Source organism: Lontra canadensis, unplaced genomic scaffold (assembly GCF_010015895.1).
Source record: "Lontra canadensis isolate GAN:19392208 unplaced genomic scaffold, GSC_riverotter_1.0 scaffold56, whole genome shotgun sequence".
Lineage (NCBI taxonomy): Eukaryota > Metazoa > Chordata > Mammalia > Carnivora > Mustelidae > Lontra > Lontra canadensis.
Window position 1 is genome coordinate 12246766 of NW_022631050.1, and position 144179 is coordinate 12390944.

The window sequence follows — 144179 nt, forward strand, 5'->3', positions numbered from 1 at the left end:
AGAAAAATTTCTAGGTCTGTTCACTGATTTTTGTATAGTTTCTATTGTCCACTGAGATTCCCCAGCTATTCATTCCTTATGAACATATATTTTGCTTTAAATCCTTGAAAATATGTATAATAATTGATAAAAAGAGCTTGTTTTGTGTCCTTGCCTTCTAATTCCAACATTTAGGTCATCTTGGCGTCTGTGATCTCTGGTGCTTTTTTGTCTTAATTATTCACCACATTTCCTGAACTCCTTTGCAAGTCTAGTAATCTTTGGTAGATGATTTTTTTTCTGAACATTTTGAAAGATGCATTTTTAATCTAATTTGGATTAGATTGCATTTTTTTTTTAATAAATCTATTATTGACTTTTGTCCTGGCAGATCATTATTTACTAGAAGCTCCCTTTCCTTCTGTGAAGGTTCGGTTATAGACTTTATTTGATTAGCTAAAGAGTAACCTTTGCAAGTAAGCTATTCATATAACTTAATGGTCTCTTTGGTAACTTCTCTGAATACTGGATGTATTAATGAGTTCTCGCCATTCTGAGTGGGTCTTTAATCTGACATTTCTATCATCTAGTGACCTCTTGAATTACCATCCCATTCTCTATTCCAGGGATACTGCTCTCTGTTAGGGCTCACAGAGTTTCATCTTGCATATATGCAAGCTTTGTCAAGTACTTGAGAAATCCTATATGCAGCAAACTCTTCAGTACCCTACTGCACATGTTCCAATTGTGTCAGCAGCTCTGCACCCAATTCTGTGCCTCCCCAGAGAGGCTCTGCTTGGATTATACACCCCCTTAATTAATTATTAATTAATTAACTTATTTATTTATTTTTATATAGAAAGAGTGTGCACATGAATGGGGGCGGAGAGCCAGAGAGAGAGGGAGAGAGAATCTCAAGCAGGTTCCATGACCAGCATGGAGCCCCATGTGTGGCTCTGTCCCAAAACACTGAGATCATGGGCTGAGCAGAAATCAAGAGTTGTATACTTAACCAGCTGAGCCACCCAGGAGCCTACACCCTCTTTATAAACATTAGAAAATTATACCAAGCTATAGAACTGTCAAGAGACTGGGAGGCTCTTTCCATGTGTCTTTCTTTCCTCAGGAATCATACAACCTATTGCTCAGTACGTGAAAACAGTTGCAATGTGTTTTCTCTAGCTGTATAGTTGCTTATGGAGGGAGGATGTGTTTAGAACTATTTACTCTATCTTAACCATAAATGCAAGCTTAAATAAGTTTTTAAATTTTGAGTTATGAAATACATATTTCCTATGTGAAGAAAAAAATGGAAAATAATATAGTCACTAATGTGCCACATCCAGATTCAAGGTCAACATTTTTCCAGATTTGTCTCAAATATGTGTCCCTTTCTCAAAGAATTGAATCTCCACAGATACAGTTGAAGTGTCCTCTTTTGGTTATCTGTGGATACATGATATATCATTCTATAGCTTATTAGCTTTAAACAATAATTCATTTGTTTGTTTAACATTCTACAAACTGAGTGAGATCAGTGAGGACATGGTCCCACATGCCTCTACCTAGAATGTCTCAACTGGGTTTTGAAGAGAATGCTTGGCAATCATCTTGGCGTTAGCTGTCAATTGAGTGCTCCACTAGAGATGTTGGCTGGGCATCTTTCGTCCCTTCACCTAGCCTCTCCGTGTAACTCGTTCAGTTTCTCATAACATAGAGATATTAGGACAGTCAGATTTCTTACAAGTCCATTGACCTCTTTCAGAGCATGAAAGCAGAAGTTGCCTAGTCTTCTTAGTGCCAGGACTTACAAGTCTCAAATGCCATTTCTGTTGCATTTCATTGATCAGTGTCATCACAGGTCCAGCCCAGATTCAACAGGAGGAGAATTAAACTCCACATTTTGATGGAGGCTACAAAGCTGTTTTGAAGGAGGGCATATGTGATAGGAAATGATGCTGTGGTCACTCTTGCAGATACAACTTTTGGCACATTTTCCTCACATCCCCTACTTCTTTCCCTCAGACGTAGGCACTGTAACTGATATGTCTTCTTCTTATTTATATTTTTATACTGTTAGTATAACTCTCTCTAACACTGAATCCCTTTTACACATCAAGCACTGTCCACATAGAGCCAAACAAAACATTGAGGAAATTTCACAAACGTGTGATAGAACAGGGATTTCCTTGATGTCTTTAGCCAAAAATCTGCTAAGGCCATCACATTGCTGATGACTTAAGCTTCACAGATTCATCCTTTTTCTTTCCTCTCAATTTGAACTTATAACCTTGCCCTTCTAGTTACAAATATGATGGGGAAAATCACATGTAGAAAAAGTTTCCTAAATTATGGGTCTCCTGCAGAAAAAGAGACAGCGTGGTTCATTCTTTCAAGGTAGATTCCAGTCTTTTCCAGTTTGAAGCTCTGCTCTTAATTAAGACCTTTCTCCATACATAATTTTCTTGTTGTTGTAACTCCAGCATACTAAGCCCTGAGGTTAGGCACATTTTACCATACCTCATACTACTGAAATTTGCTTTCTCGGTGTTAGTTCATGTCTCTCCTTATGTTATGCTCCTTGCACTAATCAGTACTTGTGCCGGTATGCTTAACATCCCTGTATGTGAAAGTGGTTGACGTTCTACCCTAGTCCCTGTCAAGTCTTCTGGATGAGATTCTCCTTCCTCACTGTTTATTGCCTGCACTCTTGTGGCAGCCATGGAAACGCCTCCTAAATGACAATGGTGTCATAATTCTTTTCCACATTAGAAATGTATTTATCTGCAATAAATGAAAGGACCTTAAACAAAAAATAGGCTTCAGGATACAATGGTATATAAGCTAAAGATTTCTCTTGCAAAGTAAGATTTCTGTCTTTTAAACCCAGTTGTTTCTTCTAAAAAAAATTTAGTTACGTCTACTGTCTATTAAGGTCTTGGTTTTTTCCTTAAAACTCATTTCCAAAAAACACATTTTTCCTAAAAAACTTACTTTTTAGGGGCGCCTGGGTGGCTCAGTTGATTAAACATCTGCTTTCAGCTCAGATCATGATCTCGGGGTCCTGGGATCAAGCCCCCCTGTCGGGTTCCCTCCCACCCTCCTCTTGCACGTGCGTGCATGTTCTATGTCTCTCTTTCTGTCTTTCTCCAATAAACAAAATCTTCTTTTAAACTACTTTTTAGAAGATATTGTTTGATTAGCATAGTCAGGATCAGCTTTAATAATCCTTTACTAAATGTTTTATCTGTTTATTCAACACGTATGTTACAAGCAGATACTGTGTGCCAACATTATTCTGAGGATATAGTAGTGATTCATATAGACAAAGTTCCACTTTGATAGATTGGATGGACACAACAGACAAATATTTAAACATACAAGATTTGCAGAGATAACTGATTTGGAGAGAAAAGAGAGTGAGTAAGATATGGAATGACAGGGACACCTGGGTGGCTCAGTTGTTAAGTGTCTGCCTTCAGCTCAGGTCAGGATCTTAGGGTCCTGGGATCGAGTCCCACATCGGGCTCTCTGCTCGGCAGGGAGCCTGCTTCCTCCTCTCGCTCTCTCTGCCTCTTTTCCTACTTGTGATCTCTCTCTGTCAAATAAATAAATAAAATCTTAAAAAAAAAAAGATATGGAATGACAGAGATTAAGTTATTATTTTAGATAAAGTCCGGGAGGTCTCTATGAGAAGATGGCATTTGAGCAGCTACCTGAATAAAAATGGAGAAGCACATCCTGCAGTTATTTGGCAGGGGGTGGGGCAAGGGTAAGGGGCTTTCCAGGAAGAGGGGCTGGTTAAGTGAAAAGGCCTTTGGGAGGAAATGAAATAAAAAAAAATCCCAAAAATGAAACAACAAAAATATTTCAAAAAGGAAAGTAGAATCATATCTATTAAATAGTAGCAATAGGTTAATTAAAGAAGGACTGAAAACTGAGCTCAGAATCTGTCATCATGAAGTTCATTGTTTACATAATAAAAAAAATTTTTTTGGAGTTGTGGGCCTAAAAATCTCTGGAATGGGTTCAAGGAAGGATGGGGAAGTAGCAAGAGGAGATCATTGGAACAGTTGAATGTTTCAAAGAGGTTCTCTATAAACAGGTACAGAAAAATGTAGTAATAGATGAAGGGGAATTTTAAGTCAAAGAAAGTTTTTGTTAAGGTGCAGTAGTACACTTGAATGTTGTAAAGTATTGACCAGAGAAGAAAAGTGATTACTGTTGGAGAGTAATATCTGTGAAAGAGTGAGAGGATGGGATGTAATCAAGACTGATATTCAACAGATGTGAATAACTACAGACATAATGATTGCCAAAATAGTAACCCTTTCTGGCTGGTTTATAATTTAATGCTGTCTTAAGCCCCCTGACTGCCCCCACCCCCACCTGGGCCACATCTTCTTTTCCTTGGGACTCCCTAGATCTTCTCATTATCCAGAAACCAAAGGGTGAGAGCTGGCACAGGGGAACTATCCACACCTGCTCGGTTGTCATGTTTGTACTTCTGTCATTCTGGTTATTAAATGTTTTGAATATGGGGTGCCTGGGTGGCTCAGTGGGTTAAAGCCTCTGCCTTCAGCTCGGGTCGTGATCCCAGGGTCCTGGGATGGAGCCCTGCATCAGGCTCTCAGCTCGGTGGGGAGCCTGCTTCCCCCCCTCTCTCTGCCTGCCTCTCTGCCTACTTGCAATCTCTCTCTATCTGTCAAATAAATTAAAAAAAAATCCTTTAAAAAATTTAAAAAAAAGTAAATGTTTTGAATATCACCCAAGGATCCAGTGCACAATGGAGGTGTTAATCTTATACAGGAGAAATAGACTGATGAATTGATAGATTTGGAAAGGGTGAGGTTGAAAGTCCTCTTTTCAGTGCTTTTATTTTCTCAGTAGTCTAAGAAACTAAGAGTAAAGAGGGACAAGGGTCCATATAGATAGGAGAAAAGATGTACAATTAGTGTCTAATGGCATAAGAAATAAATTGGCCTGGGAAACACACAGAATTTATAGTCAATTAGCCATGGTTGGGTTATTGCCATGCAAATAAGAAAGAGGAAGACAGAGATAAGGGAAGTGAGAGTGTCTTGTAGGGAGTGATTACAAAAATAGGCCATAAACTAGTTAAAACGGAACTAGGAGTATAGGGGCAAATGAGCATCAGTACCAAGCTGGTAGGGCAAAGAGATAATAAGTTCTGCTGCTGTTGAAGGATTATAGGAGATGAGGTATTAGTAGGAGTGAATTGGGGAGATAGAAATGGTAGGTGGAGAATGGCTGTTCAAGATTGATGAAGGAGAACAGGTTTTAGTAATGCCAAATTCTAATGAATGACCCTGGGAGTTTTGGGCTGAGATGGGGTGGAATAAAAAATTGCTGGGCATAAGGAGGTTAAGAAAAGAGATCAGGTTGGGAGAAGGACTATCTTTGTATACACTGAAATCACCAAGCTGCCTGGTGATGGACACAATGAGAAAGAAGCTATCATCTTGAAGGATCAAGAAGTTACCAAGGGTATATAAATAACTACCACGAGAGATGTAGGGGGTCTGAGGGTATGAGCTTCAAAGATGTTAGACATAGTTAAGAATAGGGAATAAATATGTTCCGGGAGAGGCAATAAGATAAAAAGAATACATTGGGGAGGGTATGTGCTATGGTGAGTGCTGTGAAGTGTGTAAACCTGGCGATTCACAGACCTGTACCCCTGGGGATAAAAATATATTATATGTTTATAAAAAATTTTTAAAAATAAATAAATAAATAAAAGAATCACCAAAAAAAAAAAAAAAAAAGAAAGAAAAAGAATACAACCATAGCACCTCCAGCCCAGTGGGGGTATAGGGCATTTGAGAAGAGACCCATTAATTTTGAGGGCTGCTGGAAAAACAATGTTCTTAGGTGACAATTAGGTTTCAGTGAGAAGGTGGCCATGTGTGAGCCAAGGAGAGAGGCCTCAGAAGAAACCAAATCTGCCAACACCTTGTTCGTGGACTTCTAATCTCCAGAACCACGAGAAAATAAACTGTTGTTTCAAGCACTCGGGCTGTGGTATTTTGTTAAGACAGTGGTAGCAGACTAACACTGTCTGCTTAGTGGAAGTCACATAATTAGTTCTAATTACAGCCTTTTTTGTGGGGAACTACTTTCTTAGGTAGATTGCGGTGGTGAGATAGAAGCCCTGGATGCCAAGAAGAAGGGGTCTCTCTAGGACCATGTGTAACATTGTGGGTCCCCTTTCTTGTTGTATCAAGGTCCAATGTGACTCATTTATGTGACCATATTGCTTTCCTTTAATTTGAGATTCTTATTAATAATACAACTGGGTAGATATATTCATTATTTATTTAACAAATATTTATTGAGTGTCTCTTGTGTGCCAGGCACTGTTGTAGGTATTAGGGATAGTAGTGAATAAAACAGATAAAAAATCCCTGCCCTTATGGAGTTCACCATCTGGTACCACTTGGCTGTTGAATGTTCTAGTTTTCCAATTTGACTTCTTATGGCTAAATTCTCCCTATTCCAATCCACGTGTTCATTATTCCCAAATTAACCCTCTTCATGTAGAAAATGTATTACATGACTTTCCTTTACAATAATCTACTCAATTACCTTATAAATAAGGTATTTTATTACCTTATAAATAAATCTTTATTTCTACCTGTGGCAGTTGAGTTACAATTTAGCCCTGAATTGCTTGTTTGAGATCTGCTTAAAATTAGGAATTTGTACCTCCTCTGGGAAGCCCATCTTTGCTACTTTTTCCTGTAAAATTGACATTTTAGGACATTAAAATACATAAACCCTTTATAGGAATTCAATATACATTCATTTCCTTTCATTTATTTTATCTCATTTTTTTATTAACATGTATTATTAGTTTCAGGGGTACAGGTCTGTGATTCATCAGTCTTATACAATCCACAGCGCTCACCCTAGCACATAGCCTCACCAGTGTCCATCACCAGCTACCATCACCACCCATCCCTCCCACATACCTCCATTTCAAATTCCCTCAGTTTGTTTCCTGAGATTGAGTCTCTTATGGTTTGTCTCCCTCTCTGATTTTGTATTGTTTCATTCTTTCCTCTCTTCCTCTATGATCCTCTGCCTTGTTTCTCAAATTCCACATATCAGTGAGATCATATGATAATTGTCTTTTTCTCTGATTGGCTTATTTCACTTAGCATAATACTCTATGCTCTAGTTCTATCCACATCATTGCAAATGGCAAGATTTCATTTTCTAATGGCTGCATAATATTCCATTGTATATATATACTATATCTTTTTAATCCATTCTTCTGTCGATAGACATCTTGGCTCTTTCCATAGTTTGGTTATTGTGAACATTGCTTCTATAAACATTTGGGTGCATGTGCCCCTTCAAATTGCTTACATTTGCATCTTTGGGGTAAATACCCAGTAGCATGTTTGCTGGGCTGTAGGGTAGCTCTATTTTCAACTTTTTGAGGAACCTCCATACTGTTTCCAGAGTGGCTGCACCAGCTTGCATTCCCACCAACAGTGTAGGAGGGTTCCCCTTTCTCCTTATTCTTGCTAACATCTGTCGTTTTCTGACTTAAGTTTAGCCATTCTGACTGGTGTGAGGTGGTATCTCACTGTGGTTTTCTTTTGTATTTCCCTGATGCCAAGTGTTGTTGAGTACTTTTTCATGTGTCTGTTGGCCATTTGGATGTCTTCTTTGCACAAATATCTGTTCATGGCTTCTGCCCATTTCTTGATTGGATTATTTGTTCTTTGGGTGTTGAGTTTGATAAGTTCTTTATAGATTTTGGATATTAGCCCTTTATCTGATATGTCATTTGCAAATATTTTCTCCCATTCTGTCCATTGTCTTTTGGTTTCATTGTTTCCTTTGCTGTACAAAAGCTTTTATCTTGAAGAAGTCCCAATAGTTCATTTTTGCCCTTGTTTCCCTTGCCTTTGGCAATGTGTCTAGGAAGAATTTGCTGCAGCTGAAGTTTAAGAGGTGTTCTCCTCTAGGATTTTTGATGGATTCCTGTCTCACATTTAGGTCTTTCATCCACTTTGAGTCTATTTTTGTGTGTGGTGTAAGGAAATGGTCCAGTCTCATTCTTCTGTACATGGTTGTCCAATTTTCCCAACACCATTAGTTGAAGCTATCACAAAGCTGTAATCATCAAGACAGTATGGTACTGGCACAAAAACAGACACATAGATCAATGGAACAGAATACAGAACCCAGAAATGGACCCTCAACTCTATGGTGAACTAATCTTCGACAAAGCAAGAAAGAATGTCTAATGGAAAAAAGACAGTCCATTCATTTTCTTTTAAATCATCAGAAGATATTTAGTCATTTCACTCCTGTGCTAGAAGGTGCTGACCCCATAATATGAGCTCTAATTGCTCAGGTTGAGGGTAGATACAGAGTAAGGGTGGAGGTGGGGAAGGATAGCCTGACTTTTGGGAGGATTTTAGGGTCATTTGGTCCAGTAACAGAAAGGGGCTTCTGGTCACTTTTCATTACTTTTCCTGCTGAAGTCAGCTGATTCCTGAAACATAAACATGACCGTATATATTTGTTTTTCTCTAGGACAGAAATGTGGATGTTTTTAAGGAAAACAAATCAGTGACCATTGGTCATATCTTATTTACCCTATCAGTCAGAATGTAGGCAGAAAACCGGACACATTCAAAATGGTTTAATTGAAAAGAATATAATGAAGGACTATTACAGAGGTGTGGGTGTGGTTCAAGGAACTAATAATAGTAGTAAGCCTTTACAACCCTAGACTGGAAGGGGCACTGGAAGAAAATGGTATTATTAGAGCCCACGAGAGCTGTAGCCATGGAAAAGAGGCTTTGGTAGAGGCGTTATAATCTGAAGGCCAGGGTATGCCCAAAACTTTGGCCTAGTTCAAGGGGGAGAGGAGTGTAATTCATAGGCTGGTATTTCTTTACTCCCTTCTTTTGATCTTATGACAGTGCTTCCCTTTGGTCCAACTCAACAGGAAGCACAAGGCAAGGAGGTCCTGGTGATGAATTCATAAATGTCAGCTCCTAGGGCAGAGCATGGCAGAGAAGTGGAGAGAATGGATTTGGAGAGGGAAACCAAAAATATCTTTTACAAACATTCTCTATGACCATAAATTTAGAAAAAGTCAGTAGAAGGCAAGGAACTTAAAAATCACCATAAAACTACCTTTCTAATATTATCACCTTCTTATTCCAACATTTAACTTACCGAGTGTTCTTTCTGCCTAGTACTACTGGTCAGCAAACTTTTTTGGAAAAGGGTCTAATAGTAAGTACTTTAGATTTTGAAATGTAAGAGGCAAAACTGAATGTATTACATTATATTGACATAACCACTTAAAATGTAATCATTTAAGCATATAAAATGCAGTCATTAAAATCCAGTGGGCTTGGGGCTCATGGGTGGCTCAGTCAGTTGAGGGGCAGGATTCTTGCTTTTGGCTCAGATCATGATATCAGGGTGGAGGGATCCAATCCCACTTCAGGATCCATGCTGGGAACCTGCTTGGGATTCCCTCTGCCTCTCCCCACTTCTCTCCTCTCCCTCTCTTAAAAAAAAAAAAAAAAAGGAAAGAAAGAAAGAAAGAAAAAAATCCCGTAGGCTAGATTTGGCCTGTGAGCCATAGTTGTTCACCCTTTGGCCTAGAAAGTCCTAGAAATTCTTCTCCTAAATTTTTGTTAGCCTATATTTTGTTACCCTATTTTTTTAAATGTCCTGTCCAAATAAAACCTCTTCCATGTGGCCTGTCAGACTGAGACTCTTTGAGTTATGAATGGAGGAAAATCCATTTTTACACGCTTGAGAGAGTAAAATTACCAGCTTAAATTTGAGAGGATGTTGGAGGTAGATCCCAGAATCCAGGAGCGGCAGGCATCCCAACTATTCCAGGGACCTGGTTTGCTCTCTTATCAGAACATGGCCTCTTAATCTCTCTTTCTCTTATCTTTGCTCTGTCTGCAGTTTGGTTTCATTGTTTACTAGTGAGCACAAAGCTTCCCCATAGAAAACAGAAAGTACCTGTCCCTCTTTAGGCAAGAATCTCAGGGAAGTACACTGCTTGACCTGTATTGGTCGCACACCCATCCTTAGAGGAACAGGTGTGGGTGGTGGTGGGCGTGGTGGTGATAGGGAGGTTCTACGATTGCACACTCTTAGGAGAGGAGCCCACTGCTGAGGACGGAGTCCCAAAGAGAGGGAGAATTCTGTTGCCAGAAGATGCAGAGAGGATGTCTATTTTTGGGAGAAGAAAATGTCACAATTATAGTCCAATATGTGATAATGTCTGGAATGTCTGAAACACCCCCAGTACCTAACATCGCATTTGGTAGACAGTCATGCGTTTTTTGATGAATGAATGACTCAGTTCCTCCAGCTGGTTGTGAACGCTCACTTCTCTAAACTGGCCCAGATATCAGCTGTTGTCTAGTTCTGTAGGTTGTATTAGAGGTTTTCCGAGTCCATATATAATCTTTCCACTAATCCCGGGAGGCAAAGAACGCCTGAGAGAGCCAGGCAACAGGGATTCTCAGCCGGGAACCAGGGCACAGAATGCTGTAGACTCCGGTGACAATACCGACCATGTTCTGGGTAACCCATGTGGCCCTTTTGTTGAGGCCTTCAAGACACAAAGGCCCCGCCGACAGACGCGACCCTCCGAGGATAGGGAGGCAGGGCCCGGGGGCGGGAGCACAGGGGGGCCTCAGCCTCGGGGGCGTCGCGCGGCACAAAGGAGGCAGCAGGGAGGCGGCCGCGGGCGCCGATCTTCGCTCACCAGCCACTCGCAGTTGCGGTTACAGACCTGCAGCTCCCCTCCCCCTCCCCACCCAGGCCCGCCCGCCTGCCCGCCTGCCCGCCCGCCTTTCTGTCTCCTCTCTCCCTCCGTACTGGACGGCCCGGGTCCATTTCCGGGCTCCGGATATTTGGTATCGGTCGGGGCCGGGGGCGCGGGAGCAGGTGGCTGCGGCGGGGTGGCTGGGCAGCCAGCCTGGGGCGCCGGGCCGGGTCTCCGGGCGCCTTTGTCGCCAGCCCTTCCGCGGAGGCCGCTCCTCCGCCCGGTCGGCGCGCTGCCGGCCGGACTTTGCGCCGCGTCGGGCGCTGCTGCTGCGCTCGGGGCCGCGCTTGTGGCCAGCGGCGGCAAGGCAGAGGGCTGGGAAGAGGGCGGCGAGGGCCGGCCAGGACCCCGGCCCAACATGGCTGAAGTCACCATCGACCAGTCCAAGCTGCCGGGAGTCAAGGAAGGTAGGGGCCGGGGCGCGAGGCGCGCGGGGCCCCTCCCCTCTCCCAGCCTGGCTCTCTCCGCGCGGGGACGTCGTCCTTTTGGCCCCCGAGGCCCTCGCGCGGGCGCCTCCGGTGCGCTGGTCCTGGCGCCCTGGTCGGGGACAGAATTGACTTGAGGCTCTACTGTGGTCCCTTGGGCGAGTCACTACTTAATGAGCCCGGTTTCTTCCCCCGAGGAAGTGGGGGGAGAGAGGACAGCACTACCCTCAGCAAGTGGTTGTGCAGAATGTTTTACCGAAGAGCAAAGCGTTGGTGAACGCTCGAGAGCTCGGTAAATCTGACTTATTTTTGTCCTTAAAAATCAAGGCCCAGCCTAGCTGGCTTGAAGGCTAGAAAGTGGGGAGGGGTTGACATTCAGTTCCTTGTGGAGCCTTTGTTTTGAAACTTGACTCTTTCCCTCCTTCTCTTCACTTTTCCTAGCCCAGCGGCTGGCTGGCTGACTTTCCCACCTCCCTCAAGGTTTAAAAGTTTAGTCTTGGCACTGCCCAGCGCGGGCAGGCTGATGGGAAGTTGCTATAAGCATTTTTTCTTAGGAAAATCAGGGGCAAGGGGGAACAGGGGACTGACTGGTGACCTTGATTTTTAACGGCTCTTTATTCTGATGTCCTGGGAAATTATGGTTGATGAGTACTGGTCTGGTTTAGGCACTGGCAAGTACCCTTTTGACTTCCCTCCTCTGCTCTTGATTGTCTGCTCCAGGATCTAGCATTTTTTTGTTGAAATTTTGGGTGCTGGATCACCTTAACCTTTAGTTATCTTTGGCTTTTCTTTGGCCCCGGAAGTGTAGAAATCACAGAGTGCTATCCAGGCTTGCAAAGGTTGTCTTTGTTGTGAATGTCAATTGTTTCAGCTGAACAATGTGGCCTGGGGTGTCCTGGAAATGTGGAATTGGAAATAAGAATTTTTGCTTTCTTGGAACTGCATGTTTCAGTGACAACTTGATTTGACTCTGTTGGTTTTGTGGGTGTTCAGGCCCACCCCAAAATACCAAGTAGGCTTCACTGCTTTCTTTCCCAGAATTCAGAACACTAGGAGATAGAGTCACTGGTTTTACGTAGAATTTTTAATGGAGCCAGGCTTGCCCTATTGTTCCTGAAGGGTCTGAGAGCTTACGCCAGAGATCTTTCAACCTTTCAATTTCCAGCAAGGCTTTGGTGACTATTCAGGTATTCACATGTAAATGTAGTTTTCACAGCAGTGTCAAGTCTGGTGCTTGAGTGGGAGGAAAGGCAGATTACACTTTGAAAGTACTAGGCTGTGAGATTGTCTGGTTGTACTTAGCCTTTTGGGTAGGAGTTTTATGGACAGATATCAGTGTGTTAGGTATCTCTAAAGAAAAAGTGACCCTATGTAATGTGTTGTGCTTTTTTGGGGGTGGATGATGAGTAGAGTGAACACTGGAGTCTAACAGGTTAAGTATTAATCATTGTAGTGCTGTGATTTTACCCAGCCCCCTGTACCTGTTTGTGACCTGGAACAAACTTGAAACTCACTTTTTGAATATGCATTTGTATGACTCTTGGGTCCTCTGGTTTCTAACCAAATCATGAATGATGAATGATTTATTCTAGTACATTCTTTCCCAAGGGATTCTAAAAAACACTTTCCCTCTAAAAATGCAAGCTGTTTCTATTCCTAAGCTCTGAAATCTTAGCACATTCAAATTGGCTTCCACTTTGCATAATGTGGTGTTTGATGATCCAGTTTGCATGATATGGTAAAGTGGGAAGGAAATTTGGTGTGGCTCTTTCATTAAGTTAGAATTAAATATTGATTGATTTCGAAGGTGGTCAAAAATTGTAGAGATCATTGTCTTTGTAAGCATCTGACTTTTCTGGTTCCAGGATCCTCAAAGGAAATGCTGTATTAGGCTAGGAACCTCCTAATGGGTGTAGTTTTTGACCTGGGACGCAGTCAAGTCTAATAAAGGGTATCTTTCTGTAATATAACTCTTAATTATGGCCCAGTAATTCCCTAACAATGTCTTTGAACCCTAATTTAAAGAGAATAAAACTGGTGCCCATGTTTTGGTGAAATATACACATTGAGACTGTTCTCAAAACTGAAACTCCAACTCAGTTTGTAAAGGAAGTTTAGTGGTAAATTGCTTAATATCCTGGCATAGATTTTTAAGCTGTTTTTAAAATCCGTCTCCTCCACTTCTCTTTTCAATCTAAACTTTGGTAGATTCATATACAATTACGATTTGGGGTCATAGGGTGGATTCCAATAGAGATTAAGAATAATGTAATGGATGTCTGTGGCTTCACACTGCCTTTTCTTTGGGAGGGGCTGGGGATCCCTGTGACCTTTGTTGTGAACATCTCAACAGAGGTCATGGGTAACAGCTGACATCAGGGAATATTTTAAAAATTTCTGTTCTATGTTAAAATCCAGTGCTTGCTTACTTTTAAGGTGGTTGAAGATTCCATCATTTGGACAGACCTTTAAAAAAAAAGAAAATTACAGTAGTATTTTTACTTTAGGAAATCTCTTAAAGTAGGAGACAAAGGGACACATTTGAATTCATATGTAGATGAAAGGAATTAAGTCTAGCTAAATGTCAACACACATCATTATTTCTGGTTTAAAAGCGTATTTGGAAGACACATACTTTTTGTAATGCAATTACTGTTGCCAATGTTTAGGAATAGTCCTTTATTTCACCTGAAACATTTGAGCTTCTACCCAACAAGATTTGAAATAATTCCAGCCATTGTTTTCTTAAATCAGTAGATGTATAATTCAAATGCATCATTCAATTTGCGAATGTTAGACAAAGGTATAGTCAGGTTCCAACAGTATTCTTTAAGTTTCTTAGTTTAGATCGGAGCTGGAATATATTTTTCTAAAAAAATGAATGCTTTTCTTCAGTTGACAGACTTAGGTTTTTGGTCAGTTTTGGCTTCTTTCCTGAATTTTCTTTCTGACACAATAGTCCAGACCCCTCACTTTCCTATTTGCCCCCTCCACTTAGATTCCCATATCGCTCCTTCATTGGAGTGGCTCACTTATCATCATAATCTTGCTCCTTCTGTCTAACAGAGTTTTAACTCCTTAAAATGTTGTTCTAAAAACTAATATTAGCCTGTCCATCAAAGCCATTTCTAGACTCTTAAACTTTTACCAACTCCTTTGTAATTTTATAGGCGTTTGAGTTTCCCCATTTATAGCCATTTAGCACAACACACCAGTTGCTACTGCCAGCCTTCTTATTTCTTCTCTTATAGTAGTAAGAAATGCATTATGTATTATGTGTTTGTAGTACTCTTCAGATGGAAAGTTCCACCATCTCCAGAGTTGGTTAACTCGGTGTGTGTATGCGTGTCTGAAATCAATATACCTAGTGACTTATTTCTTGAAGTAAAAGCAGCTAGCTATTCTGAAAGAAAATCTTTTTCTTTTGTGAAAGATAAAGTTTAATACATTTTCAGAAATAGGTCTCGAAAGCACTGATTCATTTTAGGTTCAGGACACCCCAGTGGTATAATCAGGTAAATTAAATTAATGGCACACATCCAGAATTTTAGGGGAAAGATACAAAATTAGGGCTGGTGCAGTAAATTAAGCAAGTTTTCCCAGAGATCTAAAGCGTATCACGTGCACGCTAGGCATGTAATGTGAAGGCAGTATCTGTGAGACATACAGCATCTAGCTCCAGGGCAAACTCATTTTCTCTCTTCTTCAGAATTATACAGCAGGTTTTTGTTGTTGTTGTTGTTGCTGTTTTTTAAGGAGACAATGGCTGAATCTACCTGAGTTGGGAGATTTGTATCTTATTTATCTTTCTTTACCCTCATCTGGCTTCAGGTCTTTCACATAGCCAGAAAATATTTAGCAAATATTTGCATATGTGAATGAATGAATGAATGAATGTATTATTAAATGCTCCCTGTTGGTTCAGGAATCATACCTCTGGTGTAGTATATTATTATTATATATTAAAAATAATATATTTCTTTTCAGAGTCTAGGCCTTAAAGGTCAGGGATAATGCCTTTTATCCATAGGGATTACAGATCACAGTGCCAGAATTAAATTTATTAAAGAAATATTTATTTATTTATTTTTTGTATTAAAAACTTCTAATCTTTTTTCCCTAATGTTTATTTTCTCATAATGTTTATTTTCTCATTGGATGAGTAAACAGATTCAATTTCTTATAGGTGAATCTTAAAAATAGATTTTATCCTATGTAGATATGTATAACAAAAAGTGAAAAGAAAAAAAAGAAAGAATTCTATGCTCTCCTTCTGTCCTTGGAGGTAATCATTATTAAGAATAAAATTTTAGTGAAAACATCTAACAAATGCTCTTTTGTGGTTTTGATTTTTCTTTGAGTAATAGGATTAAAGCACTTATCTCACAATTTGGAAGTTGGAAAGAATCTTAGATACGTATTTTTTAAAAAAGTGTTTATATCTACTGTGTGCCACCTGGTATGCAAGGGTAGTTTCACAATAAAGCATGCCCTGTGGCGCATGGACATGATCTTCACTGTAGTGGAGAGGCAGTTGTGTAGAGTTCAAGGAGTTGCTGTAAAGAACCCTCTAAATTTATACTGCACCCCAAGTGCCTCTCACATAAAGGAAAAAGGAAAACTCTTCCAGTTTGTTGCTGTGTGCAAGGATGAAATACTTTCTTGTTTGAATTAATTTTTAAAAATGGATATAGCTATCATTTGTAAATTACGATTTTTTAATAAACTATTTTTAAGTCATTGAATTTTTTTTAACTAATAGATACCTAGAGAACAACTTCTTCCATGTGTGAAACTGTAAAGTTAATTGATATTTAATCAAAGGATCTCAGAGTAGAAAGCATTAAAAACCACTAATCCCAACCAACCTCTTCATTTTCCAGAGGAAAGTCTTAGGGATAGAATGGGGAAGTGAGTGTACTGAACTGCTGAGGTTAAGTAGCTAGGAATTAGCACATTGGGGCTAGAATTAGAAACATTTAAAGCCGCGAATATTCTCTCCTATCCTACCCTCTCCCTCCTCCCCCATTTTCTCTCTTTTCTCCTACCTTTTCCCTTCCTTTTTCTTTCTTTTCCTCCTTCCCCTTGTCATCTCTCTCTTTTAAATTACTCTATACATACATCAGATTAATTTTTAATCTTTTTCATTAATACTCTCTTATGTTTAGAACAGTTGAATGAAAATAATGAGAACAATTTCAGTGATGTTTTGACATTACTTTAGGGATAATTTTTGATATGAATGTTAATGAGATAATATAGGCTTTATTTTTTAATTAAAACCTTTTTTTAGGTTTTATTTTTGATTCATCAAATGAATTATTGAGTGAACTGTGGGAAGTCACACTCTTGCCTCAATGCTGTATTTAAAAAAAAAAAAAAAAGCAACAAGAAACTGCATGTCTTCTCTGCTGTATTCTACCTGATGGGGCTAAACTTTGAAGGCTTGGACACTTTGAACATATAGGGAAATAAAGAAAGCCATAGGCCATGGTTTTTCCACAGTCCTTGCCAGGGGTATAGGAGTTTTTATTGCAATAAATGAATTTGCCTTAGTGATAAAAAGCTATGTGATATTCTGCTCATAAAGAAAGCATTTATAGATACCACAAAACTTTAGGGAACTCTGCTTGAAATCCTAGTTTTCTGAGTACAACGACCATATTTTTAAAATGAATCACTCTGAGTCATGGGGGAAAAACAAACCTATCATAGCCGTATTTGCAGTTTCAGAAGTAGCTATGGAAGGTCTGTTGAATTAATATTTTTAACTGATGACCCACTTAAAGGTGACCTGTGCTTCAAAAGGTAAAATTAGGATACCCTAATTCTTGAATAAGACCTACAAAGGATAATTGACTTATATATGCAGAAGGATTTTGGGGATTATTTAGACCATTTATCCCCAGATGTTTGAATTTAGAAACCAGTGCAAGAGTTCCCAGATACTACCGTTAGAAGTCATGACAAATGTGCACACACACACACACCCATTTATTTTTACATCATTTCATTTACAAAAAATCCTCCACATACATTAAAGTATGTATGTATGCATATGATAGTTGGTAACCATATACACTAACATTAAAACAGTGAAGAGTTTCTCATAAACCTGAACAAGGTGTAATCAGTTTTGTTTATATATCATTTTTTTTTCCTTTTCAGTCAGATTTACTGAGGTATAATTTATTTACAGTAAAAACTCATCCTTAATTTACAGTTCTGAATTTTAACACATGCATAGTCTTGTAATTATTGCAACAGTCAAGAGCAGTACAGTTACATAACCCCCAAACTTCTCTACCCTTTTTCCCTGTTTCTCATTAGCCATTGATTTGTTTTCTGCCACTGTAATTTTTTCCTTTGCAAAAATGTCATATCATTTGGCTCATACAGTAAGTACTTTTTTGAGTTTAGCTTCTTTCAGTTAGCATAATGTATCTGATACTATGTTGTGTGTATTAGTAATTTTGGCTGTTCTCATTGTTGAGTTCCAGTGTTTGGCTGTACCACAGTTAGCTTATCCATTCACTTGTTGAAGAACATTTGGGTTGTTTTCACTTTTGGTGGATATAAAGGCCCTCTAAACATTTGCATATAGAGGTTTTTTTGGTGAAAAACCTTTTGGGTAAGCACTTATGGTATGGTGGGATTGCTGGGTCATATGGTGAGTGTACAGCTTTATAAGAAACTGCCACACTGTTTTTCGAAGTGGCTGTACCATTTTGCATTCCCACCATCCCACCAGCTCTACTTGCTCTGCATCCTTGCCCACAGTTTGCATTTTGCGTTGTCAGGGGTTTTTTGTTGTTGCTGTTTTTGTTTTTTACTTTGAGCTATTTTAATAGGTGTATAATAATATATGTGGCTTTAGTTTGCATTTCTCTAATAACTAATGATGTTAAGCCTCTTATGCTTATCTGCCAGTCTTATATATTTGTTGAAGTGTGTGTTCTAAGCTTTTGGCCCCTCTTAAAAAAATTACGCTGTTTTCTTTTTATTGAGTTTTGAGGATTCTTTATACATTGTGGAGTCAGGTCTTATATCAGATATATATTTTGCAAATGTAATTGTTTTTAAACTTTGGTGCAACATTAGACTGTTCATGATGGGAGCTTCACTATAAACACATTGCTGGCCTTACTAAATCTCTTGGATGTGGTCCCAGGAGTCTGTAGTTTTTATACCCAGATTATACATTTCGATTTTCCCAATGGACATTTGCAGTATACTGACGAGAATACCGTGGTCACCCTAGTGCAGGAATCCTCCCTACTCTATAATTTCTCAAGTTTTTGTAGTGGCAACTCATTTCTCTGTCAGTGTTCAAGAATATTGAGCAGCATTTTTTTTTCCCTCTCTAGTAATTAGAATTTGTTCCTCTAGGGTAGGGGTCTGTAAACTATGGACCATGGACAAATGCAGCCTACCCACTTCTTTGTTTTCACACAGCAGGTGAGTTGAGAATGGGTTTTATATTTGTTAATGATTGAAAAAAAAGAGAAAGATTGATGACATATGAAAATGCTATGAAATTCATATTTCAGTTTCTATAAGTAAAGTTTTATTGGAACAAAACCATGTTCATTGTTTACATATTGCCTGTGTCTGCTTTCACGCTACGAAGGCTGAGATGAGTAATTGCGGCAAGGACCGTATGACCAGCAAAGCTTAAACTTTTTATTATCTGGTACTTTATAGGAACAAATAGTAGGTTTTGAGGGACCATATTTGATGAAACTTTAAAAAACATCCTTATTTAACTTTTTTTTTTTTTTTTTTGATATTCAGTTGTCACCATGAGCATCAGTTACAACTTTTCTTTAATATGTCGGTGTCATTGACTATTGCTGATTGAATTCCTGTGATAGTGTGTTTTAGATTGATAGTGACTTTTAAAAATATAGACAAATCCTGATTTTTTTTTTTTGGAAGAATAAATTTACACTCCATATATATTTCTAGGTACTTCAAAATTGATTCTCTAGATAGAAGCCATGTGTAAAGAGTATTTTGTATGTCAGCTCTGAGTAAGGGTCTGTGGGCTCTCATGAATGAATTGGATGAGTAAACAGATTCAACTTTTTAAATAAGTTTGCCTTTGATTTTTAGCTTATTGCTTATCACTGGCTCTCTTCAAAATGTGTTAATGACATTTGCATGAAGGAAGTGTTACTTAGTCTTCTTAGAAACTTCTATCAGAAGTACCTAGGCTGATTTATCACTAGGCTTTGGAAGTTTAGTGTGTGATGAGTGTTTCTAGTCTCAACACAGCTCCTCAGTGACCAAATACCAGGGGAGTCTCCACTGGACTTTTTTGGCTTTTATTTTTCTAATGAGTCATAAAAGCTGAGTCACTTAATCCATTAACTTTACTCCGGGATTTTTAACTGCAAATAGAAAAAGTGTGAGTGGCTTATAAGGGTATCTTTCCTTCTTCACTGCCTCCCAAGCAACAACAACATTTTTTTCCTGTTTTTTTTTTTTTTTTTTTTTTTAATTGACTGTATAGAGGAGTCCGTAGTTTATTGCATTAACTACATTAATATTTTAGGAACACTTTTCTATCAAATGCTTTAAAATATTTTTTTTTTCTTTCATATTGTGAGGGTCTGTAAAATACAGAATGCTAGGGTTGACAAATACTTTCAAAAAGTCCTTATTGTCTAGATGGGAAACCTGAAGTAGAGAAAGAGACTTGATTAAGATTGTTATCGCCCCATCTGCACTTCTTGAGCTTGCTCTGACAGCTGGGCCAACAGCTATTTGGAAAGAACTGCCCATTCTCAATATCTGTATTTACAGATCACTTTCTGGCTTTGCCTACAAAAGGTCCCTTATCCTATCTATCCCTGATGGCTGGATTTTAACTGGACATGTCTGCTTCTCTTGTTTTCCTAGGTTTCCATGGTCAGACGTTATTTCAAATAGGGCTTTAGTGGACCCATAAAGCATTTCTTCGTTTCTTTTTATAGTTATTCCATTAGAGCTTCACAGAGCCGATCTTCAAAAGGTCGTCTTGGCTATGTGTGTATGTTGGAGAGGAGAGATTGAAGGTTTAGAAATGGTTAGGGAGTTATGGATAGACCCCAGTTTAGTGTGTTTTTAACATCCCTGAAGTGCAGGAACTTCGTGTCAGTGACTCTCAAGCTTCCCATACTAGGAAAACTACTAGGCTTAAGACAGGGTCACCAAAGAATTTATAGGCCAAACCCAGACACTTCGTGAGTAAAAAGGAGGTTTCTAATAACTTCATCAGAGTAGATGGGTACTGGTGATCACGCAGCTAAAGGAGCCATTGCTGAAATACCATGGGCAGTTGGATGTGACTACTGAGTGAAGTCCTTACTACAAAGCCTCTTCTGGATATGTGAAGTTTTCATTGGCACTTAAAACCTGGAGGGTACCTGTCTACCACAGATTGTCTCCAGGTTCTAAATTTGTTTTCTGTTTCATAACTGATTACTGTGTAAAACATGAAAACTCGCTCTCTAGATTGTAGAACAGAAATGACTAGGGTGCTGTTCAGCTATTCATATTTGGGTTTGTCAACATTTTATTTATCTTTTTTTTAGTTTACTTTCTCTTCCCTATTTTTAAAAAATATTTTATTTATTTATTTGACAGACAGAGATCACAGGTAGGCAGAGAGGCAGGCAGAGAGAGAGGAGGAAGCAGGCTCCCTGCTGAGCAGAGAGCCCGATGCGGGGCTCGATCCCAGGACCCTGAGATCATGACCTGAGCTGAAGGCAGAGGCTTTAACCCACTGAGCCACCCCAACTTTCTCTTCCCTATTTATGGGTTCTCTCCCTATCTTCCCCACAAAATGTGGGGAACAGATGTTGAAAAGATTTATGCCAATTGAAGGGAGGTAAGAATTGCAGACGTTTCTAATCCCTGTTTACTTGGCAATATGTGATATGCCTCTCATTTTCTTTTTCCTTTTAAATATAGAAGGAGGCTACATTTTTACTCTATACACCTCTGCCAAGCATCTTTTTAGTAATTGAGCTCCTCCTATAATTATTTTGCAGTATTTGCTCTAGTTTACTGATACATTAAATAATTCTTCCTAATTGAAATCAGACATACAGTATAAAATTTAACTTCAGCAGACTGACTTCTTTCTAAAAGGAAATACCCTCAACCTAGACTTGTAAGACCTGGTTTCACATCTCCTATTTACCACCTATTAGGTGTAAGAACTCGGAGATAATACTCAGTATCTCTAAGCTTTGGTTTTATTATCTGTTTATTGGAGATAATATATACTGTGCCTAATACATGGGCTTGTGATGGCAGTTAACTGAAGAAATGGATATGAAAACTTTCTGTAAAATGTAGTGGTATGCAGTCAGGCTTGACATTACTATTCAAGTCGCCTTGTAATACTTTGACTTTTTCACTTCTTCCAGACTGTTGTTCCTGTGAGCCCTGTTGCCCTGCCTGGAGTTTCCTTCTACACTGTTCAAATCTGCCTATTTCAACACCCCGCCAGGCCTCACTCACTCAAGTGCTCATTTTCTGTTAAGTCTGTCCTGCTTCTTTTTGTAATTTCTTCAAGCCTCTATGAACTACTTATTTCTGTAAGCAATGTGTATCATTCTCTGTATTAATTTACTCCCTTTCTCTCAACATGAGACTGGTTGCTGACGAATTTCAATTTCTTTTTTGGATCTTTACATATAAGAGATACTTTGGAAAACTTATCAGACTGTCTGACAGCTTGTGCTCAGTGGGCAGACTGACCTGAGCTAGCTGAACTAATGACAGTAGATTAAGACCTATTATCATTTGCATGAATTCACTGGGGTAGGAATAGAGGACAAGAACAAGTTGCTTTTACTTTTTATTATATTTTTTTCCATTTTTCAAATTTCCATAAGATGTTGATTGGTTTCAAAGTTAAATCAAGGCCCAAACAACACAGTAATTTCCTTTGCAGACAGTGAGCTTACTTGTTTATGGATTGACTTTAGTTTTGTAAGACAATGCTGATAGTTTCATATTTTCCAGGAATGTTATATAGTATCATTTTGTCACTGTTACTAGAGCATCCAGTTAAGTTTTATAGATGGTGTTAGGTTCCATTCAGAATTTTTGTTTGCTATTTTCTCTCAGATTTATTTTGACAAAAGGGAGCAAGGTTCTTATAAACCTTTAACTAAACAGATAAGCATAATATGTATTTTTAAAGTTTTTGATTATAAGGGGAGATAACTGTGAAGAATCTGAAAGTTTTGGGTTGGAGACTAAAGAGATGGATGTACAGATTGCAAACTAGGAGTGGTTTATGATCAAAAAAAGGTGGGAAAGCATGAGCAAGAAAGAGCTCAAAGAGTTTTTGCTTTGGGCATGGATATGTCCAATTGTGCTTAATTTGGAATGGTTGTCTAACTTAAGGTACACTGTTTAGCCTCTTTCAGCTTCATATGATATATTAGGAGGTAACACTGCTTTCGAAACAGGCAGTGCTGTAAAAAACACATTTATAAGGCAGCTATTATTTCAATTAAAAAAAACAACAACAGCAAAATAATTTTGACTCCTTAAAAAAACAGTGAAGCAAGTAAATCCTGTAGAGCAGAAAGGATTTGGAGAACCTGTCTTCCTGTTCACAAATGCAGGCAGCCCCTGATTTTCTTTCACTTCCTCTGCAGGGGAATTACATGATAACCAAGTACACTGTAGAATGTACTGAAGCCAGTTTCAGTAGCATTGCAGAGAGAAATCCAAGACATTTTAAGAACACATTCCACTTGAACTTGAAACATTTGGTGATCTTTCAGAAGCATTATGAATATGGAGGGTGCTTGCTTTCCCTGGCTGTACTGTGATCATCTGGCCCCGCAAAAGCTTTTTAGTTAGTTAATGGCACAGTTCACATTCATATTCCTTGGACAATAAATGACTGATAACATGGTCTAATTTTACACTGATACTGAACACTTTGTGAGAATTGCTAGTTGAAATAGGAAAAGAACACTTTTTTTTTTTTTAATAAGGCACCAGATTAAATGAAAGGTTGTTTTAAGATTTATTGGTCATTGAAGCTTCTGTATGGAGGAATAAAAGCAGATGTTTGCCATTTTGTATTGCGGAAATAGTTGAACCATCAGCAACAATCTTTTTACAGGCTGCGATGATCACATTTTAGATGATACGCTTGTGTCCAAGAGACAAGTGTATATAACTTACTCTGAATCAAGTACATTTCATGCAGTCCTGTGTCTAAGTTGGATAAATCCTCTTTTTAAAAAGATATTTATGTGAGAGAGAGGGAGTTGCACCAGTGCGAGAGTTGGTGGGGGGAAGGGCAGAGGGAGAAGCAGTTTCTCCCTGCTTCACTGAGGAGGGAGTCGGACCTGGGGCTTGATCCCAGGACCCTAGGATCATGACCTGAGCTGAAGGCAGAGGCTTAACAGACTGAGCCATCAGGAGCTCCAGAGTTGGATAAATTCTTAATTTGGACTGTTTCCTTATAGCTCAGGACATTGAGGTTCTGATTTGGAAAGTGACTTGTCAGAGGTCACTTGGTGAGCTATTGACGGAAGCAGAACTAAAATTCTGTCAGGTGTCTAGGATTAAAAACTGGGCTCTTTGTACTTGTGTGTTTCTTATATGCTATAGTAAAGACATACTTCTATACATTGGGCAAGAAATATCCATATTTCTTACAGTAAAGGTATCAAAATGGCATGTGGATTTGGCAGAAAGCGTTCAGTAGAGCAATGTAAAGAATAGAAGTTAGTAAAATCCATCTAGTTTTAGGCATGCACTGTTTTTAATTTATACGTTAGTGTGTTTATATTTTGACCAACTATACCTCTACTTAACAGTCTACCCTCCTATCATTCTTGATGTTGATTAAACTCTTAATTACATGACTTTCTTATATAATTCTACTTTGCTTTCTAACTTTGGACATTCAATTGAAAAAAAAAAGAGTTTGAGGTGATGGAGATTTTTAAACATTTTATACATACTGATTTTCCTTTGACTCAGGCCCACAATATGTGTAGGAAACATCCTCCTTCAGTTGGACATAGTTTAGAAAGAGCTATAGAAATGTAGTAAGCTGTTGGTTACAGTTTAATTCTTTGCCAGGAAACATTCTACACATCATTAGGTGAAGCAATGATTGCATATTCTATAATAGATTGTATGCTAGACAAGTGACTAGATCTGTGTTAATCAGTGACTGAGTTAAGGGACCTGATTGGAAGAAAAATACTTAATGGAAAATAACTATGGGACATAAGAATTCCTTAATTCTGATGCTGCCAATAATAATAGGTTCCATGTATTGAGTTTCCTTTTATTGAGTGACAGGTGTGGTGTATTCCTTGGCTTCTCATGTATCTAATTTAGTTCTCAAGACATTTATTCTCATTTTACAAAGAAGGAACCTTAGGCTCAAAGAGATTACATAACTTGCCCAGAGTTTTATAGCCATTTAAGTAAGCAATATTTGAATCCTGATTCTATAGCTCCAAAGTTGTTTTTTTTTTTCCCCCCTCTGATATACTCTTCACACAGTAGGAAAAGTCCAAAATGGAATAATGTTGCCACTTTATATATTCTTTATTTTTGTATTAAGGAAGAAATCTCAGCTTTCTCCTTATTGGAATTTACCTTTATGCTTCAGGTTTTGCTTTCTTCCCATAGTAGTGGCTGTGTTTCCAGCTTTTTTTAGTGAACTTTCAAAAGTTCACATCTAACTTTTAATTACCACTAAAGTGAATACAGATTTTTCTCAATACAATGATAATTACAATAATAATAATTAATAATAATAATAATAATAATGGTGGGGGCTCCTAGGTGGTGCAGTTGGTTAAGTGTCTGACTCTTGGTTTTGGCTCAGGTTGTGATCTAAGGTTCTTGAGATCAAGCCCTACACCAGGCTCTGTGCTCAGGGAGTCTGCTTGAGATTCTCTCGCCTTCTCCCTCTGCCACTCCTGCTTGTGTGCACAGGCTCACTCTAAAATAAATAAATAAATAAATAAATAAATCTTTAAAAATAAAGTAAAATATTCCCTGTGATGAACTACATAGAGAGCTAAAGTGGTTGACAGAATCACTTTTTAAACTCTTGGCACAACTCCCTGTTATCAGGGTAGGGATTTTCTAGGAGTGCTTTGAAACATAGGCTAACTTCTTTCAGTTTACTCTTGGGTTGCTTCCTTCTGTATAGACAGTATTTCTAGGAAATCTGATTTAAATGTAAGCCTACTTGTATTATTATTAGGAAGATAAATCTCTTGATCCTCTGGGGAGGCATTCTCCTAAATTCTAAAAAGGTACCCATGATCTCAAGATATCTTATAGAAAAACACATGTCTGGTTAGTAAAGATGACCAATTATTGAGCATATGACAGCATATCAGAGTAAAATTCCAAAAATCTCAAGATTTACCTATTTGTTTTTTGTTCATACTTTTGGATTTATATAGTCTAAGATTATTGGAATCTTGTGTAGAGTTCTGACAAATGGTTACCAGAGTGGAACTGTGAGTAGTACAATTTGCTTTAAGGGAACAAGATTTAGGGGAATCTTTTCACCATGCCTGCTTATCCCATGGCTGTTAATTGAAACAGAATTTTGTGGGGGGGGATTTTGAGTATTACTCTTGATTTTGTTTTAAATTTTATTTTTTTAGCGAGACGGAGTGAGAAGGGTAGAGGGAGAAGGAGAGAATCTGAAGCAGACTCCATGCTGAGCAGAGCCCTCTCGGGGCTTGATCTCATGATCTGAAATCAGGAGTCAGAGGGTTAACCAACTGAGTCACCAAGGCACCCCTTACTCTTGATTTTTGGAAATTGAAATGTGTTTGCTAATCCTAATAGGAAAGAAAGTGCCAGCTAAAGTATCTCCTTGCAGAAGAGAAGTTGAAAGTGGAAATATCTGACTCAGGGTAAATAGAATTTGCAGTAGCTAGTACTTAAGGAAACTCTCTTGTCATATGAAGCCAATAAACCAAAATGGTTTTCTTTCCTTGGTGTAAACTTGTACTTAAGTTGGGTTGGATATGATCTTTTGGGTTTTTAATGGGCATGACTGGGTTTATCCTACTAGGGTTTAAGGAGATGGGTGGCTTTTCTTTCTAGGCTAAGGCAAACAGAGAAACCAAAACCATTTGAGGGCTGCCAAACCATTTGAGGGCTGCCAAACCATTTGAGGGCTTGTTTAAGTGCCAGGAAAAGTGCCATTCAAGTAGTGGAACAACGAAGGTTGAAGTTTCCTTAGGGACACAAGCAATCAAAATAAAAGCAATAAATTCTTACAATCTGGATATTCTTAGTGGAAAATTGCTTTGAAAAATTCTGTCTGCTGCTGGCTAATCTAAGGGTATTTAAGTATTTTGGGTATTTTGAGGACTCCTTGTGGTTATCAAAGGTCTGTTGTTTTCTACATAGAAATTCTGACTATCTCCATCAGAATAATTTGTGAATACTTTTTTTTAATGTATAAATTTCCTGAAGTACTGAAGTACTTATAGTGGTTGCTGTCACTCCCATATTTCAGGTAGGCAAATGGAAGTTGTATTAATTTGTTCAAGATTATTCATCTAGTGAGTGTTAGAGCCAAGACTGTAATCATAGTGAGAGTACTTAGTTATACTATACTGCATCCTTATGAAGTGGGTATTCATGAATACAAGTGCTCTATGTAGTATATTGCAGAAAACACTTCATTTTCTAAATATAATTTTTTTAAAGATTTTATTTATTTGGGGGTTTGCTGGGGAGGAGCAGAGTGGGAGAGAGAGGGGCAAGCTGACTCCACGCTGAACGGAGAGCCCGATGCACTGCTGAATCCAGGACATTGAGATCATGACCTGAGCCAAAACCAAGACTTCAAAGCTTAGTGGACTGAGCCACCCAGGTACCCTTTTAAGTGTAATTTGGTAGTCATCTTTTTATGTTCAATTAGGAAACTTTAAATCCATTTAAAAAATAAACTGAATCATTTTAAAGCAGGAATGGTTTCTTTTAAATATTTAGCTGCTGTGTAAATTCATGTATTTCTGAATTGTTCTGAAGTGGAGCGTCCACTTAAAATGTAATTGTTCTTTAAGGAGTGCACCAAAGACAGTAAACTTAGGAGAATCTTCACCACCTTTCATCAGTTTAATTTTTCAAGTTCATTTGAGAGTCACAAATGTACATTTGCTTATCAGAATGTGAAGTTCTTCAGTTTTTGGTAAGTATATATTAGTGATCTGGTGGGTTTATTCAGCAGCAGGTTTATTTCCCAGAATTGAATTCCTTTAACTGTATTATCCTTTCTGAGTGGAGATTTGCTTACTTTGTTTCTGTGACATATTATCTACAGAGTAGTTGGATTTTGAAGATAAATCAGTGGCTAACACAAAACCAATAATATATTCAAAATCCTTGGTTGCCCATACTGGTAAAGTGAGCTCCATCTGTTGGTTTAAATATAAGTGCTTATGCACGTGTGTGTACATACACCATGAACGATTAAAATGGCCTTGAACGCTACTGAATGATCCGGTTGTCTAAGTTAGCAATAACTTACCTGTCACACTGTGATTATTGTTTAGTGCTGTCCAATAGGCCTTCTGTGATGGTGGAAATGTTCTATATTCCACATTGTCCAAAATGGTAGGCATAAGCCCCATATAGTTATTTAGCACTGAAAATGTGGCTGGTGAGACTAAGGAACTAAATTTTTAAAATTTAATTTTAGTTAATTTGAAAAAAGAGCTACATGTGAGTAGTGGCTACCATATACATTGTAGGGAAAAGATTGTAACCCTAGTGGGTAGAATAATGATGGATCAATAGAACATACAGATTTGGTCTGGTTTGAGGAAATATTTTCTAACATGGGTTCCACCATTGGATGATGTAGATGTATATCATATGGGGTTTTGAAGAGAACCTCACTTATGATCACTTGGTGGGAATGCAAGGACAGAACCCAAACACCAGTTTGTTGGGAAGGAAGACCAAGTGACCTCTGGGTTGAGCTCATTTTGAGATTATGGGATGCTTCTTAAGAAGGAAGGAAGCTCAGTTTCAGTGATTTGCATTAGTATTTAGATCTTCTTTTTCTGAAAATAGACAAGGTCTGAGTTGTAACTTTTCTTGAGTAGCTTTTTTTGTTACTTCCAACACAAAAGTTTGACTTCAGAGTACCAATCCATAAAGCTGATGCCTGCAAACATAGGAAACTTGTGAGGTTGTTTGTGGATATTTTTATCTTTTATGGTAACTTGAGTCAGATATTTCCTTATGGGAAGTCTTACCCGACAGTTCTATAAGGATGGGTAAACATTGCTCTGTTTCTATCCTGCTACCTTCCCTCCTCCCACTTTCTTACTGTTCCTCTCATTCTCAGTCTTTTGCTCTGTCAGATGGAAATTTCTGACTCAGCCATTTTCACTTTTCCAATAAGTTACCCAGTTACTCTGTGGTCTCTGATAATGATGTAAATGGTTTGTGATATTAAAGTAGTACTTCTGATTTGAGGACTTATATTATCTCAGCGTTTTCAAAACCCACTTGCCTGCAATCTAGTGTGTCTGTGGTTAACTGTAATATAACTACTTGCCAAACGAGTGGTTTGGATTACTAGGGTTTTCATTTAACTTTGAATTTGGGGGATTAGGGGGAAAAAAAAAAGTCAGGAACCGATTTTAATAAGTTGCATCAGAGTGAAATGTTGGGATTAAATAAGTTGTTTTGCTTTTTAAAATGTCTCTTTACTATGCTCAGTCCTGTGCTTTTGTTGAAGATGGGTGTGTGTGTGTTTATAGGCACATGTTTAAAAGCTCATGCTTGAATTATTGATGATGTCCATTATATAATTTAGTGCTTCCTATTTAAGTTCTAGCGTTACAACAATTTAGTTTCATGTTTGCTGCCAGGAAAACATTTCTATTTGGTGAAGAACTGGTGTTTTTTCTTTTTTAGACAATGAAAACTGAGCAACTTTCATAGTTCTCTGCTTGCTTTGGTTCTCAGGAAGAACAGATACAAATTGGGGATCTATGTAGAGTTTATATTTGCTAGCATACTTTTTTCCTTAATAGTAACAAAAAAAAAAAATTTGGTTCTCTAACCATAAGGAAACAGTATAATTAAACTGAATCAAGAAAACATTGCTAGTGCAGCTCATTTTTTTCCTAGTAAATATTTGTTTCAATGTTTAGAGCTGAAAGCTAGATTAAAAACATATATTTTATTATAAAATACTTTTAAAAGGATTATAAATAATAAGACTTCCCTTCATGGTAGGTAAATTGGAGAACATAGAAATGCTTAAAAAATAAAATGAATGATACTGTAATTCTGTAGTACATAATCAGTATTGGGATTTTGATGTTTACCCTTCCTAATATTTTATGAAGTTGAAAAGACAGGTATGTCACCTATAGTCAGAAAGGCTCCCAGGATTAGCACATATAATGGAGAGTATCTTTCCTTGTGCCTAGTTTCTATGATAAGCCGCAGGGTAGTCAGCTATCTATAGGGTGTGTAAAACAACAATTTTCAAAGTGCCATTGTTTATACAAATCACACCCATCTACCCAAAGCTGGAAACAGGATCAGTGGATAAACGCTGTAGATTGGCAGGCTTTGTCCATCTGAAGACCATTTTACTTATAGTTATTTACAGGGGGACTGCATTGAAAGGGAATGGACTTTGTTGAAAGGAAGTGGGCTTCTTGGGGCTGAAATATTTAAGAAGATGGTTATTTGGGCAGGATAAGTCTGGACTCAACAACTGCTAAAGCCCTTTCTGATAATCAGTTTTTATAATTTTAAGAAAGTGATGAATCAGCACATTTTTGAATGGTGTTTGAAGTTCAGAAATATTTGAAGAAGTTGGGGAACCTGGCCTGTCATCCAGGGCCTTTATTATTTTTAGAGATATTCACATGAGATTAAGATTCTTGATACTGTAAGACAGTTTGGTGCTCTCACCAAAGCGGTGGCTTTAGCAGACAAGGTATTTGGTAGAACTTTGCAGAAGATCTTGAGTTACTCTATTCTGGTTCTTGTAGAGGTTTTTATGGGAAGGGTAGCTCTCTGTCCTTCAGTAATGTTTGTGGCAGGATAATTCACCTGGAAGACGTTTTCCTTTTACAAAGATCCCTCAAGTTTCCTCCCCCTCTTCTTCTTCTTCTTCTTCTTTTTTTTTTTTTTTGCTTCTTCCGATGTTGACATATTTTTCATTTACCTTAATTTACTAACATTTTCTAATTTTCGGGACTGTTTGGCAGTCTGCTACTATAGAGGATTTCTGAAGACATGAGGAAGTTTTTCTCAAATATTTGACTCAGGACACTAGCTCTAAGATCAGAATCAGCACCTTAGTACAGATTGCATTCTCTGCTTCAAAATGCCATGTACATCCTATGCATTCTGTCGGGTTATTTAGCCTAACACATATCCTTCTGTATGGACACATTTTTCATAGTCTGGGGGTCTAGTCTTAGAAATAACACTTATTTGTGTGATCCTTGGCATTGTTATTCCAATTCTCATCATTTCTCCATTAATTGAATTATGTGTTTAATTGTGGTCTAAAGGGACCAACAGTTGACCGTTTGTCTGAGTGTACTACTTACTTAGATAGTCTAGGATTTCTAGATATTCTAGGTTTCTACCAGCTTCTGTCCATTATGATGCATACAATGTATCTGAAATTTGGGTGATGGAAGCAGAAACCCTTTACTGTTATTTCATTTTATTTTTAAGATTTATTTATTTATTTTAGAGAGTGAGCAAGAGAAGGGCAGGGGGAGAGGAGCAGACTCCCCGCTGAGTGGGGAGACCGGCACAGGCTTGATCTCAGAATCTCTGAGATCATGACATGAGCCGAAATCAAGAGTCCGACACTTTACTGACTGAACCACCATGCACCCCCCTCCGCCTTTACTGTCATTTTAAATAATGTGGGTAGACATGCTTCTACTCAGCCGTTTTTCAGGTGAGCTGGAAGGTGAGGATGGCTCACACCTGCAAAAAATACAGTATTTTATTGTACATCATTATTTATATTGTCATCATTTTTCTTCGAGCCCTCATTTCCACAGGTATTTATTTGAAAATAATCATCTCAGGCATCGTGATAAATGTTGGAGAGAAAATGATCCATAATATTTTTCCTGCTTTGCAGGATCTTGAATGTATACTGGGGAAACAGATGGGTAAAGATAATTATGATTAGTGCCATAGTACTGTATTTACTGTATGCTGTGAAATCACTGCGGGGGAGAGAGGGAAGCCTGGCTGGATCTACTGGGTGTGTGAGAGTCAGTTGTGATGGTTTTGGTTTTATTCTGTATGATTGGATAAATAGAGAAATGACTTTTCAATGAGGGTTTTGAAAGTTGATTATGAATTTTTGAGACAGTGGAGAGGTGCTTCAGGCAGACACACACACAATCTGTGTTATGACTAAACTTCCTTCAGACTTGCAAAACTTTCCCATTCTTGGTGTTCCATACCCACACCAGCCAACTGAAACATAAACCCAAACTAATAACCATAAAAAGCCCCAAGCAGTTGAAAGGTTGGTTAATAGTACTTGACTCAATCATTTGTACAAAATGTGGATAAAAGTCTTAGTCTTTCATAAAGCAATTACAGAAATCTATGTGCACTCTGCAGGTTAGTAAGAGGGGCAGTTATACTAAGGATAACTATTACAGAAAAGTGTATCTGACTTAATTATATCATGGGTCTCTTCTCAGAAAGATCCTCTGTCTTCCAGACAGATGGTATTACCATAGTATATGGGATAGGACAGGAGATTTGGAGACTTGATCGGAAAAGTAGGTCTGCCATAGGCTACTTTGACTAGGAGCAAAAAATGAGGACGGAACACAAGTGTCATTTACCAGTTTTTCATTAGCCAAAATTAGGTGCCACTTACCTCCTTCTGTCATATCGTACTTAGATTTTGTTAATTTCAATAGGTTGGACATCTAGGAACACTAAAAATCAGAAAGATCAAAGGTTTCAGTTACCCTCTATTCGCTAGTAAATTAATTGCTTAAACATCACTGAGATTTTATTTCATTGTTTCAGCCTTCTTCCTGATAGGGAAGTTTCAGTTGTCAGAGTGGTCAGTGACTCAAAGCTATGTTTGTTATTTTGGGACTCATTATTAGGGCAGGTGGTTAAAAAAGTGTCCAGTCCACAGCTGGTCATCCCTAAGAAGCTTCCTCCAGGCTGATGGTGGTGGTACTGGGGGTAGGGGTTCATTTTGGTGTTGGTATTAGTGGTGGTGGTATTGGTATACTCTGAGTTCCTATGTATGTAAATTTTGTTTGGGGTGAAAATGTTGAGGACTTGTCATTATGATAACTGTTCAGTTTTTCCTGCATCCCATTTCTCTCTTGCTCTGGCAATTTTATTAGAGCTTTAAATAAAGAAAAGAGACTCTTCTTTAATACATTAGGGACACGTTCCTTTTTTAAGGGAACAAACACAGGCATAAGGTTTACATAAGTTATTTCTTCATTCAAATTGTCTTCAGCATCTCATGGACACATTAGGCTGAAATTCATTAATACTGTCTTTGCAAAGGGAGGGAAACTCACTAATGTTGGATGGAAACTGGAGGAGATGGGGGGAGGTGGTTAGATCCCAAAGGGAGATTTTCCTCAGAATTTCTCAACATACTCACAGCTGAGGGATTTTCTTGTGGATCACCCATGAAACAGTGAAAAGAACTTTTACTGCCCTTGTTTTTCAGAAGTGAACACAAACTGATTGCTAGAGACTTATTTTGGGGAGATAGTGAGACACAGTTAAGTGTTGTCACATTTTTATTGCTCTATTTTGGGACTGGGAATCCACCTTCTGAGCACATGTACCAGCCTTACCTAAATTATTTTGTATTTGCAGTTTCAGAGAACTGAATGCAGATTTGTCTTATTTACTATTTAATAATATCACTTTTTTCTGACATAATGAAATATAGACTCTTTATTTCTCCATAGGAGTTCTTTGAGCAGAAATATTTAGGGTCAGAGGAACTTGGTTTGGTTTCCAGTTCTTTTGTTTATTTGTTGGGCTATCTTGGTCTAGTTGCTTTATTTCTCTGAGCCTTAAGTTTCCTCATAAATGAAATGAGAACACTGATAAAGCCTTTACCTTCAAGTGGTTAGGAGAAATAAATGTGAAAGTACATTGTCATGAACAGAGTGCTCCATCAGCATCAACTATGGCTGCTTGTCGTTACCAAACTTTTCAAGACAAAATGTGTGTCTGGGATATCATCGTCATTCATAGAAGCTGTTTTCATGTGTACAGAACAAAGGAAAGCAAGTATCATCCCTGCTCTCAGTGTAATGAGTATGTATTCCATCTGTTGCTAATAGCATTTATGCAAAAATAACTCACAAGCTGTACCAGAACATAAAAGGCAATCCAGACACAGTTGAAAGAAGTAGTTCCTAGTGAATGTATTATTAACCCAGGCATTTCTGTGTGGGTGGGAGCTTGTAAAGATTGACTCATTGGAATTGTGTTTTCAGAAAGTTTTGGAATGTGGGTAAAAGGACAGAAGGGAAATGACTTCTCACTCTTTTTTATGGTTTGTAAGAGTTAATTGGCCTCTTCACTGAGAATGCCTACCCCTTTTGCCCTTAAGAATTTTAATCTTCCTTTGAAATTTGTTTTGTATGTTAGTTACTTTAAGGTTCCTTGATACTTCTGCCTGAGTCACTGTCATTCCTTATACTTACCGCCAATTCATAACAAGCATAACTCCTCCATATTTATGCCTTCAAAGAATATTCAGTAGGTCTTTATAACATTTATTAAATTATATTATGTTTATGTACCTTTTTGTCATCTCTACCTTCTTGATAGCTTGAAGATGATTTATTTATCCTAAAAGAGAACTCAGCAAATGTTTGTTGAGTATGTTTACTAAATACATGCTATGTCATTTATTTATTTAGAAAGATTCACGAATGAATGAAAATCTCTTCAAGGAAAATGGATGAAGGGGAGTGTGTGTGTGTGTGTGTGTGTGTGTGTGTGTGTATTTATATATGTAAAAATCCCACATATTTCTGAGATTTGCTTGGCTTAATGTAAACTAATTCGTTGTATACTTATATGTATATATCTGGATTAAAAGAATCACTAAAGCTATTTCATTTAATGGGAATGGGGAAGATTTCTAGTTTTTATTTGAAAATTTGGAATTTGAAAATTTTACAAGTCTCTGTGATGCTCTCACAATAAGCTGTTGTGTTTTTTTACTTTGTTGACCAGTGTTTCTTCATTTTTTTTTTTTTTCTGTTAATATCTCTCGAAGTGTTACTGCATGCTATATCCAGTGCTAATTTTGTGGAAGGTGCAAAGATTAGTCCCACAAGGTCCCTGCCCTGAAGAGTTTGCATCTGGTCAGGGAGGCAGCTGTATATTTGAGTTGACGGATAAATGTGTTTCTTTCTGTTGGTCCTCTTCAGAAGCAAGGAGGCAGAGTTACATGGTTATTAGTTTTCAAAAGAGACTTAGCTACCATGCCCTAATTGTGGGGAAAACGTTTGGGGTTAGAGGGAAGAGGTCGGAGGACCATTGAAGTCTGAGTAGGAATGAAGAGGAGTGATGGTGTTGCTTTACTGGCAAGATCAGCGTGAAATTTGGATGAGTGAAAGTAAACATAGGAGGGAGGAAGTTTGAGAAGTGCGAGGGTAAGAGTTCAGGGCCCAGTTGTACATCTTAAATATGCCTGCAGGGAAAGGTAGTGTGGTGAATTTATGCTGTTTACCCTCAGTACATTTATACTGTTTACTTCAAAGTAGATTAAGGAAGGAGCAAAGATCTAGGCTCTGAACTTGGCCTGGCTGTGAAATTTTTCTGTAATTGCCCATCTGATTACTGATTTACAAAGATGGCTGGATGTGTGGTTGTTTTCCAGCTTGTAGTAGAATTATGGTGCAGAGAATACAGAGGCACATCTTGGAAGGAACCAGAGTGGATGCAGAAGAAACTGTACTGAACACACAATACTTGGTATAAATGAGATTGTATACTTGGAAGTTCTTAGCAAACTCTGAAGTGCTAAGTCATCGTATTGACAGTACAATTCTGTGTATATGTGTGTGCACTTCCTTGTAGTCTTTGAAGATCTTCTAGATTCTCTTCTAACTCAAGCCATAACCCATATATACTGTAAGAAGATTTAGGATCAAATCATAATGACTGAATAGACTTTGTACTTTTTGTTTAAATATCAAGAAATCATTGTGAAGAGTCATTGCTACAGTAACCAGTAATTCATAAACCCCTTGTACCTGTTATGTCACTGTGTCTCCATGTTTATGATTTAGCAGTATATGCTGTTGATGGAATTAAAGATACAGATTTTTTTAAACTTTGTATTTAATTGTAGAATTTAAAATGTAATACATAACAAATTACAAAAAGCAAAAGAAATACAGAAACCGACAACCTATTGGTCAAATTTAATGGATGTTAATATTTGCCTTATTTGCTTTAGTCTTCTCCGTTTTGTTCATAAAGCAATAGAACTCCATCAGATATAGCAGAGACACTTCTGCCTTTGCCTCTCTCTGTAGGTGACCATGATTCCAAATTTAGTATGTGGAAAACGTATATTTTTATTACAGGTGTTTATATCCATAAACATTATGTTTTTCCTGTTGCAGGAAAAGAAAAAAATGACTAAAAGAAATGACTAAAAGAAAAAATATGAAATTATTTCAGTTCTTCACATGGTTATCCCTGTGGAAAACTGTACTAATTTTATAATTTTTTAATTTTATTCAACATGACATTAAAAATATATAAAATATATTGTTTGATATAACTTTCTGCCCTGATCACATAAATTAAAGTGGCTTTTAAGTGTTTTTGACCGTAACCTACAGGATGACATATGTTTTACATTATGACTTAATGCATATCATGTATATATAATGTATCTGTGTGTGTGTATGTGTGTGTTATGTGTGTAAAACTGAAAAAGTTTCTCCATACCATAGTTTCCCTTACTCTGTATGCTATACTCTGTTTTCTAGTGTATTCATTTTTAAATGCTTGTTTTAGACTTAGTAAATTGTTTTATGACCTAATAATAAGTTGCCATCCTTGATATGAAAAATATTAAACTTAATAATTAATCTAATCTTAATCTAAAATTAATACTGACTTTAGTATATAGACATAAACTTTGATAGTATAATAAAAGCACTTCAGATAATAAGGCAGCATATTAAAATAGCATTCTTTTGCACAGGATTTGATTACATTCATTTGGCTGATTCTGAATATTTGTTTTCTGTGAACTAAATCATGCATGTTTTGGGCACTTAATCAATTAATATTAATTAGCTAAGCATTTTAGGGAATGCGTGTTAGTCAGTATTGAATATCTCCTTTGGTCTGTTTCAGCCTCCCGGTTTGTCTGAAGTCCAGGAGGGCTGTCATAGTGTCAGGAAAGGAAAGAGCTCTTGCTGGCACAGTCACTGACTTCTTGCCTTGTCACCAACAAATTGCATATAGCCTTAATAAGTCCTTTGTTCCCTCTGACCCTCATTTTCCTCACCTATTAATTGAAAGGGTTAACTAGCTCATTTTGAAAGCACTTTCATTCTGTGAAACACAGACTAGGATCTGGGCCACAGTTGTTAGAATTTGCTGAGAATATATCTGATGTAAAAGAACAGGACTTCCTACTGGAAATTAATAGTTTGGCAGTAGCGTTTGAACAAGGGGTAAGCAGCTCGTATGTAGCTTGAATGGTTCTTAGATAGAAATGATTTGTAAAACCATTTTGCAGTAACCTCAATGTCCAGGATCTACCTCCTTTTTTTACTGCATTATTTCTCAGGGACAGAGCTACATGAATGTATGTTTCAGCATATGTAAGTGCTAAGAATGGCAAAGACGTGTTTCTTTATTCTTTGTCCTCATAGGCAAATCCAAAGCTTCAGAAAGAAATCTATGACTTCTGGTATTCCTCTGGTAGTTTTCTGAGTCCTATATATTGTAGTAGTTTATGGCTTTGAGGAATTTTCCTTTTTCATGTGAGTTATGTGTTTGGAATAGAGTAAAAAGGTATCACCTAAACTACTGCCCTTCAAACAGACAAATAAAAAGCACATTTCATGATAAGAGTCCTTCATAAGTATTGTATTGTTTTATGTATATGCTTATGTTAGGAAACAGGAGTTTGAATTGCAGTTTGGGGTAGAATGGACCTTGGAGACCATCTCTTCCCGTTTGCTTCTAAAAAGATAGGCCAGTGAATGCTCCTGCCTGGATCTCCAAATCAAGACAACATTAGGGGTAGATTTCTGTATCCCCTAAAGTTCCCATTTTCTTTTGGTTTAAAGATCCATTCTAGGAAGCTCTACATTTAGACAGACCTAGGGAGCCAGTTCTAACTTATGTCTGAGGGTGTGGACCCATTAAAGAATGTGATTATCCTTGACTTAGAGATCTGTTCCTACCCGAGGGGCTAATACAGGTATGTTTTTTCCTTTGGGAACCAGGATGTCAGTCTCTGGGAGAGGATCCTCTCAACCCCAGATGACTGTGGCAAAGGCTAGACTGCTCTTAACTTCTCTGACCATGCGAGAACTCAGTTTTCTCTCAGCTGCAGTATGCAGTACGTTCTTGACTCTTGTATTGTGGTAACAGTTCTTGCCCTCTCTTAATAGATGTGGATTAGAATATCTGGACCTCTGGGTTCTGATTCTGTGGTTAGTATAGTTAGGCCAGGGACCAGAGCTAACCATTATTTTGTGACACCCTGTGCTTGGCACTGAGCAGGTACTATGTGGATTTTGTGAATGAAGACTTGATACTAACTAGTCACTCTTTTGCATTGCATGTTATAAACTTGATCATCCTAAAATATTTGGTTTAATTTTTGAAGTAAACACAGTTCTCTTTTTAAGATATATTAAAATATTACCAACGAGTCTTGTTTGCTTTTCTTCCTTCATCCTCTGCAGTGTGCCGAGACTTTGCTGTCTTAGAGGACCACACCCTGGCCCACAGCCTGCAGGAACAAGAAAGTGAGTAATGGCCCTCATTCTGTTCTTCTGTTTGCTTTTTTAGTGGTAGCTTGAGGCAGGTTTCTTAGGGTGAGGCAGGAGAGAACGGAGTCACCAGGCCACACTGCCCTTCCATCCTGAGGAATTTATCTAGGCAAATGTCACTGGGTGGAGAGTGAAGTTTGGGTATTTTGAAGCATGACAGCTACCAGGGAGGAGAAGACTGTTGGTTATGTGGGAGAAGGGGGACTTGAACCTTTTCTTTTACCCTAATGTTACTGGAGAGAGATACTATCTGGCATCTGTTCCTTCCCCTAGAATAGGGGTCTAAACATCTTTCCAGGCACTGGCGGTATCTAGATTGTGGATTTTTCTTAATATTTATGTAGCAGAGAGAGTCAATTATCCTATGGTTTCACTTACTTGTGGAACATAAGGAATTACACAGAGGAAATTGGGAGAAGGAGAGGAGAAGTGAGCTGGGGGAAATTGGAGGGAGAGACAAACCATGAGAGACTGTGGACTATGAGAAACAGACTGAGGGTTTGGGAGGGGAGGGGATTGAGGGGGTTGGGTGAGCCTGGTGGTGGGTATTAAGGAGGGCACGTATTAGGGGGCGCCTGGGTGGCTCAGTGGGTTAAGCCTCTGCCTTCGGCTCAGGTCATGATCCCAGGGTCCTGGAATCGAGCCTGGCATTCGGCTCTCTGCTCAGCACGCAGCCTGCTTCCCTCTCTCTCCCTGCCTCCCTCTCTACCTACTTGTGATCTCTCTCTGTCAAATAAACAAATATAATCTCAAAAAAAAAAAAAAAAGGAGGGCATGTATTGCATGGAGCACTGGATGAGGTGCGTAAACAATGAATTTGGGAGCACACACAAAAAATAAAATTAAATTAAAAAAATTATGTATGTATAGAAGCTGAATCTGAGTTATGTGTGTTATACAACAGTACATATTTGTCAGTATGTAATTTGAGAATCATTTATGTGTCAATATAAAAATTAAGTATTGAAAAATGTAGTTTATAAAGAGAGTATCAACTGGTGGAGCAGAAGGAGCCTTGGCCTCGGCCTTAGAGTATGTGGAAGTCCTGGTACTACCACTGTTTCACCATGTGACCAAAGGCAAATTACTTAACCTTTCCGGTCCTCACTTTACTTAATGGAAAGATGAGAAGAGGAATTCCTCTTTCCCTGTTATATAGCATATTTGAGAGCATACAGTGAAGTTGTGGATGTGAAGCTCTTTTTAATGGAAAAGCTCTTCTTAAGTTATTTTGAGGCATAGTATTAATAAGCCAAAAAAAAAAATGACATTATCATTCCTCTCTTCAATCTTTCTGTCCAGTCGAGCATCATTTGGCATCGAACATTCAGCGGAACCGCTTGGTCCAACATGATCTCCAGGTGGCTAAGCAGCTTCAGGAGGAAGATCTGAAAGCTCAGGCTCAGCTCCAGAAGCGCTACAAAGACCTGTGAGGATTTGGGGGATGGGAGGGAGTCATGCCGGGACTGGTTTTCTCTGTAGAGTCAGCAACCAGCACAGGGAAGAAGACTGGGTCTATCCATCTTATGCCTTTCACTATTAGATTATAAATCCTGTAGTGGCTATCCCATAGTTTTCTTTGATTTGAAAATTTTTGTTCATTGTTGGAACACTTTCTTGGTTTTGGGACATGAGACTTCTGGTATGAACTCTTAACACTTGTAACTGTATGACTTCGAGGCATTTGGTCCATCTCTCTGAGTGTATATCCCTTCCCTATAGCATGTGGATCATAATCTCTGTCCCTTTTGCCTCACAGTTTGTTTGGGGGAGTCCAGTGAAATACTGGCTATCCAAGAACTTCAGGAATTATTTGGATTCCTTTACTATTTTCTGGTGGTGTTTGCTGCTCTTATTTTCCTTGAACCTTGTCCTTTTCAGGGAGAGGCAGAATCTTCTGGAAAGCTCTGAATTACACCCTTAGTTCTTTTTATAACTTCCCCATCTAACAAAAGTTCTTTCTTAGTCTCCTCCTTTAAGAATTAGATAAATGTAAAGACCACATCTAAAATCTCTTCCAGCACAAGCTCACAGAGTGCATTTCTTGCCATTGGCCCCTATCCCTAAATCGCAAATGGTGGGTTTTACTGCATGGTTTTGTTCTGAGGAGGAAAGGTTAAGGAAGAAGTGAAGGGACCTTTAATTTACTGTAGTTCATGTTCGAAGAAACAGGAAAACCTATCATTTTTGCCATTTTGAGGAACGGTTTATCCTTTTGTTCTATTACTCGTAGAAAGAATTTTAGTCATCATTTTGTTAGCTTATTTTCGAAATAAACACTCTTATTGACTCTTGCTATACCTGTCACCATGAAAGGCACTGAAGACCACAGATAGGAATAAAATGTAGCCACTGCCCTTAAGGGTCTCAGAATAAAACTCTGAGTATTATAAATCTACAGATAACCTGCACAAGCCACGTGGAATTGGAGAATACATTTCATGCCTTTGAAGAGGGGAGAGACTGGGAAAACCATCCCAATTGCAGATGATACAATTAATCTGAACCTTGATGATTAATTAGAAGTCTGTAGTCATAGCTGGGGAAAATGATTCTAGCCAGAGGAAGTAAAAAGGAAGACAGGAGGTAAAAGAACTTGGAATCTCATGGTAGCTACACAATGTTCAGTCCTGCCGGACTGCAGAGTGTGAGTAAGGGCCTGGGTAGGGCATGAGGCCAGAAAAGTAGTCAAAAGTTGGACCAAAAGGTTACTTAAGTTATATTTTTAGGAATTTGGATTTTGTAGATTTTATATTATAAACAACAGAGAACCTGTTGGGGTTTTTATTTTGGGGCCTTCTCTGGGTGCTGCTAGGTAGGTGAAGAATTGTGGAGGCAACTGTTAAGCAGTGGTCAAATGAAGAGATGACGAGGCTTGATTTGAGACAATGGAATTAGATTTGACTGGGTGGCTCAGTCAGTTAAGCGACCAACTCTTGATTTCAGCTAAGGCCCTGATCCTAGGGGCAGGAGATTGAGCCCCGCATTGAGCTCTGTGCTTAGGGCAGAGTCTGGGACTTTCTCTTCCTCTGCCCATCCCCACTGCTCTCTTACTCACTCTCTAAAATAAATAAATCTTAAAAAAAAAAAAAGAGAGAGACTTGAGATGTGTGGAGGTTCAGGGTCACAACCAGAGGGAAGATCAGACCCAGAGCTAGAATAATATTCTAGAGTTCTCAGTTATTGCCCTTTACAGGATTCACAGTGCTTTACTCTGAAGGGCAGTTCTGAGGCTGATGCAGAGGTTTAAGATCCTAAGTTAGGGTAATGATAGTGAGCATAAAGAGATTATTCAGAGATTATCAAGATAAAACACTAAATATAAATGAGGATTCGGACAGTGATGGATTATAGGTCTTAAATTAGAGGAGAGCCAGATGTTATATTTCTGCCTGGGACTTCGGGGTTTTGGAGGTATTCCTAACTGAAATAAATAAGTTAGAAAGGACGTTTTTCTGATTTTCACACCCTGGTAATTTTGACATTGCACATCAGTGGATGGATGAAATGCTATAAATATTAGTGAATTGGAACGTCTCACTCCGTCTGCATCCTGGGGTCCCTGTCCAATGTCAGGTTTGGCGGTTGTTGACTACTCCTTTCCCACTTGATTTTTCTTCTCAGGATTCTGTATAATTGGCTGAGTGTACTGGATCTGTTCCTTCATGGAAGTAGGATTTGAAGTTACTAAGCTCAGTTTAAGCCTCACTTCTTTATATATTTTTAAGTTATTTTTTAATAATTATTTAAATTCACTTTAGTTAACATATAGTGTGTATTAGTTTCAGCAGCAGAATTTAGTGATTCATCAGTTATATATAACACCCAGGGCTCATCACATCACATGCCCTCCTTAATGTCCATCACCTAGTTACCTCATTCCCTCCAACCAGCTCCTCTCTAGCAACCTTCAATTTGTTTCATATAGTTAAAAGTCCCTTATGGTTTGCCTTCCTTTTTGTTTTTGTCTTATTTTTTCTTCTCTTCCCCTATATTCATCTGTTTTGTTTCTTAAGTTCGACATATGAGTGAATTCCTGTGGTATTTGTCTTTCCCTGATTGACTTATTTCGCTTAGCATAATACCTTCTAGTTCCATCCAAGTCATTGCAAATAGCAAGATTTCATTCTTTTTAATGGCTGAGTAGTCTTCCTGTGCGTGCGTGTGTGTGTGTGTGTGTGTGTGTGTGTGTGTGTGTGTTATGTGTACACCACATCTTCTTTATCCATTCTTCTGACCGTGGACATCTGGGCTCTTTCCATATTTTGGCTGTTGTCCATATTAGGAGGTACATCTGTGTTACTTGGTACCTTTAACATTTGATTTGGCCTTATCTTCTGTGCTGAGCTTCTGCTTTCTTCCCATCTGTTATCATCTGCATATAATTAATAGTTGCTAACTTCTGTACAGATTTTACATGAGTTTGGGAGATCCTAGTAGAGAAATCTTTGAAAACTAAGACCATGATTTTATATATGATCCTTAATTATTAGAAGTGAGTAAATGAAAAGATGATATATAAATAAAAATTGTTCTGAGTAGGTTTTTATTTCTTTTCAGTTCTTTGGTTTGAGTGGTTAAGAATCCTAAAATATTAGACCTATAAGATGAAGTCATTAAGTCCAAATACTTTTATAGCTGATAAATTGCCATGAGAAGGCATGTTTCTCTTCCTTCCATTTCTGTCTTGTGTGTGCACAACACGTGTACAAACCTGCGTCTGTGCACACATCTTCCACCTACAGCTATTTCCAGGCGTGTTGAAAGTGACCCATTTCCATATAGAATAGTCAGAATAATTTTTATCCTCTCAGTTTCATCAGAATAGAGTATATGGATTTTAATTCCTCAATGGCAGCTAGGATTATTGCCCTCTGCAACACTTTTGAATTAGAAAATGCTATTTGTTAAACATGGAGTATACCACCAAGACTGAGACTTACTGAGTATTTTTTTTTTTTTTTTTTTAAAGTAGACTCCATACCCAGCATGGACTCCAGTGCAGGGCTTGAACTCAGGACCCTGAGATCAAGACCTGAGTTGAGATCAAGAGTCAGACACTTAACCAACTGAGCCACCAAGGCTCCCCTACTGAATATTTTAAGTTCACTTGGCAGGGGGACAATGAAAGGATACATTTGTTTAGGAAACAAACTACACCCATAAGTCACAAATGTAAATTTATTCCAGCATATTTTAAATAGTAAACTCTATGCATGTTTCTGGTCTTTATTCCTCCAAGCAGTTTTGTGTAAAGGTTGGTGTCCAGAGTCATCACATTTCAGGAGTTTTGAGCTGTCCATTTAGTTTTCTTGAAACCTAAAGCCAGATGACATGTACACTTGTACCCACCTCTGAGAGATTGAAGCCTTATTTTGTGTTTGAACTGCTAGTTTATAGGTGCTGTTTTAAAGGATCTGTTTCTCCCACCGAAGTCATTCTCTTGTTTCTTTCACCAAAAAGTATTCTGACACTCTGAGTGTAGAGTGAAGATTTCCTCATGTTTGTATCCTCAGTGTTGAGCATAGGGCCTGGACCATAGCAGGTGTTACTTAAATCTTTGTTGAATGCATGAATACCCAAACAAAACAATCCGTGCTGGCTGTGGTATTACATTTTATTTTCTTAGGGGCCTGAGTATTAAGGAAACTGGCATCAGCCAAAGAGGTGTCTATTGGGGGAGAGGAGGAATTTTAAGTATTAGTGAAACTGAAAAATACATCTAATTTAAAAATTTATAGAAATCATTTTAAAGTCATACCAGCACCTCTGGGTGATTACAGTGACATTTAGTGAGCTATCTCCCAAGTTTTTTCTATGTGTTCCATATCTGTATTTGGATATTTGTGGACCTTAATCTCAGTCTGTGTCTCCTTTACATGTTCTTAAGAAAACATGCTTCTCTGTAGAGTGGTCCCAGTATGGTGAAGTGATTTAGGAATGTAGAAAAAGCATGGGACTTTCCATTGTAATGTCAGGGGATTGGATTCTGGTTCTGCCACTTATTTTCTCTGATCTTAGAGAAATGGTTTCACTACTCTGGGCCCCGCCTTTTTTGTCTGTAAAGTGTGGTAACCTCAACCTCTTTCATCACTCTCGTGAGGTTTAAGTAAAATAAAAAGTGTGCATGGGCTCAAAGTGAGTATTAGTAAATTATGTTATTTTTAGGAAAAATCATGCCTTATTTTCTTTATTCATACTGTTTTAACCTTTGTTTTTTAGTGAACAACAAGACTGTGAAATTGCTCAGGAAATCCAGGAGAAGCTGGCTATCGAGGCAGAGAGACGACGCATTCAGGAGAAGAAGGATGAGGTACGACTTAGATAACGCCCTTCCACCCCAGCGCAGAGGAAGGGCTGCTTTCAGTATTCCACAGGCCCAGGGTAGGGTTGCTGGATGGGCAGCAGAGCTCTCGTCTTTCGGGTGCATAGTCCAGGTATTCCCTTCCATGGACCACCGTTTATTGCCCCTTGATAACCCAAGTGAAATCTTAAAAAATGATGATAATTCAACCTAATGTATGAATTAGTTTCCTAGGACTGCTTTAACAAATTACCAGAAGCTTGATGGCTTGAGGCAGCAGGAATATATTCTCTCACAATTCTAGAGGCCAGAAACCCAAAATCAGGGTTTTGGTAGGGCCCTGCTACCTTCTGGGAAAGAGGTGTCTTTGCCTCTTCCTAGCTTCTGGTGGCTCCTGACCATCATTGGCATTCCTTGACGTGTCACTGCATCCCTTTAGTCTCTGCCTCTATTGTCACATAGCCTTCTTCCTTGTATCTTTGTGTCTTCTTGTTTTCTTATAAGGGAACCAGTCATTGGATTGAGGACCTGCCCTAGTCTAGTAGGACCATCTCTTAACTAATTACATCTGTGAAGACCATTTTTCTGAATAAGGTCCTATTCTGAGGTTCTTGGTAAAAATGAATTTGTAGGGGACACTATTCGACCCAGTACAGGCTGTGTATCTATGGGCTATTCCTATAGTCTTGAGAGAGAGAAACTGAGAAAGAGAGAAAGCAGATCCAAGTGCAGGCTGAACATGAGTCAGGGGGTGTCTTTGTGAGAAGCTGGGAGCCACCGTTATTGTCACTTTACGTTGTTCGTGGCTTCACCCTCCTGTGAGCGCTGCCTCAAAGAACTAACCCTTCTGTTTGATTCTGTAGGTATTTTTAAATTGTATTGTTTTTCCAGCTGAAAAATGACTAAAAGTAGCAATAGTGTTTTGTTGGTAAGAAGATTTAAATTTGCAGTTAATGGTTACTTGACTTTGTATTGGACTTTTAGCATTTCTTACAGACAATTCCTTTTCAGTGTGTATTGATTCTGTGTCTGCCTTGTTTGAAACCAACTGTGCTGTTCTTGGCCACAGATTAATATGTTAAGGAAGAAAATGATTTATAATTTTTAAGAGTAGAATGGCCATATGGCCATATGATTTATTGTATGTATACTCAACTACTTTTTTGGGCTAAAAGGGGGCACTATTAATAATTACATAAACGGGGCCTGTCCTGGGTACCAGCATATGTGATCACCCTGTTAAATAGGTGGGATGAGGGCCATCAGTAAACCAGCCTGCATATACTGCTGCTCCCACAGAGCCATCCTTGTTCCTATAAGACTCCTTGTTCTATGCCAGGTGAGCATGAGACACCTGCTATGTGTGTATTTAGCTGTTTCTTTAAGAAACAAACCATGATTTTAAGATAATCAGAACTGCAAGTAAGAATTAAGGATTGCTTTTTATCCTTCCTGTTATCAACACAGGAACTCTTTCTTGTTACAGGATGTGTTACTTCTCTATAGTCAAGACTTTGCTTTGGGGATGAAACTGGGAACTGAAAGAAGTGATTATATTTTCTAAACAGGAAAGCTTCTATTTAAAAAATAAGAGTAATGAAGTTGGCTTCTTATAAATGCTACTGGTGTCCTGTGATTCCCACCCACCCCCCATTCAGGAAAAATAGGAAAGAAAGAGAAACCAAAACATTTTATTTAGGCATGTAGAATCTAAACAGCAATCACAATAAATAGTCCTGTGGTAATACTAGATAAAGTAAGCAGTTTAGTAATTAACTCTTTTTCAGATGAAGAAACTAAGACTTGAAGAAATCCGTGAGTCGTCCCCAGCTATAATAAGATGCCAGAGAAGCGTCTGTACAGTTCAGGTTCCCTGACTGACCATTTCTGACACAGATATCCTGTGACACAACAGAAAACATGTAAACTTTGGAGTTAGAGTGCCTTGGGTCTGAATCTTAGCTCTTTAACTTTTAGCCGTGACTTTCAGAATCTCACTTCACCATGTGGAACCTCAGGTTCCAAATTGGAAAAGCCGTGATAATGGTACACACTCTGGAGGCTGTTGGGAGGTTTAAGTGAGATCATGTATGTAAGGCCTCTGGGACATAGTGAGTTAATAATTTCTCTTTCTTTTTTACTTTCTTGCCAGTTGTTTCCACACCATTTGGCCCTTTATAGCAAAAATTTCTCTTATAAAAAGAGATGTGTGTTAAATTAGAAAGGGGAAGAGTAAACAGGCTTAAGTGTATTCCAGTCTGGTGTGATGTGATCAATCTTCAAGCATCTCTTTGCCTTAATAGGCCTCCCAGCTAGCTTGCCTTCCAGTGCCGTTTTACCTGCTCTGATGCCCCCATTCCCCAGTTCAGTGGAGAGATTAAAGGAGAAATCCAGTTGGGAGATTTCTTAAGACTAGCCTTAAATGCTTCATTCAGCCTCTTTGATTTTCCAGCTGATGCCTTAGATTAGAAGATGCCTACCATGCCGAGATGTTCTCTTATCAAAAAATAGGACTGTCAGCTGACTGGCATGTTATTAATATTAAATGAATAAAACGTGCAGTAGTAAAGCTTGTCATTGAAGGATGTATGATAGTGTATATTTGTTTATTTTCGTCCCTGTGCCTCACAGAGGAAACTGAGACTGAGATGGGATAATAGTGGAAGGTTTTCTGCCCAACTCTTAAAAAAACATTGCCTGTTACTCATGAACTGTCCTAATTCTTTTTAAAATTTTTTCTCTGTCTGTGCTCTTCTATTTCCTTGTGGAGTCTGCTTAGCTAGTAAATTCTTACTTAACAGCAGGGCTGTGGAAAATTCCTCTCTGATTTTCATCCAGATCTCATTTTCAGAGATTTTTGGGGTCAGCTCTCTTCAGTAGTTTATAACCCCCCAAACAACCAGATGTAGAATCCAAGGCCTCTTTCCTCTTGGGGCAGAGGATTTTTCCTGAACAACATTGTACATGAGAAGTTACACAACTCCATGTGGGTGAATTACCATATCTGGCTTTGTTTTGGTATAATTTTATTGTGCTTTTTAACAGAGCACAGATGTAAGAAAAATAGCATTTCCATGCAGGAAGACAGATGTACAAAAGTTTAAAAAAAAAAAAAGGAATGAAAGAAAGGAAAAAAAAAAAGATCTTTTGTATTCTTACCAGTATTGTAGCCTCCCCTCTCCTGCTTCTCCCCTACTTTCCCCCTTCTCTTTCTTTTTTGCTCTTGTCCTTCCTCCCTCCCTCCCTTCTTTCCTTTCCCCCTTTCTTCTTTTTTTCTTTTTTAAACTTTTTTACATAGCGTCACTATAGTAGTTGCATTTCTCTCTAGGCCCCTGTTGAAGCAGGGTTGTAGCCTTCGGGAATACTAGACTGCATGAGTTTGTAACTAAGAAAAGTGATTTAATTCCATTGGGATCATTCTCTTTGGTTACAACATAAGCATTTGTCATTTCATAAAGCTAAGGAATGTGTGTTTGGTTGATTGAAGTTATTTTTAAATAAAACTCTTAATAAGCATATGTGTGTGTTTGTATGTATCTATAGATATACATTTTTGTTTGTTTGTTTGCTTAAGTAAACATTAGCGTGACCATGTTATGAAAAGTCTGTGGCACTAGTCCAACAATTTGAAACCATTTACAATATGAACTGTTCAGAGACAGACTTAGTAACCAATTTACATTAAAAATTAATCTAGTGTGAACCATGGTATTTTTTTAACATTATTAAAGTGATTAGAATTTCATGTTCTAAAAGAGTATTTATGTAAGTTGGTAATATTTAGAGCATAGCTCAAATAGCAGTACATTTTAGCTACTTAAAAAAAAAGCCCTATGTTTTGGTACTTTAAAAATAAGATTATACATATATGCCCAGAAAGTGGGGAGTGAGTGGAAGGTTTTTAGTTGAGAAAATTTTTCTCTCTTATCCTGGTCATACGGATGTTTTTACTTCATAGAATTGGTATGTTGTTTTCCGGTCTTACACCCTCTGAAGATTATACGTATTATGAGTTCCCTACTGAATTAGATGATAATTGCTAGTTGATAAGAAGTGTAGCAATATAATGGAATGGTTTTCTTTTTCTTTTTATTCTTTCCACTGATCATTTGACAATCACATTTTTAGATTTCCTCAGTTGATTTTATGCCAAAGATTTCCTCAGTTTGAAACCCACTACCATTGAGGAATGGAAGTGGAAGCTTTCAGGGAGAAGTGACACCAATATAAAGTCATAAAAACCACAAAAATAGCCTAAGGAATCCAACATAATAGTTTAGTAATTTAAGAAAATATATATATTTACTTGAGAGAGAGAGACAGAATACAAACAGTGGGGAGGGGCAGGAGGAAGGGAGAGGGAGAACCCCAAACCGACTCTCCACTGAGCGTGGAGCCTGCAGGGCTCAATCTCAGGACCTGGACATCATTACATGAGCCAAAATCAAGAGTTGAACACTCAACTTATTGAGCCACCCAAGTGCCCCAGTGATTTAGTAATTTGTCATCTACTTGGGAAAGATGCGTTAGGCTCCTCTGGGCTCCACTGCGCCTTGTTTGTGATAATGCTTCCCTTAGGGCACTCACCTTTGCATGTCTTAAATTATGCTAATGATTTTGCTTCTAAAACTTAATAGGTAAGAACTTTGAGAATATTGGCCATATATGCTGTTTTTCTGCAGGTCTATAGGAGAATGTTTAACCCATTGAAGGCAGTCAGTAAAACTGTGTTTTTAGTCTTCATAAGCTTTTTAGCAGGTATATGTTGAACACCTCTGTTCATGGTTAAGGCAGAATCAGAGACCATGCATACTGACAACTGATTTGTCTGTTTTCGTCTGCCTTTTTCCATGACTATATCCAGTGCCTTGTCTTGATTTATAAACAAAACCTGAAAAACCTACAAAAATAAGTGTTTTGTGGTTTATCTAGGAATAATACAAAAATATTGCTGTTATTTTTGGTGAGGAAAATCTATTTTGTATAGTTTATTTCAACTTAAATAAAATGTGAATTTTGTTATTAAAAAAACTATGCTTTTATTAAAATCTAGAGATCCTTAATTGTGTTTTGTCTTATACTCACAGTTTCACATTTTCAAGATTTGGATACAGTGGTGAATTTTCATTCCAGTAATGTATTTACCAGGAAATCTTCTAATTACGGAGTGTTTTTTTTTTTATACATTAGTGCAAATTAAGCCTACCTGATTAATATGATTAATTAAAAAATAATTGAAACTGACTTCAGAAGGGCTTATAAGTTCTTTTAGGTTTGTTTTATCAAGTTATATTTTGTGAAACAGTAAATCTATAAGGTTTATGCTTTTTATATTAAAGTAAGTTTGAGTATATTTAGGTTATAGGAAGATAACAGGCTTCTTTTACCAAAGTTTTAAAGTAGGTGAAGGTGCATTTTAAAGAGTTAGATGTAATACATGCTTTCTACTCAGTGCCTTGTGTTTTCTGGAGAACCTTTAGAGACTGGTGTTCTCAGAAACACAGCTTTGGAAATGCTCTTCTAGATCAACCTTTAACAGGAAGGAAGCTGAGGAGGACCAAGGAGGTTGTTTATGTCACGGGTGACTAAGCTGCACACAGCATTGTGACTAATTGTCGTCTTCTGTTTGTTTCAGGGGAAGTTCTTTCTCCTGAAATCACCTCCCTGAAGGCAGGGCACAGTCATGCTGGAAAGTGGGGAGGGGCACGCACTTGGCGAAGCTGCAGCTCTTCACACAGCAGTCACTTGTCAGTGGGGCCCTGATCCTTTCTCTCATCAAGCTTGGGCAGCCTTTCCTCTCACCCGGTCGCAGCTTACTCAAAAAAGAGCTGAGAGCTTAGAAGAACAACAGTTTGGGCTAAGGCCCATAACTGTTATTTTCCTCAATGAAAGGCACTGTCTTTGACTAGATAATACAAGGCAAGAAGTGACATCATCCTCATTTCTTTCCTGGTTCTTCACACTGAGAACTTGGCTTATTACTGTGTATCCATTAGGACAAAATTCAATAGCGGGAGGGCAAGTAGAAGGTCTCTAAAGCATAGTTTAACTTAATCATGTCTGCTGGCAGTTGGACCTGGTAATTTTCCCTTATATTTTTACTGTTACAGCAAGGGAAATTTCTTGTTTCCTGTAAAGCAAACCAAAATGTTAGGTATTTAGTAAACATGATAACTCAGGGAAATTTTGCATTTTCTTCCCATTTTGCAATAAGTATAGAGATTTGGGAAACTCTACTATAATAATACTAGCTTTGGGAGAGCAAGATATCTGTCCTACTTCTCTCTCTCTCGAACTGATTGATATATTACTTTATAAGACACCAAATACAATGAACCTGGCACAGGGGCTATATCTGGTAACAGATTTATTAAAATGATGCATTAGGGAATCAAGCAAGACATTTGACTTTAAGATTGGTAATGTGTGTAATGTGTATATAAATAGATATCTATATGTATATATAGACTATGTAGATATAAATATGTATGTATATCTATAGATATGTATGTATGTGTTTGTGTATACATGACCATATACATAGAGAGAGACAATCAAGTAGTTGATTGGTAGAAAGGTATGTGTATCTTGCACAAAATTTATGAGACGCTTCCAGCATAGAAATCCATTAAAGACAGTATGTTAATTAGTATATTCATGAGTTTGAATTTAGGTATTCATTTAACATAAGGTCAGATTTGTAAGGCCATTTTGATGAACATTGAAAGCTGAGTATGCAGATAATCATTGCTGATTTACCTAGCTGCCACATCCATAATGTTCTACACTGACCTGAAAGTAATTCATTTATTCAGATGAATTTTTTTGAAGTTTGCCTTCCAGTCTTAGTATATTCTTCATTTTGACTTATTTAAAAAATTGCAAAAGGCAGAGTAGTAATGAATTCTTGGTTCAAAATTTATATCAACATCTAAGCACTTCTTATATTCCCTATTATAAATAATAAAGTAGGCACCTCAAACTACTTGGGATTGTTATTTTTCACAAGTGAATGCTGTTGCATATTTGGTCTTTAATAATCTGGCAACCCCTAGGGACCTTCTTTCCAAAAACGTGTACATGGAACAAAGTTTATGTGCTGTTTTGTGGGTCTTTCATAGAAATAAGCTTCAGATTCTGAACACTGTAACTTTCTAGCTCAAACGTTTAGTAAGCCTTCATCCCGTACAGTGTGGACTACAGAGTCCACGCACACTGAGATTGTGTGTAAGGAGGCCTGTGATGCAGTCTCAGACTGTTTTTCTGACTTACCTTTCTCTTTAACACCCCACCTCCTGTGTTCTAAATGGACTGTTGGTTGTTCCCAATACAACGTTCATATTTTTTCTGAGGTTGTTCTCCCTCCTTACTTTGCCTATTGGAATCCAGTTCTTTATTCAAAACCTAACGCAAATACAAAGACTTGCACTAATTAACTTTTTTTTTTTTAATATTTTTTTAAGATTTTATTTATTTATTTATTTGACAGACAGAGATCACAAGCAGGCAGAGAGGCAGGCAGAGAGAGAGGAGGAAGCAGGCTCCCCGCAGAGCAGAGAGCCTGATGCGGGGCTCGATCCCAGGACCCCGGGATCATGACCTGAGCCCAAGGCAGAGGCTTCAACCCACTGAGCCATCCAGGCGCCCCTGCACTAATTAACTTAAGCAGAAATAAGACTTGCCTCTTTTATACTCACATTGATATTTTTACCCTCTTATTGAGGCATTTATCATTTAATTGTATTGTAATTATTTACACATACCTTTGTTTTCAGATGATGATGGTAGTCTTTTAGGGGCAGGGTCAGAATGTTATTTATCACTCAGTAACTGCTAAAAACTTGCCTGGAGATGAAGCAAGGGGGAGACAGAAAGAATACCGTTTTCTCTTCTTCAGCTAACGACAGTAGTACTCTAATGCAAAGCTAAATCAGAGTCAACTGAAGAATTCTTTTATAAATTTTTAAAATTATACATACAATTTATGAAGTTTCATAGATTACTACACTCGTCTCCATCCAGACTTACTGAATCATCAGCTTGGAAAAAGGGCCCACAAATAAGTATTTTAAAAATTATATTGTATAACCAGCTTTAGGAAAACTAGGTTTGTATGTCTCCAGATTGGATTAGATTTAAATTTAGTTAAAAAAAAAAAAAAGCCTTTCTTGTTCATCTGGATCGTGCACCACTCCTGTTGAGCTATTATGGATGGCATTTGAATAGCATGAGCTTAATACCTGAAAGCCTGGAAAGCTACGGACAGAGCCCACAAAAAGCTTGGCAATGGAATATCAAACCACTGACTTGAAGGGCTACTGGGTGGAATCTGTTCCACTGTAAAAGGTTTGTTCATTCTCTCGTAATACTGATTAGCATTCTCTCTGTACCTGCAGGACATAGCTCGCCTTTTGCAAGAAAAGGAGTTACAGGAAGAGAAAAAGCGGAAGAAACACTTTCCAGAATCCTCTGGATCCAGTGTTTATGGAGATAGTTACTATTACGAAAATGGAGGTAACAATATGATTTACTCTGTCCTTAGACTCAACCATAAGACACCCCTTTAAATTTGTCTGTAAAGTGACCTCAGGAGCTGTGTGGATTTGTGGCCAGATCCTCTCTGAATCTAATGAATTCAACTGTTCCTTAGTTGAATGATAAGAGCTATTTTTATGGCTGTTAAAACAACTGTGGTTTTGTAAGATTTGACATGCATTCTGTTGTGCTGTAGCCATTTGGAATGCTGTACTACATTCTAAGCCCATAAACTGGGGTGTAGAAAATGGGGTGAGTCTCTGGGCTTGGCCTTTCTCAAGGAGTGTGGGCAGAATGTCCGAAGCAGCAGAGTGCCACGGATAACGAAGATGGTACGTCATACATCAGTTGGGTAACAAAGCTTCTTTCTGTGCCTCTTGCCTATTCAAACATTGACCAATGAGTATGTGTGCTGATGACAAAATTAAATTCTAAGACACTGTGTTCATTATTTGTCCTTGATGCTTCCTTGCTGTTTGACTGCTGTATAGACATATTCCTGAGGATGAGAAGTCCCTTCTGAATTTCTCTTCTCTAGTGCCTGCTTTTGCAGTGTAGTGGTGGCAATGGCATTGTGGTGGCAATTGTGGTGCCGGTGATTCTTTATCTTAAAAGTGTGTTGGGAAACGAATATTTGCAAGTATTGTTCCATCTTCTTTAAAGATCTGTCAAAGGAAAGACATTTCTTATAATTCTAGTATCAGTATTTTTTGTAGTTCAGCTTGGAGACCAGACTTAGGTTAACAAGTAAGTAAAACCTAAAGCATCTCCTAAAGAGTAAAGATATTAAAGTCAATGATCCCCAATGCCCTTGTGAGCTAATTATCAATACTTCTCTATAATTTCACTGGAAAGGAGAAGCAGGTAGTTATTTGTCTTTGATGGGTAGAATGAAAGGAATGCATATGTAGATGTTAAGATTACTATAGTTGAGTACAATCTTACCCAGTAGAGCTTGGCTCTACTGCAGTTAATCAGCAGGTTGATTATTTATTGTTTGTGCTCTTCTTCCATATGTAAAATGCCCAGCTCTTTTTTGATAGTCATTTTCCTTATGCTGGTTTTTTAAATGAAATCATGTAGTACATCATTTAAGAAGAAGAAAAAAAATATTGCCATATATTTCTGTAGCTAGAGACCAGAAGGCAAAGAATTTATTCTTCAGCTTTAATTAAAAGCTTAGAAATGTGCTGTGGCGTTTTTCATTTGTTTTTTTTATTTCTGCTCTGCAATCATGTTCACTGCAAATAAAAACAACCATTTGAAACTACTAAGTCTATAAAAACATTAGGATGGCAAATAACTAAGTATACTAAAGTATTAATTTTGGCCTTCCTCTGTTAAAACCTTTGGCTAATTTCAGTCAGGACTCAAATCTGGTTGATTTAACCAGAGTGCTGTCATCCTCTAGGGCAGGAGACTATGTTAAGAATTCAGTGGTTTTTCTTAAAGTTTAAAAAAAAAAAATCGTGAAGTTGTGACTCCTGAGCATACGCATATAAATATTAGAGTTCCTCTTCAATTGTGTTGTTGCTGCGAGTTTATAGTTTGCTGAACATGTGTGATCCTCATTCATTTGCCTTTGAGTTGGACCAAGTTGAGTTCCATAGAAACCACATTATAATTCAGCTCATATGCACAAAGTGTAAAGTGTAATCCTTGTTCCTTTGCAGTGGTCTTTTCCCAACACATCGGGATATTATTTAATCTTACTTCTCTATCTTTATGTATACTATGATTTTTGCCTTAATTACATAATAATTAAAGTAGACATTATAGAAGTGGCTTTCTTTTTAGCTTTTATTTTCTTAAGCTTAAATCTTAAAAATGATCATTTGTAGATTTTCTGCAAATTTGAAATTATCTAAAATGTATGTCAGATTTATATCAACTGAAATGCTGTGTCTTGTTCATTTGTGAATCCATGTTTTTCTTTCAAAGCCATACCTGTATCATAGGCATATGGATCATTTTTTTTTAAATCAGGCTTTTGGAGTCACAAGACCTTAGTTCAAGTTTCATCCCTTCTATAGAACAATTGTAGTGTTGGGAAGTTTCTACTATAATCACAGTAAGCCTTTTTTTCATTGATAAAATGGAGATTTTAAAAATAAATCCTTCACATGGATTTTGAGAAGATCAAATAATGTAATTTTGGTGAAGACTTAAACTCTTAAGTACTATTGTTTATGCATATATCAGTATTATGTGTATACAACAATATCTTGCATATCTACACAAAATTCATCTTATTTTGAAAGACAAACATGGAAGCACACAAATGTTTATATATATATATATATATGTCTGTATGCATATAAATGTATATGCATTGGCTATAAGTAAGTTAATTATATTTGCCAAATAACGTAGTCTCAAGAAATATACAAGTCTCAGTCCTTAACCTGGATAGGGTTTCAAAGGATTCAAGCAGATTCCCCCACCTCAGTCTTTCCTTTCCAAGGTTTAAAGTTATCACAAGTGAACTAGACAACATATATTTTTTCCTGTCAACTCTGTGAAAATATAGTGACAGCTCTGTTCTAATTCTTGGAGCACACTTACCTAAAGTAGAAGTATTAATATTAGTTAACTTTTTAGAAAGAGTTAAAAACAACAACAAAACAATCATAGTCTCACATATCCATGTCAGAAACAAAGCCCTTCTTGTTTTGGGGGGCTGGAAGGCAGACTTCATTCATGCAGCTCTCTGTGGGAACACTGGTATTAACACTAAACCATTGTTCCCTGGATGTGGTCATCATTTAAGTAGCGAGTCAATATTATATTAATAATTCACAACAGTAGTCAATTGATTCTTTCTCAATTGTCAAGATATACTTAAAATAATAGTTTGGTAAAAGAATAGATACCTCTTTCATAGAGAATAATTGTTCTCTTTCACTTTTATGTAAAAAATAAATTTAATCAAAAGTTCTGTAGATAATTTTGTAAACTTTTTGGAAGACAGCTTTTAATTTAGATGTCTTCTTTGAAGCAGATTTTCTTTTCTTCTGGAAAACTCAAGAGGAAATGATTAAGGTTTTGAGAACCCTTGTGGCATCAGTGATACATTTAGCATGTATCTCCCCTTCCTCTGTTCCTTTATTTGATTAGCAATAAAAAACTTAAAAAAAAAAAAAACAAAACCCCTAAAAATTAAGAAAATATATAGTTCATTATTTCCTCTATGTCCCATCAAATTGGGGTAGCTGTTTCAAATGCAATTCAGCAAGTGGGTAATTTCAACAGGAAAGGTATCTTAGCTAATTTAGCAGTTTTCTGTGGAATTAGGATGTCTTTTTATTCCAGAATATATTGAGTCTTAGAAAACATTGAGTATGCCTTGCAAAGTGCACAGTAATATCTTTCCTTCATTTTCACAGTATCCTCCTGCCTTAGTGAGATCTAACAAAAGCACCCCTCTATGTGCTATTTTGTGTTACACTTAGGGACTTGTATAGTTAGCACACACTGCTGCATTTTTATACAGAGAATACAGTATCAACTCATTTTTTGAAATGAATACAGGGATGGAAGTGACTCCTTTTCCTGTATTCTGTTATGGCATTCCTTTTTAATTTTTTCCTCTGGCAAAGTTAAGGAAGTTTGGGAGCAGAGTTGTCTAAAGATAACAGGGTCATTTACTCATTTAAAATTGTCTATTCCATCCTCTTCCACATTGAACTGCATGGCTGGGAGAGAGTAGGGAAATACTAAAGTCTGGGTCATTTCTCCAAATGAAATGGAAACTAGCAACATTCTGATAGAGGTTTATTGTCATTTCCAATAAGAATATTTGAAAGTCTTCCTGGGATGCTTAGTTATCACCAGGCTTAGTTGTTTTCTGTTTTATAAGACTCTCTCAATCCCTATTTTCTCCCCATAGTAGTTCCAAATTGGTTTTATAAGTAGAATTTTACATTTAATGGCTGTGGTTTTTGTTATTGGCAAATATCAAAGTACTATACTAACTCCCTATTCATGATCAAACTCTTCTTTCAAATTTATTTCACATAATTTTATTTTAGTCTTTTTTACGTTTTTGACTGAATACCCAGAATCCTTCATGTATACATGGACCATTCCAATAAATGTCTGTCCCCTATTTTCAGTTAAGTTGAAAAAGTAGTCTTCTCCATTTTAAAATACATTAAACTTGGGCCCTGTCTTTCCTGCATAGTGAGTTCAAACTCTCATTAAGTTAACCTGCATTTTATTTTTCACATCCCTCCACTTCCACTCAGACCAGCCACAGTCAAGGAGGGCAAGGGAATTGGGTTCTGGAGTCTCAAGGTCATATAGACTCCAAAGTGATGGAAACAGTGTCAAGCAAAGGAACAAGAAACCCAAACATCCAGTGGAGAAGTCGGAAGAACTAGAAGATCATTGTTCATCGGGGAAATGTCTGTCATCCTATAGCTTGGGCAGAGTGAGGGCCAGTTCCCAAATTGACACTGAGCAGCGTGAAAGGAAACGGTCTGATCATGAGAGACTTCGGAGACCTCCGCTTCCCAAGATCAGTGGTGAGGTGTTTCTGAGTGCTGGATTTGGTGATGGGGAGGCTAACAGTATCCACCGAACTTGGAATTGGGAAAAGCAGTCCAGACACCAAGACCAACTTTCACCCAAGTCTTCACAGAAAGCAGGGTTTCATTGCAAGGAAGCTGTTTATGGGAGGGACCATGGGAAAGGTGAGCACAGACAAAGAAAACACAGGCCCAGGACTCCTCCCTTCTCAGAGAGTGAGGAACAGCTCCAGCTCCATGACACAGGTAATAAAGGACAGTCACCTTGAAAGTCCTGGTATCATGTATATGTATACAAGCGAATGTATTTAGTAAGCATCTTAAGCAACCTATTCTTTCTCTTTAGTTTATACTCATGGCTTTAAAATAAATCCTAGAGCCAAATACAAAAGGTATCTACTTAAAATCAAGTTTATAGTAAGAGGAAAAATATTTGTACCTTTCTCCTACTGCTTTCTAAGAAAATACACCAGTTCCTTACAAAGGTCTTTTAGCCCCAGATTGCAGTGGAGGTGCCCGTCCCGGATACAGTTCTTCATTTGTCAAGACCGTATACCAGAGATTAGATACCAAATCAAAGCTCCTGAATTTCTGGTTGTAAGTAAGAGGTATTGACACTGTCTTCATAGTATTTGCCGAACTAGAAAACCAGTGGGGCTGGAAGTACCAGCTTCTCTCTTGGTCTCATCTTTCCCATTTGTAAAGTGAGAGATTGAATAGGCAGTCTGTTATAACAGCATATTTCTAATTGTGGGCCTTGCACTATTTTTATCAGAATCACCTGGGCTGTTTCCTAAAGAGGCAGCTTTCTGGATCTCATATGATCATTACTGTACTTTCTCCTGGTGAGGTGGATTTGTTTTTGACCTGTACTTGAAGTTGGAAGAACATTGCCTTAAGTTTCTTTCTAAGCTGTAACCGTCTTCGACTCTAAGGCTGCAGTTGGTGTTCTGAAGTGTCAGTATCGGGTACGTTCTGTTCTTGGGGTTTGTTTGGAATGAGGTGAATGTTAGACTTGAGCCTCAAATTTTCTGGCATCTTTGAGGCTCTGACATCCTTCATTGACACAGTAATGGTTTTCTCTGTTCTTATCTGGAAACTGCTGTGGTGATGTTTGCCTTGTGGCTGGACCACTATCAGTCATAATTAGGCCATACTCCTCTCCCTCATTCTATTTTATTCTTCCTGAAGTTTTACAGAGACACAAAGGTTACTGGGGAGTTCCATGGAGGCATCTGTTCTGATTTTCTCCTTCTCACTGCTCAGCCAACCACTTTTTCTGGGTCTGGAACTGGTTTCTATGTTGCAGATTCAGGTTGATTTGATAGGTTTCTTCGATCATGTTATCTCTTCCTGTGATGTTAGTCATTGAAGCTATTGAAAGACTTGGTCATAAAGAAAATGAAACTTCAGTTCAGCAACCACATTGAGTATCTGCTGAAATATTCTGCCTCAGGCTTTATGTTCTGGGATATATGCTTGGATCTGAGCCCCAGAGGTATAGGTCAAGCTAGAAAGTAGAATAAATGTAAACAATTACAAATTAGATGTACTTTGAACAAAGAGCTATGTGGGAGTAGAGGAGGCAGTGATATGATCTCTCTATAATAAGTTATACTGTCTATATCCAAATGTAGAAAGGTATGTTGGAGTCATAACATGTGAAGGATTGCTCCTATCTCTACATTTCTGATTCTATGATTCTGCTTTTTAAGTATGCTTCGAGAGCCGGTTAATCTTTATGGCTTTTTGTTATACTTGAGGCTTTCTTAAACAGGCTTAAGAAAGGTAAAACTAATATGAAATAAAACACTGATTCATAACCCTCCTACTGGAATTGTGGGTAAACTCCCTCTTCCCTGCTACCCCCCCACCCCCCAATGGTTTAAAAAAACAATGCAGCATAGGCCAAAGTTTTATTTAAGTTAGTAATGAAGAAACTACCAAGATGACAAAGAACTAGTTCTAACAGAATTTGCATAGTCAGTTGAAAAAGGAATGCTATTTACAATTGCTAAATTAAATATAAGATCAGTTAACTTTCTAAAGGACTTTAAAACCCTATCTCCTTTGAGGGTAAGTTCTCTAATGAGCTTTTGAGTTATAACAGTTTATTACTTCCTACTGGTTAACTTCCAGCCTCTCAGGACCATAAGACATTTATATCTTTCTGCTGTGACATTCACTAAGCTTCAGACTGGCTTATTAAAAAATGTTCTTGCATGATATTCAAGAATCTATCAGTCCTCATCTTACCTTATCCCAAATTTGGGAAAAATGTATCTTCAGTATTAGTACTTTTAATAATTTTAGCTTATTGTGCGAGAATTTAAAGGTAAGCTTTATTTGTGTTTGTTCAGGGAGGTTCTTGTGTCCTAAACTGGAGAATGATGAACAAAAGACAAGCAAGAATTAGATTAAGAATTGAATGTGCAGGGGCACTTGGGTGGCTCTGTCAGTTAAGTGTCCAACTCTTGATTTCGACTGCAGTCATGATCTTTGGATCATGAAATTGAGTCTCCTTTCGGGCTCTGCACTGAGTATGGAGCCTGCTCAGAAATCTCTCTCCCCCCCCTCCCTCCCTCCCTCTCTCTCTCTGTCAAAAAAAAAAAATAAAAGAATGTGCAGCTGTTAAGTATGGCTCACCTGATTTTTTTTTTTTTTAGGAGTTTATTTATTTATTTGAGAGTGAGAGAGAGTAGGGTGGGGGGACAGAGGGAGAAACCAACTCCCCACCGAGCAAGGAGCCCGACTTGGGGCTTGATCCCAGGACCCTGGGATCATGACCTGAGCCTGAAGGCAGCTACTTAACTGACTGAGTCACCCAGGTAGCCCTCACCTGATCTTTGGAAGCTAATTTTTGGATTGTTAAGTCTACTGAGATAAGAGCAGCCATTCTGTTAATTTCCTTCAATTAACTCCACTTTTAACATTTTTAAAGCATCTCCGTTTTCTATAATGAAATGAATAGACTTCCAATGTAGTATCTGAAGTTTGTCTTATATACTTAAAAAAGCTCTTTTTACTTCTGGTACCGAGCATACTGCATATAGTCACCAGTCCTGCTAGAAATCTAATATTGAGTTATTTTGCTTGTGAGACATGTAAATTTCAATGACATATCAATAGTTCAAATAAACTGTTTCTCCACTAGATATTTGAGACTTAGAGAGATATTACCTCAAATACTTACTCATTAAGTATTCTGTTCATTCATTCATGCATTCATTTATATTGAGGTATAATTAACATACTATATTAGTTTCAGGTATACAGTGAAATGATTCGATATTTGTGTATATTGTAAAATGTTCATAAATCTGGTTAATATTCATCACCATATACAGGCACAAATTTTTTTCTTGTGATGAGAACTTTTAAGATGTACTCTCTAAAAAAAAATATGTATTCTCTAACACCTTTCAAATATGCAGTACAAAATTATTACCAATAGTTAAACCATAGTTACTTATTTTATAACTGGAAGTTTGTACCTTTTGACCCCCTTCAACCATTTTGCCCACTCCTTACCCTCTGCCTCTGGCAACTCCCAGTCTGTTATGTATCTATGAGTGCTTTTCTTTTTTTCTTTTATTTTTTTTATGATTCTCTATAAAATGAGGTCATAAAGTATTTGTTTCTTTCTGGCTGACTTAGTTCACTTAGCATAATGCTGTCAGGGTCCTTCCATGTTGTTGCAAATGGCTCGATGTTCTTTCTTATATCTGAATAATATTCCACTGTATATATACCGTATTTTCTTTATCTGTTCATATGTTGATGGACCCTTAGGTTGTTCCCATTCTTAGCTTTTGTAAATAATGCTACAGTGAACATGGGGTTACATATATCTTTTTGACTTAGTGTTTTTGTTTCATTCAGAAAAATATCCAAAAATGGAATTTACTGGATCACATGGTAGTCCTATTTTTAATTTTTTGAGGAACCTCCATACTGTTTTCCATAGTGACTGTTCCAGTTTACATTCTCACCAACAGTGCGCAAAGTGTTCCCTTTTCTCCACATCCTTACCAACACTCATTATTTCTTGTCTTTTTGATAACAGCCATTCTAACAGGTGCGAAGTGAAATTTCATTGTGGTTTTGATTTGCATTTCCCTGATGATTAATGATGTGGAGCACCTTTTCATGTACCTGTTGGCCATCTATATGTCTTTGGAAAAATATTTATCAGAATGTCTGCCCATTTTTAAGGGAGATTGTTTTTTGCTATTGAGTTGGATAAGTTCTTCATAGATTTTGGATAGTAATTTCTTACCAAATTTGTAAATATTTTCTCCCATTCCATAGGTTGTCTTTTCATTTTGTTAATGGTTTCCTTTGCTATGTAGAAGCATTTCAGTTTGACATAGTACCAGTTGTTTAGTTGTTTAGTTTTGGTCTTGTTGCTTTTACTTTTGGTGTCAAATCAAAAAAAAAAAAAAATCATTTCTAAGAGCTTATGTTTCCTTCTTAGAGTTTTATGGTTTCAGATCTTATGTTCAGGTCCGTAATCCACTTGAGTTTTTGTTTTTTTTTTAATTTTATTTGTTTATTTGACAAAGAGAGATCACAAGTAGGCAAAGAGGCAGGCAGAGAGAGAGAGAGAGGAAGCAGGCTCCCGGCTGAGCAGAGAACCCGATGCGAAGCTTGATGAGGGGCTCAATCCCATGACCCTGGGATCATGACCCAAGCCAAGGGCAGAGGCTTTAACCCGTTGAGCCACCCAGCCACCCCCACTTGAGTTATTTTTTTATAGTATAAGTCCAGTTTTATTTCTTTTGCATGTAGCTGTCCAGTTTTACCCACACCACTTACTGTATTTTCCCCATTGTATATTCTCGGCTTCCTTGTCATAGATCAATCGAACATATTGCATGGATTTAATTCTGGGCTCTCTATTCTGTTCCACTGACCTGTGTATCATTTTCTTTTAAACTGCCTGGAAGTGACAGTCTTACCACCCTATTAAACTGATTAAGTTTGTTCATTTGACTATTTCACTTGAATGTCTTCTAAGTGACTTTGAAAGATACTAAGACAAAATGTTTTCTTAGTGAATTCTGTAGTGTAGAGTAAGAGTGGAGAGGGTTTAGTGTGTTAAAATCTGAACACATCCCACTCTGTTGTTTCTTTCACTGGTGGCAAAATGGAAGGAACAAGGCCTAACTGTAATCTTTGCTGTGAGACTCAGCTGCTTAGAGAAGTATCAGTTTCCTATAGATAGGAGAATAGTATCACAACCTCTTTTCCACTAACTTTGTCCAATTCCAGCTCCCTATCTAATTTCATTTATTTTCCCTGAAATACTGTTTTCCAGTTATGACCAAACTAATGATAACTCAGGGAGGTTTATATTTCGTTTAAATATGGTTCACTCTTGGGAATATCTCTGTTTCCTGACTGTCCCAAACCACTCAGAAATATGTTTTAAAGCCAGCCCAGCCCAGCCTAGCCCAGCAGTGTAAGATTCAGTAGCTCTAGAGATGATGGGAAACTGAAGTGAATTCTGTATTCTGAATAAACAGGTGCTAATAGGCCTGAAGTTAAGAAATCCAGGTTTAATAGTCTGTATTTGTGGGGAAGACAGATGAATACATGGCTTGTGGATTTACCACAAAACTAGATGTAAAGCCCTACAAAGAGAGACTTCTCCAAATAATTTAAATTTCTTCATGTGCTCAGAATTTAATTGTATTTTTTCCTTTACTTTTTGTCAAGTACAGTGAGGCATTTTGATAAAAATTATTTTAATGTATGGTTATTTTGATGGATATAATATAGTAAACTAATAGTTTCAATGCCATTTTCAAGCAAGCATCAACTATTAGGATTAAAACAACCAAACTGCCGATGGCCAGATCTCATCCAGGCTACTTAAGTTAGAATCCTTGAGGTTTGAGATGAAGATTTTTATGTTTATTTAAAGCATCCCAAGTGAGTTTAATATATAGCTAGAGCTGACAGCCACTGGTACAAAGAAGTAGGCAGTTAGAAGTAAATTTTCTTTCTCCCTTCAGTAGTCCCTTTACTGGAAGTCACTATTCCAGATGGTTAATCATGTTCATGGCACTAAAAATTGTTATTACTTCTGTATACAATACATTTACATTGTTGAATAATTGTAATTAATACAAGATACAAAGAGGGAAATATCTGCAATTTTGAAATAAACATTAGCAGCTACCACTTGATTAAAAGTTATAAAAGGATTATATGTTGTTTATAACATTTCAAAGAAAAATGCCAAAATTCCCCATCAGTCCCCCATGTTCCTTTTCCCTCAGAGGAGTAGAAATCAAAGTCATTCATTATGTTCTCTGGTATTTCCCTTCTGTTATATCTTCCCTAAAATTTAGCAACAACACTGAACTAATCAAAGCTACAGGAAGGATCTAAAGCAAGTGGGTTTGTTGACCCATCAGAGCGGAAACTATGGTAGAGCCACTTGTGGGCTCACAGGTACTGTCACATAGCTCCCCGGTGATACTGTTTCTGTACCCCATGAAGTAAAGTATGCAAGGCAGAGTTAAATAGAACGAAGACCCTCATTTCCTCGTCTTGACTCCTCAGCCTTTTTAAAACTCCTGACTCTCTAACTCTCCTTACTCTATTTTTTTTTTTAATTTCAGTGACTTCACCTTTTTTTCACTAGCTATTTTTGCAAAAGCCTCACTTACAGTTCATTGTGCGATTTTCTGCTGTTGAAGAAACTATATGAAAGGGGAGTTTTGCCTGGTGGTTTTGTGTGGGTAACTTTGTTTCAATGTGTAGATAATCTGCATTGCCACTTCTGTGCCTAGGGGAAAAAATTATTTCACGTGCACCCTACACGGAATTCTGTAGTGATGGCAGTGTCGTCAGAGTTAGATACTAAAGAAGAACTTTAACTTTTGCATCTTTTCAGAAAACAAATGCATTTGCCTTATTACATTGAGTTTTTTCTAGGAATGAAGCCAAGAGGGATGAAAGAAGCTGTCTCTACTCCCTCACGAGTGGCCCACAGAGATCAGGAATGGTATGATGCTGAAATTGCCAGAAAACTGCAAGAAGAAGAAATTTTGGTGAGTGAATTTTCACGTAGAACTTTAGGTGATAATCACTAGGTTTTCTTGAATTGAATCATTCTTGAGATTATGTAATAGGCATAATGAACCTCTATGAGTTGAGAAGCTGGTACCTTTTTTATGGGTGGAAAAATCAAGACAATGGGAATAGATTGTTCAGTTTTACTTACTGAGTAAACATTAGCAACAGAATTCCATATCCCTGTCTCTCTTTCATTGAGTCCTGATAATCCTTTAGTAATCTGGTGTGGAATTTGATAAAAATAGCCCCTGTTCTGGCTGGTGAAAGTATACTAACTAAACTTCAGGGATGTTGATTACAGCTGGTTTGAAATACCAATTTACTTTTATGGAAGATTTTTTAAAATGGATGACACAGATTCTAGTTAAATGACTCAATTTTGTGTATTTCTATACCGTAGGCTACCCAGGTGGACATGAGAGCAGCTCAGGTAGCCCAGGATGAGGTGAGTTCATATTCATTTGGCCAGTACTCTTGAGAAATATACAGTAGTTTTTGCCCACAACTCTGCAATCAATTTTATTGATTGGATTTTGTTTAGGAAATCGCTAGACTTCTCATGGCTGAAGAAAAGAAAGCTTATAAGAAGGCCAAGGAGCGGGAGAAATCATCTTTGGACAAAAGGAAGCACGACCCTGATTGGAAGGTAAGTTCTGTTTATTGTTTCTTTAATTTTTGTAACGGGGACTCTACTTTTAGGGTAAATAAGCAACCTTAGTTTCACTAATATTTACCTTACAGGAGAAAGTAGTATTTTCTCATGCTTTCCTATTTCCCCAGTGGCCTTTTCTTTTTCTCTCTCTGCTTTTTCTGTGTGCTTATATTGTCCATCTATGATCATGTGCCCGTAATTTTTCTTTCCTCTGACATAACTTGATCCGTGGCAAACCAACAGATACCACTAGCAACCATGGCTTAGGTCAGAGTGTAGGAACTGTCTAGCACGAGCTTGGACTATCTATCGTCTTCCCCTCATCAGTCAGAAACACTAGACAGAGTAGTGACTGCCGTTTCTTCTGCTGTAAGCAATATCATTGTTGTTCATGGTAGTTGCAGGTCCAGGGTCACGGACATTACTCAGTAGTTACTGTGTGCAGTGCACCGCTCTGCACTTAACAGGGAAGGGCAAACATACAGTTTCCTCGTAATACTGTAAAATGTAGGAGGGCAAACGAGACAGTGTAGACTGCTAACAGATACAAGGTCAAGCTGGCTGAAGAATGCAGAGTAGAAGAACAGCAGAGTTGCAGGGAGGAAGAATTCCCAAGGTAAAGGTTTTTCAGAGAGGGAGTTTGTACTAGGCCTGAGAAGATTCAACTCGGGTGTGTATCCATGCCATAGTGATGTTTAGCACTGTCCTCTCTCTCTCGAACAAATTCCTCCCTTGGGTCTCTGGTTTCAGCACTGATTCGGAGGAAAAACAAGACATAGAAACGGTGATAACAGCATTGCTCTATTGTTTCCTGTTGCTCAGTTATTCAGTTGTCAGTCTGAAAACAAATGAAAGCATTATTAATTATGTATAGGTCTCTCTTTTACCCTTTTAGTAATTCAGGATTTTCCTAACAAATGTATTTCATTTTAGTAGAAGGGCTCCCAAATGCTTCTGCTCTATAAGTTAAGCTACAAATAATTGCCCAGGAGTTACTCGGATTCTTTGTTAGCTCAACTGTGAAGAAGTAAGTATTTTTAAAAATCACCAATCAGGCAATAAAAGGGGAAGGCCACACTTCTAGCAAGTATCAAGAGTTCTTTAGTTCCTAGATTCTGTAATTGGTGCTGGCATCGTTCTTCTGTTAGAAAGGTTGAATTGAATGTTCCTTAGTTTCCTGGCTTGAAAATCACCATCCCCAAGTCACATGTTCAGAAATAAGTTTAAGATCACAGACCTACATTCCACAGACTCGGGAAGTTCTTGTCAGCTGTTGTGCAGCTTTATGTTAATAATGGGTGACCAGGCACGCTTCTGTCAGGGATCATGTTGATGTGTAGTTAGCCCATCATCTGGCTGCACTGACCACTTCCAGCATAGGTTTGTGACTATAATTTTTTTTATCTGAGTGACCATATGTAAAAATATCTTACTGTTGTTGTTCATGTGAACGTAAGTAAGTTGAAATTGATATAGTTTGATATGATTTAGATATTTTCTAAAGCTAACAATCTTACCATTTGCTGTTTTCTATATGTATGTTTTTTCTTTCTCTTTTCCTTTCTTTTTCTTTTCTTTCTTTTCTCTTTTTTTCTTCTTTTTTTTTTTTTCTTTTTTCCTATCCTTAGCCAAAAACAACTAAATCAGCACACTCAAAGTCGAAACAGAGTGATGACCCTCACCGTTCTAAGAATGACAGGCCAGCACGGTAAGATGCCACCTGAAAAGGGGAGTGAGGAACTTGACCTTGGGGTGAGTAAGGAGATGTGTATAGTCTGAGAAGAGTGTTCTTTGGAGAGGAGATTCAGAAATTGGCATTTGTGAGGTGGTATCAAGTCTTGCAGGATAATTCTCAAACTTTGTTTCTTAAACTGGGTCGATCAAGTCAAATCAGGAAGATCATAATTTTACAGAAACTAGGACGTATAAAGAATGATGTGTTTTTTGTTAGGACAAGTTCTTGTCTTTGGATTCACAGCCCTCATCTAAGAAGGGATGAACTTAAACAATTTCCCAGTAAAATCAGCTTTTGAAGTTTTACTGAGTTTTCATGGTCATACTGGTGTGTTCTTGATATTTATACATGCTTAAGTTCATTTCTGCATGAGTCTCAAAGTCTTGGCACTTACTTGAGACATGACAGACTATTCTAAATCCAACTAGATCAAATAGCTGTGGCTATAGTAGATGTACTTTTGGGCTTCTCTCAAACAGCCTTGGGTCATAGTTCAAGGAGTAGTTGCTATCTTTCTACCTCCTACCTCAAGTTAGCAATATTTAAGTCTTTGAGGAAGCAACCTTTTTTGTTCTTTTTTATCCTTTATTGCTTCCTCTGGCTTTTTAAAAAAAAAAACCTGATTGGAATAGAAAGAATATTATGTACAGAAAGACAGAATTAACACTAAATTTCACATTTTGAAAATTCTTTTAAAACTTTGAATATTGGTCCTAATTATTAATATATGTATTAGCTTTTATCACATTGAAAAAATATACACTGCTGTTGCTACTCACTGCCCACACTTAAGCTGCTAGACTTTTTGACTGAAAGTGAATATGTTTAGTGTCCTTAAAAGGCCACATTGTTTTGGGATGTCTGGGTCTCTCAGTCAGTTAAACATCTGACTGTTGATCTCAGCTCAGGTCTTCATCTCAGGGTCATGAGTTCAAGCTCCATGTTGGCTCCACACCCACCTACTTTAAAAAAAAAAAACAAAAAAAAACAAAAAAACAACTGTATTCTATTTTTAAAACCCATGGGGTTTTAGAAGATAATATCCTTCAGAAAACTACATCAGGTTTGTAAGGCTCTTAGGGCAACAGTAGTATATTCTATCACTTGTTTAAAGTTAGTTCTTCTTGTATCTTTTAAGTAAGCACATGCCAAAGGTTTTTTTGTTTTGTTTTGTTTTTAATTTTTTTTTATTAACATATAATGTATTATTTGCCCCAGTGGTACAGATCTGTGAATCGTCAGGCTTACACACTTCACAGAACTCATCATTGCACATACTCTTCCCAACATCCGTTACCCAACCATCCTCTCCATACTCCCCTCTCCCTGGCAGCCAAAGGTTTTTTTAGGGCAGACTTTATTTTCATCCCTGCAATATCCAAGTAAAATAAGAAGTAATTAATGTCTTCTCAGTAGGTAAATAAGTGTAGTTTATTATGTTTTCTTTAGTCAACTGAATTAAAACATCTTTTGTTTTTTTCTGTAATCTCCTAAATTTTGGGGCACTTTAAACACTAATAATTTTGACATCAGATATGATAGGCCAGTCTGGAATGTCTATTTAAAAAGATGTATTAAAGTTGAAAACAAGTTTCTGAAATGTAAGTTACTTTAAAAATATTTGGTATATTGAAGATGAATAAACAAATGATCCAATATTAAAAATAGCTATTTTAAATGAGTGAAAGTGACCTATGACTGGTAGAACTGAAGTCTTTTATTGACTTGAAGGGAACATTTGTCTTTAAGTGTCAGTTATAGAAAGATCATATGTATAGATATAGATCTAGATATAGGTGACAAAATGAGAATGTTATGAAATTTGTATTTCGTAGTTAAAAAGTAAGCCTATTACCACAGATCTTGTACAACTAATATTAGAATATATGCTTTCTGGTTAGTCTGTGGTTTCCTCTTTCACATTTTCTATTTCCTCCTTCACATTTAAGTATGGTGGATTTACTTATCTGTTTGTACACAAAGAGATGGATTTAAGGATCATGGAGCATCCTAGGTCTAGAAGTTTACTTCAGTGTAGTGATAATAGTAGTAGAGGGAAAACAAATTATCATGAGAGCTTATAACATTCATGGTCCAAAATCAGTTTCTTTGTCCATTACAAGATTTTCTACCCTCTCTAAGGAAATGCAAAGTCAGTTGGCGATCTGACTTAGACACTTTATAACTGAGAAAAGTTTCAACCAAGTTCCAAAATCTTTTGAAGTGTAGGATTTTATACTCATCATACTCCTGATATTTTATTTGCATTCTTCCCTTAGAAAAACATAAGCATTTTAAAAATCTCATTTAGTTCCTACAGCATTCTTATGAGTATGAAATATATTTATCTCTACTTAGTCATTCATCAGATATTTGTTGAGTGTCCTAATAATTGCCCATAGTTAGAGTAAGCAGCAGTTAGCAAGAAAGAACTGTTTTTTGTTCTCATGAAATGTATCATCTAAACAATAATGGTATAAATAACTATTACCATGTTAAATGCTTTGGATGAAAAGTGCATGGTATTATAAGAGAATAAGGAGATAGCCTAGTCCAGGTATCTTAGAGGGCCTCTTAAAGAAATGACTTATTTAATTTAATTTTATTTATTTGAAAGAGAGAGCATGAGTGGGGGTATGGGTGGGGAGAGAGAGAGAGAGGGAGAAGGAGACTCCACTGAGCAGGGAACCTTACTTGGGACTTGATCCTAGGACTCTCATCATAACCGGAGCCAAAAGCAAGAGTTGGATGCTTAACAGGCTGAGCCACCCAGGCGCCTAAAGAAATGATTTTTGAGTGAATTCTGAAAGGTATTTGGCTGTGTTGCTGACTTAAACATTTAAATTATTTTGTGAGAACAATAGGAGACAGGTATTCCTAATACTTCTAAAATTATGAAACAGACTATTGGTTAGCAAGCTTTTCCTGATTTTGAATATGAATATCCTTAGCTTTAAAACAGCTGTATCCAGTGCAGCAAATAGCTTGATAGTACTACTGGAAGCCATAAGCCAAGATTTGTTTGGTGTGTAATAAAAAACTGGGCAGACATAGGGTGCCTGGGCTGCTCAGTCACTTAAGCCGTGGACTCTTGGTTCTGCATTGAGTGGGGAGTCTGAGACTCTGTCTCTCCCTCTCCTTCTGCCCTTCCCCTGCTTGTGTGCATGTGTTCTGTTCCTCTAAAATCTTAAACAACAACAACAAAAAACAGAAAACAAACTAAGCAGACAGGATACGAAGAAAACTGAGCTCATTCTAGGTTGATTTGTTTAGCCCGTGGAGACCCTAGCCCGTGGAAGTTCTGTGTGTTGTTTCACACGTTAGCATCCTTTTCCTTGATAGGTTGATGGTAAGGCAGTAATCATTGGTTTTTGTTTGTTGTGTTTTTTGTTTTGTTTTTTTTTTTGAGAGTTCCACTTGGCTTTTGTTTTTCTGGGTTTTGATCACCTAATATGAGAGTTTAATGGAGGAGTGAAGATGAGGCTCTGCCATCCTGATTACCAGTACTGTTTTCTTGGGCCTAAGCTACTTCTTGAACCACCTTCTTCTTGAAGTTGAGTTTCTTAATTCTAGAGTCTGATCGTTTGTCTCAACTCTTCCTGCTAACTCCTAACACTGCTTTTTAAGGTACATGTTATAAATGTTAGTCAGTAATGAAAGAAAAACACTATGTTTAATTTCTAGTATTTGAAAACAAGTAGTTCAAACTGAAAAATAAGAAAAATAAAAAATACCGTATCATTTTATGCTCACATTATATTATATATTAGTTATATATGTAGAACAAAAGCATGAAAATATAAAAATATAAGCCAAATACCATTTGAAAGTATAAGATACATATGTGTGTGTGTGTGTGTATAGTCTTGAATGCAGATACTGCTGCTGATAAAATTACACACGTGTGTAGCACAGCGGAGTGTAGTGAAGAGCACACTGATTTTGAAAAGGAGTTGAATTTGAGCCCCACCCCTGCCATTTAACAACTGTGTGAGCTTGGACAGATCACTTGCCTCATCTAACCCAGTGTAACTCTGAAGTATGTGTGTGATAGCTGCCCTGCAGACTGGTCCTGAAAGTTCATTGAGATCATCTGAGGAGAGCCCATAGCACAGTCCTCAAGCTTACATCCTGTGCTGACCTGTGGCAGACTCCAAATACCCAGAGACCTGCTGCTTAGAGACCGAGGGAGAAATTTAAAATCACTCGTCTTTATTCTTGCATGACAGAGCCGTTTGTATCAAATTCATCATACCTTTCTGAACTGCAGTATACTCGTGCCTTCCAGATTGCAGATATGGCTACAAACAACGTCCTTCAGCATGCTCATTTATTTGACGTACTCTGTTACCTCTTCTGGTTCCATGCTCTAGTGCAGCATTTAATACACCTCTGATGAGAGATTTTGTTCCTCATCTTCATCAATGCCAAGTGTTTGGGAAAAAAAAAAAAAAGGCACGTGATTTTAAAATAATTACAGTTTTGGAGTAATAAAAATTCCCCAGTATTTTTAGATTTTGTCTCCTTTTGACATAAAAAGTTGCCAGTGTGTGACTGTCCTTTCCTTCTCTAAGCTCTGTTTTGCCACCTAGTGGACTGAGGAACTTTGCTCTAGATTTTATAAGCTGAGCCATGTCCTCGCCCTCCCCTTTCCTTTTTTCCTGTCCTCCCTCCTGACCTGCCACCCTCACCCTCTCTTTTTCTTTCTTCCTTGTTTAACTTTATTACTTCCCTTCTATCCTTTGCTTTTTTCTTCTTTTTCTTCTTAAAATCTACCAAAACAAAGTCAATTTCTCAATGGCAGTGGTCATACATCTCATTAATGTTTTTTCTCTCGTCCTTAGCACAATGCCTCCTACATATTAGGTGCTCAGAAAATAATTTGTTTTTATTGAATTATGTATATCAAAGCAAAGGAACAGTAAGATAAAATAATTTATTCAAGGTTATGCAACAGGCAAGGAACTAAGACGAGAATTCTACATTGTGGCTTTGCATTTCTACTAAAATGTTTTTACCATGTATTCCAATGAGAGGTGTAGTTGTAGTCACCACTAATTAGAGTATCTCTTTAAATTCGGACTTCCCTTCAGGCCACCACCACCTATCATGACGGATGCTGAAGATTTGGATTACACTCATTTTACAAACCAGCATAATTCCACGCGTCATTTCTCAAAATCAGAATCCTCTCATAAAGGTAAGAAAAATATATGTGATCAAGTTTAGGGTTTTTTTTTTTTTTAACAATTCTCATGGTATGGTGGAAAAATCAAATGATGTCTTATAGATTGCTAGAGTGGCACAATAAGTTATTGTTTCTTTTGGAACATCATTATAGTATTCTTCATTTGTTAAAAAATATAAAAGATAAAACAGAAAACAAAACACCCTAACTTGAATGCCAGATTGTCTTATGTATGTGCATTTTCCCGTAGGGAGAATTTGTAGCTTTTATCAGATTGTTAAAGGGTGAGTGTAAACAAAACAAAGAGCAAAGGGAAAAGGAAAAAAAAAAGAGAGAGAGAGAGAGAAACCAAGAAAACAAACTCTTAACTGCAGAGGACAAAGTGATGGTTATCAGAAAGGAGGGGCAAAGGGAGGGTGGGTGGAATAGGGGATTGGGGTTAAGGAGGCACTTGTGATGAGCACCAGGGGCTGTGTGAGAAGTGTTGAATCACTCTATTGTGCACCTGAAACTAATATTACAATGTATGTTAACTAACTAGAATTTAATAAAAAGTTAAAAGGAAAGAAATTAAAATTAATAAAGTACACACACATATATATGCAATCACACAAAACTTCCGTTACACAAAAGAAAATCTGGGCAAAGGAAATGAAAGAATATGAAGTCTAAGTTGGACCAGATCTTTATTTATTTATTTATTTATTTTTGTGCCAAATCTTTAAAAAGAAAAGAATGGTTGCATGTAGCTGTTTTTCCAAGCATACACATTCATTCATAAAATGAAATAATGAAAAGGTGGTAATTCTTATATTAATTTTCTCATCTAAAAATGGAAGTGATTTTAATAATGTCAGTGTTGTCAGGATCATATAAATAAAATACATGAAAGCACATTGCAATAGTCTTTATAAATATTAAGTCCTGTAAATTGATACCTGTTATTTGGCACAGCTTTGAAGATTTCTTAGGTCATGTTTTTATTATCCTTTAACAAATCTAATGGTCATGCCTTCCCAAACTTCTTTAATTTTTTTTTTTTTTCGCCCTGTAGTCATCACAAAATACCAGTATACAGGTGTTGCTCCAGACTAATTAAATGAGAATTTCTGGGAGCAGGAGGTTGCCAAGCATTTGTATCTTTTTAGAAAGCTCTCCTAACCCAAACCCTTTCCATTCGGGCATTCATACAGGGTTGATCAGACAAAGGACATTATGTAAAAGGCAGAATTAGTTGGACATTACCAAAACAACACCATACACTTTAATTTCCATCCGTTGGTGGACTTTCCAACGTGGCTGGCTTAACTGGAAGTAGCTCATGATTTTTTTTTCCCCTCAAATTAATGCACTACTTTTTAGGGGAGGTCTTTCTATCTTTGACGTACATTTGATATACAATATTAAGATAACATATCGACTCTGTATGTAAATATTTTACAATCAAGAACAAAGAAGACATGCATAGAAATGAAGATAAGTGATTTTGCCTGAGCAGGGAGAAAGCAGAGCATTTCCAAGGTTTTTTCCTTAATGGTGTTTCTTCTTTTTTCCTCCTTTCCAAGGTTTCCATCATAAGCAGTAAAACCCTAGGAATCTGCCTTGAGAACGGACTCATTGTAGCAAACATTACTGGATGATACAGAATGCATTCCACATTCATTTTTTTCCTCCTGTGTTTGTATTCCTGGGATTTATCTTCAAGTGTTCTGACCATAAATAATTTTAATTCATTTAAAATGTTTGGTTATTCCTGATCACTTGGGCAGTACAGGAAAATCCAGCTTCTGAATATTGGCCACCTCTCTGCTACATATGCTTCCTGGGATATAATATCTAAAAGCTCTGTGAAATGTCATTTTTGTTAGGTATGGAGTACTGGTATCTAGAGACTAGGCTTTATTTAGCAGTTAGAATTTTGTGGAGATTATGATCAGAATAAAACATAATGTCTGGAAGCAATACAGAATAAAAGAATATAAGAAATAGCTTTTTTCGTGCATTAGTGTATGGTATATTAAAGAACCTTTTGCTTTTTGATTCTTCAGGAAAATTTAAAAAAAAATCGCAACCATAAAGTATTAAAAGAAAGAAAGACAGAAAGGAAAGAAAGAAAGAAAGAAAGAAAGAAAGAAAGAAAAAGAAAGAAAACCTGGAACAGTTGGAACATGTTATGTTGACCACCAGGACTGTAGCAGTTTTGTATATCCTTATAAGCTGTCCTGGGAGAATTGACCCAGATGTCATTCTCTGACACTTTCCCTCTGCTTCTGCTTAATAGCAAGTCTTTTTGAGGCCTCTGGGCATTGGGCTATTTATTAGTACTTATTGGCAAAAGTTTAATTCTATGAAATATTAACTCAGGTCTGTGCAAAGTCAGCTGAAAGTGAAAAAGTAAAAAAAAGGGTTGTATCCCTTCTCTTCTTTTACATTTACGTATAGAGCCAAGTGAAGTAGAATTGGAAAGATGTTTATGTAAGTGGTGATGCCGTCATTCTCTCTGGACATAGATTGATAAGTTTTCCATTTGCTTAAAAAACAATGGTATTTGTTGGCAACCACTCAAAGAGTATTTTATCTATAAGTCAGTAGTCAGATTAACTCAACATGAAGTTGAAGTGGATACAGTGATTCTTTATTCAGGTATTTAGCTCCACATATTCGGTAGTGATTCATGGCATTGGATTCCTTTGTACAGGACCTTTAAAGCCTTCTTTGAGAAACTAGTCTTTGTCCAGCTTCTAACCTTGTGGAAATGCTTATTTTCCCATACTAGTTAGTTAATATAAATGGCAATCATGGTGTGTGTATATATATATATAGATAGATAGATATGTACATATCTATCTATCTATATAAAATTTCCCTTCAGCTTAACTTTCCATTATTTTTCATTATATGAATCTGAAATTTTTGACATTCCAGTATAGTGTTTGTTCAGGAAAGAAATATGGACATGACTAGAGGAAAAAGTGGTTAATTCATTCTTTTCCCACTGGAAACTGCCTGTTTTTTGCCTTATCTTTCCGGATGGTCTTTCAAGTCAGGCAATATTCAGGAAGCTGTTTAGAATTCTGAGTGGATTTGGGTCCTTTCATTTTGAAAAAGATCTTTAGTTCAAAAAGTTTTTGGACTGCGGAAGTTTGGGTGAAAGGTAGCTAAGAGTCAAGTTTAGGGAAATGATAATCTAGAAAGAAAGAAACACTAAAATATGAGTCAAGAAATGGGGAAAGAGAAAAACAAATAGGACTTTGAATGACCCTGATGAAATGAGTGAAGCAGTCTTCAATTCAGTAGGCAAGGGCAGATGAAATGGGGGTCCTAGCCTTAGTCAAATTCTAGAGGGTGCTTTGAGTATCCAAAACTTAGGCCTTGTTGACTTCTATTAATGCTGTATTTTTCTTTGTCTGCCCTGTGATTTTGTTTCATGTTCTAAAAAGTTTGTTTTTTTTTTATTTGTGGTAACTTTTAAGAAAAGAAAACACAATGTATTTTTATTTTGATAGGCAAATGGGCAACATCATTTGCCATATTTTTATTTCATAAATGTTTATTTTTCTATCTCATACAATGATCAGATTTACTTTAGGAATTCTGCATTTGTCTTGCTTCTTATATACTCTAGCCAATCATATTTATTACTGCAAAGTGCTGTCTGGAGATATTTTCATTCAAAAAAATGTTAGGCCACTTAACACTTAACCCTTGGATATTAGTGTTTCAGCTGTCTTAGTGCCCAGAGGTCATAATTCCCTGTGACACCTAACTCAACATCTGTATTGAAAATTTGTTAACTTTTTTTTTTTAGGTTTTTAAAAAATTAGAATTTTAAAATATTTTTATTTTTTGTAAAGCAGACACTTTTAAAGAGTATCAGAGTAATTCTTTTCTTATTAGTTAAATCCTCTTATTCTCATTCAAATATTATTATCTTTAAGATTATATTATCTTTAAGATTAATTATTACCTTTGACTATAGCAGTAACTAATAACTATATTAAAAGGAGCTAACAAACATTCTTCACTGTGTTCTCTGCTTTTCACTTTGTTATATTTATATAAATATGGAAACATTTTGTTCCTCTTTCTACCACTGGACCACAGGCAATTTAATTTTTAGGCCCACAGTGTATTATGCGCTAATGTGGTGATGTAAACTAATATGCTGGCCTTGGAAATCTGTTTCTGTACTTCTTTTCCCTGGAGGCCCCATTAACACTGGTATTGCTGAGTGAGCACAGTATGTTATGGAGCCTTCTCATAAGGCTACTGGATGTGGATACCCCCTTCCCCCAACCTAACTTTTTGTAATTCATTGCCAGGAAGCAAAATCAGTCAAGGGTCAGATTAAATGTTCTGAGTTGAAGAAATTTGTAGTGTGAAACTGTTGTTAGACATAATTATTTTACAGGCGACGGGACAGTTGCTACATATGCTTCAAAAGAACATTGAGATTTTTAGAAAGTGACTTTGCATACCTTTGAATTACTTTTTCTCAAGTGACTTTACAACAACCAGCAACAGACTAATGAACTGCAAAAAAAGACTTCACAGTTTTTGATCATAGAGAAACATCTAAAATAGAAAAGAAAGATATGGATAGATATTTCCCAGGAGGAAAACCTTTTCAGATTTTCAGTGGCCACTTGGATCTCAATCAACATAGTCCAAGGTGTGTGACCTTGGGCCTTGTGTTCCCTGAACTCTAGAAAATTGTGAACTGGACCCATTTTCCCCTTTTCTTCTCTACTGTGGTCTGCAGCCGAACTGGATGGTGACTAAATTCATTGCTGACTCTGTCCACACCTTTCCATCGATGTCAGGACTTTTCAGTATAAATATAGTTAACTTTTAATGGATAATTATTTTTCCTCAATACTGTCAAATACTCTCTAATTTTTGTGTTGTGCCAAATTGTTCTTTGGAAACACCTGCTATATAATATGGTGCATTCAGTTTACCACATCTGTGGTTAACATTTTAGGGCCTTGATTTTTAAGGGGTGTTGCCTTTGTATAAAAATCACTTCGGGGAATATCAGGATTATTCATTGATTCAGTGATGATTATCTTGAAGGGTAACTGGTGACTGGATATAAGATCTTCCCTCTAAATAAAGGGAGTGAGACCCCAGTGTAATCAGCTTTCCAAGGGACTGAGAACAGAATAGAACTGGCACCGAAAGGCTTTTTTCCCTTTTGAGAAAACAGTATTTCTGTGAAAGGGAACAACATTCAGGTTGTTTTCACCAGAGGTAGTGTGCCATATTCTCATAATGCTGGCTTTTTAGAAACAATCATAAAATCACCAAAACGTGTTCTTTTGGCCAAAAGGAAAAAAACAGATTTTTAAAGTACTTTGTTCCTTACTTACTGCTTATAGTTAGGTGACTAGATACAGTGGTGCCATTTTCTCCTCACATCTGGTGGTGCCTGTGAGTCTTAAAGCTGAAACTGCTTATCTTCCTGTTGATAAAATCCTGTTTTTCTCCTTTAGCTTGTAACAGGGACTGTGGTCAGGGGGAGCAAATTGGAGACTGTCCTGATAATGCTGCATGGGGCACAGTGTCATCCAGATTCCTGGTCAAAGAATCTCCTTCACCCCTGAAGATACTAAGGCTTATTAAAGGGAAGGTCAAGGCTGTTGTTGCTCCTGCCATTTAATGGTTGGAAATGCTGAAATTTACTTCCAGAGAAGTAAAAAAGGAAGGGGTAAACTGGGAAATTTTTACTTCTTACAGAGTCACTTTTCTGATGAGGCTTGCCCTTTTTGCCAGCAATGTCTCAAGGAGCAGTATTGCCTTAAGTTAGTTTGATTCTGACCAAGGTCAGAGTACTGTACTTCCGATATGTGAATGACCGTCAACTCTCCTTTGAGATCTGAAATTCACAGGTGATCCGCAAACATCCTTGCCATCAGAAACTCTGGATTTCCCCCCACTGAGCTATGCATGACCTATGTACTGATGGATACATCATTTCATTGAGTTGCCTCTCAGTCTGTGAACGAGCAGTGGCATGACCAAAACAGGCTGGTGGAAGGAGAGTGAGAGTTTTCCTCATCAGATTCTCTAAGTTATTCTGTATAATTGAGAGTTGACTGTCTTTCTGTTATATGGTATGTAGAAGATACTTCCAAAGGTTGTATTGTGTAGCGAAGTCAATTATTACTGTTTTGTGAGGATTTCACCAACACTCTTGTGTTTTTATGCGTACCATTGACCAAAAGAAAAAAGAGAGAAAACCAAACAAAACAGAGACATTTACTTGAAATGGGAGCTCCTTTGACATGAAGAGTGTTTCTATTTTATTACTTTTAGGAGAAAATTAACCAGGAAAACTTTTGCTGGTAAGGAAGACACCAGAGTGTTTTTATAAGGTTGTGTTTGATGCCGTAAATTGACAGAATCATCTAAGTAATTGTGTTGATTTGTTGGAAATATCTAGTGCGGGAAACCATCTTCTTCCCTTCTATATTTGTGAATACTGCCTAGAAACATGTTCCTAATGCATTTCATATGCTGTTGTTTATTCTCAGCAAACTAGAGGATGGTTTTCTCCTTTTGAATAACTCTTGATAGCATAGCAAGCCAGCATTGTGCTGGTTTCAGCATTTCAGATGAGGACAGAATTAATTGTGCATCTTAGTTAGTGCCCCATTATTCATTGCTGAGGTTCATATATAAAGAACAGGAGACTTGAAAGACAGGGTTTTTGAGGGACATGTCCTTCACAAAAGAGCAAGGACTAAGAGCAGCTATAGACAGCTAAGAGAATATACCATTACACATTGCATACTTAGGCTGTATTTTTGTTGCACTGAATTTCAGATGATAATTCCTGAAATAGTTTCTAGCTATTAAATTTAGTAAGAGGGTTTTTGATGTCAGAATTTTTTTTTATTTCTGATTGAATTAGCCCCTGAAATCACGGTAGGCTATAACTTAAGCTCTTGCTATAAGCAGAAAGCCAAATGCCCTTTTTCAGAAGTAGCTATATTTTTCACTGCCTCTTAAAAGCAGTCCAATATTTGTTTCATGAAGTATTATAAATAATGAGGAGATACAGGGGGAAGATAGCATATAAAAATGGTGTTCCACAATGAGAATTCTCTATAAGGGGGTTTTCCTTAAAAAGAATCCATCCCAGAACAACATTATATTTTAAAAAGGTGCTGGATTATAGAGTTTCATGAGTACATATAAATCAAGTTGCTCAGGAAATGAGAGGTGGTGCTGTCATTTGTCTTATAATTCAGAAAAGTGCTTTCCTGAGAGAGAAATTGCATAGTGCCCAGGCAGTTTTGGATTCTTTGGTAAGAAGTCCTTTGACACCTGGAATGTGGATATGTTTAAAAATTGAGTGAGCTGTTAACCCAGGTGCCTGTCAACTTGTCGCCAAGCCCCAGAAGGAAAGGCAGCTTTGAAATAGCTACTTCATGGAACAGAACAGAACCTTAATGGAATCCAGTTTTCTGTCTGAGGACAGAAAACAAAAGAGGCCACCTCAAACCACATGCCTATTTAGAGATTAAATGAAACTGTGAGGGACACTCTGTGGATGCCTTAAAGGTGACTGGTGTTGAGTACTGGTGGGTATGTGTGCACCCATCTGGGCTAGGCTGACGGAAATCATCTATTTCCATTCACCTTCACATAGCACAAGTCGTTCCTGTTCATGACCTCATTGAGGAACACAAGAAACATGGTGCTGGTGACTTCCGTGTGTCTTGGGAGGTTGAGGTGGTCATGTCAGTCAGCACTCTCCAGGGCTCCTGCCTCCCTTAAATGCCAGTTCTACATCTACATTAATTCATCTATGCAAACTTACATTTTTATGGTTTGTTTTCTATACTTATGTCCCATTTGATTCTTTAAATATCAGGTTTAACATTAATATTATGAATAATTTTTAAACCAAAGTATGTATATGTCTGTGTGCTTGTTTTCCTGGATGGTTTGAGGCAAACACCAGTCTGGTCCTTCTCTCTTAATAAAGTCATCCATTTGTTAAGTCCATGGTCTCATGTTTTCTTTTTTGCAATCAAGAACTTGGGAAGTTCTGGAAGGAGGAGTATTTTTTTTTTTTTAAATGACGTAACCCTAATATATATTCATTTAAAAACATTGGAATTTTCTCTCATTCCAGTTCCATCCATGTTCTATAACCGTGTATAGCCCTGATGATAATATCTAGTACATTGAAATTGTCAACAAATACTCCCAAATCTGATGCTGATACCTAGTACATTGAAGTCCTCAATAAACACTCCTAAATCTAAAGTTGCCTAGAGAAGTGTGTATGGTGGTTGGTGACTTAGTTTAATGTATGTGGGAGAAAAACAGTTAAGTGGATATTCACAGAATAATCCGAATGATTGAAGACTCCATGAGTGCAACAATTCAAGTCTATCGTTGGTCCTCTGTGGATTTTGAGAAAATAGATAGAAACAACTACCACTTAACGTTTTATCTTTTTTTTTCTTTTAAGATTTTATTTATTTGTCAGAGGGTGAGCACAAGCTGAGGGAGCAGTAGGCAGTGGGAGAAGCAGGCTCCCTGCTGAGCTGGATGGGGGCTCCATCCCAGGACCCTGGGATCATAACCTGAGCTGAAGTTGGTAGTTTAACTAACTAAGCCACCCTGGCGTCCCTGACTTTTTATCTTATAAGTTTGTTTCCTTTTTTTTTTTTTTTTTGGTAGACAAGCCATGATAATGGAAACCGATGGCTGCAGAAATTAGGAGGTATCTTGAAAATAAGATCCTATTTTTCATAACTACTAAACAATTTTTAAAGTGATAACTAGCATATTCTCTAGGCCTTAGTTTCTTCTCTAGCAAATATAACAGGAAATCTAAATGATCTCTGTTAATATATCTATACTGATACCCTACCGATGTATAGGCACACCGGTGATGCACAATGTTGAAGAAAGTCGGTATGTCTATTTCAACCTTCCTTTTCTAAAAAGTTACTGGATGAAAGCTGACAGTGAAAGAAGTAGACATATCCACAGGCCAATTTAAAAAAAAATTGAATATGTAATTAAGGTAGCTCCTTTACTCTGTGGGAGGAGGTACCTGGTATGATTGGGTGAATTTTGTGTAATATGGCTGAGTTGGACGTTAAACTGTGGCCTTGTGCTGAGAGCTGTGGCACACTAGAAAGCCCCTTCCTAAAAGGCAGCCAGGAGAACATTTACCTCCTACACCTTGGAAATCGGGTGACATCTTTAAGAAGTTTTGGGATTACTACAAGTCATGGGGTAAGGGTAGGGATTTGAAGATTGTTTTTTGGCTCCCCATTATATCTGGATTACATGCTTAAGGACATGAAGGCTGTGACATAGTGTACTAAATGCATTAACAGGAATAAAGAGACCTGGGTGCGAGTCCTGGCTTTGAACTTGCTTCAGGACCTTTGGGACACCACTTAACATTGCTAACTCAGTTCTTTTACATAGAGTAGTAAGCACATTGCAGCAGAGTTGGTGATCTCAGAGTTGGTGATCTTACGTACTCCGTAAGTCCAACATTCTGGAATTCCTGCTGTCAACGGCTGCTGGGTTCCTTCAAGGTGCCTCAGAAAGAGAGTACCCTCATACAGTACTGAGGGCCTGGAAAGTCACAAAGACTTCCTAAACACTTGGCTGAAAGGCCCCACTCCTGATCATTTGTTTTTTTTAATTTCTTTTTTATTTTTGACAAAACTTTATTGTGTACAATGTGATGTTCTGATGTATGTATACATTGTGAAATGATGACCACCATGAAACTAACACAGCCATCACCTCTCTCATCAGCTTCCATGGGTGTGTGTGTGTGTGTGTGTGTGTGTGTGTGTGTGTGGTGAGAGTGCTTGAGATCTACTCTTAGCAGATTTCAAGTATACAGTACCTGATGACTAACCATAGTCACCAGGTTGTATTATATTCGATCCCCCAAACTTAAACTGAATGTCTATACCCTTTGCTGACCATGTGTTCTGGATTGCACTATCCTGTTGCTCCTAGTTCCACACCCAGAAGACTACCAAGAACCAATTTTGGTTTTGCTGATTCTATTGTCCTTCTGTTCTCTATTTCATTCATCGCCATTTGAAATTTTATGATTGTCTTCTTTCTAAGAATCTTCAATATAGTGTTTTTTCTTTTTTTTTTCTAGCTCCACAAGATACAAAGTTAGGTTATTGATTTGAGATCTTTGTTTTTAATATATGCATTTACAGTTCCAAATTTTCCTCTGAGTATTGCCTTTGTAGCATCCATAGTTTTGATATGTTGTGGGTTTTTTTTTTCCTTTTCTCTCTAAGTATACTCTAATTTCCCTTTTGATCTTTGTTTTGACCATTTGGTTGTCTAACGATGCGTGGCTTAATTTCCACATACTTGTAAATATTCTTTCTTCTCTTGATTTTCAGCTTTATTACTTTGTAGTCAGAGAAAATACTTTGTATGATTTAAATCTTTTAAAATTTCTGTAGACTTTTATGGTCTACCAGTTTCTCCTGCACAGCATTCCTTGTGCACTTGAGAAGAATGGTAAATGGTGGTTGTTGCATTGGGTGTTCTATATATTTGTTAGGTCTACAAATTGTTAGGTCTACAAAGATTTACAGTGTTGTACAAGTGCACTCTTTCCTTCTTGATCTTCTGTCCAGCTATTGTATTCAGAGTGGTGTATTGAAGTCTCCAACTATATATTTCCCCTTCAATTCTGTTAATGTTTGCTGTGTTTATTTTGAGACTCCGTTTGGTGTACATGTGTTTGTTATGTTTTCTAGATGAAATTAACCCTCCTATGTAATGTCCTTCTTTGTCTTTTGTAGCAGTTTTTGACTTGAAGACAATTTTTTCTGGTATTAGTATAGCCACTCAGTTCATTTTCCCCATCTTTTCACTTTCAGCCTATTCATGCCATTATATTTACAGTGAGTCTCTTGGAGATAGCATATAGTTTCTTGTGAGTTTGTATGTCCTGTGAAAACTGGACAGTTGAATACTATAATATGGTAACCCTGGAGGCCAGTTTCTTCCTTTTACCCGGAGTTTTTGTTTTTATTTTACATTTTGATTGCTGAAGGTTGTAGCAGTTAATTTATCTAGTGACTTTCCCAAATTGTTTTTTGAGGGGTTTTTTTGTTTGATGTTGATGATGTTTTGTTTTTTTGTTTTGTTTTGTTTTGTTTTTGTGTGTGCATTTACAGAGATTGTATTCCTTTTATTTGTGGTCTCTGTAGTCTCTGTTTCTTAGCTTTTGTTCATCTTGTGTTTGATGGACATTTTCTTGAACACTAAAGGTAAGAAAAGGAATCTCTTTTAGTCTTTGCAGATTGGCTTTGTTCTGAAGGCTTCCTTTAACACTTAACTGGATTTTCACTGAGGTCAAAGCTGAAGGTCTTCTGAAATCTTTTCTGAGTATTCATTTTGCCTTGAACTTGTGCATGGCTTTCTAAATTCCCCCACAAATATGGTGTTTTTTTTTTTACTGTTCCTGTTTCACAAATTTTCTCCCAAGTTTCCCTCCTAAGACTTAAGCTATGTCTCAACTGTAATGTCTTGCCTCAGGGTCTGCAAATTGTCCATCCACTTTTGCAATGTTTTCAAATGATACCCACTGCTTTTCCATCTTCAGTGAGTTCCAAGTTAGAGAAAACAGAATGAGAACCTTGCACCTCGCCTTCAACTAGTCCCCCAGTTAGGTTAGAATAGACGTATGCAATAATTTGCAAATAAATTCTGCTCTGCTTCCTCTGGCACCAGAAATAGGGTCCCCCACTGGAAAGGCAGGCTGCTGTCTTCAAGACTGCTGCCCAGCAAGAAAAAACACTGAATGCTTTTCTGTTTCCAAGTTAAATTTTCATGAATCCATGTTTACTTGGTTACTATAAGCCCTTGATTAATTTCCAGAGTTCTGACAATGTTGTTGGTTCTGACAATTTCTGCTCGTGTTTTTGATATTTCTCTGGGGGAATGGGAGCTTGGGGATATGTACTTGGTCACTTTGCTTACATCACTCTTGGCAATTTCTTAAAAAGCAAATTGTCGTTTTATAGATCAATGTTGGAAAATTTACTTCATTTTGTTTTCATGAATAACTAGGGACTAATGAATCATGGAGTAAGTTAGCAAAAGAAGTGAGGGAAATCTCAGCCATAGGCTGATCTCCAGAATATATTTTTAAATGAGAAAAGCAAGGTAGAGAAAGCATTAAAGTTTTCTACCATGTAGCTAGAAAAGGAGAGGAGGGGAAATGATGCTACTGTGTATGCATTTTTTATAACAAGTAAAATGGAATGTCAACATTTTTGAAGTTAGCTCTAAGGAGGGCAGAGAAATACATTTGTAGGGGAGATGTGGAACCCAGACATAGTGGCATATACCTGATTTTGTAGATCTGATGTTAGAACCAGATACTTTAAATAATTTCGAAACAAAATTGTATACATTAAAAGGAAACTCTAAAAGTCAAACCAAACAATGGACTTAACTATACCCAGGTGGTACATAATCATACAGAGGGAACTATTTCAAATGGTTTTATCTATGTATGAAATTATATCTTCTCTCTCTCTTTCTATACACACACACACACACTATATATATATATATATATATATATGTATATATATATATATTTTTTTTTTAGAGAGGGAGGGGTTGAGGGTCACAGGGAGAGGGAGAAAGAGAATCTGAAACAGGCTTCATGTCCAGCACAGAGCCTGACATGGTGCTTAATCTCACAACCCTGAGATAATGACCTAGGCCAAAATCAAGAGTCAGATACCTAACCAACCAAGCCACTCAGGTATCCCTACACATACATATTTTTAACAATATTTTCCACCATTTTTGTTCACTGGAAAGGCCAAGAAACCTAGAAGGAATGGACACCCTAGTAGCAATGAACATTTTTTTCATACTCAAATTGTATGAAATATAATTTGAAATATTATTTCATAATGTTTAATATTAATGAAATATATTTCATAATATTTTTAATATTATGAAATATATTTCAAATACTTGAAATATTTTCTACCAAAAGAAAACAGACTTTAATAGAGATATGGCTAATTTAAGTATGAGCTTACAAGATAAAACTGGAATATCTTTATTACCAAATAGCAAAGAAGTTATCAAAGACTGCTAGGGTCATATCAAAAGGTCCAACTAGCCAGACATAGGAGGTTGTGCATCAATAAAGATAACTGAAATTAATAGAAGCATATCAAATGTGTTTATATCCATGTCTTTATAAGCATCTTTATCCTCTTAAAATAACCATTACTACTTACCTATGACAGATGTTATGGGTCAACTCATTATTTTTTAAAACTGGTGAATAAGGGTAATAACTGGGGATTTATCTTGTCTGGTATTTTTTATATATAAGATGGGTACCTTATTGATGAATAAATGAATAGTTGATGAGACTACGTTTCCCTTTATAGAACATTTTAACTGGTAGTCAAATAAAAAAATGATAGAGTGAGATTATGATCATTTTGCAACCCTCAATTAATAGCTCTACGTAATGATCACCAACATTTGGTATCATAAAAGGAGAGAGAATTGGATATTATATACCTCTAAATAGAATTAATACAATAAAATTGCCAAGTTTCTCGATTTATCTACCAAACTATAGGAAGTAGAGGGCATTAAAGAACACTTTAAATAGGAAATAAGGTTGCAATCTACAAAATCGGACTGTGAAAAACTTTATTAAACAAATAGCAAAAATTCTCCCAAATGAAATATATTTGTGAGGAAACTGGAGAGAAGGAGGAGTATAAGATGCAAGCAATATTTTAACTAATTGCAAATAAACTGAAAACAGAATTTATAAGGTGATGGGGGAGATGTGCACACTGGCTGGATATTTGATGATATTGAGGATTTAGTGTTGAGTTTTTAGGTGTGATGATGTTGGGGTCAGACTAAACAAAAAGAGCCTCTATGTTTCAGAGATACACACTGACAAAATGATATGATGTCGGGGGGTACGAAGCGAATGAGATATAGGTAAGAAAAGATCAGCCATATATCAATCATTAGGAATGGGACAATCAGGTATATTATAATGTTCTCTCTACTCATATATGTTCAAATTGTCCATTAGTAAAGTTTTTTAAATGGCTGAGAAATAAAATTTTCAAACTAAAACTATGGAAAGTCATACTCTAACTATGTATGTGTTCTCCAGGCAAAAGGAAAATGATCATGGATGAAAGGTCAGAAATATAAAAAAGAATGACTATTAAGTAGGAAATATATATATTTGTAGTGACAAGGAACAAGGCAATGAGTATAGAGTGCATAGCTGGCTTGGCATTTGGGGATTGGCTGAGTGGCTATACGGCATTTCGGATCAAGTGGAGCACCTAGAGGGACGTGAAAGTTATCTACATTTTGGTTTGCTGACATGGCACCCAGGGCACGTGCAGCACTATTTGGGGCCTAGAAAGTTATTTCAACAAGAGTCTTATTCAAAATCTAATGAATAAATTAATGCATGTTAGGAAGACTCTAGCATAAGGATTAAAGACCACTTGGTCAGTGTGCTTTTTGTTTATTAGTGTATTCAATTAGCCAACAATATAGTACATCATTAGTTTCTGATGTAGTATTCAACGATTCGTTAGTTGCTCTCAGCATAATACCCCGCAGTTCATCCATATCCATGCAAATCATAGGTATTCATCCTTTCTGATGGCTGAGTAATATTCCATTGTATACATGAACTACATCTTCTTTATCCATTCATCTGTTGAAGGACATCTCGGCTCCTTCCACAGTTTGGCGATTGTGGACATTGCTGCTATGAACACTGGGGTGCATGTGTCCCTTATTTTCACTACGTCTGTATCTTTGGGGTAAATACCCAGTAGTGCAATTGCTGAGTCATAGGGTAGCTCTATTTCTAACATCTTGAGGAACCTCAATACTATTTTCAAGCTCCCCCCAACAGTGTAAAAGGGTCCCCCTTTCAGGGCACCTGGGTGGATCAGTGGGTTAAGCCTCTGCCTTCAGCTCAGGTCATGATCTCAGAGTCCTGGGATTGATCCCGCATCGGGCTCTCTGCTCAGCGGGGAGCCTGCTTCCCCCTCTCTCTCTGCCTGCTGCTCTGCCTACTTGTGATCTCTCTCTCTGTCAAATAAATAAATAAAATCTTTTTAAAAAGGGGGGGTTCCCCTTTCTCCACATCCTTGCCAACATTTGTTGTTCCCTGTTTTGTTAATTTTTGCCATTCTAACTGGTGTAAGGTGGTATCTCATTGTGGTTTTGATTTGTATTTCCCTAATGGTCATTGTGTTTTTGACCTATCAGTTGCTTATAACTGATGTTTGCAGAAATGAATAATTCAAATGAATGCCACATATCTCATGTTCAGAGATTTGTCAAAGAGATTTTTTTTTTCTCTTTTGTTAAGCTAGGGAAAGTGGGGGAGAGCGGACCTGCTCAAAAGGGCAGAGAGTGTCACATGGCATATGTGCTCCCCTCTCCTTTCACCCCTTCACTGCCCTTTACTCATATGGAATTCCCAGCAGTCACAAGCCCAACTCCAACTCCCACTCACCCTCCAGAGTGCCTCTTGGAGAAGCTGAAATCATGCACTGTGGCTGTACCTAGCCTGGTGAAACAGGCATTCTTACCTCTGAGAAAGTCTGAAAGCACAGCTGCTTTCCTAGTCCCAGACCACCTTCTCTGCTTCCTTGGGCCCCAGGGCCAACCTCTAGAGAAGCTCTCTCTCAATATGCTTGAAATGGGGCACGGGTACTTCCCACCCTGTCCCTGGTCTGTGAGAGGGAGCTTGGGGATTCCTGGTGCTGAACACATCAATAACTCTACCCAAAATTGATTAAAACAAAAGAAGAAGAAAACCAAACAAAAAACTCAGCAAACTCTTCTCCCATATCTACTTTCCAAGTCTTTTTATGCCCCCAATATATATGCATGATGATTTTGTAAGTCATGAACCATTTTTTAGCCTCCTACTTAGATGTTTATGCGTGGTACATTAACTGTGGAATGAAGCATCTATGGCGTGTTGTAAAATAGAAATACTATACAAACCAAATACATAATTTTAAAATTTCTCATAACCATATATAAAAAGGTGAAAAATGAAGAGGTGAAATTAATTTTTTAAAAGATATTTGATTTAACCCAATACAACCAAAATATTATCGTTTTAACAAGTAATCACTATAATTATTAATTGGATGCCTTAAATTCTTTTTTCCTATTTTAACGCTTGAACTGTGGTGTGTATTTTACACTTACAAGACAGTCAATTCAAACGAGGTATATTTAAAGCACTCACAATTCACCTGTGGCTAAAGGCTACTGTTTTAGACAGCACAGAATTATTATATACAGATCACATGGAGACAGGGAGAGCCCTATTTGTAACATGTTAATTAGCCATTATACAATAATGGAAGTGAAACCATAACCTGCTAAGTGATTGATAAACGCGAAGTGGTGGTTTTCTTTTAACTCACTCTAACTGTCTTTCTGTTATATGCACGTTCGCCAGAAGAGGGCGCTCAGAGCTGGCAAGACAGCCTAAAATTTGTACTCTGAGACTGGGCACTCTTCCAACTGGATTGGTTGTATAAAAAAACCGATGCTGGTTCAGTTAGGAAAAAAAAAAAAATCATACTTTTACAGAAACAACACTTTATCTATAAAAGTATTAGATTATAATTAAAGGAATTTTTAGAATATCAATGAGTAAAATCTAAACCAATTAATACATCATCCATGGACCCAATGGAAACACAATTACAAACCCTTTTCACCACATTCTGTTCCAAGCCCTTTTCTGTACAGAGGATTTAATTCCATGTAATTGTAGTCATATTAAAGGGAATATGGGGTTCAGGGATCTTTGAGCACGTTTAAATGCCGATGGGAATGATGAACTAGAGAGAAGAGCTTAACCGTGGAGAGAAATTGACCAATGATAGAATAAAGTTCCTGTTAAAGAGAGGAGCCAAGGACACATGGTCATACACATGCTGTATGTGTAGCAGACCTACACAGAGGAGGGGTTGGCCAGGTAGATCACACTGGAGAATGACCTCTTCTCATGACCTATTCATGCATGACCACATGTGATATGATAGCAGGAGGAAAGCCTGGGAGATGTCCTGGACCTGGGGACGGGTAGTGGATGAAGTTTCCATAATTTCTTTGTTTTTGGTCCTAGAAGGGGATTGATTCTCGGTGCTGAGAATGAGGGGGTAAGGTTGGGAGCTCAAGGCATGTGAAATAAAATGCAAGTTCTAATCTGCACTAGAGAGTGGCTTTGAGATGCTTATGGAAAATGTGATGGTCTGGAAGAATCCCGAGGGCCAGGGTGGAGGGCCCGACCAGGAAGCTCTGAGTACCATAGACTGAATGAGCAGCTGTACTGGGTTCTACGGATTTATGGCATCATGGCTACTTGGCTTGTGGTAGCTGCATGAGCAGCTTATGTGTGGAAGCAGAAGACAGGGCTGGTTGGAAGTGATCCATTGTTGATGTGTGGGTGTGCTTGTGCAGCAAAGGGCCAGAAGGAAAGAAAGAGGTTGAGGAGAGGCCCCATGAGCTCTTGGAATGAGGCCCCGGGGCAGGGACGTGACAGCTGAGAGAAGAGGAAAGAGTTCTCTGAGAGATCACTGGGATCAGAGTGCTGGGGTCAGGAAATGAGGGCATGTAAAAGATGAACTGTTTTGGTCAGAAGAAGGGTATCTTAGATACAGAAAAAGGAGTTAAGCCCAAGGATCAAATGATTGCAGTGGAGTGCAAAGAAAGATGACTGTAGTTTGAGGTCAAGCACATGGGATTCTAGGTTGCCTAAAGTGTAATTTACATAGGTACTGAGTCTCAGAACCTGAAAGAAGAAGCTGTCACGGAGGCTTGCTTCAAAAGCAAAGAAAACAGATCTGGGAAGGAAAATTTCGTGATGCTGATCTCCAAGGTAATCCTTGGGTAACCAGGAATTTGTGTCAATTTCTAGGCATAGAACTTGGCAGTGAAACCAAGGCTGCTAGAATAAAATGAGAATACTTTCAAGATAGTGAATTTGGACTGTTTTCAGGCCTGGGGTTCAAAAGCATGGGACAGATTTGGATTTGAAATCGGTTTTTGACACTCTTGCTAGCTGTGGCGCTTGGCCAAAATACATATCAGCTCTGAAACTTAATTTCCCTATCTATAAAACAAGGGATAACAATATAATCTACTTCAAAATTTTATAGTGCCTTTTTCATAGAAAATATTCAATAAATGACAGTTATCATAAGCAAAATTAAGAAATACTAGGTCTGTTTACTGATAGAACCCGGAACATAATCAAATAAGATGGATCCTCTGAGTTTATCATATATCAAGCTTCAACTGGGGGCCCAAGGAAACAGAGAAAGAAACCAGGAGCTGTTCAAGACCCTTTGGTAGGGTTATCAGGATCTCCAGCTCCTCGCTTGAATGAACCCAGAGCATCATCTTTCCTTTTATTAGCTAGCTGGCCTAAGTCCTTTCTGGTGTGGGCCTTGCTTACTGAAGAACATTTACCTGGCTTCTCTTTAAATATTTCTCAGTGCAGGGAAATCACCACGGCTTACCAAAAAACTGCTCTTTTTCTTTCCTCTTCTCTCTCTCTCTCTCTCTCTCTCTATTTTAATTTTCTCTTAACTGCTTTAAAGAGTTAAGAGCTTTTCTTCTTTGTAACATAAATCTGTTTTTCTTTATTTCCAATCATTTGACTCTCTTACGCCCTCTGGCTATTCTCTTTTCTCTTCCATGTGACAGCTCCTCAGACATCTGAAGCCAGTGACTTTGTCCCCCCCTGACTTTCCACTCCACTAACCGAGACACCTCTAGGTCTTCAGTGTCCTCTCACAGCACAGCCAGGCCTTTGCACTTCTCAGTGCCTCTCTGCCTGTTTCCATCCATCTCTGCCGCTCCTCGCGCCTCACCTCCAGGCAGGGTCTGAATTCCACAGAACTGAGCAGGGCCCTCACCATCCTAAGTTTGGACACAGTTCATGCAATTAGAGCCCACATAGATCTTCTGTTAAGCTTTCCATCTGTTTCCTAGTGCACCACTCTTACAGACTTCTCCAGAAATGCAGATGAATTTTGCAACAGAGGGCAAGGCTGGCTCTTTTTCCAGGTTCCATTTCATTTTGCAGATTTGCCTACTGTCTACCTTTGATGATATTGGGGGTGGGGGGGCTGATTCTGGAAAATTGGATGTACGTGTAGATTTGAAGAACACTGGCCAAGACTTGGGCGATTGGCAGCTGCTTCACGGAGAGACTTGGAAATTATCCTCACAGTTAAGGCCCCTGAGCCTTGTCTCTCCAGGCTCACATGGGAAGGCAGGAGGGAAGGGGCCCCACACAGCCTCTGGCAGTGTGCGCCTTCCTTGGAGAAGAGGAGCTGGAGACAAAGCTTGCAAAGTGTGGTGTTTGTACGGACTCTGGCCCATGACAGAGTTTTTCTCATCGGAAGCAAGCAGTATTGTTCCTTTTTGAGAAGGATTATTTTTTACTTTTCCAATTATCCCCTTTCCAAAATTTTAGTGTTCTTTAGTTTACAAGATAGATGTGCTAATAAGTAGATTTTTTTTTTTTTAATTTGCTTACTCGGAAAATAAATTTTGGCAATCTGCTGATCTACCAAATTAAGAACCATTGTTTTCTAACTTATTCAGATACATTAAATAAATTGAATGAATAACAAATGTTTCACTCTGTAAGGAAGGAAAAAGTTATCCCTGACTTTCTTAGGGTCCTTCACTGGTTCCAAAAAGATAGATTTAGCAGGAGAAAAGCATACATTGTTACTGAATCTTTACATGGACTTGGAAGCCTTCACAGAAGTATAAAGACCTCATGAAATGATCAGAGCAGGAAACTTTTATGCCTTTTAGACAAATTATAAATCTGTGAAGAACCGACCAGACAGAGGAGTTAAGCTATTAAGGTGTGGTGGATGGTGAAGAGGCAGCTAGAGAGATCAGGGTTAGTTCAAAAGGTTAGTTTATACAGATCTCTCAACCCCCAAATCCCATCATGAGTGAGAAGAGCATCCCCTCCTTCCTTCCGGTCAGGGAGGGTGCCTTTCTCATGGCAGCCCCCTGACCCTTCTCGGGGAGGAAAGGCAAGAGAGGATGTCAGAGTGAATGTCCTATTTCTGCCATTTTCTCAGACTCCTGCAGCTAAAGATACTCAGTATGCCAAGGTGCTTTATTTTGGGGGGCAGTGCTTCCTGAACCCCCTCAGCTTCCTCTGAACACTAATTTCTACTTAAGAAATAGCCCAGGGCGCCTGAGTGTCTCAGTTGTTAAGCATCTGCCTTCGGATCAGGTCATGATCCTGGGGTCCTTGGATCGAGCCTCGGGTGGCGTCTCATTGGGCTCCCTGCTCAGCAGGAAGCCTGCTTCTCCCTCTCCTACTCCCCCTGCTTGTGTTCCCTCTCTCGCTGTCTCTCTCTCTCCATTAAATAAATAAATAAAATCTTAAAAAAAAAAAAAAAGTCCATAAACTGGAACTTACTGTTGTTAGGAAAAAAGAGCTTTGCCAACACTAACAATCTTACTGCTGACAGGAAATCCATGAAGGAGTTTTCATGCTGCAGGTGGGTCTTAGACCAGGTTCTTGAAATATGGCTGGTTGGCCACATGGCTGTGCAATGGAAGCAGGCGTCTGCTAGAAAGTCAATTAGTAAGTAGAGCTTCTGTGCAGCCTTGGGCAAGCCCCTTCACCTCTCTGGGCCTTACTTCGCTCATCTGTGAGACTAGGTAGTGAAGCCCTGTTCCAGCTCTAAAAAATTATGTTTTGGGGGCACCTGGGTGGCTCAGTGGGTTAAAGCCTCTGCTTTCAGCTCAGGTGGGATCAAGCCCCACATCAGGCTCTGTGCTCAGCAGGGAGCCTGCTTCCCTCTCTCTATGCCTGCCTCTCTGCTTGCTTGTGATCTCTGTCTGTCAAACAAATAAAATTAAAAATATTATGTTTTTAGCCATGTTGATGGAATATAATAAGAAAATATAAAGGACTGATAATAGGTGAATGAGAAGAAATGAGGCCACTTCCTTCACATCTGGGTGTGAGGCCTGAGGCTTCTCTTCTGATGGAAATATGCAGTAGCTCTAAGGACAAGCCGTTTTTGCTACAGAGGGGAATGGATGATAGAAAAGAAAAAAGTCATCAAGGAAGGTAAATAAGACAGACCCTGAAATCCCTTGCTGTGTTCCTGGTGTTGGTGGAGAAATGACTGGCCTGTCAACCAAGTAGGACCCTGAGGCATAAAGGAAGCCATCCACCCAGCAGGAAATGGGTTATCTCCATAAATGCCAAGATCGCTCTGTCTTCCTCTCCCCTCTTCCACTATTTTAATTGACATGTTCGGAGCTTTTTGATCTACAGCAATTAGAGGCAGTTTGTGCTGATGGAAGCCAGTCAGGACTTTGAATCTGACACCAGGACCAGAGGGACAGCTGCAGCTGCCCTGGGGATCTGGAGGGGCTCTGTCAGGAGGTGGCAGGGGTCTGCTCTTCTGGGGGGAGTGGGCCTCTGGCAAGACTAAGTGCTCTCACCCAGAGGCGGTCATGCCAGTGAGATGAGAGCAGGGGGGCACCAAGTGAGCATACTCAGAGGAACGAGCTGGCAAAATGAATCACATCACATCTGCCTACAAGAGTGATGAAAAGCAACAGGACTCAGGCAGCTGGCAAAAGGTGACCCCAGATATGCAGCTTCTCCAAAGGCACAGCTGATCCCGAAGACTGTGGAAGAGAATGGATGAGGCTCTGGCAAATTAAATGACCTCTCTGTCATTTCTCTCTCTCTCTCTTCAAAAATCCATCTTTTCCAGTTTACCACCTGCAGATTGTTAAGAAATAATGTTCTATACCCTGTCTATACATTTTGGAATTTGGGCCATTCCAATTGCCTCCCACTTATTTCTTGGGGAGCACCTCCACGGCTAATCTGAAAGCTTCTTCAAGCAAGAGATGTTTCTTTTGCCTTCCCTCATTTTCAGAGCCAGATGTTGAAATGAAATGAAAAACTGCTTCATTCCCAATTCAAAGAGACTATTTTGCTAAAAGCCATGCCTGAGGCAGAAAAGCAGTGTATCCATTTCTATATGGGAAGGGATATTTTAATCTCCTGAATCATGACTCTTTGGCCATATATTCTGTTTACTGTCTCATTTGGCCTGTGACTTCATAAAGAGAAAGGGTCTCTTTCTCAGTAAGGTAATTTTGCTTTCCATTTTCTTTCTAATCACATGGTAGCTTTTTGGGATTGCGCTTTCAGCAGGAAAACATTTAACATTTTTAAGTAAATATGTTTACTGAAATTAAACCAACTCAAGCTTGTTCATTCTGAAGTTTTGAATTTTGCTAAATTTTTTTAAAAAGATTTTATGTATTTGTTTTTGAGAGAGAGAGCACGTGCCAGTGAGCACAAGTTGGGGGAGGAGCAGAGGGAGAAGGAGAAGAAGATTTCCTGCAAGCAGGGAGCCCGGCAACATGGGGCACGATCCCAGAACCCTGGGATCATGACCTGAGCCAAAGGCAGACGCTTAACCAGCTGAGCCACCCAGGTGCCCCCCACCTTTTTAAATTTTATGTATTTATTTTTGAGAGAGAGAGAGAGAGAGAGAGAGAAAGCGAGCATGAGTGGGGGGAGGGGAATTTTGCTAAATATGTTCTAAAAAACATACCTTATATCCTAAAAACTCACTCTTCTGTTGCAGATGTCAACATAGTGGAAACTGAGGCCTGAAATGATCACAGGAACTGCCTGGAGTCACCTGGTTTGTTGATGGCAAACAAGTCTCAGATTCCACATCTTGACTCCACCCCTGGATTCTTCCTAACTGGCAGTTCCACCTCTATTTCCAAGTAAAAACCCAGTATCCAGTGATAGATGATTTCTACGTACAGCTTATTCAGAATGTGGTCTGAGAATAGTGGGATGGGTCCCTCCCCCCACCTCGGGGGTAGGGGAGGCATAATTTTAAAATGCAGAATCTTAGACCCCCATCCTAAACCCAGGGAAGCAGAATCTACATTTCAAATTGGTTCCCAGAAGATTCAGGTGCGAACTGAAATGTGTAGCACAGGAAGTTTTCAGGCAAGACATTAAAATTTAATTGATGGATATATTTTGTTAAGGTAGGCTCTTTTGGCTCTATGGGATTATAACATCACATCTTGTGCATATGTTTTCACTTCCATTCAATAGGCTGTTAATTATTCTTTAATTTAGCTTGTTAGATGACAAAAGTTTAGCATTGGAGATGACTAAAGAGATGGTTACTTGAAATCAAGTACAAATCGGGGAATGTTCTCTAACATTACACTGAGTTAAAGTGAAGCCTTTTCAAGGCCTGTCTTAGTTTGCTGTAGAGCAATAGGGGACTGTGGCAGTAGAAAAAGACTCTTAGAAATTAAATGGGAAGACATGAGATGGGGCTCTCAACTTCTGAGAAATAAGATTCAGTTAAAACATACTTTGCAAACATCGGTTGAAGACAGGGAACATTTCATGTTCTTTTTTTTTTTTTTTTAAGATTCTATTAATTTATTTGAAAGAGCGAGCACAGGAACAGGGGGTTGGGGGAGATGCAGAGGGAGAAGCCGACTGTATGCTGAGCAGGGAGCTCAACATGGGGCTCCATCTCTGGACCCCGGAATCATGACCTGAGCTGAAGGCAGATGCTTAATCAACTGAGTTACCCTGGTGCCCCTTGTATCCTCTTTCTTTCATGAGTTTTCATGTAAGTGGTAAGAGGTCTGACATCACAAACCTAAACCTTTCTAGTCCTTCTGTGGAGCTTGGAGCAGGGGCCACTTTCATGTTGGACTTGGATCTCTCTGTTATTTCCTCTCTTCGCCAACCCCAGTCTTCATCTTATCCTCTCCCCTCTCACCATTCCAGGAATTTACTAAAGCACCTTCTTCCAAACCATTTTCTGCAACGCCAAGGAAATGATTTTTAAAACAAAACAAAACAAAATAAAATCTGAGAATCTTATGCCCTGCTTAAAACCCACAATGTCTTCTATTTTTTTAGGGTTAGGTAAGAACTTTTTAATTGACCTACATCTTTCTTTCTTTTTTTTTTTTTCCCCAAGAGAAACACTGATTTTAATTCAACAGAAGGTAAACTCTAGGCAACTGTCTTTTTTCCATCTAAAAATTAGCACAACTGTTGAAACGAGGCAGATGTTTCCCCTATCCATGTTACATGGCTCCAGTTACCCCCAAAAAACAAAACAAAACAAAATTACGAAAATGCTAAAACATAAAAATCGAAGTCTGAGATTTTTTTTAAAAAGTGTATTAAATAACTCCCACAGGACCTATCAATGTTGTTCCTTGTTCTACAAAATAGCACCAGTAAGAAGAGCAAAAGGAATTTAAAATCGTTATGATAGCATTTCTGAAATGCAGCTTTCAGACCTCCCCGTTCACCCTAAAAATGAACAGAAAAGGACTTTAAAATTTCTAGAGAGAGAATCTGAATGTTCACTGCGATTTGACTCTTAAACACAATTCACCAGTGTAATGCGTGATCCTTGATTGGGTCCTGGATAGAAAAAGAAAATTCCTATAAAGGACATTAATGGAACAATTAGAAAAATATGAGTGAAATGTGTAATCTATATCAGGAGCAGCAGCCCATCAATGTTAATTTCCTGATTTTAATAATTGTAAGATATCATAAGATAATGTCCTTCGTTTTAGAAAGTTGCAGTCAACTTAGAGGGAAAGGGAGCATTTTCCTATCTGCAGCTTCCTTTTAAATATATTATACTTTTTTGAAAAAAAAGTATAATACACGCACACATAAACAGAGACAGGGTGAAAGACAAACACAAACACAGATAAACAGGTACAGTAAAATGTTAACATTTAGGGAATTTAGGTGAAAGGACTTTAGGATCTCTTTGTATTATTACTGCAACCATTCTGTGAGTCTAAATTTTCAAAAGAAATATAAAATTTTGTCAGCTTGTCAGGTAGATCATCCTGCTGCCTTTAAATTTACGCTATAAGAAAGTAATCCATGAAATATCTGCATGACTCACTTTTGACTAAGATGAAGGCTCATCAAATAATAGGCACACTGTGATTCAAGTTATATAAGCCATGTGTACATGCATATTTTAGAATAAAAAATAGACTGGAACAATAACCTTATAAATGTTAAAGATAGTCATTCCTTAGCAGCAGGATTATGGGTGATTTTAATATATTTTCCTTTTGCTTGTATTTTTTCTTAATTTATTCAAATGACTATTATTTGTTAACATGAGAAAACAAAAATTATTATACTTGTACATATGAGTGGTTTTCCTTGTATTTGGTTTCTCTTGGTTGTTAACATGGAAAAAAAAATGGAAAAAAAACCCTCTTCTTTCTCAAACTTTAACCAATAGTTGTCACCTACTTTAACACTGGAATTTAAACTGTAGTTACTAAAAATGGATAAACCAAGTGGTTTGAATAAAGTGTACATACAGTTGCCTGAAACCCAGGATTCTAGAAAGTTCCAGAAAGAGCACAAGTCAGGCACAGGGAAACTCTAAGGAAACAAATGTTCTATATTCTGTCTCCATTTAAAGGACATGAGTAGTTACATATTTATTTAATGAAAATTAATCCCCAAATAAATTGAGCTTGCCCATAATAGGGTAATCATTGTGCATGAAAAGGTATTTGCTAACTTGGAGTTTTCATCTAAAAACAAGAAGAATTGTAGAATCGTAAAAGGCAAGGTGACTTTTTCCTTAGACTTTACCTGTATCTCTTCTATCATCAACCTTGAGAGAAAGACCCTGTCTTTTTGAAGATTTTTGAAAGATTTATTTAAAATTTTTTTGATTTATTTTTTAAAATACTTTTTAAATATGTTTTTCAAAAGATTTATGTATTTGAGGGAGAGAGCACAAGCAGGAGGGGAAAGAAGGAGACAGAGAATCTCAAGCAGACTCCACACTCAGCATGGAGCCCAACACGCTGTTTGATCTCAGGACTCTTGAGATCAGGACCTGAGCTAAAACCAAGAGTTGGACACTTCACTGACTGTGCCACACAGGCATCCCAACAATACTTTTTTTTTTTTTACCTTAATCTTTTCTAGTTAAAAGGCACAAAAATGTAAATAAGTTAGAAAATACAGAAAAGAAAACAGAAGGGTAAATGAAATTCCAGAGCAAAAAATAACAACTCATCTACATTCTTCTCAAGCCAAACACACACCTAAATGCACATATTTATTTTACTAAAATGTGATATTATTTTGTAACACATTCTTTACAATTAAATTTTGTGAATATCTTTCCATGTAAATGTTCCACTATATGGTTTTGCCATAAGCAATTTAAACTAGTTCATATTTATTTGATATTTATGTCATTTCGATTTTTTTTCTTTCCTAATTAGAGACAACAACTTGGTGACTATCCCTGTAGCTATGTATCTGTATACATTATTAAATATTTTCTTAGGACAAATTTCTGGAAATATAATTACTGTGCATTTTAAAAGAATTTTGATAACTGTTTCTACTTTCAGAATGGGGACAATGCTGTATACTCCCACTTTGAGAGATAACTTTATCCTGAGTACCCCGGACATTTTTTTTTTTTTAAGATTTTATTTATTTATTTGACAGAGACATCACCAGTAGGCAAAGAGGCAGGCAGAGAGAGAGAGAGAGGGGTAGCAGGCTCCCGGCTGAGCAGAGAGCCTGATGCGGGGCTCGATCCCAGGACCCTGAGATCATGACCTGAGCTGAAGGCAGAGACTTAACCCACTGAGCCACCCAGGTGCCCCTGGACATGATATTTAATCTTGTCAACTTGACTGCAGAAAAATACTATCTGTTTTTTTTTTTTTCTCCTTTTTAAAAATTTAAATTCAATTTAGTTAACAAACTGTGTTATTAGTTTCAGGGGTAGAATTTAGTGTTTCATCAGTTGCTCATTATATCACTAGTGCTCATTACAACACATGCCCTCCTTAATGTCGATCACCCAGTTATCCATACCTTCTCCACCCACCTCCCCTCCAGCAACCCTCCATTTATTCCCTATCGTTTAGAGTTTCTTATGGTTTGCCTTGCTCTCTGTTCTCATCAGACTTTATTTTTAATTCCCTTTCCCTATGTTTCTGTTTTGTTTCTTAAATTCCACATATGAGTGAAATCCTATGTTATTTGTCTTTCTCTGACTGATTTATTTGTCTTAGCCTAATACCCTGTAGTTCCATCTACCTTGTTGCAAAGGGCAAGATTTCATTCCCTTTGATGGCTTAATAATAGTCCATTGTAAATATATATACCGCATCTTCTTTTTCCAATCATCTGTTGATGGACATTTGGGCTCTTTCCATGGTTTGGCTACTGTGAACATTGCTGCCATAATTGCTGGGGTGCACATGCCCCTTCAAGTCACTAGGTTTGTATCCTTTGGAAAAATACCTAGTAGTGCAATTGCTGAGTCATAAAGTAGTTCTATTTTTAACTTTTCTTTTTAAGATTTTATGTATTTATTTGTGTATGTGAGAGAGAGAGAGCGCGCACAAGAAGGGGAGGGTCAGAGGGAGAAGCAGATTCCCCGCTGAGCACAGAGCCCAGTGCGGGACTCAATCCCAGGACTCAAGGATCATGACCTGAGCCGAAGGCAGTCGCTTAACCAACTGAGCCACCCAGGCGCCCCTGTTTTTAACTTTTTGAGGAATATCCATATTATTCTCCAGAGTGGTTGCACCAGCTTGCATTCCCACCAACACAGTGTGAGAGGATTCCCCTTTCTCTACACCCTTGCCAACTTAGGTCATCCCCCAGTTTGTTAATTTTAGCCATTCTGACTGGTGTGAGGTGGTATCTCATTGTGGTTTTGATTTGATTTTGATTTGATTTGATTTGTGTTCCCCTGATACCCAGCAATGTGGAACATTTTTTCATGTGTCTGTTGGCCTTTTGGATGTCTTCTTTGGAGAGTGTCTGTTCATGTCTTCTGTTCATTTGTTAGCTGAATTTTTAATTTTGGGGGGTGTTTAGTTTGATAATGTTCTTTATAGATTTTGGATACTAGCCTTTTATCTGATATGTCATTTCTCCCATTCCACAGGCTGGCCTTTTAGTTTTGTTGATTATTTCCTTTTCTGTGCAAAAGCTTTTTATCTTGATGAAGTTCTAATAGTTCAGTTTTGCTTTGGTTTCCCTTGCTTCTGATGTGTCTACTAAGAAATTGCTAAGGCTGAGGTTAAGGAGGTTGCTGCCTGTGTCTTCTTCTAGGATTTTGTTGGATGCTTGTCTCACATTTAGGTCTTTCATCCATTTTGAGTTTATTTTTGTGTATGGTGTAAGAAAGTGGTCTAGTTTCATTCTCTGCATGTGGCTGTCCAATTAAATACAATCTGTTCTAAGTCACAATTCATGATTAGTAGAAAGACTAACCTTTTTTCCTATGCTTATTGGCTATTTATAGTATAAATCATCTTTCATTTTCTAACTAATATTAAAATATGAGAATGCCATAAATCAATGAGCTTTTCTTTCTTTCTTTTCCTTTTTTAAACAGGGAACCTGTTTTCAAATGCAGTTTTAGAAGCAAACTTATGTAAAATAGATAAGGTGTAACTGTATAGGTTGGAGCAGGGCTGTAGGAGCTGGAGGACTAAAGTTAAAGATTTTTGATCAGGAGAGTAGAAATTTGCTGAAAGAGTGGAAGGGAGAAAAAACTGGAAACAGAAGACCAGGTAGAAGACATACAATCATGCAAATGAGAGAGATAGGTCATACATATTTATCATGGACCAGGAAAATTATGAGACAACCTGATCATTGCTTTTTCTCCTTCCTTCTTATTAACTCTATAAAAGGTCTTAAACTGGGGCACCTGGGTGGCTCAGTGTGTTAAAGCCTCCGCCTTTGGCTCAGGTCATGATCCCAGAGTCCTGGGATCAGCCCCGCAAGAGGCTCTCTGCTTAGTGGGAGTCGCTTCGCCGCCTGCCCCCCCTCCCCCGCCTCTGCCTGCCTCTCTGCCTACTTGTGATCTCTGTCTGTCAAATAAATAAATAAAATCTTAAAAAACAAAACAAAACAAAAAACGTTCTTAAACCTTAGAGAATGTTCCCAGATTCAATTCAGTTGGACATACAGAAAAACCAGGAAAACCAGGATTATAACTTAATTATTGACTTCCGGAATGTTTGAGTTACAAGGATACAACAGAACACCTAGTTCTGTGCTTTTCCAGCTGGTATATGCAAATGAAACACCTAAGGGTCTGGTTAAAAATGCATGTCTGGAGTGAAGACCTAGGTTCTGCCCTTCTCCTAATCTCCCAACAGATCACCACGCCACTGCTTTAGGGAGCGCCCTAAGAAGCAAAATCTAGCTCAACTCCTGTATTTACTAGGGACTAAGAGATATGGGGACCTCTGTCGTATTTACCTGTATGGCCAAATAAATGACTAGAACTCTCCCCGCACAACATGCACGTGTGCGCCCTCACGCACATGCACATGCACGCACACGCAGGCGCACAGCTACTCAGGATACTGGATGAAAGATAATTGATATTCTACTCAAAGCACAACTGAGGTTTCAATAGGACATCACTTACGAGGTTGGAAATCTCCAGGAATGCTAAGGAGAGAACTGAAGAGGGTGTAAGTACACGAACTGCTGTGGAACACACTGAGAACTACTCATCTTATTTTCTAAGTGAGTTCCAGAGAGGGTAAATAAGTGACTTGCTCAAAATTATATTCTTTTTTTTTTTTTAAAGATCTTATTTATTTATTTGACAGAGATCACAAGTACACAGAGAGGCAGGCAGAGAGAGAGAGAGAGAGAGAGAAGCAGACTCTCCACTGAGCAGAGAGCCCGATGCGGGGCTCGATCCCAGGACCCTGAGATCATGACCTGAGCCAAAGGTAGAGGCTTAACCCACTGAGCCACCCAGGTGCCCCTCAAAATTATATTCTTGTAAACCCGGTGTAAGCTCTTGCATCATTACCCAACAGAAACTGAAGACGATATTGACGAATAAAAATGGAGGAAGACCTGCATACCAGGACTATAATGTTATTATTATGTTAAAAAGAAACAATAGGAATAGACAAATATATCAGTAGATCAGGGTAGAGAGTAGTAGGAAACAGAATTGAATGTAAATATAAATGTGATTTTCTTAGTATCTGAGTAGGTTGTGTTTTAGTTCAAGGGAAAAGGTAAAGGATGGATTATTTAATAAAAGGTTATGGGATAACTGACTTTCCTTTGAAAGAAATCAAGTTAGGTGTACCAGACATAATGGCATATTGCAGTCTAAGTGAAAAAAATTATGTGATAAATGTAAAATTTGACCATGAGAAGAAAATAATTTTTTTTTTTTATAAATTAGGTACTATACCTAATGTGTAAAGTCTTCCAACAAAGTAATAAGAAAAACACAAGCAACCCATAGAAAAAAGTGTAAAATATATAAGCAGATTGTTCAGAGAAGATGTCGAGATGGGAAACCTAATCGTAGTCAGGAAAATTCAAATTAATGCTGCAGTGCCCACTCTGCTTGACCAGTGACAATTGATCTTCGGTTTGATTGATAAACTCATGAGGGAAAGAATGGGCTTTACTCAGCACCAGTTCATTTCATTTAATGATGGGATAAATTAAAGGCAGCCACAAATTATGCATGACACCAATACAGTGGAGTCTTTTTTTTTTTAAATTTTATTTTTTATAAACATATATTTTTTTCCCCAGGGGTACAGGTCTGTGAATCGCCAGGTTTACACACTTCACAGCACTCACCATAGCACATACCCTCCCCAATGTCCATAATAACCCCACCCCCCCATCCCCTCTCCCCCAGCAACCCTCAGTTTGTTTTGTGAGATTAAGAGTCAGTTATGGTTTATCTCCCTCCCAATCCCATCTTGCTTCATTTACTCTTCTCCTACCCCCTTAACCCCCATGTTGCATCTCCTCTCCCTCATATCAGGGAGATCATATGACAGTTGTCTTTCTCCAATTGACTTATTTCGCTAAGCATGATACCCTCTAGTTCCATCCATGTCATCGCAAATGGCAAGATTTCATTTCTTTTGATGGCTGCATAGTATTCCATTGGGTAAATATACCACATCTTCTTTATCCATTCGTCTGTTGATGGACATCTAGGTTCTTTCCATAGTTTGGCTATTGTAGACATTGCTGCTATAAACATTCGGGTGCATGTGCCCCTTCGGATCACTACGTTTGTATCTTTAGGGTAAATACCCAGTAGTGCAATTGCTGGGTCATAGGGTAGCTCTATTTTCAACATTTTGAGGAACCTCCATGCTGTTTTCCAGAGTGGTTGCACCAGCTTGCATTCCCATCAACAGTGTAGGAGGGTTCCCCTTTCTCCGCATCCTCGCCAGCATCTGTCATTTCCGGACTTGTTAATTTTAGCCATTCTGACTGGTGTGAGGTGGTATCTCATTGTAGTTTTGATTTGTATTTCCCTGATGCCGAGTGATATAGAACACTTTTTCATGTGTCTGTTGGCCATCTGGATGTCTTCTTTGCAGAAATGTCTGTTCATGTCTTCTGCCCATTTCTTGATTGGATTATTTGTTCTTTGGGTGTTGAGTTTGCTAAGTTCTTTATAGATTCTGGACACTAGCCCTTTATCTGATATGTCGTTTGCAAATATCTTCTCCCATTCTGTCAGTTGTCTTTTGGTTTTGTTGACTGTTTCCTTTGCTGTGCAAAAGCTTTTGATCTTGATAAAATCCCAATAGTTCATTTTTGCCCTTGCTTCCCTTGCCTTTGGCGATGTTCCTAGGAAGATGTTGCTGCGGCTGAGGTCGAAGAGGTTGCTGCCTGTGTTCTCCTCAAGGATTTTGATGGATTCCTTTCTCACATTGAGGTCCTTCATCCATTTTGAGTCTATTTTCATGTGTGGTGTAAGGAAATGATCCAATTTCATTTTTCTGCATGTGGCTATCCAATTTTCCCAACACCATTTATTGAAGAGGCTGTCTTTTTTCCATTGGACATTCTTTCCTGCTTTGTCGAAGATTAGTTGACCATAGAGTTGAGGGTCTATTTCTGGGCTCTCTATTCTGTTCCATTGATCTATGTGTCTGTTTTTGTGCCAGTACCATGCTGTCTTGATGATGACAGCTTTGTAGTAGAGCTTGAAGTCCGGAATTGTGACGCCACCAACTTTGGCTTTCTTTTTCAATATTCCTTTGGCTATTCGCGGTCTTTTCTGGTTCCATATAAATTTTAGGATTATTTGTTCCATTTCTTTGAAAAAAATGGATGGTACTTTGATAGGAATTGCATTAAATATGTAGATTGCTTTAGGTAGCATAGACATTTTCACAATATTTATTCTTCCAATCCAGGAGCATGGAACATTTTTCCATATTTGTCTTCCTCAATGTCTTTCATGAGTACTTTATAGTTTTCTGTGTATAGATTCTTAGTCTCTTTGGTTAGGTTTATTCCTAGGTATCTTATAGTTTTGGGTGCAATTGTAAATGGGATTGACTCCTTAATTTCTCTTTATTCTGTCTTGTTGTTGGTGTAGAGAAATGCAACTGATTTCTGTGCATTGATTTTATATCCTGACACTTTACTGAATTCCTGTACAAGTTCTAGCAGTTTTGGAGTGGAGTCTTTTGGGTTTTCCACATATAGTATCATATCATCTGCGAAGAGTGATAGTTTGACTTCTTCTTTGCCAATTTGGATGCCTTTAATTTCTTTTTGTTGTCTGATTGCTGAGGCTAGACTTCTAGTACTATGTTGAATAGCAGTGGTGATAACGGACATCCCTGCCGTGTTCCTGACCTTAGCAGAAATGCTTTCAGTTTTTCTCCATTGAGAATGATATTTGCGATGGGTTTTTCATAGATGGCTTTGATAATATTGAGGTATGTGCCCTCTATCCCTACACTTTGAAGAGTTTTGATCAGGAAGGGATGCTGTACTTTGTCAAATGCTTTTTCAGCATCTATGGAGAGTATCATATGGTTCTTGTTCTTTCTTTTATTCATGTGTTGTATCACATTGATTGATTTGTGGATGTTGAACCAACCTTGCAGCCCTGGAATAAATTCCACTTGGTCGTGGTGAATAATCCTTTTAATGTACTGTTGAATCCTATTGGCTAGTATTTTGGTGAGAATTTTTGCATCTGTGTTCATCAAGGATATTGGTCTGTAGTTCTCTTTTTTGATGGGATCCTTGTCTGGTTTTGGGATCAAGGTGATGCTGGCCTCATAAAATGAGTTTGGAAGTTTTCCTTCCAATTCTATTTTTTGGAACAGTTTCAGGAGAATAGGAATTAGTTCTTCTTTAAATGTTTGGTAGAATTCCCCGAGGAAGCCGTCTGGCCCTGGGCTTTTGTTTGTTTGGAGATTTTTGATGACTGTTTCAATCTCCTTACTGATTATGGGTCTGTTCAGGCTATTTCTTCTTGGTTCAGTTATGGTAGTTTATATGTCTCTAGGAATGCATCCATTTCTTCCAGATTGTCAAATTTGTTGGCATAGAGTTGCTCAGAATATGTTCTTATGATTGTCTGTATTTCTTTGGTGTTAGTTGTGATCTCTCCTCTTTCATTCATGATTTTATTTATTTGGGTCCTTTCTCTTTTCTTTTTGATAAGTCTGGCCAGGGGTTTATCAATCTTATTAATTCTTTCAAAGCACCAGCTTCTAGTTTCGTTGATTTGTTCTATTGTTTTTTTGGTTTCTATTTCATTGATTTCTGCTCTGATCTTTATGATTTCTCTTCTCCTGCTGGGTTTAGGGTTTCTTTCTTGTTCTTTCTCCAGCTCCTTTAGGTGTAGGGTTAGGTTGTGTACCTGAGACCTTTCTTGTTTCTTGAGAAAGGCTTGTACCGCTATATATTTTCCTCTCAGGACTGCCTTTGTTGTGTCCCACAGATTTTAAACTGTTGTATTTTCATTATCATTTGTTTCCATGAATTTTTTCAATTCTTCTTTAATTTCCTGGTTGACCCATTCATTCTTTAGAAGGATGCTGTTTAGTCTCCATGTATTTGGGTTCTTTCCAAATTTCCTCTTGTGATTGAGTTCTAGCTTCAGAGCATTGTGGTCTGAAAATATACAGGGAATGATCCCAATCTTTTGATACCGGTTGAGACCTGATTTAGGACCGAGGATGTGATCTATTCTGGAGAATGTTCCATGTGCACTAGAGAAGAATGTGTATTCTGTTGCTTTGGGATGAAATGTTCTGAATATATCTGTGATATCCATCTGGCCCAGTGTGTCATTTAAGGCCTTTATTTCCTTGTTGATCTTTTGCTTGCATGATCTGTCCATTTCAGTGAGGGGAGTGTTAAAGTCCCCTACTATTATTGTATGATTGTCGATGTGTTTCTTTGATTTTGTTATTAATTGGTTTATATAGTTGGCTGCTCCCACGTTAGGGGCATAGATATTTACAATTGTTAGATCTTCTTGTTGGACAGTTCCTTTGAATATGATATAGTGTCCTTCCTCATCTCTTATTATAGTCTTTGGCTTAAAATCTAATTGATCTGATATAAGGATTGCCACTCCTGCTTTCTTCTGATGTCCATTAGCATGGTAAATTCTTTTCCACCCCCTCACTTTAAATCTGAAGGTGTCTTCGGGTTTAAAATGAGTTTCTTGTAGGCAACATATAGATGGGTTTTGTTTTTTAATCCATTCTGATACCCTGTGTCTTTTGATTGGGGCATTTAGCCCATTAACATTGAGGGTAACTATTGAGAGATATGAATTTAGTGCCATTGTATTGCCTGTAAGGTGACGGTTATTGTATATTGTTTCTGTTCCTTTCTGATCTACTACTTTTAGGTCTCTCTTTGCTTAGAGGACCCCTTTCAATATTTCCTGTAGAGCTGGTTTGGTGTTTGCAAATTCTTTCAGTTTTTGTTTGTCCTGGAAGCTTTTAATCTCTCCTTCTATTTTCAATGATAGCCTAGCTGGATATAGTACTCTTGGCTGCATGTTTTTCTCGTTTAGTACTCTGAATATATCATGCCAGCTCCTTCTGGCCTGCCAGGTCTCTGTGGATAAGTCTGCTGCCAATCTAATGTTTTTACCATTGTATGTTACAGGCTTCTTTTCCCGGGCTGCTTTCAGGATTTTCTCTTTGTCACTAAGACTTGTAAATTTTACTATTAGGTGACGGGGTGTGGACCTATTCTTATTGATTTTGAGGGGGGTTCTCTGAACCTCCTGGATTTTGATGCTTGTTCCCTTTGCCATATTGGGGAAATTCTCTCCAATAATTCTCTGCAATATACCTTCTGCTCCCCTCTCTCTCTCTTCTTCTTCTGGAATCCCAATTGTTCTAATGTTGTTTCGTCTTATGGTGTCACTTATCTCTCAAATTCTGCCCTCGTGGTCCAGTAGCTGTTTGTCCCTCTTTTGCTCAGCTTCTTTATTCTCTGTCATTTGGTCTTCTATATTGCTAATTCTTTCTTCTGCCTCATTTATCCTAGCAGTGAGAGCCTCCATTTTTGATTGCACCTCATTAATAGCTTTTTTGATTTCAACTTGACTGGATTTTAGTTCTTTTATTTCTCCAGAAAGGGCTTTTATATCTCCCGAGAGGGTTTCTCTAATATCTTCCATGCCTTTTTCGAGCCCGGCTAGAACCTTGAGAATTGTCATTCTGAACTCTAGATCTGACATATTACCAATGTCTGTATTGATTAGGTCCCTAGCCTTTGGTACTGCCTCTTGTTCTTTTTTTTGTGGTGAATTTTTCCACCTTGTCATTTTGTCCAGATAAGAGTATATGAAGGAGCAAGTAAAATACTAAAAGGGTGGCAGCAACCCCAGGAAAATATGCTTTAGCCAAATCAGAAGAGATCCCAAATCGTGGGGGGAGGGGGGGAGGGGATATAAAGAGGTTCAGAAAGAAAAAAAAAGAAAGAAAAAAGAAACAAATAAAAAAAGAAAACCAATAATGAAAAAATATAAAAAGGAAAAAATATATATATATATTAAACTAGTTAAAAAACGTTAAAAAAGATAATGGTAAAAGTTAAAAAAATTTAGCAGAAGAAGAGAAAAAAATTGAAAAAGAAAAAAAAAATTAAATTAACTACAAGGCTAAAGATTCATGGGGAGAAAGCCATGAGTTCCGTGCTTTGCTTTCTCCTCCTCTGGAATTCTGCTGCTCTCCTTGGTATTGAAACTGCACTCATTGGTAGGTGAACTTGGTCCTGGCTGGGTTTTTTGTTGATCTTCTGGGGGAGGGGCCTGTTGTAGTGATTCTCAAGTGTCTTTGCCCCAGGCAGAATTGCACCGCCTTTACCAGGGGCCGGGCTGAGTAATCTGCTCGGGTTTGCTTTCGGGAGCTTTTGTTCCCTGAGCGCTTTTCGTAGAGCTCCAGAGAATGGGAATGAAGATGGCGGCCTCCCAGTCTCTGGCCCAGAGGAGCCGAGAGTCTGGGGCCCCACTCCTCAATGCACCCTCAGAGAACATAGCCCAATTGCTCCCGTCACCTTGGCCTCTGGCCGCGCTCCGAGCTGACCAAGCCTGCGACCGGTTCAAGGTAACCCCGAGCTGTGAGCTCACTCCTCGGCTCTGTCTCTGTAGCCGGCTTCCCTGTTCTAATACCTGTAAGCTCTGCGACACTCAGACACCCCCGATCCTTCTGTGACCCTGCGGGACCTGAGGCCACACTGACCCCACGTGGGCTTCACCCCGATTAAGCCTCTGGGGCGATGTCCCTCAGCGGAACAGACTTTTAAAAGTCCTGATTTTGTGCTCCGTTGCTCCGCCGCTTGCCGGGAGCCGGCCCTTCCCCCCGCCATCTATCTTCGCGTCGCTTTGGATTCACTTCTCCGCCAGTCCTACCTTTCAGAAAGTGGTTGATTTTCTGTTTCTAGAATTGCTAGAAATTGCTAGAATTGCTAGAATTTCTAGAATTCTAGAATCTTTGCAATCTTTAGATAAGCTATCTAGCTGATCTCCCGCTACCTGAAGTAGTCTCAGCCTGCTACTTCTCTGCCATCTTGACTCCTCCTCTACAGTGGAGTCTTTTGACTATTAAGCACACCTTGTGAAGTCTCCAGGTCATTACACAGTCAGGACATGTGTGGTAACAATGAACAAAGCTGAGCTCTTGGTAGCCATCAGCCCTGGATTCTCCACAGTTCCACATATCTTGCTAGTTGTAGCTCTGGTGTAGCAGCTTCTCATCAATATCATTTACTTAATGCTTGGAAAATCACTTTGATGATAATGTGCTTGGCCCAGCACATTATTTATTTATTTATTAATAATGTCATTATTATTTATCTTGGATCTGCTATAGCTATAATTCCAGTTGTTAGTTTCACAAGGAAGATTTAACCAGCAATTAAATATATATATATATATATATATATATATATATATATATATATATATATCATAGGAAAGAGTATGAATGCATGTATACCAGATTGTTTCAGAAAAACTGGAAGGAGGAAGAAACTTAATTTTATTTTATAAGCTCTTGCAATTTCCTTTAAATTGTTAAAGCAAACATGTATCACTTTGGGGTTTTATTTTAAAAAGTGGTTGGTTTCAGGAACTTTGTTAAGGAAATACAGTGTCAGTTAATGCTAGGTCTGACCCAAAGGTTAATGATCTGTGAAAGTGACCACAGGATGGCTCAGCAGAGTCCCAGGTTTTCAGAGGATATTTGGGTCTTACTAAATGAAAGCCATTGGTACAATTATAGGGTTTCTCTGCCTTGCAAAATTATTTCTTCTATGGGTGTCCCACTTATAGCTGAATGAGATTTTGCAGTAACTGTCAGACTTCCCACAGCCTCTAAACACTTGGATTAGCCCAAGGTTTTTTTGGTAGTAAAAATCTCCAACTTCAGGCTCCTGAGACTGAGAGAGATAAACAGTTATATAATGTCTCTTCACATGAAGTCAAAATTCCCCCAAGAATATGGCCAAGTTCACCTCGAAGGCTTCTCTGGTATAGCAATATTAACTGTCCAAATGTAGAATAAGTTTCCAAGGGTCTCAGAATTGAGGTCCTCTGGCTGTGACCAGAATGTGATCTCTAACAATAGATTTTAGCCCAGTTCTTGATGGCATCGACCTCACCAAAGTTGAATGGTCATTCCTGGTGCTCGCTTTGAGACCTTCACAGTCAGCTCTGAAAAGCTTTCAACAGGCTGCATCTAGAATACTCACTAATGACTGCTGGCTTTTGCTTTAAGTTGAGAGGACAAATGACATCCCCAGCATGTTCCAGAAGATCTAAGAGAGTCTTTGTGCTCTTTATCTTGGATTCCAATGTTCTCGGTGGCCTTTAGGGCCATGTTCTTCCTGGGGGTCTGCTTCATGAGAAAGTGAGGAAAAAGATTTCTGGGGGTTACCAGGGCATAGTGAGCTCAAGGAGCAGTCTGGGCATCTTCGCTGATGCCCTGAAAATACTTTATGTGCCAGGATCTGCCTCCAGAGGTCCATATACCACTGTGGGGTCAGGCAGGGACTTTAGACAGTTCTTGGCTAACCTGGCTTCCACAGAGAGATCTAGGATAATCATTAGGTGTTCTCACACCTATTGTGAGCTATGGAAACAGTCTTAGGCTCCCTCAGGGTTTACATGTGATCTGGAACCATAACCTTGGAGCTTTTCAGAGATGGTCTGAGGAACTTCCAAGTGGATACCCAGATTCTGGGGCCTTTGGGGACACTACAGCTAGATTCTGCAGCCCTAAGTCCTTTTAAGGCCAGAGAGGTCGGTCTTAGGTTTAGAGGACTATCAATGAAAGCAGAGTGTTTTTAAGAACTCACTGGACTCTTCTTAAAAGAGAAGGAGGCTAATTCTCTCAGGCATTTCATCTCTTGGGAGCCATTAAGCCAGGAGATTCCTAGTCTAGAAAAAGTATCTGTGTTCCCCACCCCCACTGTGGTAAGAAAAAAAATCACTTAAACTCAACCATGTGGAATTGGGGTGACTAGTTGAAATTGTGTTCATGAAGTTCTGAAAAGTTAGCTTTGTAAAGCTAGACACTTCCTAGATTAGATCTGTTCTGGAAGCATTTAGAGGAAGACCCATGGGGAGGTTTGGAGGCCCTCCAGACACAGTGGGAAGAAAATAAGAAAATCCCCCATTTCCAGGGATGAGATTAGTCCTGGAATGCCTGCCATTCCATTACTGGCTCTCAGTAAAGAACAGCTTTTGCTGCTGGGCATTGCTGTCTTTCTTTGGCAAATTTTCACAGGGTTTGGCCTATTTAAAAGGACAATCCTAATACTTAGAAGATCCATGGGTATTTAGGTAAATTATTTATGGCCTGAAATCTTTTACATTCACCCTTCAAAGGAGCAATGCAAAATGGATGAGGACTGAGTTCTGCCTCAATGCATAAACCATGCTCAGCATTCTTACAGAATGGTCTTCTCCATGTGGAGTCTTTGGCAACCTCTGTGGTTTTTAAACTTTTATGACCCAAGCATTCTCAAGGTGAAGCAGATGTCCATGGAATTTTATTTTGGTTGTAGCTTCTTTGTAGAGGGGTTGTTTGGTTCTCTTATTAGCATATATCTGGGCTCATTTTTCAGCATAACACTGGCTATTATGATTATTTTAAATTCTAAAATAATACAACAAAGAGGTGTTATTTTCATTTTGTTGGAAAATACATTTAGGCTATGAAAAACTGAATCATTCAGTCTAGATGACACAGTAGACAGCCAAATCTGTTTACAAGTTCAAATGTGACCTTAAATTGAATTCTTCTACTAGCTCTGATGTTCTGGAACTTTAGCATGCATCAGAATTACCTGGCAGATTTGTAAAAGGTAGATTTCTGGATGCCACCCCAAGAGTTTATGATTCAGTAAGGACCCCAAATTTGCTTTTCTAACAAGTTCTCAGATGATATTGATGCTCTTGGTCCAGGGATCATATTGTGAAAACTACTGCTCTAGACTATGCCAAGGTTTTGGCAACTTTTGGAAGCTCATCTACTATAGTTATGTGTTAGAAGTTTATATTGCTTTTTAGCTTATAGAGTGCCATCAACATTTTTTGTATTGTTATATACATGTGAGTAATTTAAGGATAGAATTAGGTTGTGTTAGACATTTTCATTTTTTAGATTCTTTCAAAACAAAGACTTTAGCTCCAAAGGAATGCAGGTAACTCAATAATTTGGTTTTGTTTTCCTGTGGATACAGGAAAACATCTTGCTTGGGTATGGCTGGAATAATTTATCCTCTGAAATCTCTGAATGGATCTGAAATAAAACAATATTTTCTCCTTTGAAAAGAATGAAATATGACCTCTGTGTTTGAGAATAGTGAGGACCATATTTCCCAGTTTTCTGATATTTCTCACTGCTTAGTCTGGACTCCTAGCTCAGTATCTGTGTGAGCAGGTCTAAGACCCCACCTCTGTAACATTCTTGTTTTTCATCTCTCAAGTTGGAGAGAGGTTTCTGTGTGGATCAGATTACATATGATACGTGACAAGGATCCATACATTTTCTGTAACTGTGAAATGACATTATTGTATTTTTAGAAGACTGAAATGATCAGGAGTAAAACTACTTTGCTAGGATAAATAATCTTCCTCTGGAAACATTGATACAATGAACTACTAGTTCTATTGGAATACTCACAGATGAGTGGGAAAGCTCTGCTAACATTCTTAACCCCTGTGGGCTACATGTGTTCCCCCATTTCCAAGGTCTTGATGATACTTGATTGCTTTTAAGGGGTTATATGTTACTTCTGCTGGAAGCACTCAATGGGATTTCAAAATGACTGTGCTTGTTAGAATCCTTAGAACAATTCTGTTAGGATTCACATATCAAAGGCTTCTTTTGAGAGTGGCCATAAAATTATGTCTCAGGTATACCTTACTGGGTGGCCTATTGTATTATTTCTTTCTTTCTTTCTTTCTTTCTATGAGACATTTAAGCACCATGCTATTTTCTGGAACTAAAATATTTAACATTTAAAATAACATTGCCTTTACCCTTAAGGTAACATTAAAATCACGGTGCTCAGTTTTCATTTAATTATTCACTAAATGAAAGTGTGAGTAGCTGAGAGAGATCAACATTTCTGGGGGGCCTTTTGAGAAGCATCAGAAATTGGCTGCTAATGGAGGAAACCCCTGAACTTAGAAAATCATTGTATATTCTTTTTTTTTTTTTTTTGCAGAAAATACTTAAATTACTCATAAAACTTTAATGAACAAGGCAATTTTTGAAGCTGAAAAGCATAAAATAATGTTGAAGCTCTCCAAGCGAAGATAAAATTATTCCTCCATGCCCCCCTTCCTTTTTTTTTTTTTTTTTTTGCCCAGTTTTTAGTGGAAAGCTCTTCTAAAATTGCTGCCCTTTCACTTCCTCTTTTCTGAGTGACTGATGTGTAGAGAATTTTGTTTTTCCCTGATCACTTCTGAGAATATAGCTTTTGCTTACTGGATTGGGCACATGTTTGTGTCTGTACTATTTTCTTTCTCCAAAGGGCAGGACACTGTCATTGGCTTTTTTTCATTTTCTCATCATACACATTCTGTGGTCATGTGGCAAAGTGTATACAGACTGACATTCAATTGGAAATCCCTGATAGCCTTAGTCAGACTCCTGATGGGACATGGAAGCCATATTAGTCATTTAAAATAGAGTTGACTTGATTTGGGGTATCATTACACAGTCATTGAAGAGCTGAGAGAACATAAAGGGAGCACTGGTGACCTAGAATAGGAGTTACAGCAGGAGCCTGGGATGAAGAAGAAGCATAGAAGATAAGAGACACAGTGTATGTGGCTGGCTTGGGGAATGCGGGAGGAAGCTACCGGCTTGACTGGGTGTCTTCCCTGCTACAGCAGCTAATGGGGCTGGCTTGGAGGCGAGGCAGACAGTTCACTCTCCACCTGCCACTTTCCAGTATCAATGAGTGCAGCCTACTGGCTGAATTTCTCAGCCAGCCAGTTGGCATGGGAGTCTGGGAAAGAGAGTTTGCGTATTTTGAACCCCAGTATTTCAGAACAGAGTATAGAATCAATTTGGAGGTAGAAGCAGATGGATAACTAATCAGCATAATCACAATAAATTTTAATAAAAAGAAAGTAATTTCTCAGTGAACTTTCTCTTTACAGATGTACTACCATCACTGCAGGGGTCTGTAATTAAATATATAATAGAGTTTTATCAAATGACATTTGAAATGACTAATTTTAAACTATGTATGCTTTTCATTCTAGAATTCATGAGTCTGTGTTTCTCTCTGTGTCTTTGGTAGGCACTATTTTAAATTACCATAGTATGACAAATACTTACACATACATATAGGCACATATAAGGTAATTTGGAATGTGGGATTTTCACCTTCTGTGCTGCTTTTAGAATTTAGTTAATCCCTGGATAAGGGAGAACTCTAATAATCTAGGATACAAATACAAATACAGTTAGGCAATTTAAGTAGAACCAAATATATAAGAATTATTTTTCTCTAAAGAAAAATTTGAGAACATAAAATAAAAATTTTAGAGAAGGACTTCAGAGCTCATCTAATCAGTGAAAATTAAGTTTCTAAAGTTATTTCTACAGAAAAATCAATTTTTCTCTTAAAGATTTTCATTCTGGACTCAGACATTAATGAAAAGGATCAAATAAACTTACTCTTGACACATGTGACTTTATTTACTCAGTTTTCTTGAACTGCATGCATTGAAAATGTTTCAGGAATGGATGCGTAAACAGTACTCAGAGAAGTGAGAATGGACAAAATCTGCACATTAACTCAGCCCATTGAGAGATATAATTAGAACCCATGCTAAACAAAAACCAAATATACTTTGAGGTATACTCTACCTATATACTTAGGAGAAAGTACTGAATTTCTTCAATGGAAGAAATGACCAAATTATTTATGACAGTGAGGCAGAAAGCATACCTAGTAACACAAGTATCTATTGAGGATTTCTAAAATGGAATAGAACTACGGCCTAGCCTTCATGTCAAAGAGCTGAGAGAAAGCCCAGAGCTGGAAAGCAGGTTTAGGACTTAAGTTTCTCCTTTGTAAAATAAACACAGGAAAACAAATAGTGTTTTCCATCTCACATGTTCTGGTGTTGCTTTTCTTACTGAAGAAAACAAAAACTGCTTTCAAAAGGAGAAAATGGGGGCGCCTGGGTGGCTCAGTGGGTTAAAGCCTCTGCCTTCAGCTCAGGTCATGATCCCAGAGTCCTGGGATTGAGTCCCACGTCAGGCTTCCTGCTCTGCGGGGAGCCTGCTTCCCCCTCTCTCTCTGCCTGCCTCTCTGCCTACTTATGATCAATCTCTCTGTCAAATAAATAAATAAAATATAAAAAAAAATTAAAAAAAGGAGAAAATGGATTTGTTTTCAGCTCAGTGCCCCTCCATTTAGCACTCAGATCCCCCCTGAACACTTAAGCACAATCTTAGATCTAGTTAGGTGGCAGCATCTGCACCTCCCAAATGTGTATGTGTATGTGCGTGTTTGCTCCTACCTTTCTCTCTCTTTTTTAAAAATTTTTAATTTTTTATTAACATATAATGTATTATTTGTCCCAGGGGTACAGGTCTATGAATCACCAGGTTTACATACTTCCCAGCACTCACCATAACACATACACTCCCCAATGTCCATAACCCAACCAAACTCTCCATACCTCCCTCCCCTTGGCAACCCTCAGTTTGTTTTGTGAGATCAAGAGTCTCTTATGGTTTGTCTCCCTCCTGATCCCATCTTATGTAATTTTTTCCTTCGCTACCCCTGAAACCCCTCACATTGCCTCTCAAATTCCTCATATCAGGGAGATCATATGATAATTGTCTTTCTCAGATTGACTTATTTCACTCAGCAATATACCCTCTAGTTCCATCCACATCATCACAAATGGCAAGATTTCATTTCTTTTGATGGCTGCATAGTATTCCATTGTATATATCTATACCACATCTTCTTTATCCATTCATCTGTTAATGGACATCTAGGTTCTTTCCATACTTTGGCTATTGTGGACATTGCTGCTATAGGCATTTGGGTGCATGTGCCCCTTTGGATCACTACGTTTGTATCTTTAGGGTAAACACCCAGTAGTGCAATTGCTGGGTCATAGGGTAGCTCTATTTTCAACTTTTTGAGGAACCTCTATGCTGTTTTCCGGAGTGGCTGCACCAGCTTGCATTCCCACCAACAGTGTAGGAGGGTTCTCTTTTCTACACATCCTCACCAGCATCTGTCATTTCCTGACTTGTTAATTTTAGCCATTCTGACTGGTGTGAGGTGGTATCTCATTGTAGTTTTGATTTGTATTTCCCTGATGCCGAGCGATGTGGAGCACTTTTTCATGTGTCTGTTGGCCATCTGGATGTCTTCTTTGCAGAAATGTCTGTTCATGTTCTCTGCCCATTTCTTGATTGGATTCTTTGTTCTTTGGGTGTTGAGTTTGATAAGTTCTTTATACATTTTTGATACTAGCCCTTTATCTGATATGTCGCTTGCAAATATCTTCTCCCATTCTGTCAGTTGTCTTTTGGTTTTGTTGACTGTTTCCTTTGCTGTGCAAAAGCTTTTGATCTAGATGAAGTCCCAATAGTTCATTTTCGCCCTTGCTTCCCTTGTCTTTGGTGATGTTTCTAGGAAGAAGTTGCTGAGGCTGAGGTCGAAGAGGTTGCTGCCTATGTTCTCTTCAAGGATTTTGATGGATTCTTGTCTCACTTTGAAGTTTTTCATCCATTTTGAGTCTATTTTTGTGTGTGGTGTAAGGAAATGGTCTAGTTCCATTCTTCTGCATGTGGCTGTCTAATTTTCCTAATATAATTTGTTGAAGAGACTGTCTTTTTTCCACTGGACATTCTTTCCTGCTTTGTCAAAGATTAGTTGACCATAGAGCTAAGGTCTATTTCTGGGCTCTTTATTCTATTCCATTGATCTATGTGTCTGTTTTTGTGCCAGTACCATCTTGTCTTGATGATAACAGCTTTGTAATAGAGCTTGAAGTCTGGAATTGTGATGCCACCAACTTTGGCTTTCTTTTTCAATGTTCCTCTGGCTTTTTGGGGTATTTTCTGTTTCCGTAAATTTTAGGATTATTTGTTCAATTTCTTTGAAAAAAATGGATGGTGTTTTGATAGGGATTGCATTAAATGTGTAGATTGCTTTAGGTAGCATAGACATTTGCACAATATTTGTTCTTCCAATCCATGAGCATGGAACTGTTTTCCATTTCTTTGTGTCTTCTTCAATTTCTTTCATTAGTACTTTATAGTTTTCTGAGTACAGATTCTTTGCCTCTTTGGTTAGGTTTATTCCTAGATATCTCATGGTTTTGGGTGCAATTGTAAATGGAATTGACTCCTTTATTTCTCTTTCTTCTGTCTTGTTGGTGGTGTATAGAAATGCAACTGATTTTTGTGCATTGATTTTATATCCTGACACTATACTGAATTCCTGTACAAGTTCTAGCAGATTTGAAGTGGAGTCTTTCGGGTTTTCCACATAAAGTATCATATCATCTGCTAAGAGTGATATGATAGTTTGACTTCTTCTTGCCAATTTAGATGCCTTTAATTTCTTTTGTTGTCTTATTGCTGAGGCTAGGACTTCTAGTACTATGTTGAATAACACTGGTGATAGTGGATATCGCTGCTGTGTTCCTGACCTTAGCAGAAAAGCTCTTAGTTTTTCTCCATTGAGAATGGTATTCACTGTGGGTTTTTCATAGATGGTTTTGAGGAGATTGAGGTATGTACCCTCTATCCCTACACTTTGAAGAGTTTTGATAAAGAAAGGATGCTGTACTTTGTCAAATGCTTTTTCAGCATCTATTGAGAGTATCATATGGTTCTTATTCTTTCTGTTATTAATGTATTGTATCACATTGATTTGTGGATGTTGGACCAGCCTTGCAGCCCTAGAATAAATCCCACTTGCTCTTGGTGAATAATCCTCTTAATGTACTGTTGGATCCTATTGGCTAATATATTGATGAGAATTTTTGCATCTGTGTTCATGAAGGATATTGGTCTGTAATTTTCTCTCTCTTTTTTTTAAGGATTGATTTATTTATTTGACAGACAGAGATCAGAAGTGAGCAGAGAGGCAGAGGCAGAGAGCCCGATGCGGGGCTTGATCCCAGGACTTGGGATCATGACCCGAGCCTAAGGCAAAGGCTTTAACCCACTGAGCCACCCAGGCACCCCTGTAATTCTCTTTTTTGATGGGGTATTTGTCTGGTTTTGGGATCAAGGTAATGCTGGCCTCATAAAATGAGTTTGGAAATTTTCCTTCCATTTCTATTTTTTGGAACAGTTTCAGGAGAATAGGAATTAATTCTTCTTTAAATGTTTGGTAGAATGCCCCTGGGAAGCTGTCTGGCCCTGGGATCTTGTTTGTTGTGAGATTTTTGATGACTGCTTCAATCTCCTTACTGGTTATGGGTCTGTTCAGGTTTTCTATTTCTTCCTGGTTCAATAGTGGTAGTTTATGTGTCTCTAGGAATGCATCCATTTCTTCCAGATTGCCAAATTTGTTGGTGTGGAGTTGCTCATAATATGTTTTTGCAATTGTTCATATTTCTTTGGTGTTGGTTGTGATCTCTCCTCTTTCATTCATGATTTTATTTATTTGGGTCCTTTCTCTTTTCTTTTTGATAAGTCTGGCCAGGGTTTTATCAATCTTATTAATTCTTTCAAAGAACCAGCTGCTAGTTTTGTTGATTTGTTCTACTGTTCTTTTGGTTTCTATTTTATTGATGTCTGCTCTGATTTTTATTATTTCTCTTCCCCTGATGGGTTTAGGTTTTCTTTGCTGTTCTTTCTCTAGTTCCTTCAGGTGTAGGGTTAGGTTGTGTATTTGAGACCTTTCTTGTTTCTTGAGAAAGGTTTGTATTGCTATATTTTTTCCTCTCAGGCCTGCCTTTGCTGTGTCCCACAGATTTTGAACCATTGTGTTTTCATTATCATTTGTTTCCATGAATTTTTTTTTTTCAATTCTTCTTTGATTTCCTGGTTGACCCATTCATTTTTTAGTAGGATGCTCTTTAGCCTCCGTGTATTTGGGTGCTTTCCAAATTTCCTCCTGTGATTGAGTTTTAGCTTCAGATCATTATGGTCTGAAAATATTAAGGGAATGATCCCAATCTTTTGGTACCAGTTGAGGCCTGATTTGTGACCCAGGATGTGATCTATTCTGGAGAATGTTCCATGGGCACTGGAGAAGAATGTGTATTCTGTTGCTTTGGGGTGGAAAGTTCTGAATATATCTATGATGTCCATCTGGTCTAGTGTGTCATTTAAGGCCTTTGTTTTCTTGTTATCTTTTGCTTGGATGATCTGTCCATTTCAGTGAGGAGGGTGTTAAAGTCCTCTACTATTATTGTATTACTATCGATGTGTTTCTTTGATTTTGTTATTAATTGATTTATATAGTTGGCTGATCCCATGTTAGGGGCATAGATATTTAAAATTTTTATATCTTCTTGTTGGATAGACCCTTTGAGTGTGATATAGTGTCCTTCCTCATTTCTTATTATAGTCTTTGGCTTAAAATCTAATGTATCTAATTTAACAATTGCCACCCCAGCTTTTTTTTGATGTCCATTAGCATGGTAAATTGTTTTCCACCCTCTCACTTTAAATCTGGAAGTGTCTTTAGGTCTAAAATGAGTTCTTTATAGACAACATATTGATTTTTTTTTAATTCATTCTGATACTTTGTGTCTTTTGATTGGGCATTTAGGCTATTTACCTTCAGGGTAACTATTGAGAGATATGAATTTAGTGACATTGTATTGCTTGTAAGGTGACTGTTGCTGTATATTGTCTCTGTTTCTCTCTGGTCTACTACTTTTAGGCTCTCTCTTTGCTTATAGGTCCTCTTTCAATATTTCCTGTAGGTCTGGTTTGGTGTTTACAAATTCTTTTAGTTTTTGTTTGTCCTGGAAGCTATTTATCTCTCCTTCTGTTTTCAGTGATAGCCTACCTGGATATAGTATTCTTGGCTGCATGTTTTTTTCATTTAGTGCTCTAAATATATCGTGCTAGTTCTTTCTGGCCTGCCAGGTCTCTGTGGATAAGTCTGTTGCCAGTCTAAGATTTTTACAATTGTATGTTACAGACTTCTTGTCCCTGGCTGCTTTCAGGATTTTCTCTTTGTCACTAAGACTTCTAAGTTTTACTATTAGATGATGGGGTGTGTACCTATTCTTACTGATTTTGAGGGGGATTCTCTGTACCCTCTGGATTTTGATGCTTGTTCCCTTTGCCATATTAGGGAAATTCTCTACTATAATTTGCTCCAATATACATTCTAGCCTTCTCTCTCTTTCTTCTTCTTCTGAATCCCAATTATTCTAATATTGTTTTGTTTTATGGTATCACTTATCTCTTGATTTCTCCCCTCGTGGTCAGGTAGTTGTTTATCTCTCTTTTGTTCAGCTTCTTTATTCTCCGTCATTTGGTCTTCTATATCACTAATTCTTTCTTCTGCTTCATTTATCCTAGCAGTAAGAGCCTCTATTTTTTTATTGCACCTCATTAATAGCTTTTTTGATTTCAACTTGGTTAGATTTTAGTTCTTTTATTTCTCCAGAAAGGGCTTTTATTTCCCCAGACAAGTTCTCTCTAATATCTTCCATGCCTCTAATATCTTCCATGCTAGTCCAGCTAGCACCTTGAGAATTGTCATTCTGGATTCTAGATCTGACATATTACCAATGTCTGTTTTGATTAGGTCCCCTGCCCTTTGGTACTCCCTTTTGTTCTTTCTTTTGTGGTGTGTTTTTCTGCCTTGTCATTTTATCCAGATAAGAATATATGAATGAGAGAATAAAATGCTAAAAAGGTGGCAAAGACCCCAGAAAAATGTGTGTTAAACAACTCAGAAGAGACCCCAAATCATGGGGAGAAGAAAGGGGTTAAAAATTTCAAGTAAAAAATTAAAAAAAAAAAAAATATATATATATATATATATATATATATATATATATATAAGAATGGTGAATAGAACAGAGCCACCCACTTGATTTTGGGTGTATTTCTGTCTCCAAGAAAAAACTACCTCCCACAATTTTGAAAAACTTGTGTATATATACAAAAATAAGAGTAAACATGATGAAGGGATAGGATATGACTATAAAGATGAAAATTCTTAAAAAATCTAAAAAAGGACTTGATAAGGTAAGTTGGTTGGGAAGAGAAAGAAAAAGAAAGTGGAGAGAATTTCCTCAGACTGGTGACTAGAATAAAGCCCTGTGCTAGATTTTGGGTATATTTTGATCTATTAGAATAAGTTGTATCTCAAAATTTTTTAAGAAAAAACCCTATGTGTATACAAAAAATAAAGATAGATACAATGGAGGATAAAATATGACTATAATAATGAACATTCAAAAAGATTTTTTAAAGAAAGGTGTTATTGAGATAAACTAGTTGAAAAACTTTAACAGAGTAAAGTGTAAAAGTTAAAAAAATTAGAATAAGAAAAAAAATAAAATTAAAAAAATTAATTAACTTTGCAAGACTAAAGAATCATGGGAAGAAACCCATGAATTCCATGCTTTGCTTTCCCCTCCTCTGGAATTCCGCTGTTCTCCTTGATCAGTAAGCTTGGTCTTAGCTGGATGTTTTTGCTTTTCTTCTGGGGGAGGGGCCTGTTGTAGTTATTCTCAAGTGTCTTTGCCCCAGGTGGAATTGCACCGCCCTTGCCAGGGGCCAGGCTAAGTAATCCGTTCAGTTTCACTCTCGGGAGCTTTGTTCCCTGAATGATTTCTGTAGAGATCTGGAGGACAGGAATGAAAATGATGGCCTCCCAATCTCCAGCTAAGAGGAGCCATGAGCTCGGGCTCCATTCCTCAGTGCACCCTCGGAGAAAAGCTCATAATCATTCCTGTCCCCCTGGCCTCTGGCTGCTCCGAGCTCACCCGGCCTATGACTGAGTGTTTCTGTCTCTGGTACACAGTCCCATTTGGAGTCTCCAAACCCAGCAGATTCCTGCCTCCAGAGAAGGAAGGTGAGTCTTCCCAGATCTGCCACTTGTGGGGTCCCTGCTCAAAGAGCAGTGGCCCAATTGTGCCACGGATCACAGTTTAAGGTAACCCTGAGCTGAGAGCTCACTCCTCAGCTCTGTCTCTGTAGCCAGCTTCACCCCTTTAATACCTGTGAGCTCTGCTACACTCAGACACCCCTGATCCTTCTGTGACCCCACGGGACCTGAGACCACACTGTCCCCATGAGGGCTCCATCCCTGCTTAGCCTCTGGAGCAACGTCCCTCAGTAGGGCAGACTTTTAAAAGTTCTGATTTTGTGCTCCATTTTTCCCCGCTTGCAGGGAGCTGGCCCCTCCCCCTCTGGTCTATCTTCCCATTGCTTCAGATTCACTTCTTCATAGGTCCTACCTTGCAGAAAGCGATCGATTTTCTGTTTCTAGAATTGCTGCTCTTCTTCTCTCCAATCTCCTGTTGGACTTGTAGGTGTTTGGAATGGTTTGATAACTATATAACTGAACTCCTGTGACCTGATGTCATCTTAGCCTGCTACTCCTCTGCCATCTTGACCCCTCTCCTCCTACCTTTCTCTGAACAGGAAATGCCCTCTCCTCTTTTCCTTTCCTATCAAACAAAATTAAACCTATCTTTCAAGACCAAGTATAGATTCTGTGAGTTCCATAAACCCCTCCAAGATTCTTTTTGCTTTATTCAGTTGCTTTTTCTTACCCCTGAACATTTTGCCCTTCTATTTTTTGTCTCTTACACAAATAGTTTCTTATTCATTTGATGATTCTACAGTGGACTGCAGTAGATGAAAGCCTTACATTCTTTTCCCCAGAAAATCATGCATATTTGCATACAAGGAATTTTACCTAGAATTTGTTAAGAGCTAAAGGTTATTAAAGGTAGATTGTTTTAGATATCTAGTACACCATTTCTTTTCTTGAAAATGAAATGCCTGATCTCTCCTCCCCCACTTTCCTTCTTTTCTTCTTCCTACCCTCCCCTTCTTCATCTCTTCAACTTATTTATCCTTTAATAGTGGTTTCTATTTTTTTATTTAGGGAATTAAATAAAAGAGTTTGGGTACTCTTCTTGGAATGGAAGCATATCTTGACAAGGCAGATGCAATCGAAACCCTAAACTGGAGGACCCTGGGTGATGCAGTCACTTGAGCATCAGACTCTTGGTTTCAGCTCAGGTCTTGCTCTCAGGGTCTTTGAGATGGAGCCCTGCCATCCCTCCACCCAACCAGCTAAGACCTCAGTGAGGAGTCTTGTAAAGTTTCTGTTTCCCTCTCCCTCTGCCTCTCCACATGTGCTCTATCTCTCACACATACATAAATAATCTTTAGAAATCCTAAACTGATATAGTTACTCGGATAATTTTGTTGAAAAAAAAAACACATTATTGTCTTTCTAATATTGTGTGTTTAACAACATTGCAGAATTAAGTAGTGGAAAAAACACTGGACTAGGTGCCCAAACTCACGGGATCAGTTTTAGGACCTACCATTTAGTTTGTATGTGAACTTTCAATTAATGTGATATTGCTTAGTCTAATACAACTCTAAAATTAAAAAAAAAAAAAAATCTTAAAAAGCCCTATATGGAGGTCAATGAAACATATATGGGAGCATTTTATGAACCATATATTGAATTAGTTTAACTGTAAAAGTTGTTTTTATTATCATGAATAAATAAGAATCCTTAGAATATAAAATCATATTTAAACATGAATATCAGATTTCTCTTGGAGTATAAAACATTTCTGATAATTAAAGAAGAACACTTAGTGACCTAAGTCAGGGAACTTAATCTAAAATATTTCACATATTGCTCATTGTATATTGTCTCATTTCTTATAAAGAGTGAGCTTCACAGGCATTGAATTGATAGGCATGAAAGAAACTACAATGCAGTGCAGTGTAGTAGGGGTCAGTAGTCTTACTGTAGATTTCATCTTCTTCCTGTCTCTTGGCCTAGCTTTTGTGTGTCAGATGGGTGGTATCACCAGGTTATTAGGGGTAAAGAGCCCTCATAATGGCAAGGTTAGACATGGAAGGGGAGCCTTTGCTTTTCTGGGTACTTTTTCTTGTGACCTGGTGGTTTAGTTCTCCTCAGAATGGTTAAGCCATGGCTGGCATTACCTAACTGTAGATTTCTACTTTATTAAGGGCCCCTGATAGTTTAATGGCACATAAGTTGTATTCCCTGGGATTCTACTTGACAGGAGTTTAACGCAGGAAGCAGATGAAGTGTAAACTGCCCCTATGGTACCCATTACGCTAACATAAAAAAGTCTTATCATGAATGGGTACCACATAGAATCCCTAGTCTTTTTATTTTGTCTTATAAGCCTAAGTGAGGCTTTAAAATTACAAAAAAACCCTAGAGGCTACAATATATTAAGTTAAACTTATTTTCAATAAAGGAGTGAGATGTACTTAATTCTTAAAATTTTAGTATCTTATGACGTTTCCATTTACATGCAAGGTATTTTTCACTGAGTCCCAATATTCTAATATTATTTAAAGCCTCAAAGATGTATTTGGTTATTTAAAATAATGCATTTAAACACATATATGTAGAATATGTGTTTACACATTATATATTTACAAGAATAATATTTAAAAAGGAATTATGATCTCAAAAATGTTCATTGAATACTGTTTACTTACATAAAAATTTTTTATCTGCATGTTCTACTTTCATGTACCTTATTATAATAACTGTCTTTCTGGTTCATAAAGCATTTTAGTCATTTTGTCAGAGCTTCCAAAAATAATATTTTGCATTTCTACAGAATAAGAAACTTTTCTGCATGTGCGTCTGTGTATGGGAACACATAAAATTATGGGAAAAATGTTAATGTCTACAGTAGGAAGGACCAGCCTACAAATTCCCAATTTATTTTTCATTTATACATCTATCAGTACATCCATAAGAAGTAAAATATTTGTACAGTTCGGTAGATCATATGTATTTATCACATGACTAATGACAAAGGAGTATAGTAAGTAGTGCTTATACTCATTTTTTTCACCATTGATGGAGTATACAGTATGTGTCAGTCATTGAGAAAAAATGGGGATATGAAGAAGATAGGATCCATGTCATCAAGGTACACTGAATCCACTTGCCCAGAAAGTGCACTGGTAAATACATACATACACTCTCATAAAACAATAAGGTGATCTTATAGCTAAAATTAGTTCAATGAGCTATGAGAATATACAACAGGAGAATTTCCCTAGTCTCTTAGGAGAGAACAAAGCTTCCTGGGTGCTGCTGAAGCTGAGTCATGCGAGAAGGATGTGCAGAGGTGCAAATGTTTGAAAGAGCATGGTTTTTCGGGGATTCATTCAGAGCATTTATTTCAATATGATTGAAATGTCAGTATTTGGTATATATATACATTTCAGTAGGATAAAATGTAGGCTGCAAGGCAAATGTGGTAAAAGACAAGAATGCAGAGATTGGCAGTGCCAGACTGTGGAGGGCCATGCCTAGGAGTTGATATTTTATTTTGTAGACTGTAGGAAGCCAATGAGCTGTTTTAAGCACTAGTGGAAATGAGAAATAGCTTGATCAGCTCTGCATTTTAGAAAGATCATTCTGGTAGTGTTATGGTAGAAATATTAAAGGTAAGTATAAACTGTGGGCAGGGAGAAGAGCTGGGCAGGGGATGTAAGTGGCAAGGTTCTGAAGCTTCAGTAACTGTGCAGGGGAATAGCATCTGAGAGAAATCTGAGACCTTTTGTGGAGAGACTCCACAGGACTTGGTGACCAATCATATGTGAGGAGTAGGGAAGTGGGAAGTATTGAGAACAATTCTTGTGATTTGATTTGGATTAGGTGAGGTGTTCGTTCTATTGGCTGAAAAGGGAGGAGGTTTGGAGAGATGGTACAAAGTATTGAGTGAGCCTGTGGGGCCTAACATGGTTCCTGAATAAGTAGATAGAGAAGTTATGAAGGGCATTTGGTGGGGCCAGGTACCTTGGAGAGACATCTAGGTTAGCAGAATAGATCTGTGCTTTGTCAGGACAGTGTAAACTAAAATTGAAAGAGTAGATGGGGCCACCCAGGAGGATCAAATACTGTAAGAGGAAAAGAGGAACAAAGGTGGAACTCTGAGAAACACTGTCTTTTAAGGGGAAGCTGTGAGAAGTCAAATCCTGGCAGGAGGTTAATAAGTGGCCACGGATGTGGATGGAAAAATAGGCAAGAATTGTATCATGGGAAACTTCCAGGAGACAATTTCAAGAGGAGTTTAGTCCAGACTTCTTTATACCTCAGAGAAATAAAGTAAGATCAAGGCTGAAATGTGTTCCTTTTATTAGGAATGATGATGTAACTGATCACCCTTGTGAGAAAAATTTCCCCGGAGAGATAGGGACAGGCTCATATAGCAGTGGGGTAAGGGCAGAATCGGAAGGAGAAAATGTCAGCTACTTATAATGAAGTTGGTTACAGAGGAAGTCAGGGAGATTAAAAAAAAAAAACCCTAAAAATTAGAACATTTGTTTTCTAATAATAAGAGAAAGACTTATACTTATTTATGTGTGAAGAGAAAGGAAGCAGTTCTGCTGTTAAGGATGCAGAAAAAAAAAATGATGTGAGGTTTCTAAGGAAGGAGAGTAAGATTTAAGGCACAGTTTGAAGGATTATGTTTAGACTTGATATAAGATAAACTTTCCTGTGAGGCTGAAGAGAGATGATAAGAGTAAGTGGGAATCAGTTGTTTATAGATGGACAGGGATGGGCTCAAAGTAGGAAATTGGATCATGACCTATACCTTGCCAAGTAAGAGACATTTCTTTTGTGAGTTAAAAAAAAATGATAAAATGCCAATATTTCTGGGGATTTTCAAACTGTAGTTTATTTTACTATGAAATCCAATGTGAATTTCTTCACAAAATTGAAATGGTATACTAAAGATATAAAAAGATTTCCACGGGGGTGCTGAGGTGGCTCAGTCAGTTAAGCATCTTGCCTTCAGCTCAGGTCACCATCTCTTGGTCCTGGGATCAAGCCCCAAGTGTTGGCTCCCAGCTCAGCAGGAATCTGCTTTTCCCTCTCCCTCTGCCTCCCCCTCCACCCCACACTCAGTTTCTCTCCTCTCAAATAAATAAATACATAAATAAATAACATTAAATAAATAAAGAAATATAATGATTTGTCCTATCAAAAGTTCTGTGGAACAAGATATGCAGCCCAGCGCGGTGGTGTGTGCCTGTAGTCCCAGCTACTTGGGAGGCTGAGGCAGGAAGATCACTTAAGCCCAGGAGTTCTGGGCTATAGTGCGCTATGCGATCGGGGGTCCGCACTAAATTCAGCATCATTATGGTGACCTCCCAGGAGTGGGGGACCACCGATTGCCTAAGGAGGGTGAACCGGCCCAGGTCAAAAACTGAGCAGGTCAAAACTCCCGTGCTGATCAGTAGCGGGATCGCACCTGTGAATAGCCCCCGCACTCCAGACTGGGCAACATAGCGAGACCCCGTCCCTTAAAAAAAAAAAAAAAAAAGATACTGATGCAAATATTCCAATGATTTTTAACGCCGTGGATGTTATTATGTCAATGTTTGGTACTTTACTGTGGCAAGTGTTTACAAAGAAATTGACACCAAAGTTATATATAGTAAGTAGTTGAGGATAGTGTATTTTGGAGGTGAAGATGATAGGGGAATCAAAAATTGATGTATTTAATGACGTGAATGTATGTCTGGGAGGACTTTTGAGACACCAGCACTTCAAACGTGACTGGAGAGTCCATGGTCTCTTGTAATTTTGGGCCTCCAAAACGTATTTTTGATGTCATCTCCAAGATATCGCATATATAATTACTGAATTTTCTAGAGCATAAACATAATTAATTTGATAAATGCAAATCTTTACATAAATCAGTTTTGTAGCCATATTTTGGCATTTAAAAAAAATTCTGCAGCTGAGAACCTCAAAAAATAGAAATGGCCTGATTTTACTTGCTTACTAAGATACCCTGATATTTAGGTAGTAAGATTGACTCTTAGAACCATAACTGAAGAAGCTTCCATTCTGGGATCACATATTTGAATTTTTTAAATTATTATTTTTGGGTGCATAGTAGAAACAGAAGAAAGGAGAATGTTTGTTGATGGAATTTATCCATTTATTTAAAAATATATCAGTTGAATTGTGAAACTAACGTGGTAAATCTGTATAAACATCTGATAGGGGCATTGTGTTAAATCAATGCTTAGACATTACTGCCTGTTGTACATTTCTGGGTTTGCTTATTGTTTACTATCAGCTGAATAAGGAATAATTTTTATCTGTAGAAAAACTCTACTCATTCAGAATGCTGCTGTCTAGATGTCTTATGGGAAACCCTACTGAGAGTTAGAAACAGACAAAAACATTCTTTCAAAACACCTTAAAATAGAATATACAACTGGTGTGAGGTGATATTTCACTGTGGTTTTTATTTGCATTTCCCTGATGATAAGTGATGTTGAACATATTTTCATGTGCCTGTTGGCCATCTGAATGTCTTATTTGGATGTCTATTCAACACCAGCACTGGGGTTGCAAGACAAGTTTATTTAAGTATTCTGACACACTTGATGGAAAATTATTCAGCCAGTAATGCATACTATGGTAACTTTGATGATCTCCGCTCTATTTTATTATTACTTTATTATGTGTCCTCCCCCCCCATCTCATTTTTTTGGCTTCAACATAAATAAAAGCACAATAACTAATGTGCTATGATCACTTCCTACTATCTTAAACATTCAGTATTTTTTGTTCTTTAGTCCATACGCTTCCCTCAAGTCTGTGTTTATTTTTGTCATACCAGCACTAAATCATTTTATATAGTAATAGAAAAACAAGTTCTTTGTTGAAAAAAGAATCATTCATCAAAAAATACTGTTTTTCCAAGATGCAAACATCATCTTCAAAGTACCAAATCATAGCTAAAGAAAATGTGAAGGGAACCATTTTCAAAGTGGCAATAAGACAGTTGGAATATTTCATCAAAATAAGGAGGTTACACAATTAGTGAAACTTGAAACACTCATGGGACATTACAGAGAACTTTCAAAAGGCAATGCTTCTGCAGATACCTGAAAGTTCTGATGAACGCATGTACTGCTCCAGAAACAACTGATTTAGTTTCTTAACAGCAACCTAGTCCCGCCACAAGAACTGAACTTTTGTTTGTTCTGACCTCTGAAAGATTAAGAAACTCAGTAAAAGAAAATAATGTAGATTCCAGATAAGCAAGTCTTTTAATAAGTCTTCTAAGAATTTCATATCTTAAGGAATTATGTAAGATAAAAACAGGATGAAATAAAATGAACAGCGATACCTTGAAAGATGGAGGGTGGGGAGTGGGGTTGGGGGTTAAAAGAAAAATAAATTTGTCCCTACTGAGTAGTTGGTACACGGTGCTAATAATAACAGTTCTAGTCAAAGGCAAGACATGAAACTTGATTGGCTGCTGGTTAAAAAAAACAAAAAATCTTAAGGGACATTGGACAACTGGAGAAGTTTGAATATGCACTAGATATTACATAGCATTATGGAAGTATTGCTCTTTTTCTGAGATGTAGTTCATTTTCTGAAATGTAGTAATAGTGCCTCAAGTCTCTAAGAGAATGCCTTATTCCTAAGACAGCATTCTGAAGTATTTAGGATAACAGGAGACTAAATAAAACCAAATGGAACAGAAGAACTGGATATCACTCAATTTCATTATATCAGACACACTTGACTGTAAGATGCTTCATTATCATTTAATAACTAACAGAGAAAAATATTGCCCCCAAAATACTACATGCCTTCCTATCACTTTGTATTTTATTTTATACAATTATTGATGGAGGTCTTTAAGCCTTTTATGACAGCTTATAAAATTGTATATCCCTTTGTACATATCTAAGAAGTGAAAACATTAATAAGATAATTGGTTTGGTTTTCCTGAAGCATCTCTCCATTTGGAGTTTGACTTGTCTGGACCATGTTTGGACTCAGAGTCATCCACATCTAGGATGTGTGTCACAGTAACAGCCTCTGTACCGTTAGGAGATTGTTGTTGCATTTCTTTTTTCTTTTTTTTTTTTTTTAATGATTTTATGTATTTATTTGACAGACAGAGATCACAAGCAGGCAGAGAGGCAGGCAGAAGCAGGCTCCCTGCTGAGCAGAGAACCCAATGTGGGGCTCGATCCCAGGACCCTGAGATCATGACCTGAGCCGAAGGCAGAGGCTTAACCCACTGAGCCACCCAGGCACCCCTGTTGTTGCATTTCTTTGGAACACTTCACCCTTCACTCTAGGACTTTCTTCAGAGCTGTAGACACCGTTCTGTGAGGGTTGAATATGGTTACTTTTGTTGCTTGTACTTATGCTGTTTGGTGGCAGCATTACAAGATACCATCAGTTAAGGACACATCCTAAATTTAGAAATGTTGACTGTGGAAAAATGCGTATGTCTTTGAATAAATGAAACTTAATGTCTTTAGTTCAGTTCAGACCTCTGGAGACACTAAAGCTCATTTACTAGATTTTATTTTCACCCTTAATTATGCTAAATATATTTACCTGGTTTTTAAAGTCTTAGCTTATAAAAAGGTACAACTTTAGAATTGAAAAGAATAAAGTAATTTGCATCTTGATTCATGATTTGAAAACTTCACCCATATGTCCCAACTAATTTAATTTCCCAACAAACTAAATACTTCTCATTGGGTACTACTGGATACGATACACTAGTTGGATTGCTGGGTACTCTACTGTTATTTTTCTGATGCCCACTTTACAGATGAGGAAACTGAAATTTTGACATGCTAAATGGTTAGACCATGAACACTAGAAAATGCCCGCATCTGAATTCAGGTGCACTATCAAAGAGGCGGGAGTGGGTTTCAAGAGAAAACACTACCAGCATTACTGAGTAAGGAGCACAACTGCACAGCTCCACAGCAATGCAGAGCCCTGGACAGCATGCAGCTAAAAGAGCTCAGAAATAGAGGTCTAGAGACGTTAAGTGTGGCGGTCAACAATATGTGCGCCATGTTGCGTTAAGGCTTTGAGTTAACCACTGTTTCTTAACCTTGTTGTGTCTTTTTCAATAAAGAAGCAGTCCAGTTTAGGAAGTTCGACTTCTCAAATAGTTAATTAAATTATTAATTATAAAAATAAGTTTTTGGGGGGTGGCTAGATGACTCAGTCAGTTAAGTGTCAAACTCTTGATTTTGGCTTAGGTCATGGTCTTGGGATCATGAGATCAGGCTCCATGTGAGCCTTTGCACTCAGTGTAGTCTGCTTGAGATGCACTCTCTCCCTGTCTCCCCTGACTCTCCCTGTCACATGCACATGATCCCTTTTCACTCTAAAATAAATAAATAAATCTTTTTTTTTAAGATTTTATTTATTTATTTGACAGATAGAAGTCACAAGTAGGCAGAGGCAAAGAGAGAGAGGAGGAAGCAGGCTCCCTGCTGAGCAGAGAGCCCGATGTGGGGCTCCATCCCAGGACCCTGGGATCATGACCTGAGCTGAAGGCAGAGGTTTTAACCAACTGAGCCACCCAGGGTGCCCCATAAATAAATAAATAAATCTTAAAAAAAAAAAAAGAAAATACGTTTTTGGGAATTATATCTATTCAAGAGATTAATAAATTATCTCGTATCCTACATTGCACTCAAGTACTTGTGACTAACACCCTAAGCTAAGCCTTCACTATTACTTTTCTGATTACTAATGTAATATATATGCATTATAGATGATTTAGAATATCCAGCATGATATAGAGAAATTGAGAGTAAAAATCAAAATAATTGAAACAGCTAAATAAAATCATTGTTAAAATTTGACATATCCTTACAACTTTTTCTCCTGTGTATTCAAAAATATAACTCATATATTAGAGATATTTAATTTATTAGAGATATTTAATTTAATAACATTTCTCCAGAGATATTTCATAGTATTCATTTTATTTATATATTTATTTATTTATTTATTTGTTTATTTTTAAGAGGCTTTATTTTTAAGTAATCTCTACACCCAACATGGGTCTTGAACTCACAACCACAAGACCAAGAGTTCCTTGCTCTACTGATGGAGCCAGCCAGGTGCTCTTTATGGTATTCATTTTAATAATCATATTTAAATATTTGTATTTATATTACATTATTTATGTTAAATATTCATATCTAAACAATTTTAAAATAATTATTATGTAGTGTTCCATTTAAAATAATAATACCTGATATTCTATCTCACTGAATACATTTCAGAAAATAGTAAAATTATCCTGTAAATAAATATGTATGTTTACTATCCAGAAAGCAAGAGTATAGTTTGTTTTCCTATGGTCTCTTTAAAACCCAAATATGTAAAAGCTTAAAGGCACTAGGAGCAGGCTGGGTGAAGCATCCACCTGGAAGTTAATAGTTCCTTCCGGAAGGCACAGGCTGGAGCGTTAGAGAGTACTGCTCTGCAATTGTATCCTGTGGCCTGGTGTCACATACCTCCCCAGAGGACATTGTAATCATGAAACTGGCCTCTCCTTTGGTAGACTCTGCCTCTTTCTGTAATGTTCTGCTTGTTGTGTTTTTAAAGTGGAGATGAAAGCTTTCTTTTGAGTCAGCTCAATACAGCTCAGGGCTATCCTTTTTTAGTACTTTGAGAATCCCTTCAGGATGTAGAGTGTAAACTGACTTGGACACCTCATCATTAGACTTTTAGATGTTCATCTTACATTGTGGAGTTTTTGTTTTTACACTTACCAAACTATTTCAGGACCCTTGGATTCAATTTAGAATTTGGCAGCTATGAGTCTGATGTCAGAGACCATGGTGGGACAAGCTACGTTTTAGTATTATTGTTTCTATAAAACTACCTTGAAAGCTTCTAAAATTTTTGCTGCACAATTGCTTTATCTGAAGTATCCATGGAGGAGAGAGCAAAGGGATGTGCAAGCCCTTTGTAAGGGGACTGGAGCCATGAAGGGGCTGGGAGCATGCCTTTGCTGCTGAATCTCTGCTTCCAGCCCAGGCATTCTCAGTCATCAAAGTGGCCTTTCTGCCACTTCCTCCTTCAGAAGAATCTTTCTTATTAATCACTATGTAATATTTCTTGCTGAAAATTTCCCCTTGTATTTCCTCTAACCTATTTTGTAGACGTGCCCATGCTTAGAAAATGTCAGGGGCCCTTAATATCCTTCCTGTGTTTGAGGACTTTCCCTCTATTTGTGTGTCACTATTATCAAATTCAGGATCCAGAACTTTGTCTTCCCAGTGCTCCTTGCAGCAGGAATATAGGCATGTGGTGTAGACTATCCCATCCAGAATCTTCCTCACAAGAGAGCAAGGTCAGAAAGCAGTCACCCGCAGGAGAGTCATTCTCCTGCACACCTAGTGGCCAAAGTGTCTGGCCTTTGGGAACAGCAGTGTTTGAGATTCTGGCATGGAGTCCAGGACAGCTGCAGTAGGTGTCCCCATGGGTAGTAATGGTGGGGTCTGCACAAGCAGTGCCTGGACTTGGGCATAGTTGCACACATTTAACGCTGACTCTTTCTGCACCTCAGGAGGATTTGGAGTCACCTAATATCCAAAACCCATTCTTTTTCTCTTTTGAAAACAGAAGTTTTGTGGATTGCAATTCTAAATCCCCGAAATACACCCTATCCCCCTCCCCACTATGCTGCACCCTTTGTCTCCCCCAGGTGAGGGCTTCTTCTTCTTCTTCTTGACCATTTTCCTTATCATTATCCACCATAACGGCATAGCATCCATTCACAGAGTTTACAAGTGCATCAACTCTGTAAATGGCTTTTGAGTCAAAGTAAATTATGTTAAAGCAGCCCTAGGCAGCTCTGTAAGAATTGTTTACTCTCCTTCAGTGAATGGAAGAGGTTTTCCCCTATACTCTTCATAAATAATACTTTAAAAGTTATCTCTTTTAAATTGGTGAGAAAAATCAATATCTCTGTATAATGTGAACACAGATTTTCTGAATAGGGCTGGTAGAGGAAAAGTGGAACAGAAAGATTCATTGGTTTGCAAATGTACAAGGAAATCCATATGATTTCCAGAACCCAAGTGAAAGTGAAAAGTTGCAATTTAGATTAAATCCTTCAATTTAACAGTCAGATTTTGTTTGTCTTCATCTAAGTCAATGTGGTGTAATAGACCTACAAAAAACAAATTGGGATCCTTGTGTTCAATACCTGCTCCCTTCCTTATCTTTGTGATTTTGGATAAATGATGACTTTTGAAACTTTATTTTGTTCCTTTTCAAAATGACAATATTAACACGGTGTCCATCTTAAAAGCTTGTTATGGAGGTAGGAAGATGAAGTTGTTAACATTATGACATTGGTTTGTAACTTGGAAGGAGGAATATTAGAATTGTTATTCCTTGTGTTTGTCTGAGTGTGTTTTTTCTCTAGATTATTATTTTTCTATCAAATAACTTCTAAGTGCTCCAGAGAATTTGGGATTAAAGTAGGGAACATATCATGTTGAATATCTGCTTCCTGAAGCATAATCTTTTCATTTTCATGGAGATTATATTAGAAAGAATAAATAATACACTGTGTACTTTGGAAAGCATTAAAACTAATATAAGGTAACTCTATCTCATAATCAAATTTCTCCGTTAGGATATCTGAGGTGCAAGAAATAGATACTCAAATCTGACCTAAATAACCACCCAAAACTGAATCTTATTTTTCTTTTTCATAGATCTGTGGAGTTCAACAGATGAATTTTCAGGCATAGCTGGATTTAGGTACTTAAACGCTCTTAGGACTCTTTCAGATTCTAATCTCTCTATGTTGGTTTGCATTTGTACTCTTTACTTGGTCAAGTAAAGTTGACTACTGCAGTCTCTAGACTTAAATTCTTTCAGTTTAGCAGCCCCAAAGGAAGGTGGGGCTTTTCTTGATAGTGCCAGCAAAGTCCACGTGCAGTTACTGGCTTAGGCTGAGTCACATGCCCATCTCGTATCCAAGCACTGTAGTTGGTGGATGGGGTATTCAGCTTGGTCATGCCTGGATCATAGGCCCAATCCTCTAGCTGGTGCATTCAGCAATCTTTTGAATTTCAGAGACTAAGAACAGGTGGGAGGAAAGATTCTTAAGGAGAGACTATGCAGGGAACAATGATGTTCCCTTCAACATTTTGAGAAATAGCCAGGGCCAATGTATTAAGAAATATTTGTAGAAAGTGCTTAAACTTGCCACAGTGAAATCTTGTTCTCTATAGCTTTTTTTTCTCTGAATAAGTAATGGACTACTTAGATACCACCCCTATTCTCTCTGGAGGAGGTTGTTTTGCGGCATTACCAAGGATATAAATGAGGTTAGGGTGTCCATCCTATCATGAAGGTGGACAGATGCAGAGAGAGTATTTTTCTAAGATGGCCCTTTGGAAAACAATAATAACAATAAAGTGGTTGCAAGAAGACAATGCTGCAGAATGTGGCCACTTGGGGCCTGCTTTTGTGATTTTTTAATAAAGGGCTCCTAGCACATAGAACTGCCATGCCTTCATTAGGGCTGATGTAGAGGCTGCTACCAAGCAGGCCACACATTCTAGGTGGCTGTAGGGTACCACAGATCAGAAAGGGCTCAGAATATATTAGTTTTCAGTATGAGGCTTCCTTCCCATGGAGCATAGTGAAAGTCAAATACAAATGCCCTAATATCAAAAGTGGATATGAAGACGGAGGCAGAGACCTGATTTAGAATTGGAACATTTGAGTCCTAACATCAATTCTGCCAAGAACTTCCTGTGTATCCTAGGGCAAATCACTCAAGTTTTTATGTAAATTCCAGTTAACATACAGAGTAATATTAGTTTCAGATGTCAAATTTAGTGATTCATCACTTACATAAAAAAACCAGTGCTCATCACAGAGGCAAACCATAAGACAGACTCTTTAACTATAGAGAATAAACTGAGGGTTGCCGAAGGGGAAGATGGGGGTTGGGCTAAATGGGTGCTGGTGATTAAGGAGAGCACTTGTGGCAAGTTCCTTTTCCTATCTTGACCTTCATTTCTTCATCTGTAATTTCAAAGATTTTAATATGATGATAACAAAGGTCACTTGGTGCCCAGTAACTTTATCCTACTAGAAATTTTGGTTATATTTTAAATTTAAATTTTTTTAATCATTTTTTAAAATTTATTTTCAGCGTAACAGTATTCATTGTTTTTGTACTACACCCAGTGCTGCATGCAGTCCGTGCCCTCTCTAATACCCACCACCTAGTTCCCCCAACCTCCCACCCCCCCCACCTCTTCAAACCCTTCAGATAACAATCTAAATTTAATTTTTTAATACAAGTAATACATTTGTGTAACTCAAAGTGCAAAATAATGTCAAAGGAACACTGTGAAATCTCGTTCTTACCCCTACCCATATCACCATGTTCTGTACTGATTGCTACCTTCATTGATTTCTTTATTTCCACGGTTTATGGAAATTTGAGGAAATATAATATATATTCATTGTCCCAATTTCTCACATAGAAGTTAGTGTACACCATTTTTCCTGCCAAATATATTATGGAACTCTTTTTATATCACTGTATATAAATCACTTCTTCATTCTTTATTTAGCCTCTTGTATTCCATTATTTCCAATATTTTGCTCTTAAAAATAACACTATGCAACATAAATTCCAGAAGTAGAGCTGCCAGGTCAAAGGGTAAACCTTTTGTAATTTATATTTTCAGGACTGCCTTCTCTAGGGATCATACAAATTCATATGTAACTTGAATTGTGTAGGAGGGCCTGTTTCTTTACAGTGTCACAAACAGAGTATGTTGAAACACACTTAGATTTTGCTTGTCTGAAAGATTAAAAATGGTATTTTGGCACAGTTTTCCATTTTAATTTTCTTTTTAAGAGTACATGTTTAGCAGACTGTCTTCTGTCATGTCAGTGTGAGGAACTCCATTGACTTGTTTACCTGTGAAACTATAAAAATGATTAAACAATAACAACAACAACAACAAAAACACACACAACCATTTAAAGTCTTTGGAAATGGTCTTGGGGCAAGTAGCAAATGAAACATTTATTTAAGAAAATACACAAAAATTAGGTAAGAATGGCCAGATTCTCTGGTGTTTGAATTCCCTCTCTCTACCTTCCCAGCTTAGTGAGGTGGAGAATTTATTTCAGACTGCTCCAGCTAAGAACATAAGGCTCCCTCTCCCCTCCACTCTCAGTAAGAGAATTTTTTTCTAGAAGGAGCAGGATTTCTGCAGTTCTCATTCTGCCTTGATACCTACTGTTGAATCTAAGTTCTGGGCAAGTCTAGGTGAGAGGTAGGATTTTCATTTTATGTTTAGTCCCCACTTGTGAAAAGGAGCCTCTGCCTTTGGTGAATTGTGCTAATACTAAGGTCCTGATTGCCCTTGTCCTGGCTTATGAAGTGTTGGTTATGTGCCAGAAGAGGGAAGCCAAGAGATTTCAGGCTACCAGCTGCCCCCTGACCTCCCCACTAAGGATTCAGCTACTATTGTGGGATTTTCTCTCAGAGAGAAGCTGCCTACCTTCAACTCCAGAGCCTTTACACAGAGATTATGCCTGGGAGGAGAAGCAGGTCATGAAACAGGTAGTTGCTAGCCAATTCCTAAAGGAACCGACTTCATTTGCAACAGAGCATGCAGAAGTTCAAGCCTAAGGGCACTCTCAAGAACAGTGGAGGCTGTGGTGAAAGACAACTGGGAGGAGATAATGTGGATTTAATGAAGATACAACCTAGACCGGAGGCTGGTTGGTTTGTAGGAGAGAACCTTGGAATAAGAACAGGGAAGAGAGCTCCTGGGGTCAGAACACATATCAGCACTAACTTCAGAAACTATTCCTTCAAAGGAGACACATTTAGATTGGATTAATTTATAGAGCAATTTATACAAGGACATTGTTGGAAACAATAGAGCAATAGGTGAGTAGTTGGTGGAGATTAACAGCTGGTCAGGGATAAAGGAAGAGAGTCCTACTAATAGCACTCTGAGCATACACAAAGCTGTGCCTCCCTGAGGAGGAACATCAGAGGCTTAATGTTGTGAGGGAGGGGGGATAGGAACAAGATAACCTAACCAGTCACTTTTCAAATAAGCGTCAGAGAGGAGAGACCACTACTCAGAGTTGCTATAATATATATTTAAAATGTTCAATTTCTGATAAAAATTATGTGGCATGCAAAGAAACGTTTCCAACCTGCTGCCCTCGATATTTCAAATTCAGTATTAGAACCATCAGCTCTTTCTTGAGTTTCTGGCCTGATAGCCTTGCCATCCCCCACAATCACTTGAGCCAATCATTTAAAATAAATCTCTTTTTGTCTCTCTGTCCCTATCTCTATCTGTCTGTCTCTCTCTATCCCTGGAAAAACTTCACTAATAAAGGGCAAAGAAGAAATCTAAAGGGAATTCAGAAAATAATTTGAAATGAATGAAAATGAAGATACACATACAAAACATAGGGGATAAAGGTAAAAAATTGCTTAAAGGGACATGTGCAACTGTTAATGCTTATATTAAAAAAGATGTCTGATTTACTGATTTAATTACATAACTTTTAATCTTTAGACACTGGAAAAAGAAGAGCAAACTAAATCAAAATTAAGCAAAAGGAAGATAATAATAAATATTAGAGTGGAAATTAATGAAATAGAGAATAGAAAAACAACAGAGAAAAACAATGAAACCAGATGCTGATTCTTTGAAAAGATCAATAAACTTTAGAAACATTTAACTGGATAGACCAGGAAAAGTAGAGAAGATTCAAGTTACTAGAATCAGAAAATTAAGGTGAGGGCATTATTATAGCCCTTACAAAAATAAAAAGGATCATAAAATGATACTGTGAACAAGTTGGATGAACTTAGATGAAATAAACAAATTTCTAGAATGATACAAGCTGTTGAAACTGATTCAGGAAGAGACAGATAATCTCTGTAGATCCATAAAATCAAAGGGATTGAATTAGAAATTAAAAAAAAAAAAACTCATAAAGAAAAGCTGAGGCCCAGATGGCTTTATTGCTGAACTCTACCAAACTTTAAAGAACTCATACAGATTTTTCACAAACTCTTCTCAAAAAATAAAAGGGGGCTAGACACTTTCCAGCCCCTTTTATGAGGCTAATATTATCCTGATAACAAACCAAACAAATATTTCACAAGAGAACTACAGATCAATATTTCTTTTGGTCCACAGATAAAAGACCCTCCAAAACATACTCACAAATTGAACACAGTAACATAAAATATATATATATATATATATATATATATATATATATATATATACACACACACATACATACACACACACATAACACATGACTAACTAGATTTACCCCAGGAATGCAAGGTTGATTTAACATCTGAAAATCAACTGATATAATTCATTATGTAAATAGAATAAAAACCAAAAATGATATGATCAGCTCAATAAACAGAGAAAAATCATTTGACAAAATAGAGTATCCATTCATAATAAAAACAAACAAAAAAAACACCCAACAAACTAGAAATGAAAGGAAATTTCCTAAATCTGGTAAAAATCCTCTACGAAAACCCTGCATCTAATATCATAATTAGTAGTGAAAGACTGGATCCCTTTCTCCTAAGATAAGGACAATGGCAAGTCTGTCTGCTTTTACCACTTCCATACACCATTGTACTGCAGGTTCTAACTAGGGCAATTCGGCAAGAAAAAGAAATGAAAGTCATCCAGATTGAAATAGAAGAAGTAAAACTATTTCTATTTGCAGATGACATGATCTTATACATAAGAAATCCTAAGGAATCCACTAAAGAGCTTTTAGAACTGATAAATGAATTCAGCCAAGTTTCAGGACATAAAATCAACACCTAAAAATCAATTTTACTTCCATATATTTGCAATGAGCAATCCAAAATGAAATTAAGAAAATGATCCCATTCACAATTATGTCAAAAAGAACAAAATACTAAGGAAAAACAGAAGTGCAAAAATTATACTCTCTAAACTATAGAATGTTGTTGAGAGAAATTAAAGAACTAAGTAGGTGGAAAAATATCCTACGTTCATGAATTGGAAGGCTTAACATTGTTAAGATGGAATAGAACTGAAAATCAAGAAATAATACACCTACAGTTAACTGAATGACAAAGATGCCAAGACCACACAATAGGGAAAGACAAAAGACAAATGGAGTTCCAAAAGCAGAAGAATAAAGTTGGGCACCTACTTCATATTATATACAAAAATTAACTTGAAATGGACTAAAAGCATAAATATGAGAGCTAAAACCATAAACTCTTACATAAGAAAACATAGGGGAATATCTTCATGACCTCAGATTTGACAAAGGATTCTTAGATATAATATCGAAAACATAAGCAACAAGAAAAAAAAATAAATTGGATTTTATCAAAACTAAAAAGTCTTACTTTTATTTAAAAAATGCTTCAAAGGACAGCATTGGTAAGATGAAAACACAATGCATAGAATGGGAAAAAATATTTCCAAATCATATGTCTGTTTAGGGACTTGTATTTACAATATATAGAGGGCTCTCACAACTCAACAACAAAAAGGCAAGTAACCCAATTACAAAGTAGGGCAGTGTTTTGAATAGATATTTCTTTAAGGAAGCTATACAAATATATATTTCTTGGTACATGAAAAGAGGTTCACCAGCATTAGTCATCAGGAAAATGCAAATCAAAGCCACAATGGTATACTACTTCATACTTACTAGGATGGCTAAAATCAAGAAGTCACATAATAACAATATTGGCAGACATATAAGAAAATTGGAACCTTTACGTGCTGCTTGTGGGAATGTGAAATGGTGCAGCCATTTTGGAAAACAGAGTGGCTGTTCCTTAAATAATTAAATGTAATGTTATCATATGCCCCAGTATTCTACTTTAAGGTATACTCACAGAAAATAAAAATATACAAATATAAATGTTCATAGCACACTTGTTTATAATAGGCAAAATGTGGAAACAACCCAATGTCCATCAGTGAACAAAAAATAAACAAAGTGATCTATCCATACAATGGAATATTATTTGATCATAAAAATGAAGTATATGCTACATCATAGATAAACCTTGAAAACATTATGCCAAGAGAAGGAAGTCAGTCACGAAAGACTTCTTATTGTATAGTATAACAGGTATTCTGTGATTCCATTCATATGAAAGTCCAGAATGGCTAAATTTACAGAGTCCAAAAGTAGACTAGTTGTTGCTTAGGGCTAGGGTGGGTGTTGGCAGATTGGGGAGTAGAGGGTGATAGCTAAAGCATATGGAGTTCCTTTTTGAGATGATGAAAATATTATAAATATCAACTGAGGTGATGGTTTTCATATGCTAAAAACTATTGAATCATATGCTTTAAATGGCTGAATTGTGTGTTGTGTGAATTATATCTTGATAAAGTTGTTAAAACGCAAAAAAGAGGATGAGTATTTAGCATCTTTTCTTATGTTTGAGGACCATTAATAAATGCATTTAGAGAACTCTTTATTCATACCCATGACCATTTTTCATTTTTTGTTGCTTCCCCTCACCCCTGTCCCCTTGTAAGAACTCCTTTTTTATGTGGGAGAGTAACCCTATATGGATATGAGCTGCAACATTTTTCTGTTTGTCATGACTTTTGACTTTGTTTATGTTTTCCCCTTCAGGCAAGAGCCTGTAATTTTATATAGGTATATTAATCTATTGCTACTTTTATGTCTTCTAGATTAAAATCATAGAAAGGCCTTTCCCATTCCTACTTTATAAAATAATTCAATGATTACTCCGGGTTCATTTGCGGTTACGTTTCAAATTTTGCCTTTAAATCTTTAATCCATTTAGTGTTTCCCTAACAAAAGTACGAAGTATGCATCCAGCATTCTTTTTCTTTTTCTTTTTTTTCTTTTAGGCAGCCAGAAATTTACCACAAATTTCAACTTTGCTCTCCTGACTTGAAATGCTATTATCATTATATAGTGAACGTCCTAAAATATTTGGCTTTTTTTCTTGGCTATCTATTTTATAGCATTGTTCTGTTTCATCACTTACCAGAGCACACCTTTTTAAATATAAATCTATAAAATATATATTAATATCTATCAACAGAGACACTCTTTATTACTTTCTTTTAAAGGTCTCTATTATTGCTTGCTTATTTATGAACTCTAAAATTAGCTTTATAGTCCCAATACACAAACAAAACCATGCAAACTGTTAAAATAAGATACTATCAGCATAAAAACATAAGCAACAAAAGCTTGTTAGTTATTTTTTAAATATCATGTACAGTATAAAAAACTTAGGGGACTTGATATCTTTGTGATGTTAGTTCTTCCTATTTAAGACAGGATCTCTTCTAATTTGTTCAGTTCTTTTGAAACCCTCAGTAGTGTTCTAAAGTTTTCCTTGTATAAGATATGAAAATTTAAGTCTTTCACAAGAATTGTATTGTATCTTATTTATTTATTTATTGCTGCTATTATAAAAATGTGTTTTCCCTCTACTTAATCTTCTAGCTTATTTTCTGTGTACAGGGGTTCTTTCAATTTCTGAGTCATAGCTTGGTAACCTGCTACATTACTGAATTCTCTGGCTTTCAAGTTACTTGGGTCAAAGAATATAATCATATCATTTTCAAGTATCATGTATTTTAGTGGAAGAAGACATGGAAAGGGCATGACCACTGGCAGACCTCCAAGCTGATCCCCAGAACTGAAGGCTTCACTCCCATCTCTGTCCTTGGAATGTACGGTCACCCCCCATTTCAACAGTGGGAGCTATTTGAAGACCATAGCCTTGAGGGGGCTAAGTCTTGAGGGGGTGAGGTGTTGTTGAAAGCCTCTGAACCCTGTATGTAATTGAACCCCATTAAGGCCTCTTTGTCAACTTGTAAGATTTCTGGTGGTGAGTGTGGCAATCTATGTATGTCTTGCCTCTCCAGAGAGGAGCCTGGTATGTAAGTGCCTGCTTGTTAAAGCTGTCGCCTACCAAGTAAAGCTGTCACCTACCAAAAAGGCAAGTGGCTTGCCTCTTTCTTCAGTCTCTCCTTGTCCTATGAGAGGGAGGCTGATTTGCAAACCAGCACATGTTCTCATTTCCAAATTTTAGTCTTATAATTTATTTTTCTTTTTTGTGTTAATATAATGTTAAGTGAAAATACCTCTACCAAGAATGTTTGTTTTGCCCTGAGTTTAATACAAATTCCTTTTGTATGACGCTCTTAAGCATGATGGTGGCTTTTGTGCTGAAATCTATATCCCTCATAATTATGGTTATGTAATGCTATGTCATCTTACCTTACATTATGTGATATTATATTACATTATATTAGATCCTATTAGACCCACCAATTCATCTTTTATTTAGTGTTTTTTTTTATTAACATATAATGTATTATATGCCCCAGGGGTACAGGTCTGTGAATCGTCAGGCTCACACACTTTACAGCACTCTATTTAGTGTTTTTTTTAATGAATTTGTTCAAATGTTTAACTAAATATCATCAATTGATCTTTTTTTCTTAGATCTGTCAACATGATATTAAGATAGCTGTTGATAATTAAGGATCTTTGCATTTCTGGAATAAATCCTCTTTGATAATGACGTGTTATACTTTTTAATGTACAGGTAATTAAAACAAACTTTTTGCAGCTATTGTCTTAAATTATTATACTGAAATTAGAAAATGTGCTTTGAATTATTTTCGCTTGGAGGAATTACTGACATTTTCTATATGTCTTTT

General features: G+C 37.7%; 1 protein-coding gene across 2 annotated transcripts; it reads left to right on the plus strand.

The window, feature by feature from the left end:
- Positions 1-10406: 10406 nt before the first annotated feature.
- CCDC50 (coiled-coil domain containing 50) lies at positions 10407-74353 on the plus strand. Of its 2 annotated transcripts, XM_032875649.1 has the most exons (12): positions 10407-11238; positions 38247-38309; positions 39636-39762; positions 44556-44646; positions 53034-53151; positions 57420-57947; positions 64650-64765; positions 65191-65235; positions 65332-65436; positions 67071-67150; positions 72271-72377; positions 73931-74353. In XM_032875649.1, the coding sequence occupies exons 1-12, from the start codon at positions 11190-11192 to the stop codon at positions 73948-73950; spliced, it is 1449 nt and encodes a 482-aa protein (XP_032731540.1). In that variant the 5' UTR covers positions 10407-11189; the 3' UTR covers positions 73951-74353. The 2 variants fall into 2 exon arrangements, with proteins under 2 accessions (XP_032731540.1, XP_032731541.1); XM_032875650.1 differs by lacking the exon at positions 57420-57947.
- Positions 74354-144179: the final 69826 nt, after the last annotated feature.

Bases quoted from the DNA above. Each gene is read 5' to 3' on its own strand.
- CCDC50 (XM_032875649.1), top strand. From the start codon at position 11,190: ATGGCTGAAGTCACCATCGACCAGTCCAAGCTGCCGGGAGTCAAGGAA. The intron at 38,310-39,635 runs GTGAGTAATGGC...CTTTCTGTCCAG, and splicing joins CAGCCTGCAGGAACAAGAAA to TCGAGCATCATTTGGCATCG. The intron at 67,151-72,270 runs GTAAGATGCCAC...ACTTCCCTTCAG, and splicing joins AAGAATGACAGGCCAGCACG to GCCACCACCACCTATCATGA.